Below are 137,623 nucleotides of genomic sequence, written 5' to 3'. Positions count from 1 at the left end.
GCGTGTGCGCGAGCTACAATGCATTAGCAAGTTTGGAAACAAGAACAAATTAGGTTTTCCGTCTTGTGGCCTAAACAGAGCAATTCGAGCTACGACGCGAGGTTTCGTAATACAATTTTAACGCCCTTGACTTCTTTCAAAGGCAATACGGCAGCGCTGAATTCTCCTAAATTCGACTGCTGCCGTGACCCGAGGGTCCGGACATGACGAGCTCTCCCGGACCGGGCCCACGCCCCACTGATTCTCGCAAGACGAGGACGGCCAGGACCGGGAGAACCAGCCCAGAAAGGACACCCCCAGCAGTCCTCCGCCACACTGAGCCCTGGGCATCAAGGGGGCCGCCACTCGCCCTCGGCCTCTGCAGACCTGCTGCCCCCGGTGGCCGGCAGGAGCACTAGCAGGGCAGTCCGGCCGAGGGGAGCGTGTGATCCGCTGGGCAGTGCATGGGGACGGATTTGAACCCGGGGCCGGCCCGTGCCCCCCTCCCGGCGCTGGAGAGCAGAGTGGCGAAGCCCCGGGTCCGGCCTGCCCCCCACCCCTCGCTCCGTGTGTTTGAACAAGTGTTTCTGATCAGCCTCCCCTCGCTGGCAGGGATGCGCCGCTGTCCCAGGACAGGCGCCTGCCCTTCGGCGGCCCGGCTCCTCGCGCCCGGGGCAGGGCACGCGGGGAAGGGGAGGGTTATTAGTCTGTGGGGGGAGATGTCACAAGATGAAAACCTGCACGGAGAAAAGCTCTGTTTTTAATTTCGCCGCAGATACTAATAGTTAATTAAAAGTGCAGCATGTGCTAAATATTATTCTAACAGAGATCACTATCACTCTCCTATGTAATAAGATCTTTCGAAGCTTACAGCTATATTTCATGCAGTTTTGCTCATTTTGTGCTTCCCCTTGATACTCTGTGTGTGTGTGTCCGATTGTGCTGCTCTCTGTGTTGTCTGTGCGTACTGACAGGTTCACAGGCTTATGGAGATGTTTGTTAAAGTCCCTACTTCTTTCTAATGGAGAGTGTGGCTCCAAATACTGCTTCCTTTACACACCACCGTGCCCTGAAATTCATGTGTAGCAAAGCAGAGTACCAAACACAGTACAGTGCAGTAAACCCCAGTGAGATCAGGGTAAAAACACAGTACAGTGCAGTGCAGTAATGCCCAGTGAGATCAGGGTAAAAACACAGTACAGTGCAGTAATGCCCAGTGAGATCAGGGTAAAAGCACAGTACAGCACAGTAAAGCCCAGTGAGATCAGGGTAAAAACACAGTACAGTGCAGTAAAGCCCAGTGCAATCAGGGTAAAAGCACAGTACAGTGCAGTAAAGCCCAGTGCGATCAGGGTAAAAGCAAAGTACAGCACAGTAAAGCCCAGTGAGATCAGGGTAAAAGCACAGTACAGTACGGGGTGCACTGTACAGAGGTGCAGGGGTGTGTGGGCATGCAGGTGGCGTCTCAGAAGCACGTCCTCCATGTGCGTTTCTCTCCCCGCGCGGTGGTGGCGGACCGCCGTGCGCACGGTGCTGAAGATTTCAGGCCCGATATTTCAATCCCGATGGCGGAGGAGCTGCTGCTGCAGATAAAATATAATTTAGCAGGCAGGATCAGAGCGCGGCTCGAGCAGGAGTTAGGGGAACTCATTAAGCATGATGAAATGCTTCCCAATTAAATACAAGAATAATAATCAGAGTAATGAGCGGGGATGGGGAAGTCAGGGTTAGTGCATTAACATATATTACACTACAGGCTTCTCCGAGATAAAAAATAAACGAGGAAACTGTTTTCCCGCTCTAGATTACCGGATGACCACTGCAGGGGAAAAACGGAATCTGTCTCTCCTGGGCTTTGCAGTGTTTCGCTGTGAACGGCGGTGTGGCCCAGGCTGAGCACCACAGCAGACACACACACACACACACAGCGGGGGGGTGGACGTGTTGGGGCTCCCTGCGCCCCGCAGGGCAGAGCTGCCGCTGTATTGCGGGGCTCCAGTGTGGCCGTGCGCTGGGGACCGGGGGTCAGTTGGACGGGCCAGCGGAGAGCCTCCTCCAGCAGGGCTGGACTCCCCAGGACGCAGGCGGCAGTCCCAACACCTGGAGCTTCTCTGCCCGGGAGAGGGAGCAGGAACACCATTATTCCCAGCTCCCTCTGGACCAGACCCTCCTCCTGCAGTTTCACTGCAAGATGGCTCTTTTTAAAGATGACTGAGCTGAAATAGCAGCGCAGGGAAGTTCGCACCAGCCACCCTCTGTCTCCCTGTCACCCGGGACACTAAGCAGAAGCCAGGCCTCGCATGAAGGAGGCGAATAAATAAAATCTGTGAGACGTCTCTTGATCTCCAGTCTGCACATGCCTTCTGATGGCTGGCTGTCAAGTGCGGGCCGCTGGCCTCACATGTGCCTCCTTCAGAGGCTCATGCACTAAACCTGCCATCGAGCCGCTCCACAGCTGCCCTGCCTCCTACTGCAGATCGCTGCTGCCCTCTGTTGGTCATCTGCATATTGCAGCCGAGCTCAGAAGACTACAGAGAGCTCCCAGCCCACAGTAGGGTCCACCCAGGCCTGCAGAATTAGAGTTGGCTACAGGCAGATTCATTGCAGTCATTGTTTACTGAAAAGGTGACAATTCCCACCTGTCTTCCATGTGTTCAGCAGAGAATACATTCAAACTGTCTGCATGTCTGCATGTTTACTTGCACATTGTCTATTGTTTGTTTGTACATTGTCTTGATGCACTGTTTGTACTTTGTTTTGTTTTTTACACTTGTTTTACAATCGAGAGACTTTCTGTAAGTAAGAATTCCATTGTACCAGTACCGGTTACATATGGCAATAAAGTTCACGTTCAAGTTCAGAATGGGCCCCGCAGAGGACTGCTCTGGCTTGAAGAAGCACCAAGATCACCACCTGAGTAATCCGTTATCCACACGTTTTCAAAAAGCCCACTTCAAGCTAACAAACGAGAAAGGCATCTTGTCTGTTTGCTGATTTCAAAATGTCGCGAGTCGTTTCTGCCCCAGGGGATCCACACCCCTGCCACTCTCGGTGTGAAGAGGTGGCTGGTAAAGTCACAACCCCGAGGCTGAGACGGAGTCTGCCTGAACACACGTGCAGCAGCAGGAGAGGAGGACCAAGCTTGTTCAACAGTGGCTCTGATAAACATCAGGGAGCGCGATTGTGTTTTGAGTGTCCCTCTTAACCAGCAGGGCAGATTCTCTCTGCAGTAAAGCCCCTTGCAGGACTCTGGACATCTTGAGAACACTCACTACTCCCCCTTCCTATCTCAAACTGTTAAAAGCAACTGTATCAGGCACCTCAGCTACATTTATCTGGGCTTCTACTGCTGAATCACAGCGCAGCCTCAGATAAGGGCTTGGCTCCTTCTCCCAGGATGAGAGCTCCAGCCGACTGCCTATGGGACGCGCAGAGGGGCCAGTGAGGAGGAACACCGGGAACAGCGGGAACATGAGGAGCACCAGGAACACCAGGAGCACCAGGAACATCAGGAACACCAGGAACACCAGGAACACCAGGAGTCCAAGGAACAACAGGAACACCAGGAACACCAGAAGCACCAAGAACACGAGGAACAGCAGGAACAGCAGGAACAGCAGGAACATCAGGAGCACCAGGAACACGAAGAGCCACACACACACCTCTCCTGCACAGCCCCCTGGGATCTGCACCCCAGCCTGTGAACCCACAGGACCCGTGTGCCCGCTGGGCTCCTCTGGCCTGGTGGGGTGAGGGACCGGAAGGAATTAGGACTTTCCTTTTCTCGTTGCAAAAGGGCTAACAAGCACTCTGCAGAAGGCAAAGACAGCACGTGTGCTCTGTACCAGCTTTCAGTTTCTGCACTTCAGTTTTCAGGCTGCAGTCAGCATCCAAACCTGCCGTCTGCTGTGAAGGAGACACAGACACGGGGATCCAGGAGGAAGGTCCACACGCACCCGTCTGTCCGTTTGTGGGCGCAGAACCCCAAAACTGGACCCTCGGCCTCCACCGGCATCACTGCCGTCATCAGACAGCCTGAACCTGACACACCCCTCAACTGGCACTACGAGAGCTCAGGACTCCCCCAGTCCGCTGAACCCCCGGTCCTCTGAGAGTGTGCCCCACAGAGAAGAGGCACGATCTTCATGCAGACAATCTCCTGTGGTGACTCCGGTACATCACTCAATCAAATTAATAATCATCTATGGACTTCTATAAAGGCACAGACGCAGGTGCTCGGATCTAACGGACAGCCACGGGCCAGAGGACACAAGTGGAAACTACAGGGATGAGCATTTGAAACTGAAACCTTGTGAAACCTTTACACAAAGAGTGGTGGGAGTGTGTAACAAGCAGCGCAGCCATGCCGTTATAGCCATTTTCTTTCAAGAGACAGCTTAGGGAGATCCTGGGAGCACTGAGCAACAACCTACTGGACGACTCGACTCATCTGGAACTGTTCTCGTGGGCACAGGGCCAGGGTCCCAGGACAACGCGCAGGGGGCGCTGCTGTCTGCCGAGGGCTGAAGGGGTCGGAGCCCGTCTGAGAGAGGCTCCGTCTGCGTGGAGCAGAGCCGGGGAGGACGAGCCGGCTGGGACCAGCGCCGCAGCCCCGCACCGTCTGCAGGAAGAGCTCCAGCTCCCTGCCCCCGGGAAAACACCGGTGCGAGCTCGCCGGCCGCTCCACGCCGCGCCAGGGAAGAGGGACAGCAAATTGAATTAATTCTGCTGAATGTACTCTAATTCAATCAGTACCACAAACAGACTGGAGCAGAGGACGGTGCAGGCAGCGGGAGAGGAGAGGGGTCAGGGGCGACTCGAGAGCATTTTTAACGTTCGAGAGAAAAGAGCAAAAAAACTTCAAATGGTCTTTGAGGAAAATGAGTGCATTTTAGCCTTAAAGGGATCACAGGCTGCAATTATATAATTCTTGTCAAGTGATGGTGCAGATAGCTTACAAGGAATGTGCACAGAGGCCCACGAACAGAATGGACTCCTTGACTCCTTTCAAATGTTTTAAAGCTCTGGAGGTTAGCCAGGGGTCAGGTACAGGAAAGGAGCTGCCGCGCAGGACATAATCACCAGCCCTTTAATAGGGCTCCTTTTTCTCATTCCTTTACTCTTCCTTTGTTTGCAGTAAAAATCAATCTGTATTTTAAGAGGCTGGATGTCTCTCCCGCTCTCTCTCTGTCCTCAGATCCACAGCCAGGCCTAGATTTCCGAGGAAACGGAGAGCCTACAAACTGCGGCACCTCCCCCACGCACACACAGCAACAGCACCGTCTCCGGTCTCACACAGGCTCGGGTCCTGGGCAGCGAGTGCCCGCTCAGTTCAAAACGCTCGCGCCACACGAGCACGTGCTGTTGTTCCATTCGAGCTGCCACCTCACAGCTCCTGGGTCCTGGGTTCAAATCTCCGCTGGGGCTCCTTCTGCGCGGAGTCTGCATGGTCACTGTGGTCACACGTGTGTCCTCCAGGTGCTCTGCTTTCCTCACTCCTGACTAAGACGTACGAGCTTTGTCAGCGGGCGTCCCGAAGAGGCCCGTGGGTGCCCTGCGATCCACTGGGGAGCGGAGGACCTGGCCAGGGACGGAGGAGGAGACGGCAGGCTCTGGGGCGTCAGTTCCTGGAGGCGAGAGGACAGGTGGCTGTGTCCCCGCGTGCTCCCAGACGGAGCCCCTCGTGGTTACCTCTGTCAGGAGCGTGAGCTCGGACCTGCAGCGCTGCAGCTCTGGGAGGTGGCATTCGGAGGCTGGAGGTTCTGCTCGCCGAGCTGTGCTGCTGCGGGTTTATTGTGCTTTATTGTGCTCACGCTGCTCCAGCGGGTTCACTTTCATCCGCATTTGCGTCAAAGGTGTCACAGAGACGCCAAGGAGGCCTCTCATGTCCCACTGCCTTGAGCTTCTTCAATTCTCTGCTCACACACTCACACACAGTCATATACTGTACATGTGAGCACTCACACACACATTCATATACTGTACATGTGAGCACTCACACAGACTCTCACACACAGTCATATACTGTACATGTGAGCACTCACACACACATTCATATACTGTACATGTGAGCACTCACACAGACTCACACACACAGTCATATACTGTACATGTGAGCACTCACACAGACTCTCACACACAGTCATATACTGTACATGTGAGCACTCACACACACATTCATATACTGTACATGTGAGCACTCACACAGACTCACACACACAGTCATATACTGTACATGTGAGCACTCACACAGACTCACACACACATTCATATACTGTACATGTGAGCACTCACACAGACTCACACACACAGTCATATACTGTACATGTGAGCACTCACACAGACTCACACACACAGTCATATACTGTACATGTGAGCACTCACACAGACTCACACACACATTCATATACTGTACATGTGAGCACTCACACAGACTCACACACACAGTCATATACTGTACATGTGAGCACTCACACAGACTCACACACACAGTCATATACTGTACATGTGAGCACTCACACACACAGTCATATACTGTACATGTGAGCACTCACACACACATTCATATACTGTACATGTGAGAACTCACACAGACTCACACACACATTCATATACTGTACATGTGAGCACTCACACAGACTCACACACACAGTCATATACTGTACATGTGAGCACTCACACAGACTCACACACACATTCATATACTGTACATGTGAGCACTCACACAGACTCACACACACAGTCATATACTGTACATGTGAGCACTCACACACACATTCATATACTGTACATGTGAGCACTCACACAGACTCACACACACATTCATATACTGTACATGTGAGCACTCACACAGACTCACACACACATTCATATACTGTACATGTGAGCACTCACACAGACTCACACACACAGTCATATACTGTACATGTGAGCACTCACACAGACTCACACACACAGTCATATACTGTACATGTGAGCACTCACACACACAGTCATATACTGTACATGTGAGCACTCACACACACATTCATATACTGTACATGTGAGAACTCACACAGACTCACACACACATTCATATACTGTACATGTGAGCACTCACACAGACTCACACACACAGTCATATACTGTACATGTGAGCACTCACACACACATTCATATACTGTACATGTGAGCACTCACACAGACTCACACACACAGTCATATACTGTACATGTGAGCACTCACACAGACTCACACACACAGTCATATACTGTACATGTGAGCACTCACACAGACTCACACACACATTCATATACTGTACATGTGAGCACTCACACAGACTCACACACACAGTCATATACTGTACATGTGAGCACTCACACAGACTCACACACACAGTCATATACTGTACATGTGAGCACTCACACAGACTCACACACACAGTCATATACTGTACATGTGAGCACTCACACAGACTCACACACACAGTCATATACTGTACATGTGAGCACTCACACAGACTCACACACACATTCATATACTGTACATGTGAGCACTCACACAGACTCACACACACAGTCATATACTGTACATGTGAGCACTCACACAGACTCACACACACATTCATATACTGTACATGTGAGCACTCACACAGACTCACACACACAGTCATATACTGTACATGTGAGCACTCACACAGACTCACACACACAGTCATATACTGTACATGTGAGCACTCACACAGACTCACACACACATTCATATACTGTACATGTGAGCACTCACACAGACTCACACACACAGTCATATACTGTACATGTGAGCACTCACACAGACTCACACACACAGTCATATACTGTACATGTGAGCACTCACACAGACTCACACACACATTCATATACTGTACATGTGAGCACTCACACAGACTCACACACACAGTCATATACTGTACATGTGAGCACTCACACAGACTCACACACACAGTCATATACTGTACATGTGAGCACTCACACAGACTCACACACACATTCATATACTGTACATGTGAGCACTCACACAGACTCACACACACAGTCATATACTGTACATGTGAGCACTCACACAGACTCACACACACAGTCATATACTGTACATGTGAGCACTCACACAGACTCACACACACAGTCATATACTGTACATGTGAGCACTCACACAGACTCACACACACAGTCATATACTGAACATGTGAGCACTCACACACACTCACACACACATTCATATACTGTACATGTGAGAACTCACACAGACTCACACACACATTCATATACTGTACATGTGAGCACTCACACAGACTCACACACACAGTCATATACTGTACATGTGAGCACTCACACAGACTCACACACAGTCATATACTGTACATGTGAGCACTCACACAGACTCTCACACACAGTCATATACTGTACATGTGAGCACTCACACAGACTCACACACACAGTCATATACTGTACATGTGAGCACTCACACAGACTCACACACACAGTCATATACTGTACATGTGAGAACTCACACAGACTCACACACACAGTCATATACTGTACATGTGAGCACTCACACAGACTCACACACACAGTCATATACTGTACATGTGAGCACTCACACAGACTCACACACACAGTCATATACTGTACATGTGAGCACTCACACAGACTCACACACACAGTCATATACTGTACATGTGAGCACTCACACTGATTCATGTACACAAGATCACACACTCACACTCATGCACATACATCAGTGCACATTCACACACTCTCACACAAACTCATGTATACACACACTCATTCAGTCTCACATGTACACACGTCTATACACACAATCTAAACACACGTACACATCCTCACACCTGTACATACACTTACTTTCACACTTATACACGCACACACTCAGTCTCACATGTATACACACTTGCACACTCATGTACACACATGCGCAAACAAACACACCTGAAGTGAGAGGCAGGGGAGGGCAGGTTGTGTGGTGTGTGCTGTGTGCACTGTGTGTTTTGTGTGTACTGTGTGTGCCGGGGGCTGGGGACAGGTTGTGTGTTGTGTGTACCGAGGGCCGGGGGCAGGTGGTGTGCACTGTATGTACTGTGTGAGCTGGGGAACAGGTTGTTTGTTGTGTGTGTTGTGTGTTCTGTGGGTCAGGAGCAGGTTGTGTGCTGTGTGTGCTGTGTGCTGTGTGCTGTGTGTTGTGTGTTGTGTGTTGTGTGTTGTGTGTTGTGTGTTGTGTGTGCTGGGTGCTGGGTGCTGGGTGCTGGGTGCTGGGTGCTGGGTGCTGGGTGCTGGGTGCTGGGTGTGCTGTTGTGTGCTGGGTGCTGTGTGTGCTGTGTGTTGTGTGTTGTGTGTTGTGTGTTGTGTGTTGTGTGTGCTGTGTGTGCTGTGTGTGCTGTGTGTTGTGTGTGCTGGTCTCACACTCCCAGGAGCGCACCAGGCCCCTCTCCCTCTCTCCCTCTCTCCCTCTCTCCCTCTCTCCCTCTCCCTCTCCCTCTCCCTCTCCCTCTTCCTCTCTCCCGTGAAGCACTCTGTCTGCTGGCCTGGCAGACTCCGGCTCCGATGCCTATCAGCAGGGCCTCGGCCAGAGACAGGCCTCCCGCCTGACTCAGGCTCTGCTCAGATAACAGCTTGCTGTGGGCTTGTCTGTGACCACGGCTCTCGAGCGTCAGCATCTAACTCAATTACAGGCGGGGCGCTCTGCTCCTGCGCTCCAACGGGCCGCCCGCTGGGTCCCAGCGACCACACGGAGCCCCTCCGGGCCCGGCGCCCCGCGGACTGGCAGCTGGTCGCATTAACATCCCCGCCGACGCACCTCGATGAGCACAGATAACGCCAATGCGCTCCAGGTGGAGACGGGCCGGCCAGGCCCAGTAACAGAGGCCCAGTCTGCAATGACTTAGAGAGCAAGCGGAGATCGCCAAGCGTGTGAAGGGTGTGGAGCAGCAGCCACTGGAGGCCAGAGCTCGCTCGCACCCGGTGCCCTGATCGCTCTCGGACAGCTACTGCAGGTGGGATATTGGCCACGGCTCCCTCTCTCTGAGAGCGGGTCTCGCACAACATCCACCCCAGCCCCAGAGAGCCCCAGAGAGCCCCAGAGAGCCCCACAGAGCCCCAGAGAGCCCCAGAGAGCCCCAGAGAGCCCCACAGAGCCCCACAGAGCCCCACAGAGCGCCCCACAGAGCACCCCACAGAGCCCCAGAGAGCCCCAGAGAGCCCCACAGAACCCCAGAGAGCCCCAGAGAGCCCCATGGAGCCCCACAGAGCCCCACGGATCCCCACGGAGCCCCAGAGAGCCCCACAGAGCCCCACAGAGCCCCACAGAACCCCACGGAGCCCCACAGAGCCCCACAGAGCACCCCACAGAGCCCCAGAGAGCCCCAGAGAGCCCCAGAGAGCCCCACAGAACCCCACGGAGCCCCACAGAGCCCCACAGAGTGCCCCACAGAGCCCCAGAGAGCCCCATGGAGCCCCAGAGAGCCCCAGAGAGCCCCAGAGAGCCCCACGGAGCCCCAGAGAGCCCCACGGAGCGCCCCACAGAGCCCCAGAGAGCCCTACAGAGCCCCACAGAGCCCCAGAGAGCCCCAGAGAGCCCTACAGAGCCCCACAGAGCCCCAGAGCCCCAGAGAGCCCCAGAGAGCCCCAGAGCCCCAGAGAGCCCCAGAGAGCCCCAGAGACCCCCATGGAACCCCAGAGAGCCCCAGAGAGCCCCAGTTGGCCACAAGCAGCCGGTTCAGAAAAGCTGGGGCTGATCAGCCAGAGAGAGAAGCGAGGGCGCGGACACTGGGAGACACTGGGAGACACTGGGCACAGACACCGGGAGGAGATTTTCATGAAGTGATGATAAGAACAGGCTGCGGCAGGAGGCAGATCACTCAGGTCTCGAGCGGCACCGCAGAAAGGGAGGCATTAACTCCGCGTCCCTGAGGAGACTCTCACAGCGGCGCAGAGGGAGGTGGGCCTCTCGCGCCGTCGGAGAGCAACGCACGCCATCAGGGCGATATAGCGTCTTCGCAGAGGCAGCCCTGACGCAGGAGCAGGGGGAGAGGGAGACAAGCACAGGGGCAGCCTGGATTTCCAGATCCAGTCTCGGGAATGTTCCCGGTTTCCCTCTTGCCTGGCTGGAGGTTCATGTAAAACTGAGGTAGAAAGCAGATTAGGAATGTTTCTCGTGCTGGGCTCTTTTTTATGTCATTATCGCACCTGAACACCCCAGCGTGTCACTGATGAAGATGAAGGTGCCTCACCCTCACACCCTGATGAAGATGAGGGGGCCTCACATGTTGCCCACATGACTGCCAGCCCGTCACAGAGGTCAGAGGGCCTCCGGAGAGTCATGTGACAGGCAGTCCGCAGGGACAGTGGGGGTCCCAGTGGGGGTCCAGGCCAGGGCAGCAGTGCGGCCAGTCCAGCTCGTCACAGACAGAACCGGTCCAAGTTGCCATCTTTTCAGGCTGCTCGGCCGAAAAACAGACAGTTCCATAAAAATCCAAGAATCTCTCTCTTACCATCCCATCTTCTCCCGGGGAAACAAGGGGACGAGGCTGTGGCACCCAGCTCACGCCATGGGCACCCCGGGGCTCCTCAGTAACAGGCTCGGGACACTTCCTGCCGGCTGCAGCAGGGGTGAGGGGGTGACAGGGACTCTCTGTTCTCGGGATCCCTCCTCTCTCTGTCCATCCCCGAGGAATCCCAGCCAGAGACCCAGGGCTGCAGTGGGCAGGGGTACAGGGACACAGGGGTACAGGGACACAGGGCATCAGGGGCGCAGGGGCGCAGGGGTACAGGGCAGCAGGGGCACAGGGCAGCAGGGACACAGGGGTACAGGGGTGCAGTGACACAGGGGTAGAGAGGTGCAGGGACACAGGGATACAGGGGTGCAGGGGTGCAGGGACACAGGGGTGCAGGGACACAGGGATAGAGGGACATAGGGGCGCAGGGACATAGGGGCACAGACAGCACTAATGCAGACTGGCTCCGACACGAACGCTTCAAAGAGAAGGCACAGGAGGAGGGCGAGGGGCGTCACTGTGACCCCGAGATCCCGAGCGTCAGGCAGGGTTTAATCGGATTATGGACGGGAGACGGGCTGGGAAGGGGAGGGCTGAGAACAAGGAGGATCGAGTCAGGCGGCTCGCGTGTCTCCTCTGTCCCGTTAATCAGTTTTTACAAGCAGTCTGCGTGTGCTCCTGCAGTGAGTGAGTGAGTGTGAGTGTGTGAGAGTGTGAGTGTGTGAGTGTGTGAAAGTGTGAGTGTGAGAGGGTGAGTGAGTGTGTGTGTGTGAGAGTGTGAGTGTGTGAGACAGGGTCTGTGAATCTGAGAGATCAGACACACCCAACCTGTTCAACACTCAGTAACACGTGTGCCAGCTGCCAGCTCCCTTCTCGTCAGGTTAATTACAGTGTGAAATCTTCCTCCACTGCGTCGCTCATGGTTTGAAACACAGGAAACTAATGGTGACTTGTATTCTATCATCGCGCACTGAAAAAGAACTGGGCACTTTTAATTGCTAAAGAAACTTTGTTTCTGCAGCAGTGTGGAGACCAGGGCGTCAGGACAGCAGGCCCACACTCACCGCCAGCGGAGACACGAGTCTTCCTATCTGCACATTGGACACCGCCTGGGTGCGTCTCTACTGCTGTTTTCTGTTCAGAGTGAAAATAATAGCTCTGAGCTCTAAAAATAATTAAGTTCTAAATGTATTCATCTAATTTAGAACGGCTTTGCATTGAGGGGGTGCTATATTATAGTCTTGTGAAAAACAGATTAATTACAAAAATTAATTGTGCTTAAAGAGTTGTTTACTTCATCTGGCTCACATTTTTGGAGGTGGTGGGTGGGGGGTTAAGAAATTGCTTATTGTCAATCAACAGGGAGATGCGCGAGTCTCAGGCAGAGGAGCGGAGCTGATAAGCAGATCTCTGTGCGCCTGTGCGCCTGTGCATGTTGATGTGCTCCTGGGCCATCTTCCTGGTGCCGGTATCCAGCACTTTCCCCGGTGAAACCTGCCCTGCGGCGGATGCCCAGAGCCCATTCCAGCACACGCAGAACACCAGACCCTTGGGCCCCGCTGGCCCGGTCGCCAGTTAGTACCTCGTTGATTTAAGATTGTATCCGGCTGTTTCTAGCGAGAAGCCAGAGTATCGCCCTCAACAGCATGGCGGTAGTCAGTCCCACACTCCCAAAACTCCCATAGCATGTTCATAGCTTGAACTGGAGCTGCACTGGAAACACAACAACACACAGCCCAGAAAACACTCAACACTCAACACACCACACAGGAAACACAAGCAGTCACACAACACACTGCACTGAAAACAAAATAACACACTGCACATAAAACAGACACACAACACAACACACAGGAAACACAAGCAGTCACACAACACACTGCACTGAAAACAAAATAGTGCACTGCACATAAAACAGACACACAACACACCACACAGGAAACACAAGCAGTCACACAACACACTGCACTGAAAACAAAATAACACACTGCACATAAAACAGACACACCACACACCACACAGGAAACACAAGCAGTCACACAACACAATGCACAAGAAACACAAACAGTCACACAACACACTCTAAGATTCCCGATCTGCTATCTAAGCAAACACATGGAAGGAAATAAGAGCAGCATTCATGTAAAAGATCAAACACATGATTGAATGGGATTGAATTAAATAGGATCTGAGAGCTGCAGTGAAGAAATCCAATTGCGTGTGTGTGTTGTGTGTGAGGCAGTGAGGTGAGCAGAGTGACCAGCCCCTGGGGAACACAAACCCGGAGTGCACAAGTCCTGCAGCCGGGCTGCGACCACAGTCGCTCCGGCGGGATCCGAAACGCAGACCGACGGACGCGTGCAGGAAGACACGGCTCTTCTGAGCGCTGTTGTTCCCAGTCATTTCCTCCTCCCTACGAGCTCTGGAATTTCATGGCTGTTAATTCAGAACAATCCTATTCTGAGCCCCTCATCCTCGCCAGAGCCTGCACCCTGGGCAAGAGGGTCCTGAGCCCCTGCCTGGCTCTGCCCAGTCAAACCCGCTGCACGTCTGCAGGGCTGCCCCCAACTGCACCCACACCCACTGAAAGACTTCCATGTTCGAGCACTGTAACTGCATTGTTAACGCAGGAGAAAATTACACGGATTTACTGCATGCAATCATAAACACTAATGCACTGCATCCTGTACATGTCAGATTAATTCGTCTGATAATGCAAGTCAGCATTCTGTATTTCCAGCAGCGCTGGCAGCATCGCCTCCCCCTGCAGCAGCAAGGGCCCGACTGATGAAGGAGCGGTGCTGGTGCGTCGCGTTCAGACAAAAAGGGTTTCGGTATCGGTCCGTCCCTGAAGAGCTGCGCGCAGACCTGGGGCGGGAGATGAGTGGGCCGCAGTGATGGGGAGCGCTTGCAGCAGGGAGTCAATCTGTGTTCTGTGGTATTTCAGGTAGACAGGCTGCTGGGCTGCAGCTGTACCACACAGCTGGAAAGAGCCCGAGCAGAGGGGCACAGTCTGGGCGCCGGTACGAGGTCATTCCTCCCTTCCTGTGGATCTGAGTCCCTGTTAGGGCTGCATGCGTGATGTGCAGATTCACGCCTCACTAACTCCTCCTTTACTATACATGTACTGACTGAGCTCACAGCCCCACTCCTCCTATACTATACATGTACTGACTGAGCTCACAGCCCCACTCCTCCTATACTATACATGTACTGACTGAGCTCACAGCCCCACTCCTCCTATACTATACATGTACTGACTGAGCTCACAGTCCCCACACTCACTCACTGAGAGTCAATACCTCAGCACCTCACAGCTCCCCAGCTGTCAGTAAGCAGCGCTCAGCAATGTTCCAGAGGAGAAGAAAGGGTTTTCTGCAGTAGCCATGAAATAATCAACAGAGGCTAATGACACTCTTATCTCTCCAAAAGCTTAATCAGGGACTGCGTTCAAAGCCACGTCCTCCAGGTGAAATTCCCAGTGACTTCAGCTCCTAATGAGCTCTTTGAGGTTTGCGCGAGACGCCGCGCGTGCCTGCTGGGCACCCAGGCTTGCTGGTACAAAGGCACTCGTGTCCTCAATATCCATGCAGTGCCCTACCTCATCGCCGCCTCGACAGGGCGCCCAAGCAGCTGCCTTCAGCCCTGATGTGGGAAATCTCGCCAAGCTTCAACACCAGCTGTCGAAAAACCCGCTGCAGGGTTTGGATCCACACCGGAGCAGTTTCGGAATCCGGCGCCCGACCCGCAGTCTCAGGGGGTGGGGGGCTGCGTGTGCTGGGGTCCGAACTGTACGTCCCGTGTGTGTTTCTGAAGAAGCCCATCTGGTCGACTGTGACCGCTTCCTGTCTTCCCTGCTAAGGACTGAAGAGAGCCGGTTTCTGCAGCCTGTAAGCATAGGACAGTCCTTCCTCGGAGATCAGGACTGCTTTCTGAGCAGCAATATCTGCTCTGTAATGTGGTGACCACAATCGTTCACAATATCTTAAATGAGACTTGACCAGTGCATTGTAAAACTAATATAACAACCCTTGGCATAAATGCCACACATGTGATTACATATCCTTCCACTGTTTGCCTTTTTAATCACACCCCCTCAACGTCAAGAAGATGAAGTTGACGTGTCAACAGGAGCACCTCAGTTTCAGAAGGGAACCTCAGTTTCTCGTTCTGAATGTTTCTGCCCCAGTCAGGTGGCCAGCTCCCTGACTCACATATAGACACACGTCAGCTGCCAGGTGCGTTTGCCCCCTTCTGAACTGAATTGAGTTGAATACGCTGTGGATAATGTGTTGACCAATTCTGCTGATCTGGCTTCACCAGCGAACTAGATCACTGATATAGATCAGGAAGTGGAGCAGCCCCAGTACAGATCCCTGTGGAACCCCGCTAATTACATCACCCCAAGACACCCAGAGCCCCCCCTCCCCTCTCAGCCTGGCACTTGGAAGAACAAGCATCCTTAATTGTGCGGCCGTTGAGACTTGTGGCTTTTCTGTGAAGAATCAAAAAGAAATGGAAAATCCTTAATTGCAGGATTTCTGAGTTTATTTATTTGGCTCCGGAAGGGGGCTCCTGAGGGACAGGGGTCAAGGCTGTGCACACACGTCAGCGGCAGTTACCGCCGAAAGCAGGGGGCTGGTTGATAAAGCCACAGGGGCACCTGGGGACAGGATCGCCCCCCCCCGCGCCATGTGCTGCAAGGTCCCCTAAACCCCGTGAGCGCAAACCCTTCACAAGGACATAAGGACATCAGAGCAGTTCTTCATGAGAGGAGTCACTCGGCCCACTTGGCCATCAGGCAGTCTGAACAGCATTCCAGGATCTCAGCCAGCTGTTTCTTGAAAGAAGCCGGGGGATCAGCTGCAACACCATGGCTGTCCCCTTTGTTCCACACTCCCACCACCCTGTATGTAAAGAAGTACCTCCTGTTCTCAGTTTTAAACGCTCTTCCCTGTAGTTTCCTCGGGTCTGTGTCCCTCTGTTCACTCTGGAGAAGTCCGCCGGGGCGACTCGGTCACTGTGAAGACTGGTATCAGGTCTGGTTCCTCCAGCTGGTCGGTGCAGGACACAGAAGGGGAATGAGGACCAACAGAAGCTACAGGCAGGCGATCTGTAGAACTATCTTGTCTTTTGTAAACATTCTGAAGGCAACCACTGCTCATCTGATTGAGTTTCAAACCTCCACTCCTCGTGGGAATTTTGCCCGAGAGGGCGGGAGGATTTTTAAACACTCCCTGTTCCTGTCTCCTTCTCACGACTGGATCTGCCCCACCCTCCAGCGAGGCTCTGTACAGACACACGTTCAACACTCAGTGCATCACATTTCAGAACACACGACAGCTCTGTGGTACAAGCAGCGGCTTCGTCGAATAACTGGATTAGCGATGAATGAATCAGGTGTTGGCTGGCCGAGCCTCAGGCGGACTGTGGAGGGGCTGGGCGGTGTGAGTTCAGGGCTGTCTGCAGCCCCTGCACAGCGGCGCCACACACAGCTCCTTAACTGCTGGTTTAATTAAGGCTCATTATGAGGACCAAGGTGTGGGCTAATGATAACCACAGCACCCCACAGCAGGGGGGCAGGGCCTTCCCCTGTATGTGGGTAATTAGTAAGACTAACGAACTAAGGATTCATCACTGATCCAATTCAACATGTTTCACAGGTGAACTCTGCCGATCCACCGCCGCCGAGGGTGCCAGTCCACCAGCACAGAAAATCCTTCACCCGGACTGGACTGGACTGGCAGAACCCTAGAACCGCCACAGTCAGGGGCCAGAGCAGGAGCACGTGTCCGGGCCAGGGCCCCAGCCGGGCCTGACCTGAGCGGCCCCAGCAGGCAGTGACCGCCGTGGCGGCTGCGGAGGCCCTGCGTCCGATGCTGACCATGCAGCGGGCATGACAGGACTCCCTGGCAGCAGTGGGCCGCTGTCCCACAGAGGGGATAACGCAGAGCCGCTGTAGAAAACAAGTCCTGAACCTGACAAGGTCACCTGGCCGCTGGACCGAGCTGGACCGAGCTGGACTCCTCCGCAGTCCGGAATGAGAAGGGAAGAGTGGGGAAAATGAGGGAAAAATCATCCCAGAAAGGAGAACAGGAGCAAGGAGGACCCCCCCGCTGTCATCGCCTGGATGAGGAGGTCAGTCGCCAAAAAACGTGTCGTGCTTTAAAAATAATTGCACAGCGAGCATTTCTGCTTCGTTAAGAGGGGGCAGAAATGAATGAATGAAAATGTGTATTCTATAACACCTAATGACTTCCAGATGAGCCTGAGAGCGAGTAATGACTTCCAGATGAAAAAGCTTTATGCTGAACTTTTTTTCTTTCTTATTCCATGGATTCCTAAAATAAACGCTGTGTACTGTACAAAAACCTGGAACACAGCAGTGGAAGACCATGAGCCTGAGGAAGCAAACCCAGCCTAACGAGCAGTTCAAGGCCAGAGCTCAGATTCCCGAGACACTAGACACCCCCCCCGGCCCATCTGTGAGATCAGTGCGCCTGTCCAAACCTCACTGAACACACCTGAGCACAGGAGATCAGTGCTCCTGTCCAAACCTCACTGACCACACCTGAGCACAGGACATCAGTGCTCCTGTCCAAACCTCACTGACCACACCTGAGCACAGGAGATCAGTGCTCCTGTCCAAACCTCACTGAGCTCACCTGAGCACAGGAGATCAGTGCTCCTGTCCAAACCTCACTGAGCACACCTGAGCACAGGAGATCAGTGATCCTGTCCAAACCTCACTGACCACACCTGAGCACAGGAGATCAGTGATCCTGTCCAAACCTCACTGAGCACACCTGAGCACAGGAGATCAGTGCTCCTGTCCAAACCTCACTGAGCACACCTGAGCACAGGAGATCAGTGCTCCTGTCCAAACCTCACTGACCACACCTGAGCACAGGAGATCAGTGATCCTGTCCACATCTCACTGACCACACCTGAGCACAGGAGATCAGTGATCCTGTCCAAACCTCACTGAGCACACCTGAGCACAGGAGATCAGTGATCCTGTCCAAACCTCACTGAGCACACCTGAGCACAGGAGATCAGTGCTCCTGTCCAAACCTCACTGCGCTCACCTGAGCCCAAGAGATCAGCGCTTCAGTCCAAACCTCACTGACCACACCTGAGCACACCTGAGTGCAGTCCCACAGTCCTGCAGGGGAATGACACTGTTGTCCCTGGAGAAAAGAGGTCGGGCTCCGCCAGCCCCTCCACACTGAACACCGGGAAGCTGACGAAAAGGAATTAGCCTGGGTTGTTTTTTTAAGATGTTTAAACTGGGATATCTCTTCTTGGCGCAGGCTGGGGAGACTGAAACAGGCCCGGTCCCAGGACTGAGGCTCCTGGCCGCAGAAGGTCTGCAGCACCAGGGAATGAGGTCAAAGATCAGGCTGAGGCTGAAACTGTCTCGGCCGGCTGCTCTGCAAGATTAATTGTTCTTGGTAAGCTCACCCTCCCACCTGCCCCAAAACCCTCTTCTGTTTTTTGCTGTTGACAGTTGCTAACTAGGCTTCCGTTTCACACCGATGTTTCAGAGTGTGTGCGCGCACGTGCGTGTGTGTGTGCGCACTTCTAAAACTGCTCTTATCACGAGGAGACAAGTTTTGGAAGGAGCAGATGACCGAAACGGATATTGGCCAACTGCAAGATTGCACTAATCACAGTGAATCAGCTCTTTGCCCCCCTCCTGCTACCCTGCACTGTCAGGGCCTGATCAGAGCGATCAGAGCACGTCCCGCTCGCTGGCTCCCAGATTTCGACACCCTCCCCGCGCCCCGGCCAGAGGCACCGGGAAGCCGGGGGTCCTGTTATGCAAGCTGGCAAGGGTGCGAACGCCAGGGCAGAAGTCTGGCCATGGTGGAATGATAGGAAAGGAAGCCAGAAAACAGCAGCGCACAGAGCGGGGGGGGAGGGTGGGCGCAGCCCGCCCAGCCACGTCGCCCGAGCCGACACCCTGCCTCTCCAAGCCCGGAGAGTCCGGCGCTGTCCGGTCCAGAGCCTTACTTCCCTGTGCTCCTGTGCGCCTGGCCTGTCCCAGCTGCCCGGCTGACGAGAGCCCTGGATTCATTAGCCGCTGGAAAACCATCGAGCTGGAGGGGCTGAGCGGGACCTGTCCTGCGCTCCGGTGCTCCGGCGCTCCAGTGCTCCAGCGGAGTTGCGTGCCGGGCAGCGAGAGGCTCAGGGCGCAGTCTGAGCGAGTGTTTGCTTTGCGATGAACCCTGGGCATCCCGCAACAGCGTCCAACACCCCAAGGGCAGCCTGCCTCCGAAATCATTCCCAAACTCCAGCTTCCCAAAACTAAGTAACTGTATAAATAAATGAATTCCGATGACCCGTTTCCGTGGGACACTTCTGGAAGGCTGCAGTTGGAAAGCAGCTTAAGTTCATTTAGAAAAAAAGTGAGTGTGACTGATTTCATTTCCTCCTTCGGCTCTCCTCCGCAGTGCGGGACGTCCCAGGCCCACCAGGTGAGAGGGGAGAGCGCAGCGGGGCCTCCGCGCCCTATAGACGGGTCTGACTGAGGAGCTCATCGCTGTGCCCAGGAAGCCTGCTGGGTACCTCCCACTGACCAAGAGACGGGGCTCGGCTCCCACTGCTGAGCCAGCAGATCCGCTCCAGGTTTTGCTGGCATGCTCGCTCACAGCCCACAGCCTGGCCGCCCTGCAGCAGCGGGAGTGCGCGCTCAGCCCCCGGCCGCGTCACGCTGCCAGACGCAGACAGGCAGGCGCAGGGAAGACACGGCTGATGCCCACAGAGGACAATTTCACGGCTCGATTCGCCACATCGCGCAGGCGGAGCCAGGGCTCTCTAAATGTCAGACACACAGCAGCGCACAAGCACCGCATTGTCAGCGTCACGAGCCCCGTCACGAGAAAAGAGCGATCTCGCAGCCCGTCAGGACGCCTCCAGGGGGCGCCCCATATTTCACGTCTGACGGGGCTGCCCCCAGTTCCCCTCCACGCCCCCGCAGCACACAGTCTCAGCGCCAGGGCCAGAGGATGGCAGCCCGCCACAGACCCGCGCGGTGCTCTCAGAGGTGACGGGTGCCCGAGCCAGGGCCTTCCTGCTGTCCCTGAGGGAGTCAGCTCTACTCCGTTCCTGGTCAGAGTTCGGTTAAGAACTCTTGTGCTCAACTGGACACCCCGGACAGCTGTGTGGCTTCCGGAGCTGGGCACACCTCAGCCGAGCTGTTATTGGAGCTTTTATTGCTGTGGCCTGGCATTGTAGAACTTAGAGACATAAGAAAGGTCACAGATGAGAAGAGGTTGGCATGCCTTTCTTATTTTTTAGTAGCTAAAGGATTGAAGGATCGAAGGATCTCACAGAGGCTATAGGTGAAAGAAGCCCCAGTACTAGCTTCTTGTTCCAGACCCCTACCACCCTTTGTGTAAAGATGTGGCTCACGGTCTCAGGCTGAAATGCAGCAGGGTCTGGCTCACCGAGGGGGCTGGGGTCCAAGCTAAGGCAGCAGACAGTGTAGCGTGAGCTGGGCGCACTCACGGGCCAGGAGACACCTGCGGAAGAGGGTGCACCTAGCCTGAGGTTCTTAAACCTGAGAGCAGGCGAAGGCCAGGCTCCCCAGGGATACAGGAGATAGTGGCCATCTTGCACAGAGCCAGATCCGGCTACAGGCAGCCTCCTCCTGGACGCAGCAGCTCCCCAGGGTGACTGATGCAGCCCCCTCGGGAGAGCACAGGTCGACAGACGATGCTTCCTGCCCTGACAGAAGGGCTGGGCCGGCTCGCTGCCCGCCCTGCCTGAGGACTCTGACACTCGAGCGCTGTGCCGATCGATCAGCTGCTCTGGCGGACAGAGGGAGGACAGAGGGAGGACAGGCCGCGCGGCACAGCTCGACCTGCTGAAGCAGCTGGAATCCCTTCCAGCCAGCGCCTCCCATTCCCGGCCCGCAAACGTCTCCCGGAGAAACGAACGGAGCAGCGGGAATCTCCCTGGCACTGCAGGAGCCCCCAGTTTGGGCCACGCTGCCCCCCCAGAGGCCCGGGCTGGCGTGGGGTCCCTGCCCTGGGCCCGAGCAGCTCTACAAGACGGACTTTAATTCAGCTGAACGGGGAGAAGAGAGTTTAACTTGCAAACAAGAGCTAAGAACTGAGCCCCCATTCAATCACTTAATCAATCGGTCGATCAGTTAATCGTTCCAGCAGTCAGTCAGTCTTTACTTGACAACAGTTTGACACAGCAGCCAAAGGATCCAGACAGGGCCCGGGCCTGCAGGGCTGGCTCCCTCGAACCCCTCTCTACCGGCCTGCCTGGTCTCCCCGCCTCTCCCAGGCTCCAGACGTGCAACTGCATGATGAGAGACTTTTTTCCAGCCTCAAAGGCGTTCAGTCAGGTCTGCGAGAGCTTGCCAAGAGCGTGTCAGCTCATTAAGAGCCACGCTAATGCAAATTCCAGAGTCCCCGATTTTTCCAGGATGAAGGAGCCTCTTTTGTCCCCCTTGAGGGACAAAAACAGAAGGCGCCTCTTTGTACAAAGAGCGGCTGGTGCCTGCAACAGGCTGTGTCTGTCATGTAGTTGAAGCTGCTGGCCTGGGATCCTTGGAGAAGTGGCTTGATGCCCCGTCCACTCTGTCCCGATCCACACGCCCGCAGGTCTGCACGGGGGCGGCCAAAACGCTGAAGCAATTAAACCGAATCAGTGCGCTTAACACTGGCAAGGAAACAAATTGGGCGAGACAGGAGGGCAGTGGGGTTGATTAGCCCCTGTGTTAATACTCTCTCAGACTTTCCTCACTGGGCCACATTGGAGAGCCCTGTGTGAAGCGGGCTGTCTCTCTGGAGCTGAGTGTGAGTGAGAGGGCGTGTGTGCAGCTGTGTGTGTGAGGGGGTGCGTGTGTGACGGGTTGTGTGTGGAGCTGTGTGTTTGTGAGGGTGTGTGTGTGATGAGCCGGGTGTGTATGTGTGGAGTTGTGAGTGTGGAGGTGTCTGTGATTAGTGCTTTGTGTGTGTGCAGCTGTGTGTATAGTGCTGTGTGTGTGAGGGTTGTGTGTATCAAGGTGTGTGTGTGTGAAGTGCAGTGTGTGTCAGAGATGTGTATGTGTATAGTGCTGTGTGTGTGAAGGTTGTGTGTATCAAGGTGTGTGTTCTTAGCACTGTGTGTGCAGGTGTGTGTGTCAGCAGTGTGTGTGTGTGGGGGGAGGGGTGTGTGGTTAGTGCTTTGTGTGTAGTAGGCTCAGGCACAACGTCAATCAAGTTGGGTTCTAATTAAAAGTTGCTGTAAGAGGTAGGTGATTGTTGCTAGGAAAAAATTTGCTATCAGTGCCGCATTTTCATATGAATGGCCTTTTTTAATTAAATTGAACACTAATGAGTGCCTGTATCAAAACGATGTAACATTTTACAAGACAAAGGGCCTTCTGAAACCCTGAGACGCGGCGAGGTGCGGCGTGCGGGCGGGGGCGAGGAAGACGAGGGGGATTAGCGCAGAGCGCCAGCAGATACGCTGCTTTGAACCTGTTGCGGTGTCGCTCTGCGGAGGCGCGTGGTGCTGCTCGGCGCTGGCGGGTCCGAACCAGGAGGCACAGGGGAGCGATCACCACGCAGAACCAAGGCGACTGGCCAGCACTGCTTTCACTGCCTACGAGTGGGTTTTGCTCCTGCAGTTGAAATGAAATTAATATTAATTCTTCAAAGCCGTGGAATTAAACACAAAGCTATTCTTGTTGCGTCTGACTGTCGTGCCGTCCTCAGCAGAAATCCACTCAGACTCTATACACGGGATTTGAAGTTTTGCTCTTTCACTTCTGTGCTGCAGCTTCACAAGCTCTGACGAGGGACACACGCTGCTCCACTGCAGAGAGAAGAGAGCGTCGCCCAAGCACGCTCACACTCACTCACACTCGCCCACAGCACGCTCACACTCACTCACACTCACCCACAGCACGCTCACACTCACTCACACTCGCCCACAGCACGCTCACACTCACTCACACCCGCCCACAGCACGCTCACACTCACTCACACTCACCCACAGCACGCTCACACTCACACTCACCCACAGTACACTCACACTCACTCACACTCACCCACAGTACGCTCACACTCACTCACACTCACCCACAGTACGCTCCCACTCACTCACACTCGCCCAAGCACGCTCACACTCGCCCACAGCACGCTCACACTCACTCACACCCGCCCACAGCACGCTCACACTCACTCACACTCGCCCACAGCACGCTCACACTCACTCACACTCACCCACAGCACGCTCACACTCACTCACACCCGCCCACAGCATGCTCACACTCACTCACACTCACCCACAGTACGCTCACACTCACTCACACTCGCCCAAGCACGCTCACACTCGCCCACAGCACGCTCACACTCACTCACACCCGCCCACAGCACGCTCACACTCACTCACACTCACCCACAGCACGCTCACACTCACTCACACCCGCCCACAGCACGCTCACACTCACTCGCTCACAGCACAGTCACACTCGCCCACAGCACACTCACACTCACACTCGCAACACACTCTCCCACACCTACAGCACACTCACAGTCACAGACACCCAGAGCTCACTCCTGGGGAGTAGAGGGTAGAGGGTAGAGCTGAGAGAGAGGCAGTGTGGGACAGTGGGTAGAGCCGAGAGAGAGAGGCAGTGTGGGACAGTGGGTAGAGCTGAGAGAGAGGCAGTGTGGGACAGTGGGTAGAGCTGAGAGAGAGTGAGGCAGTGTGAGACAGTGGGTAGAGCTGAGAGAGAGAGGGAGGCAGTGTGGGACAGTGGGTAGAGCTGAGAGAGAGAGAGGGAGGCAGTGTGGGACAGTGGGTAGAGCTGAGAGAGAGGGAGTGAGGCAGTGTGGGACAGTGGGTAGAGCTGAGAGAGAGGGAGTGAGGCAGTGTGGGACAGTGGGTAGAGCTGAGAGAGAGGGAGGCAGTGTGGGACAGAGGGTAGAGCCGAGAGAGAGAGGGAGGCAGTGTGGGACAGTGGGTAGAGCTGAGAGAGGGAGGGAGGCAGTGTGGGACAGTGGGTAGAGCTGAGAGAGAGGGAGGCAGTGTGGGACAGTGGGTAGAGCTGAGAGAGAGGGAGGCAGTGTGGGACAGTGGGTAGAGCTGAGAGAGAGGGAGGCAGTGTGGGACAGTGGGTAGAGCTGAGAGAGGGAGGCAGTGTGGGACAGTGGGTAGAGCTGAGAGAGAGGGAGGCAGTGTGGGACAGTGGGTGGAGTCGAAAACCCCAATCTGCCCAAACATCGTTAGAAAATTAAACAAAATGGCAGAGCAATTAGGAAATAAAACAAACAAGGACCAGAGGAGCAAATTGTGAGCACAAACACACATCTGCTGGCCAGCAGGGCGGCGGTGTGGAGTCACACCCCTATGCTCTCCGGCCTCTCCTCCAGCAAGCCAACACCGAAACTCTCAACAATGCAAAAATTTTCAAAATCTTCTTTCTTTTCCTTCAACTTTTAACATTCTGACCTCGGGAAACATTTGCAAACTATAACAATAAAATTAACTTGTAATGAACAAAATAATTGTACATCAAACGCTGCAGTTATGAGAGCAACAGCGAGAAGAAAGGCCCAATTTAGAGATTACACGGCTCATGACTGCCCAAGTTCAAAACACAGAGAAATCGGTTGTGAAGAAAGACTTCCAGCTCCCCGGCATTCTTTAAACTTGTGTAATGGATATGCTGGAGGCAACTGCGAATTTAACATGCAAAGAATCTCCATTCTGCATGCACAACTTCAAAGACACAGCACTTGGTTTAAGGCAGCCAGTGGGTTTGAGGCGCTGGAGACGGTTATTTCTCCCAGAGTGACGAAGGGGAGAGGGGAGAGGGGGAGAGGGCAGGCACCGGTGCTGGAAGACAGATATAGTTGATCTGGGGCAGTGCCGTCCACCAGTCAGCACCACCACTCTCCCAATCTTGGAAAACAGAGGGGCTGAGCTAATCGGAACAGAGAGAAAAGAACAAAATGGCAAAGGAAACTCAAGGAAACTCCGGAGCACCCGGGACGCCTCCTCTGCTGCGCTGGCGAGGAAGATGTTCAGCAAAGCGACTCGTGGGGCGGGGCCTGTCGGGGGGCGGGGCCTGTCGGGGGGCGGGGCAGCACCCAGACAATGCCACTCTGGGCAGGTCGGCATCGGATCTGCACCCAGTGACCTGACGGCTCAGGCACACAGCGACAGGGCACCCCGTTTGGCCTAGGGGCCCTTCAGGGCCTCCTCCTGCCCCCAGACTTTACAGCACAGTCAATAACCAGTAGAGGGCTGACAGGGGGGTCTGACTGAGGATGGCAGCAGCTCTGGAGTGAGTACAGCTGATAGATGTGTGGACGTAGGAGAGCAGGTGTGGAAGAGATTAGGATCTGACCTCCCTCCCTAAAAAACTACATTTTTACAGCTGAGCAGCCGCAGGCGCTGCAGTAGTCACAGCAGGAGCTTAGCAGGAGCTGCAGTACCACTCATAAGGAATGAGCCAGGGAGCTGCTACAGGGGTCCAGATGGGGGCAGCAGGAGGGGTTCGAGAGATGCACAGAGGAAGGGCCAAGATGTGAGATGTGAGAGAGATTAGGATCTGACCTCTCTCCCGAATTCCTGCTAAAAACTACATTTATACAGCTGAGCAGTAGCAGTAGCAGCAGGACCACTCACAAGGAATGAGCCAGGGAGCTGCTGCAGGGGTGCAGATGGGGTGGCAGGAGGGGTGCGAGAGTAACAGTAGCTGCTGTAGCACCAGCTACAAACGATAGTGAATTTTTTTTCCTATTCTTCAGTTCTCTGTCAGCTGATGGAAATATACTCAGAAGTAACAAGCAGAGCTGGAATGGGGGCTGTCCGGAGTGTCCGCTGTGGAAGGGACACTGGGAGGAGGTGAGCAGAGCTGTACTGCCCTCGTTCCAGAGGGAATCCGGATAGACAGTTCTCAATGCTGTTGTCAATGTGGTGGGACAGGTCACCAGTGCTACAGAAACACACGACAGACACAGCAGGTCTGCTTGTTGAGAAGACTGGCAAAGAGGAGAACACAGCACAGCAACGTATACACACTGTGTAGTGTAACACAATACAACAACACGCACTGTGTGCTGGAGCAGGGTAATCCACACTCTGTGGAGACCCCACTACTGCCCCCCTGCTCTGTGCAGACCCCACTACTGCCCCCCTGCTCTGTGCAGACCCCACTACTGCCCACCTGCTCTGTGTAGACCCCACTACTGCCCCCCTGCTCTGTGGAGACCCCACTACTGCCCCCCTGCTCTGTGCAGACCCCACTACTGCCCCCCCAGCTCTGTGCAGACCCCACTACTGCCCCCCTGCTCTGTGCAGACCCCACTACTGCCCCCCTGCTCTGTGGAGACCCCACTACTGCCCCCCTGCTCTGTGCAGACCCCACTACTGCCCCCCTGCTCTGTGCAGACCCCACTACTGCCCCCCTGCTCTGTGCAGACCCCACTACTGCCCCCCCCAGCTCTGTGCAGACCCCACTACTGCCCCCCCTGCTCTGTGCAGACCCCACTACTGCCCCCCCAGCTCTGTGCAGACCCCACTACTGCCCCCCCAGCTCTGTGCAGACCCCACTACTGCCCCCCCCAGCTCTGTGCAGACCCCACTACTGCCCCCCCTGCTCTGTGCAGACCCCACTACTGCCCCCCCAGCTCTGTGCAGACCCCACTACTGCCCCCCCAGCTCTGTGCAGACCCCACTACTGCCCCCCTGCTCTGTGCAGACCCCACTACTGCCCCCCTGCTCTGTGGAGACCCCACTACTGCGCCCCTGCTCTGTGCAGACCCAACTACTGCCCACCCTGCTCTGTGCAGACCCCACTACTGCCCCCCTGCTCTGTGCAGACCCCACTACTGCCCCCCCAGCTCTGTGCAGACCCCACTACTGCCCCCCCCAGCTCTGTGCAGACCCCACTACTGCCCCCCCAGCTCTGTGCAGACCCCACTACTGCCCCCCCCAGCTCTGTGCAGACCCCACTACTGCCCCCCCTGCTCTGTGCAGACCCCACTACTGCCCCCCTGCTCTGTGCAGACCCCACTACTACCCACCCTGCTCTGTGCAGACCCCACTACTGCCCCCCTGCTCTGTGCAGACCCCACTACTGCCCCCCCAGCTCTGTGCAGACCACACTACTGCCCCCCCTGCTCTGTGCAGACCCCACTACTGCCCCCCTGCTCTGTGCAGACCCCACTACTGCCCCCCTGCTCTGTGCAGACCCCACTACTGCCCCCCCCGCTCCCCCCTCCTGCAGTGCGAGAGTCGTTAACAGCTCATTACTGGCCCCATCAGTCACGCTCCATTTCCCCACACCGGGCCGGAACCTCCCAGCCATTCTGTCCAATTAGCATTCCAGTGCTGCTTTCCCTCAGGAAACGCAGCAGGTCACTAATTGCACCTCTTTGTTTAAGTGCTCGGACCCTGGTCCGCGACCTTCCGACAGGCACCCCTTATTTCTCGTGGGACAGACAGCACGAGCGCGGGTTTCGGGGGAGCGCTGTGGTCCGGAGTGTACCAGCGCCCTGAGGACAGACGGGCCAGGCCCGGTACCAGCCTCCCACTGTGTGCCTGTGGGCTCAGACCCCATCCCAGCAGGACCCCGAGAACACCCTCCAGCTCCCAGAGCTGCCCTCCTCTGGAGCAAGGGGGGCCCCCTTCCCCAGCCCGACCCGGCCCCACGTCACCACAGAGCAGCCGACCCGAAGCGCAGGACAGAGCAGGACAGAGCAGGACAGGGGTGCAGACGAGGTGCAGACGAGGTGCAGGTGGGGTGCAGGGTGCTCTCAGGCCCCAGCTGGAGCAGCAGGCTGTCTTGTTCCGGACACGGCCGGCCTGCCGCTCTGCTCCACAGGGGGGGCGTGTCCATGGGACGTCCCGAGCAGCGGGCTGGACAGGCTGCAGGGCTCCGAGGGGCTCGAGCCCACACGCCAGCACCAGGAGCAGGTGTTCTCCCGCGATTGCGCCGGGAGCAGGCACGACAGGCAGGAGGACGAGAGTGACAGGGCACGCCGACACCGAAGCGCGCCGGCCTGTCAGAGCCGGCGGAAATCTCTGCCGCGCAGCTGGGCGCCGCGCTGATGTCCGGTGACACCAGGAGAATGCAGCGTCCTCGGCCCCGCGCCTCTCCCCGCCGCCCCTGTCAAGATACCCGCTGGGGGGGCACCGCGCGGCATTTGGAAGGGGGCACCACCCTTGACCTGCGACCCCTCTCTTGGCTCTGTGCTCCCCGGCGCGCAAGGTGACCCTGCTCAGTCCTCGTCTGGCGCGGTACCTGTCCCGAGACCGACAGGCGCACAAAGCCCAGGCCAGCGCGGGCGGCGCGGGGGGGCAGGCTATCAATATATTGCTGTATTGGGTGCCAGCAGAATCTGCATAAACGCTTCCGCTGTTGTGTATAATGAGGCAGGGAGAGATATGCAAATGCGGCAGTGATGAGGGAACAATGCAGACCTGATGGGTCGTCTGCTCCCGTCTCTCCTTCCCACTTTCCTCAAATAACTTAACGAGGACTTTCTAAACTGTCTGCTGGCGGAGGGGTGAATGAATTCACAAATATCTGCAAGCTGACTGTGCTCATTCAAAACAGCGACCTGCTGCAGGGTGGTCTGATTCTATACAGATCAAATGACCTTACTGGAGTAATGTTACTCTGAATTATTCCTGATGGACAGTGCGGTCCATGGCAGTCCTGTCTGTCCGAGCAGCCTGTGCTCACTGCTGCTGCTACTCTTAGTGCAACCTCTCACAGGCCTGTGCTGTTATTTGGACTTGAAAGCTTGGTTCTGTTCTTGTTCTTCTTGTTTGTTAAGGTTCAGAGTGAATCGACTGTGCTGTTTGAAGATGACACGGGAGTGGTACTGCCACCGTGTGGCTCGCCTTAGACACTGCAGGGGTGAGGGTCAGGGGTCACAGTACAGACACCTGTCGCTCTCCTGTCCTGCTCCTGGAGAGTGCTCCTATTCATGAGCCAGTGTGTGTCCCTATGTGCGTGCACATACATGAGGCTGTGTATGTCCCTATGTGCGTGCACATACATGAGTCTGTGTATGTCCCTATGTGTGTGTACATACAGGAGTCAGTGTATGTCCCTACGGGTGTACATGTGCCTCTGTGTGTGTGTCCTGATGAGTGTGCACGTACATGAGCCTGTGCTGTAAGTGTGTCCCGATGAGTGTGCGCGTACATGAGCCTGTGCTGTAAGTGTGCAGGTGAGTCCCGATGAGTGTGCACGTACATGAGCCTGTGCTGTAAGTGTGCAGGTGAGTCCCGATGAGTGTGCACGTACATGAGCCTGTGCTGTAAGTGTGCAGGTGAGTCCCAATGAGTGTGCACGTACATGAGCCTGTGCTGTAAGTGTGCAGGTGAGTCCCGATGAGTGTGCTGTCCGGTGCAGGAGGGGATGGTGGCTGTTGGTCATGGCTGTGGGTGGGTGGACCCCTGTCTCTCTGAGCCGCTGTGATGGATGTTGTGAGGGAGGAACCAGGAGATGAGCCGCGTTGATACGACACCCCCCCGCACACCCTGTCAGGGCGTGTTTATCAGAGGAGCCGCAGGCCTCAGCGCTGCTGTGATAAGTGACGTGTCAGCGCGTGGTTTATGAAGCCCAGCTCAGCCCTGCTATCCCAGCGCTCATCTCCCGAGCTCTGCACCCTGAGCTCCTTCGATAAACATGATTTACACCTCCCATCCATCCCCCAGCAAGACTGCTGCACAGCTGACATCGTCCTTTCCCTCTCATCTCTCTTGCCTGACTCCTCTCCATTCATGTCCTCCCTCCTCTCATCCAGGTGGCTTGTCCTGAGTCACCCGCCCCTCACGGCCTGCTGCTGCAGGGGGGAAGTCTTTTCTTGGGACACCAGGTCTCCTGTCTCTCTCCGACCAACTGGGGTACCCCAGCCTGCGCCTTCCCTGTCTCTCTCTGACTGACTGGGGTACCCCAGCCCGTGCCTCCCCTGTCTCTCTCTGACCGACTGGGGTACCCCAGCCCGTGACTCCCCTGTCTCTCTCTGACCTACTGGGGTACCCCAGCGTGCGCCTCCCCTGTCTCTCTCTGACAGACTGGGGTACCCCAGCCCACGCCTCCCCCTTCTCCCTGCCTGCGGGTGAAACCTGAGATGTTTTTAAATCGTCTGTTTTTTTTGTAATCCACAATTTGAAAATGCATGCTTCCAGAGAAGTGGGGAGCCAAGCGCACTGTGCTGCTCACGATGACCTTGAGAATGTTCTCCGCGCTGATTGAAAACATGTTAGAACCTCTCGGGTTCCCCATGAAACCAGATCCGCTTTGGAGAACGTTCCATATTCATGTATACGCTCAGTCAAAAGGGCTTGTGTTTTTCCAAATGCCGACTCGCTCTGTAACATGTTGGTGGGAGAGCGCTCAGTGATCTTGAGTTACAGTGTGCAAACATCCTAGAGCAGGTACAGTAGGGCAGGAGCTGTCCGCCTCCCTGTCTGTCTCCCTGACCTCCTGTCTGTCTCCCTGTCCTCCTGTCTGCCTCTCTGTCCCTCTGTCTGTCTCCCTGTCCTCCTGTTTGCCTCTCTGTCCCTCTGTCTGTCTCCCTGTCTCTCTGTCTTCCTGTTTGTCTCCCTGTCCATCTCTCTCTCCTCCTGTCTGTCTCCCTGTCCTCCTGTCTGTCTCCCTGTCCTCCTGTCTGCCTCTCTGCCTGCCTGTTTGCCTCCCTGTCTGTCTCCCTGTCTCTCTGTCTTTCTGTTTGTCTCCCTGTCCATCTCTCTGTCCTCCTGTCTGTCTCCCTGTCCTCCTGTCTGCCTCTCTGTCCCTCTGTCTGTCTCCCTGTCCTCCTGTCTGTCTCTCTGCCCGCCTGTTTGCCTCCCTGTCTGTCTCCCTGCCCTCCTGTTTGCCTCTCTGTCCCCCTGTCTGTCTCTCTTCCCGCCTGTTTGCCTCCCTGTCTGTCTCCCTGTTTGTCTCTCTGTCCTCCTGTCTCCCTCTCTAGGTCTGTCAGGGTGTGGCCCCAGCTGCCCCAGTGCACTGTGGGAGAAATCAGGACTGAGCGCAGACACATGTGAACCAAAATGAGCAAGCAGATCAGTTAAGGACATCAATCGGCGCTGGTGATTAACAGCTCATCTGGAGTGAAAGCAGCAGACACAGGGATACCCCAGGACTGAGGCTGAGCACCCCGGATCTAGTCTGTGCAATAAGTCAAGAAAATGACTCAGACATAATTCCTGAGGCAGTGAAGAAGTGAAAGACCTGTGATAACTGATCCGCTTTAGTTTTGAACAGCGGAGACTGTGAGGAAAAGTATTCCAAATCCTCAAAAGCCCTGATAGAATCAACCTGGCAGACTTCTTCAGAATCAACTCAAGTGGAAACTACATGGAAAAACATTTAAAACTGCAAACAGGGAGGCACTGCTGTACACAAAGGGTGGTGGGAGTATGGAACAAGCTACCCAGCCTGTTGTTAAGCTGATACCCTGGTTTCTCTCAAGAAACAGCTGGCTGGGATCATAGGATGAATTAGCTACTATCAAACAAACAGGCTGGGTGGGCTGAATAGTCTCTTCTTCTGACCTCATGTGACCTTTCATTTGGACTGAAACCATTTTCTGTTAGAAAACATGGCCTCACTGAGCCAACAAACGGAGAACTGCACATCCACAGGAGCAGACTGTCCACCAGACACACAAAGGGGACCAGGGAGCCACTCTGTCCCTGGGCCTAATTAGAAGTTGGTCGTTTATCAGCAGCCTGCGCGCTAATTATTCTTTTTAATCAGGTTTCAGCTCCATGCTCTCTAATTCCTTTGCCCTGTCAGTTAGCAGCCTCCAGTTCCCCTGTCGGCCTGTGTACCTGTGTCAGGTGTGTCAGCTTGTCCGTGCTGTCCTGAGCTCGCTGGGCACACTCCTCCTGAACAGATCTCTGCGCCTCCCTTCGTGAGCTGGGGGCAGAACAGCAGCCTCTCGTAATTAACTACCCCTTTCGGACGGGATTACACCACTGCGCGCCACTCCTATCACTCTCTGATGTAATTAGCACACAGCGGCTTAGCTAAGAGCAAAGACACACAGGATTAACGCACAAACTCAAACAGAACTGCCGAAAAGTTGTTTGTTTCGCCAATGAACTCGGAGAGATTTCTCTCAGTCTGGAGGAGTCGGGGGGGGGGGGGGGGGGGGGGGCATCTGGCTGTTCCTCCCCTTGTCGGGCTTGGCGCCTGCGCCCCCACACTGCCTTGGAGAGAAACCCCGAGTCCAGCCTGCAATCAGGAGTCGCCCGAGCTGTTCACAGGCAGACTGGGCAGCGACAGGGCTGAGTGGACTGGAGATGGACAGACTGGGCAGCGACCGGGCTGAGTGGACTGGAGATGGACAGACTGGGCAGCGACCGGGCTGAGTGGACTGGAGATGGACAGACTGGGCAGTGACTGGGCTGAGTGGACTGGAGATGGACAGTTGGACACATTATTGCTCCTGTGACTCCTGGTCCAGACGTGTCCAACAGGCAGGTGTATCACCTCATGTAGCTCAAGGAGACCTGAATAACAGCAACAACTCCTCAAACTCATCCCAAACCCCTCCCATATGAAAGGAGACCCCAGTCCTGCGGCACCCCTGCACAGCTCAGGGGGAGGAGAGAGAAACTGTTGTACCGAGTGGACTAAGGGGGAACATTAGGAGGTCAGAGGGTTCCAGCCCAGAGTGGACATTAGCCAGGACACTGGGGTCAGCGCCCTGACAATTACAAGCAGCCCCGGGATCTTTAATGACCAGGATCTCAGTTTAATGTCTCATCTGAAACACAGCGCCTCCTACAACACAGTGCCCCCAGTCACTATACTAGAGTATTAGACTATAAACTCTGCTCCAGGGGGAAGAGCACCCCCAGCTGGTCACCAATTAGGGCAGCAGCTTAGCTTTCCTTGGGGGTCTCCACCCCAGTTGGCCCAGTCCAGGTCCAGCCCTGCTGATCTGACCAGATCAGAGTACAGACTGGTTCTGATGCTGAAAAGCCGCCCCACACTGGGAGAACCCAGAACAGGGCAGCCATTTCAAAACCCCTTAAACACGGTTTGAATCCGATCTCCCTGTCCAGGGCAGGTTCCCTCGGCTGCTCCTTATCTCCTGCTCTTGCTGCAGATAAGGGCCTCCAGCCGCTGGGGACAGAGAGCACTGAGCACTCTAACACACTCGCTGAGCGACTCGCCAGAGCTCTCCCTCCCGGCCACTCGGGAACCGGTCCCCTTGTCACGATAATGTGTGTGTCTGTCAGAGGCACTCGTCTCTCTGAGAACTGTGTGTGTGCAGTAGTGCTCAGTGTATCTGTGTGTAATGCAGTTCGTGTGTGCAGTAGTGTTCAGTGTATCTGTGTGTAATGCAGTGTGTGTGTGCAGTAGTGTTCAGTGTATCTGTGTGTAATGCAGTGTGTGTGTGCAGTAGTGCTCAGTGTATCTGTGTGTAATGCAGTGTGTGTGTGCAGTAGTGTTCAGTGTATCTGTGAGTAATGCAGTTCGTGTGTGCAGTAGTGTTCAGTGTATCTGTGTGTAATGCAGTGTGTGTGCAGTAGTGCTCAGTGTATCTGTGTGTAATGCAGTGTGTGTGTGCAGTAGTGTTCAGTGTATCTGTGTGTAATGCAGTGTGTGTGTGCAGTAGTGAGCAGTGTATCTGTGTGTAATGCAGTGTGTGTGCAGTAGTGCTCAGTGCATCTGTGTGTAATGCAGTGTGTGTGTAGTAGTGAGCAGTGGATTTGTGTGTAATGCAGTGTGTGTGTAGTAGTGAGCAGTGTATCTGTGTGTAAAGCAGTGTATCTGTGTGTAAAGCAGTGTATCTGTGTGTAAAGCAGTGGATATTTGTAAGGAATGGCCGATGTTTTAGATCTCATGTTAATTTATCGCACAGCGGATCGGAGTTTTCCCAGCGGATACAGTTTTCTCCTTGTCATCGCTCTCTCCCCTTCTCTCATTTTAGCTTATCAATCAAATATATATGAACTGCAAACTCGGCGCCAATCAAAGTCTGGATTTGCGGACACAGTAAGATAAGCCTTATCTCTCTAATGGCGCTCTGCCATCTGAAGGGCCTGTGCCAGTCACAGCAGCTTCGTCTCCTGTTACGTCCTGAAAGGTATTTATCTATTTTCTATCAGGGGAAACCAGAGATGAGAAGACTGACAATCTGACACAGATGCATGTGTTGTGTCCACACACTGTACACAGACTACCGCACACACATGGAGTGTACACACACGGAGTGTACATACACATATGGAGTGTACACACAGACACCCGCCCACACATGGAGTGTACACACACAGACACCCGCACACACATGGAGTGTACATGGGGTGGGACAGTGGGTAGAGCTGAGAGAGAGAGAGGGAGGCAGTGTGGGACAGTGGGTAGAGCCGAGAGAGAGAGGCAGTGTGGGACAGTGGGTAGAGCCGAGAGAGAGAGGCAGTGTGGGACAGTGGGTAGAGCTGAGAGAGAGAGGGAGGCAGTCTGGGACAGTGGGTAGAGCTGAGAGAGAGGGAGGCAGTGTGGGACAGTGGGTAGAGCTGAGAGACAGAGGGAGGCAGTGTGGGACAGTGGGTAGAGCCGAGAGAGAGAGGGAGGCAGTGTGGGACAGTGGGTAGAGCTGAGAGAGAGGGAGGCAGTGTGGGACAGTGGGTAGAGCCGAGAGAGAGAGGGAGGCAGTGTGGGACAGTGGGTAGAGCTGAGAGAGAGGGAGGCAGTGTGGGCCAGTGGGTAGAGCTGAGAGAGAGGGAGGCAGTGTGGGACAGTGGGTAGAGCTGAGAGAGAGGGAGGCAGTGTGGGACAGTGGGTAGAGCCGAGAGAGAGAGGGAGGCAGTGTGGGACAGTGGGTAGAGCTGAGAGAGAGGGAGGCAGTGTGGGCCAGTGGGTAGAGCTGAGAGAGAGGGAGGCAGTGTGGGACAGTGGGTAGAGCTGAGAGAGAGGGAGGCAGTGTGGGACAGTGGGTAGAGCTGAGAGAGGGAGGCAGTGTGGGACAGTGGGTAGAGCTGAGAGAGAGGGAGGCAGTGTGGGACAGTGGGTAGAGCTGAGAGAGAGGGAGGCAGTGTGGGACAGTGGGTAGAGCTGAGAGAGAGAGGCAGTGTGGGACAGTGGGTAGAGCTGAGAGAGAGGGAGGCAGTGTGGGACAGTGGGTAGAGCTGAGAGAGGGAGGCAGTGTGGGACAGTGGGTAGAGCCGAGAGAGGGAGAGAGGCAGTGTGGGACAGTGGGTAGAGCTGAGAGAGAGAGGGAGGAAGAGTACGACAGTGACAGCTCACTTTATCACTTTTTCAATCTGTAGTTTGCCAAACCCAGGGTTTTATTGATCTGATCTTATTTTATATTAGTATAAGTTTCACAAATTTTTGTCTTTTTGCATAACATCTCTGCAAAATATGAAACCAGATAAGTAATCATTCAAACCAAGATCATTCAGAGCCCCAAGATAAATCTGTCACTCAATTCTATAAAGCTTTTCTCAATTTATCAGTTTGACTTTTCTTTTTCTGACTGTAACTAAGTTATTAATTTCTTCAGCTAAGAGACTTGCAACTGGTCCTGGGCGCACAGCTGGGTGCATTACTGGGGCAGTCTGGGGTATCTGAGGTACATCAGCACAGCCCCAGCTGCGATTCGAACCTCTGCTCCTGAGGCCTGACCAGCGCAGCCCAGGGAAAGTGTTTTTCACTCGGGTTCCAGAGGGCTGAAGGACGGCGGGGCAGGCGCAGGTGCACGCAGGGGAAGTTAAAAACCCCGGCACGCCCCCCGCTACGCGTCAACACAGAAGCCAGCTGAGCGGTTCCGCTGTCCGAGCAGCGAGGGGGCGCAGGAGGGGGGTCAGGACTGCACCATCTTCTTGTGGGGGTCGAAGACGTATCTCTTAAAGCAGAGGAGGACGCCGATTGGCTGGGCGTCTGCTCGGGGCTCCTCCCCCTGGCCGCCGCTCTTCGGCTTCCTCTTCGACATGGCGGCCAGCAGCTGCCGGGTCTCCGGGCCCAGCCCCCCTGCAGGACAGACGCACAGGGACAGGGAGGAAGATCTAGTGAGACAAGGAGACACCGATTGAGAAGGAACAGGAGGACTACGTGGAACAGCGGTTAATCCCGAGACCAGGACGCACCCCTTCACACAGAGGGTTGTGGGAGGCTGGAATAACCCACCCAGCCAGGCTGTTGAAGCCGATATCCTGGCCTCTTTCAGGTTTGTGCCAGAACGGAGTTCCTTGTAGCTACTGACGACTAAAACGAGCAGACTGGAAGGATGACTGGAGGAGTGGGGTGTCTCACTGACACACTGGGGGCTCTGACTGGAGGAGTGGGGTGTCTCTCATCTAATTGGACCCCATCATTTGTGGGGTCCTGTCCCACAGGAGACGCATGCCCTGTCAGGATCAGCGATCGGACGTACTGGCTGTACTCCTGGAGACAGGACAGGCCTGACTGCAGCTCCTGAACATGGCCCAGGGAGCCCCAGGGCGGCTGGCGGGCCCTCTCGGGTGGGCCTCCCTGCTGTGTGCTCTTGACAGGAGCGTGGCCTTCAGTCACAAGGTCACGACCCCGGAGAGGGGAGGCGCCTGCGAGCGTGCAGAGACACCGCCAGCGCGGGCGCCGGCAGGCGTGACGAGCCGTGCCAGGCTGTGCCAGGCCACGCCTGCAGCCGCGGGGCCTGGCGGTGGATTCCAGGGAGGCCGCTGGCGCCGGGGGCCCGCATGCCCGGCCCCGCCAGGCAGACAGGCTCCGTATCGGGCCGGGTCGCCGCAGGAATGTGCACAGACAGCGTGGCGGGCCCGGGAGCCGGGGGGCTCCCCAGCAGTCAGGGAGAGGGCGAGGAGGGGGCAGCACAGACACCCGGGGCAGTCTCGCCGGTGTTTCATTCCAATTCTGCTCTGAAATGGACCGGACCGGTCCGAGAGCTGCTCCCAGCTGCTGCAGAACCTGCGGACTGAGGGAGTGTCTGGGCTGTTAACAGGGCACGGGAAACGGGGAGCTAGGGTTTAAAATTGGGGAACGAACCCCAGTCTCGAGCGGACCACAGCGTCCTGCACACGGGACACTGAGGCTAATCCCTCGACAGCCAGGACAAAACCAGAGTAGAAAAGAAGAACAAACCAGCAACTTTCAAAAATGATTTCCCTTTTAACTTCTTCTCTTGTCTCTCCTCCTCTGCCTGTCATGAAAAAGCTTAATTAAAATGAAGAGCAGTTTCTCTTTTTTAAAAGCACAGGTCAGTGTCTCGCAAGACGAACGCTAGCGCTGCCTTTCTCCTCTTTTGTTTGTTTCCATGGGCATCAAACACAAACAGAGCTGCCGGTAATTATTTCTGTCAGCAGGGGGGACAGCACACAGCTCCTGCTATCTCAGCGCCTCTTTAAAGCTCCTCAAATTCATTGCCAACACGTTCGCTAAAGAGAACAAATACATAAAAACCAACCTTGTCCATTATCAACTAAACGGCTTAACTCCAACAACTCCTAAACTACTGAACACACTGCACCCAACACTCTGACACTGAGCTGTTGAACACACTGCAGCCCTGCACTGAGATACTGAGCTGCTGAACACACTGCAGACCTGCACACTGACATGGAGCTACTGAACACACCGCAGCCCTGCACTGAGCTACTGAGCTGCTGAACACACTGCAGACCTGCACACTGACACTGAGCTGCTGAACACACTGCAGCCCAGCACTGAGATACTGAGCTGCTGAACACACTGCAGCCCAGCACTGAGATACTGAGCTGCTGAACACACTGCAGCCCAGCACTGAGCTGCTGAACACACTGCAGCCCAGCACTCGGACCCTGAGCTACTGAACACAGAAGGGATATGACCCCCCTATGAACGAGGGTTCGAGTCCTCTTGCACAATGGAGAAGAGCAGCAGGAAGTGCAGCTCTGCTCCTCAGCTACTGTACATTCCTCCTTCGTTCTGCCCCTCCCATCACTCTCCCCTCCTCCTCCTCCTCTCCTCTCCCTTACCCTGCTGTGACCCTCCCGGTTGCTCTGGGCCCTCAGGGCTAAGATAACTGTCTGGTGCCAGGCTGCTGGTGCCGGGGGGCCGCGGGGATGAGGCAGGGGTCAGGGAGGAGGGGGGTGGCGGAGTGATGACAGTGCCATCTCTGTGGCGGGGCTGTGGGGGGCGGGGGAGGGAGCTCTTCAAAGGCCAGCGCTGTTCGGAGCCGGGACAGCGCTCCCCTGTCTCTCTCGGGGCTCCATTCACAACACTACCTTTGATCGCAGCACCCAGGGGCTGCAGCAGGAGCAGAGAGGCAGAACGAGAGCAACAACAACAAGAAACAAGGCAGGGAGACGCACGCTGCACACCCTGCTGGGGTCACGGCTCAGGGGAGGGAAAGGGTGGGGACACACGGACTTCAACTTCCCTGCACCCCGCTGTCCCTGGCCAGCACCCCTCTGCTCCAGGACAGCCCCCCACTGTCCCTGGCCAGCACCCCTCTGTTCCAGGACAGCCCCCCACTGTCTCTGGCCAGCACCCCTCATTCCAGGACAGCCCCCCACTGTCTCTGGCCAGCACCCCTCATTCCAGGACAGCCCCCCACTGTCCCTGGCCAGCACCCCTCTGTTCCAGGACAGCCCCCCACTGTCTCTGGCCAGCACCCCTCATTCCAGGACAGCCCCCCACTGTCTCTGGCCAGCACCCCTCTGCTCCAGGACAGCCCCCCACTGTCTCTGGCCAGCACCCCTCATTCCAGGACAGCCCCCCACTGTCCCTGGCCAGCACCCCTCTGTTCCAGGACAGCCCCCCACTGTCTCTGGCCAGCACCCCTCATTCCAGGACAGCCCCCCACTGTCTCTGGCCAGCACCCCTCATTCCAGGACAGCCCCCCACTGTCCCTGGCCAGCACCCCTCTGTTCCAGGACAGCCCCCCACTGTCTCTGGCCAGCACCCCTCATTCCAGGACAGCCCCCCACTGTCTCTGGCCAGCACCCCTCTGCTCCAGGACAGCCCCCCACTGTCTCTGGCCAGCACCCCTCATTCCAGGACAGCCCCCCACTGTCCCTGGCCAGCACCCCTCTGTTCCAGGACAGCCCCCCACTGTCTCTGGCCAGCACCCCTCATTCCAGGACAGCCCCCCACTGTCCCTGGACAGCACCCCTCTGTTCCAGCACAGCCCCCCACTGTCTCTGGCCAGCACCCCTCATTCCAGGACAGCCCCCCACTGTCCCTGGCCAGCACCCCTCTGTTCCAGGACAGCCCCCCACTGTCCCTGGCCAGCACCCCTCTGCTCCAGGACAGCCCCTGGGGTTCCCTGTCCGGCACAGAGGGGGCTGGTGACACTCACGCATCCCCTTCATTCATCCCAGTCCTGGAAGGTGCAGCAGGCAAGGAGAAGGTCTCCCAGGCTGAACCCCCCTGTTCCTGCTCCCCGTCCCGAACGGAGGAGAGCTCCGCTCCCAGCGACGTCTGCCTCCCCAGATTTCACTTGAACTTTCCTGTCGTTTAAATGCTTTCCAGCATTTTCCTATTTCCTTTGGAAGGTGAGAGGGGTCAAGTGGAGGTCACGGTGACCCCCGGCGGCTGGGGGGTTCCTGGTGGGACAAGCCCCATGGCCTGTCTGGGCCGGGGGGAGGGGGCAGCGCTGGCGTGTGCGTGCTCACTTCCCGACAGCTGACAGCGAGTCATTTAAAGGGGTCCCTGTGGTTTTGCACAGGTTAATTACAAGAGTCCCCCTCTGCAACTGTAGATCTCCCCCGAAACACAAAGTACGGAACCGGGGGGGGGGGGGGGGGGTTGTATGTGAATCACCACCCCTCTTCCCACCCCCCCACAGTCCAGGGGAACAGCTGCACAGCCCTGCCCCGATGTCTGAAGCCTGAGCTCTGGTCTGCAGCGACTCTGCTTGGACACAGAAGAGGAGCCCAGATCCAAGTCATCAAAAGCCTCAGAGGGCTTGACAGACTCAGCTTGGTGTTGCACTTCACAAACAAGAGCCAGCAGGTGAGCTCAAGGACACAAGCGGGAGCTACATGACAGTAGAACTGAGCCATGTCTTTACACAAAGGATTGCAGGAGTCTGGAACGGCCAATACCCGGATTCTAGTGAGAAACAGCTTTGAGGTCCTAAATGTTTCTTACCTACTCACAGAATTACACAAATCTGCTACACTCTGTAGCTGGCAAAACCTGGAGTGGATCAGACTGCTGTGCACTGGGAGCCTCTCTGACAGCACTGTCACACCTGGAGCAGATCAGACTGCTGTGCACTGGGAGTCTGACAACACTGTCACACCTGGAGCGGATCAGACTGCTGTGTAATACAGTATGAGTCTGAAAGTCTGTTTAGTCATTTCCAGGGAAACAGGGTTACCCAGCAGAACAGAACAGGGAAAAGGACTCAGTCACATAGAACTTCCTTCTGCTGATTCTCACATTAGCTCTCTCCACAAGGGCCCAGACGGACAAGACATCCCTCCTCTCCTTTCTTGCCTTCTATCCTTCCCACAGTGTGGGTGCGAACAGTATGCTCCTCTCTGCTGTCCTGATGTGACAGGCGGCTGTAACTCTCCCAAAAAAACACAGACCGGCTAATCCGAAAATACACATGTGCACATCAACGCAATGAGTATTTAAACATACCACAAAGGTATTCTGTCCAAAACATTACATAATCCTTTGTACCAGAAACCTTGGAAAGGTAACAGCAACCAATCTGGAAGGAAAATTTCTCCCAACAAGCTTTGAAGAGAAAATGAAAAATAAAATTAAAATACCATACATGCTATATGGAGCACCAAGGAAATTCCCTTCTGACACATCCTTTAAGCTGAACGCCTGTGCAAGCTATTAAACCTGTAACAGAGATCTCCCTGCTGATCGGGCACCTGGAGATGACCAGCAGAGATCGCCTGGGCCGAGCTCCATCCTCAAGGCTCCATCTGACTGATCGTATTACAGCAGATTTGTAGCGGAGGAGACATGTACCGGAGGAACAATAACAGTAATTAATACATATAATAACGCTGTGCTCTTCAGAGTTATTCTTAAATATCTAAGACTGAGAAAATAAACCGACAAGGCACCTTTATTTACATATCAACGGTCTTATATTATTATTTTCAAATGTAAAACTTTAATCATAGAAAGCTAAAATAAACAAAAAGGCAGACTTCCCCCGGAACCCGACAGAATTCCCAGGGCAGAATTCCCAAAGCGGAATTTCAAGAATGCTCTCGGAAATCGGATTCAGGATTCCGGGCCGACGATTTCTCACCACATCCTGGATACACACTGATCCAGACGCGGGGCAAGAGGGGGGCAGCGGGAGAGGGGATAGAGGGAGACACAGGAGGGTACCCAGAGAGGAAAAGAGGAACAGAGACAGAACTCCTGGAGAACACAGGGAGAGACAGGAACGGCTGGATCTTCACTCCAGACCCCTGCAGACAACACCAAAGACAAGGGCTCACTGGTTCTTCTAAAAGTTATTCGCTGCCCTGCAGATATAACAGCAATTGTAATTCATGGCACGCGAGCTCTCCACAGAAACAAGTGGGGTGCCCCATGTTGTGTGACCTGAGAGATGGGGTGCACCATATGCAGTACACCCCAGACCCTGCGCCCCTCACCTGGCACTCGGATCTTGAACTTGCCGCTCTGCCCGAAACCTCCCTCGATGACCCCCGTCTCCCCCGTCGACAGCGTGACCTTTAACCCCACAAACAGCTGAAGGTTGGTCTCCTTTTTGAAGAGGTTCCGGCCGATCACGGTGTAGTCGTCAGTCACCTGTGGGGCAGCAGAGACAGACCTGAGCAGTGGGTGGGGGGAGTAGGGCAATTCTGCATACAAAACCCAACCACAATAAAACCACCCCTCGCACAGAGCAGCATCCGAGTCAGGCCCTGCATGACACACACCACCCTGGACAGACAGACTCGGCCGCTTGCACCTTCTCCACTCTGTACTTGGTGCAGCATCGTATCCCTGTCACGTGTGTCAAAGCTGGCCAGCTCGATACACTGAACACGCTACGCAGCCACACCCTGAAGAGCACCCCCGTCACAAACACTGGTGCCTCTTTCAGTCTGGACTGGGTCGGGCCAGACCCTCCAGCTCGCGGCCTGCTGTCGTCTGCCTCGCTGGCATGCTTCACGTGCTCTGTGCTTATCTCCACGCCTCCCCGCCTCTCTCTCCATCGGGCCGCGTGACGCACCGGTCTCAAACTTGCCGATAAGGACGTCACACGCTTTGCCATTTCAAACATAAATAAACATCAAAAAGGCAAAAAAAATTCAGAGAACGCACATTCGCATGCCTTCCTCCTCCAGCCTGGACCGGCAGCTACCCGGCGCGGCCGGGGCTCGACCCAGGTGCTGTCAGACTGCGTGTCTCTCCACTTCCTAGACGCTTTACTGCTGTGCGACTGCTCCGCCCTCTGCAGGCTGCCCTCAGCTCTTCATCAGCCTTCTGCATCGCCAGTATTCACTAACTATCCCTGCCAGGATCGCAAAAGCACATCTGTCCAAAATCACTACACTCCCCCCCCCACACCCAAAACTCACACTGCTCCTGCGTTCGCACCCTGCTCATCTGCTGAGGAACCGCGCGGCGGTTCAGGGTGTCTGAGAGCGACCTGCATCGCGCCAGAGGCTGAACGTGGGAGCGGAGACTCGGTGTCTCCTCGCAGGGAGGCCGGGGGGCCCGGAGATGAAAGGCGGCAGCGCTAGAGACTGGTCTAAAACATCCACAAGACCTCCCGGTCTCGACAGGTCCCAGGCTAATGGGACGGCTGGCGGCGCCCCAAGACGAGCAGACAGAGCAGAGACAAGCTCCCACCCAGGGGCAGCCGCTGGGACTCATCCGCAGGGCCGTGACAGAGAGGGGTCTGCCGGACAGCCGCCCGCGCGGCCCACCTGACCTGGCGCAGCGAGGCGCAACCACAGGACGTCTGGTGCTCTGGGGGGGCTGTTTGGTTCCTCCGCTCCCAGTCCCCGGCGGGGGAGTTGCCAGAGCTCATCGCGATATCTCATCCACAAACCCGGCTCCCAGCGAGAAGCTCAAGCTTGGTTGTGGTTCCTGACTCTCCGGCAGGGAAGAGAGCCGACGCCCACGAGCCCCAGGAAGGTCAAGCTGATGAGCCCCAGAATCTCCACAGCTCGGCCAGCCCGCTTGTCCCAGAGCCCTGGTCTCCCGGACAGACCCAGCGCCGGCTCCGCAAATAGAGCAGGAGCCGGCTGTGCGCGACACGCTACGCGCAAACACGCGTGAGTGATGTCTGCAGACCTGCAGCAAGGAGACAGGTCCCCCAGAGCAGGATTGGACACCCAGTTCCCGGACCCACGACCCCCAGAGCTCGAGAGGATCATGGGAGAGACCAGGCCGAAACAAGTCCCTGGCGCTTATAATCTCGTGCGACTGGACATACTGTTCATACAGGAAGGGGCCCGTCTCACTCTGTCTCACTCTCCGCTGAACTGCTGCCCCGCCCAGGTGACACACCGCTGCCCTGGACACCCACTGAGGTCAGGGGAGCTGCAGGGAGGCCAGACGGAGGGCAGCGGCACCCCGAAGCACCCCGAACCGCAGCCTGCCTGCCAGCCCAGCCGGGGCCCCAGTTCAGACAAGGTGACACCCCAGTGCACACGAACAGAGGAGGGTGGGGAGGCAGGGGGGACACCGACAGAGCAACAGGGGGGCAGACCGAGAAGCCGGCCAGGAGAGATAAGCCCAGGCAGAGGAAGATGAGAAGATACGGGGAGCGGGAGGTGGACGGGGAACAGTGGAAGACAGGAATGCCGAAAATGAAAACAAAGCAGGGGCCGCGGAGTGTGAGGCTCTGCTCCACCACCTTCCTGCCCCGAGCTGGAGGTGTGTGGGATTCCTGTGCCAGTCAGGTGTGTCCCAACAGGTGCGGGCGCAGACAGGCGGGCGGGCAGCGCCGGCGTCAGGGAGCCAACAGCCCGCGGGCCTGTGCACTGCCCCCCCCACCGGCCCACAGCACGTTCAGGCCGTCCCGGGCCCACAGCGCCCACAGAACCCCCGGGCCTCTGCGGAGCTACAGCCGCTCCTGCAACAGTCCGATTCAAACCTCTCAGACCCGGGACGAGCCTCGAGGATTCAAGAGGAGGCGAGCCGGCACTGCGGAGGAGGAGGAGGAGGACAAAGACACTGAGGCTGGAGAGAGGTAGCAGAAACTCGCTCACTTAGCTGACAGACGAGCTCCACTGGAGCACCCACCCTCTCCACCTGACCCTCCCTCTGCTTGGTCTTGTAGATCCGCAGACGGGGCAGCTCGGTCTCGGCGTACCCCCGGTCCTCGAAGCCGCACAGCAGGCGCCCATGGAACGCCAGGCGGCAGGTGTTGGCGTGGATGTCCGTGTCCAGCTTGGAGCCAATCACCAGGCAGAGCGGCGGGCACGTGACCGGCTTCTCGAACTCCAGCAGCGCCCACTGCTCCGGGTCAGGGGCCTCCCCCGCCGCCCCTGGCTGGCCGGTCACGTACTCCTCCTGGAAGAGGTAGTCCCTGTCGAAGGAGAAGCTGTGGGCGGGGCCTGCCCCGGCGGGGGCGGGGCCTGCCTCGGCGGGGGCGGGGCCGAAGAAGGTGACCCTGGCCATGACGGTCTCGTGGCCGATGGTGATGTGGAACTTGCTCCGCGTGGGCAGCGCGCCGCGGTAGTACCCGATCTTGCGCACGGAGACGACGGCGGCGTGCAGCGTGCGCAGGGACTCCGGGGTGCACACCACACCCCGCTCCAGCAGCTTGGGGTCGAACTGCGTCACGCACACGCCCACCCTGTCTCCCTGCATCGCCCGGCTGACCGCCCTGCGGAACATCTGCAGCGATTTCACCTTCCGGGTCACCTGGGGGGGGAGGTGGAGAGGGAATGAGCACTTGTAGACCTTCCTGTAGCACACCGTTACCTACAGGAGCACGTGTCCCCGGTGGGGTCTGTACTGTAGGGGGGAACAGGGGTACGTGTCCCCAGTACTGCAGTCTCTACTGTAGTGGGGTACAGGGGTATGTGTCTCCAGTGGGGTCTGTACTGTAGTGGGGTACAAGTATCCGGTGGGGTCTGTACTGTAGTGGGGTACAGGGGTACAGGCAGGAAGGTGCTGCTCTCCAAGAGATCTACATCCATCTCCAGAATTAAAAGCCGAACGCACAGGTCGAGGACAAGGTAGGATTAGCCTGCGGCTCCATGCCTGTCCGTTACCGTGGAGAGGAATTAACTGCTCCAGATGTCACTGCCTCACCTGCACAGCAAAGCTGCTCCCTGCACTCACAGACACACACACACCGCACAGCCATGTGAGACAGCAAAGCTACTAAAATGAACATAAAGTCACCAATGTAACAACACACTCACTGACTCACACATATATGTACACTAACACCCACAGCCTGATGCACACTACTAACACACACTTGCTGACACATTCACAGACGCACCCTGACAAACACACTGACACACTTACACTAAGACACACTCACTGAGGCACAACAGACAGGCCCCATTCTCGGCAGGTAATTTTCTCTGTGCTCGGTCGTTCTGCGGTGACAGAGAGACGAAGAGAGGTGAGGGTGAGAGTGTGGGAGCAGAACGAGCCACAAGCCCTTTTCAAAACAAGTATCTGCTGCCACCCAGTGACAGCTCTGCAGAAATACATCCAGAGCTCATTCAGGGTGGCTGACCTGCGAAACGCACCTTCATCACAGTGCCAAGAACTACAATCGTTTTTTGTAGAAATTCGCGACCGAGACAGACAGACAGACAGACAGACGCAGGGACCAGTCACGGTCCCACGGGCTCTGTCTCTCAGTCCAAGAGGCTGTTAGAGCTGCAAGCACAGAGTGTTGGAATGCATCTGGTCTGAATTAGCAGGGTGCCGTACGACAACCCCCCCCAGTTAAATCTCTGTCAACTTCTGAACTTCCGACAAGCCTGGGTCAGCCCTGCTGCCCCAGCCCATTAGGAAACACATTACAGCAATCTAATTAGGGCTGCAGACCAAACAATCACACACACACTGCCATCTCCAGAACCACACACACAGGAGTACTGGTATAGCATGAGCGCACACACACACACACACACACACACACACACACTGGTACAGCTGACAAGCACAGACACACACACAGGGGCACCGGTATAGCTGACGAGCACAGACACTGGCACCACTGACCAGCACAACCACAGAGACACACACCCACTGCACAACTGACACCACTGGCAAGAGAATGGGCCCAACAGACAAGAGGCCCGGGACTAAATAGTCCCACTACTGGTGTGCACTAAAGAACAAAGAAAGAACCTGCGCGTTTGTTCACTTGAACGAATGAAGAAACCACAGTACCTGTGCACTGCTCTTTCAAAACCCAGCCCACCCAAGCCACTTCTCATCTGTTACCACTGAGCTCCAAGGACCCTGTTGTCACCGGACACACGTGGCCTGACAGAGCCCGGGCGCGCTGCGATGAGGAATGTGATTTTCAGCGATCGGGAGGTCAGGGGGACAGCGAGAGACGCCCAGTCGCTCGTCTGGCAGTCTGAGCTGCAGAAGAGCTGAGGGGTGGGGGGGATTTTAAGCTCTGCAGTGGAACAGCACCGGGCTGTAAAGCCTGTCCTTTCTCTGAGGGACAGAGAACCCCTCTGACTTGAGTAAATATTTTTGTAACCCAATTGAAACATAAATGAAAGTGACCCCATCCGCACCCTCTCCCTTTAAACCTGCCCGCCGGTCAGAGGCCTGTCTGTGGCGGGTGCTGGAGTGATTACTGGCTGGTCTATCGCTAATGGGGTCGTGCACTCTCCTCACTCTTGGCCCTGGCCAGCAGGGTCGGGCTCTTTCCCTCCCACGCTTACCTTCAGGGCCGGGATCTCGATGCCGTCGTTGAGCGACACTGCCCCCTGCAGGACAGTCCCCGTCATGACGGTGCCCTGCCCCCTGATGGAAAAGCAGTGATCCACCGCCATGAGGAAGGGCCCCAACGGGTCTCTGTGAGGAAGGTATGCCTGGGCCTTCAGCAGCTGGGTGGGGTGACACAAGGGGATGGGGGGGTCACACCAGATCAATGGCAATCCATTATAGCCCTAAATAAAGAATGCATCTCTCTTGGCCTGCAAATACATATTTTTGAATTTTTGTATTTTACTGAACAACTGTCAGCCCCTGGTGTACCATGAGTCTTATTCTTACATTCCTTTCTAAGAATTTGCTTGTTTGTTCCCCTTCACAACTAGATAACAAATCTTAAAAGTCTGTGCATTATTGTTTTTTTCCCTCCCCGCTTGCCATACCTCGATGAGCTCAGGCACTCCCTGGGGCAGCTCGGTGTCGGGGGCCTCAGGACCCCCCGGCTTGGCTGCCACAGCGATCACAGGGCAGCCCTGGAATCTGCCCGAGAAAATAAAATAATTAAAAATGCAACTTAAATTATTAAGAGAGTACATCAGCGTTTGTCCCTAGGTAGATTACAATCGCAGTTTAACATGTCCAGGATATCTGCAAAACTGGAAGGTCATGTTTTCTAGAAGTTGAGCCTCAGTCCACCACAGGAGGATCCGAGAACACACCTGAGCCTGGCAGTACCTGGTGTTCTCCAGGGTCTTGAGCATTCTCTTGGTCATCTTGTCGATGGTGGCCTGCCTCTTGGCCGCAGGGAGCAGGTCAGTCTTATTCAGGACGACCACCATGCGTGGACACGTCATCTCCCCGATCACCAGGCACTCCGCCGTCTGCGTCTGCACGCCCTTCGTCACGTCCACCACCAGCATCATCAAGTCGATGATCTGGGCACCTGGACACAGGTAACACACACACACCACTGAAACACACCTGGACACAGGTAACACACACACACCACTGAAACACACCTGGACACAGGTAACACACACACACCACTGAAACACACCTGGACACAGGTAACACACACACACACCACTGAAACACACCTGGACACAGGTAACACACACACACCACTGAAACACACCTGGGCACAGGTAACACACACACACACACACCACTGAAACACACCTGGGCACAGGTAACACACACACACACACACACACCACTGAAACACACCTGGGCACAGGTAACACACACACACACACCACTGAAACACACCTGGGCACAGGTAACACACACACACACACACACACACCACTGAAACACACCTGGGCACAGGTAACACACACACACACACACCACTGAAACACACCTGGGCACAGGTAACACACACACACACACACCACTGAAACACACCTGGGCACAGGTAACACACACACACCACTGAAACACACCTGGGCACAGGTAACACACACACACACCACTGAAACACACCTGGGCACAGGTAACACACACACACACCACTGAAACACACCTGGACACAGGTAACACACACACACACCACTGAAACACACCTGGACACAGGTAACACACACACACACACCACTGAAACACACCTGGACACAGGTAACACACACACACACACACACCACTGAAACACACCTGGACACAGGTAACACACACACACACACACACCACTGAAACACACCTGGACACAGGTAACACACACACACACACACACCACTGAAACACACCTGGACACAGGTAACACACACACACACCACTGAAACACACCTGGACACAGGTAACACACACACACACCACTGAAACACACCTGGACACAGGTAACACACACACACACCACTGAAACACACCTGGACACAGGTAACACACACACACCACTGAAACACACCTGGACACAGGTAACACACACACACACCACTGAAACACACCTGGACACAGGTAACACACACACCACTGTAACACACCTGCACACAGGTATCGCATACAGGAATGTCAAACATGACTAGACACAGGCATTGCTCTGCTGTAACACAATTTGGCTCTGGAGCAGAATTCTTATTTGAGGTGTTGAACGGACACTGGTTCCCAGGTGTGAGAGAGTGCGTCTGTGCAGGTGAGAGGAGAGAGGGAGAGACGGACGGAGCACGCAAGCTCTCCTGGACGTGTCCCCTCTCTCCGGGAGGAAGTGCCCAAACTCATCCACCGACTCCTCCGGCCCTAATTAAGATCATCTGCCGAGCCGCGCGCACACACAGCCCCGCATTCATCCGCGCGGCAGCCCCGGACGCTGTTTACACTAGAGCCACTCTCCCTCCGCCTCTCCGCGTCTCCTGTTACAGGAAGCATCGGCTGCTCCCGACATCCACGAAGAGGAAAAGAAAACAACATCAAGACGAAACCCAGAGGAGAGAGGGGGACTGAATTCACACAGCTCAGCCAGCAAGGAAGTCTGCTCCTCCGGGAGGAATTGCTGTAACTCTCCTCCGGGAAGGTCTGTCTCCTTCCAGAGTCCTGCGGCCAGTGTCACAGGAGAGGAGCTCCTGGATACGGCTTTTTAATAAATCCTGACACTTATATAGCGCTTTTCTGGACACTCCACTCACAGCGCTTCACAGGTAATGGGGATCCCTTCCAGCACCCCCAGTGTGCACCCCTCCTGGACAATGCGCCAGTCCGCTCCCCACCACCAGCTCTCAGTGGGGAGGAGAGCAGAGTGATGAAGCCAGTCCAGAGAGGGGGGTTATTAGGAGGTCATGATGGGTATAGGCCAGTGGGAAATTTGGCCAGAAAACCCGGTCTCATTCGTACCCTTCTCGAGAGACGCCCTGGGTTTTTTAACGACCACAGAGAGTCAGGACCTCGGCTTTGTGTCTCATCCAAAGGACGGCTCCTTTTTACAGTGTAGTGTTCCCATCACTATACTGGGGCATTAGGACCCACACAGACTGCAGGGTGAGCGCCCCCTACTGGCCCCACTAACACCTCTTCCAGCAGCAGCCTCAGCTTTCCCAGGAGTCTCCCCTCCAGGTACTGACCAGGCTCACACCTGCTGAGCTCCAGTGGGCTGTGAGCTGGGAGTTACAGGGTGATTAAGCTGCTAAATGGTTAAGGGGAGCTACAGCCCAGGCCTGACTGCAGCCTAGGCAAACGCACATGTCTTGATGAAAATCCTAAAAGAACGGTGGAGTTAAGACCCGCGTGCAAGAGCGACGGACTGCGGCTCAAGACGGCCGGTAGTCTGTACGCGCTTGGATGCGGCCCTCGTATGAACTCAAGGCTTTCTCTGCAATAGCAGTGCAACAGTGCCACCGTCTGGTGACAGCTGGCATTGCAGCACAACACAGCTCTGCAAAGTGAGCCAGACCTCGCGTTCGACCCCACAACACAGGGACCCGGTTCGACCCAAGAGACACCCTGCAGCAAGATGACGCTGACGCACACCTGTGCGGCTCTCCACTGGTTCTGACATTAAGCTTTGCCCTGAAATGTAAAGAAAATTCAGATCTTCGACCGACGGCCCCTCGCCAGTATTTGTCAACGGCAGTAACAGAAGGGCATCGCCCGGGATTCATCTTTAAAACAGCAGTTACGAAACTAGCATTGGAACTTGCAGAGCAGCTGAGGTTGTAGAGGGGCCACAGCACTGACATGCGAGACCGGCATCGCCTGGGGAATGAACTACGGCAGCTCAGCTGCTCTCGCCGGGAAGCGGACAGCAGCTGGACACTGGTCTAATCCGGTCCGGTCCGGGACACCAGGCACGCAGTCGCCTTTTCCTAACTTGCACGCTGCGGAGCTGCAGGACTTGCACCAGCTGTGCAGATCAAAGGCAGCAGACACAGCTTAGGAGGCCCAGAGTTAGCAGCGAGAGGCTTCGCACTGTCGGCACGCCACTATCTTACCCCCGATGATAGTGCGGATGAGCGAGGCGTGCCCCGGGCAGTCGACCAGGGTGAACTGCAGGCGGCTGAAGCCCCTCTCCCGGCACTGCTCCCGCAGGTGCTCCGGCAGCTCCACCGAGAAGGAGGAGAAGCCGAGGTCCAGCGTGATGCCCCGCTCCCGGGACTGCGGGTTCTTGTCGAAGGCCGCCGTGGACGCGGTGCTGCTCAGCGCCCGGGCCAGCGAGGTCTTCCCGCTGTCCACATGGCCCAGCACACCCACGTTGAAGTTCAGGGTCGCGGTGCCGTCGCCCTCCGCCGAGCCGGCCATCGCAGCCATCCCCGGATTGCTCAACTGGACTCTGCCCTGCCGCAGACCCACACGTTGCCGGGTTTAACTTACTAATGTGGGCCCCGGCGATTCAAACACGAACCCTGCCCGTTTCCGCGTTTCTCTTCTGTTGTTGCCGCTGCGATAATTAATCAAGCAACACAATTTCTCGGAACTCCTGCAGAACTCCAGCGCTGTCTCCCGCAGGAAAAACTACACTTCCGGTGTAGCAACTATCCCATTCCGTTGTGAAACACCGATGGCGAACATGTTTGTTGTGTTTCTGCTGTACCAGTACCAGCAGCAGTGCAGATGACTGCCCTGACTATGAGGTTTGTTTAAACCTCCTATCCTACACAAACGTCATTGTTAAAAGCAGTAAAAGAGATAGCTTAAAATATGTCGAGTGGCTTCTTTCCCCTATAGATGTGTTTGATAAGCCCATGTAATCTGCTTTTAAAATGTACTTCATTTTAACGCCTTATTTAACTTGTACTTTTACTAAATTTTTAACGCAGTAGAACAGTAGTAATTTGAGATAAAAGGCATGATATTTACAATAAGATCATTCTTATACAAATTGTAGTTTCATCTTCACAATTATTTTCTTTAAAACGAACGTGTTGCGTGTAATAACGATGAGCAGGATTGGTTGTAATTATTGTAGTTTAATGTATTTTTCTCTAAAACCAAACGCTTGGTTTCCATGGGGACGGCGAGCGGAGCAACACCAGCGGAAAGAAATCCTGCCGACAAAACACTAGTTGAGCGGGGTCAAAGGACGTCTGTTAGACAGACACCATCCCTATCCAATCACTGTACAGGTCTCCGTAAATCTGACCAATCAGAGCTGCGACTGGAAAGCCGCTGACAGAGAGGGCGGAACTTCCTCCACCTCCTTGGTTACCCACATGGAAACGCGCGCCGGCGTTAACCGTCCAGCATCACGCAGTAAGGAGTCTCCCAGGTTTCAGAGCCGCCGGAACGATTTGAACCGTGTGTCCAGGCATGAAGATCGAGGAAGTGAAGAGCACCACGAAAACCCAGCGCATCGCTACGCACAGCCATGTCAAGGGCCTGGGGCTGGACGAGGCCGGGATGGCGAAGCAGGCTGCCGCCGGGCTGGTGGGCCAGGAGAACGCCAGAGAGGTACCGGCGCCGCGTCCAGCACATTGACGTTTACAGGGCCCGGGGGCTCGCGGTTTGCGGATGATCATTCCCAGCTGCTTGTCTCTAAATGGAATACACCAAGTCACCAGCGAAGCCCTTTTATCTGTATTCAGGGGACGTCTGCTTGGGTTACAATGTCGTGCACACTTGTAGAAAGGTCCTCTGTAGCCGTGTTTACCTGGCGTGTGTTTGAATAGCAGACTCTGAAAATTGGATGCTCTGAGGTTTACTCATTGAAGGGTTAGGGTGGGTTAAAATACTTCCTTTTTATCGGGCCAGGCTTCTCAGACGTAGCCGGTGGCAGTGTAGCGGAACACGGAGTGTGCGGGTGTGTGGTCAGCCGCCGTCCTCCAGGGGGCGTCTCAGCTGTGCTTTTTACTGGGGCGAATGCAGTTACTCAGACCCCCGTCCGTGTCTGGCACCACTCCAACCCCCCCAAGTTTCCTGCAGCTCCAGGGTCCTGTGTTGCTGTAGGTCAAAGCTCCACACAGCACATCTCATGTTGTCAGGGCTGTCTCTCTCTGGGGCTGTTAGCACTTCTCTGCAGCCGTGTGTCGGGCCCGAATACACAGGTAAAGGTTCGTTCCAGACAGAAGGGCAAAGAGAAGAAACTCAGCTTTTTAGCTGTGGAGCCTTCTCCGGTCATGAGGGAGAGAGGGAAACCCGCAAACAGGGCACAGGAGAGGAAGGACAGAGCAGGTACGAAGAGGCGAGGAACGGCCAGTCTGCTTTCTGTGCCTCTCGTCCTCTCGTCTTTCCCCCTGCGTGGGCTGTCCACTCCCTCCCCTACTCCTTCCCCTCCTCTGCTCGTGGACTGGAACTGAACTGCCACCTTTTCTCTTTCAGGCCTGCGGCATCATCGTGGAACTGATCCGCTGCAAGAAGATGGCCGGCAGGGCGGTGTTGCTGGCCGGACCCCCAGGAACTGGGAAGGTAACTGTTGGGGGGAGAACTGGAGATCACAGCAGCAGCACCCTGTGTACTAACAGAATGGGGCAAAAATGGAAACATAAGGTTTTTGTAGGAGCAGGATTCTCTCTCTACCCACCATGATAAATCCATACATATCTGTTATATATACATTTAGCGTTATAATATTATCAGCTCCGTAGCCATGTTTTCCTTCCCTTAACCCGACAGCTGACATGAGTGCGAACTGAACGAGCTTTCCGGCAGAAACCTGAGTGGTGTCAGGCACTACTGCTCCCAGCATGCCGTGCTTCTCGGCCTGACCTGTGGCCCTTGTGGACTGGAGCAATTGTGTGCAGTTAACATGTTTGTGCGTGAATGCATTTGTCTCTTGTGTGTACGCTTGTTTGTACAACCTGTTTGATTAACCTGTTACTCTGTTATAGAAGGATCTGTTCTAAGTTGTAGCTTTGATAAGCTCGGACCTATCTGGTGCTTACTGGACGTTGCCCCTCTCTCTTGACAGACTGCTCTGGCACTGGCCATGGCTCAGGAGCTGGGGAACAAGGTGCCTTTCTGCCCCATGGTGGGCAGTGAGGTGTACTCCACGGAGATCAAGAAGACCGAGGTGCTCATGGAGAACTTCCGCAGGGCCATCGGTGAGACCGGGTCATGGGGGTCACAGGGGTCAGTAGGGAGGGTTGGGTGAGCAGCACAGAGAAATAACACCTCTCATGACCCCAGTGATATACACCGCAAGATATAAGCCTGTGCAATGCTGTGGCCACACAGTGCTTTGAAATTCACCCCTGAATCATTTTCCTTTTGTTTTGATTTCAGTGCACAAATCCTTTTTTTTTTTTTTTTTGGTGTTGTCCATGTTGATCCTCAAATACGTCTTCAAAGACGTTTCCCGGTGATGCAAATGTGCAGAACAAGCTCTGCTCTGTGCGGCGGGGTTGTCAGGTCGCCCGCGTGTGAATTCCGCAGGGGGGGGAGAGGCCGGAGCCCGGTATCTGGCGTCTTCTCAGAGCAGACTCACGCCCTTCCTGCTGCAGCAGGGGGAAGGTGTCAGGTGCCTGCTGTCCTGTAACAGACGCGGCTCTGTCTGGTCCTCCGCGGGCCCGCTGAGCGGGGCAGGGGGAGAGGCAGCTGCGGACGCGGGCAGGCAGGGGGAACAAGGGGCAGTGTGTGTGTTTGGCAGGGTGCTGACATAACCTGTCGCAGGTGTGGAAATGGAGACGGTGGCAATGGATCTTCTACGTCCGCACCCCCACCCCACTTCCCTGCCCACTGTGGGGCGCGTAGAGTCGCCACATTCTGGGCTCGTCACCGAGGCGATCGGGGGGCCCCGATAGCGCCGGCGCGGACTGACAGGTGCGCACTGTCTCTGTCCCCCCTGCCTCCTCCCGCTCGACCACCTGCGCCTCGCGCGGGACAGAGGCCGATTCACAGAGGAGGCAACAAAGGCCCCTGTGACTCGCCGGCGCCCCGGTCAGCCTCGCCTCGGCATGGCCTCCGCACACGAAATCTGCCGCTTCTCAGGCGTGTTGGCTAGATTCACTCCAAAGCCACAAGACAGGTTTACAGACGTGCTTAACATAATTCTTCGAGCAAAGGTGCTCTGTCCAGAGACGGGACACGGATAAGACTCGCCACCACATCTAGGTCACGTTCCAGGGACCCCAGACTCATTAATCGAGTTGTTCTGATGACGCAGGAAAACAAAACATCTTGAAAACAGGAGCTCTAAGTGTGCAATGGCTTCCCTCTCGTTTGCAAGCGTTCTGATGTTCGGAGTGTCGCAGATTCCACATACGTGTTGCTGCACGAGTAGGGAGATCAGGTCACCCTCTGACACGAACTTTGCGCTCCTCTCCCAGGCCTGCGTATTAAGGAGACAAAGGAGGTGTACGAGGGCGAGGTGACGGAGCTGACGCCCTGCGAGACGGAGAACCCCATGGGCGGCTACGGCAAGACCATCAGCCACGTCATCATCGGCCTCAAGACGGCCAAGGGCACCAAGCAGCTCAAGGTCAGCCGGGCGGGGCACCCCCAGACTGACTGGGGTGTAGGAGGGCCTCCAGGGAAGGGCCCTGCAAACCGGCAGGTTTCACAGCCAGGTGGCTCAGCTTTGGATCCCCAGTACTGTTGGGTGTCACAACTAAGGGGTTCAGTGTAGAGTCCCCAATATGGATGGTTGTCACAGCTAAGGTTCAGTGCGGGTGGGATCCCCAGTATCCCTTGGTGTCACAGCTCAGGGGCTCAGTGTGGGTCCCCAATACTAATGGGTTTCAAAGCTAAGGGGCTTACAGGGGATCCCCAGTACCGATGGGTGTTATAGCTGAGGTCTGCAATGTGTTGTGCCGTCTGCAGCTGGACCCCAGTATCTACGAGAGCCTGCAGAAGGAGCGGGTGGAGGTGGGAGACGTCATCTACATCGAGGCGAACAGCGGAGCTGTGAAGGTAACCCCAGCACCGCGCCTGGCTCTCTGTCCCCCAGCGCCCCCCAGGCTTTCATTTCCCCCTCCTCATCCCCAGCTGCTCTCCTCTTTCTTCCCGAACGGATTCTCTCGTGCCCCTCGGATGCCTCCGTCCTGTGCCGTGTCTTTGTCCCGCTCCCCTGCGCGCTCCCCGCTGTGCCGTGCTGACTGGCGTGTCGACACTCCCTTTGCTCAGCGCAGGTGGGCCCGGCATGCTGCCAGACAGCAGGTCGCGAGGGGGGTCAGAGGTAACATTTGTAGCTGTTGACAGTCTCCTGCCCCCCACTCCTTTCATCTTCGCCGCGAGGGGCTGTCACTCGCCGGCCTGGCGTGGGCTCTGCGCACCTGTGAGCCTCCCTCCCTGTCACTCCGAAATCCCAGCGCAGCCCCGTAGCACTGGTGCCCTCTAGGGGGAGCCAGTGAGCAGCGAGGCTGCACAGGAAAACAGACATAAGGACAAGTTACAAATGAGAGGAGGCCATTACGTCCATTTAGCCCCTTGTTAAAGTAAATGAAGTTCCACTTCCTGTCAGGCAGGAAGATTGGAAGGCAGTCAGGGGTGATACCTATCACTGTCTTCTTGCGGGGCGAGAGAGTGTCACAGAGCCTGCACTGCGCAGTCTGGCCCGTGTCCGTACTGATCGCCCCCTCTCCCCTGTCCCCCTCAGAGGCAGGGTCGCTGCGACACCTTCGCCACGGAGTTTGACCTGGAGGCGGAGGAGTACGTGCCGCTGCCCAAGGGCGACGTCCACAAGAAGAAGGAGATCATACAGGACGTCACGCTGCACGACCTCGACATTGCCAACGCTCGCCCGCAGGTACGGTCCCGTGCTCGGCCGCGATCGCCAGGCGCCCACACGGTCTTGTGCCCCGTGGCCTCTTGATGTCTCCCTCGTCTCTCCGCAGGGGGGGCAGGACATCCTGTCCATGATGGGCCAGCTGATGAAGCCCAAGAAAACAGAGATCACAGGTAACGCCAGCCTGACCTTGTTTTCCTCTGCTTCTGGCCGTGTCTGCGTCTCATCTATGTGGACACACCCAGGCGTAAAACACTTTGAATGGAGTTGCGCCAGTCCTCTCCTCACACCAGCTCTCAGTGGGGGGGAGAGCAGAGTGATGAAGCCAGTTCAGAGAGGGGGGTTATTAGGAGGTCATGATGTGTAAAGGCCAGGGGGGATATTTGGCCAGGATACCCGGTTAACATTCCTACTCTTTTCGAGAAACACCCTGGGGTTTTTAATGACCACAGAGAGTCAGGACCTCGGCTTTGTGTCTCATCCAAAGGACGGCGCCTTTTTACAGTGCAGTGTCCCCGTCACTATACTGGGGCATTAGGACCCACACAGACTGCAGGGTGAGCGCCCCCTACTGGTCCCACTAACACCTCTTCCAGCAGCAGCCTTAGCTTTCCCAGGAGTCTCCCATCCAGGTACTGACCAGGCTCACACTGCTGAGCTCCAGTGGGCTGTGAGCTGGGAGTTGCAGCGCTCTTATTCGCGTATCTCCTGACTCTGCCTGTCCCCCTCCCCAGACAAACTGCGAGCGGAGATCAATAAGGTTGTGAACAGATATATCGATCAGGGCGTGGCGGAGCTTGTGCCGGGGGTGCTGTTCATCGACGAGGTGCACATGCTGGACATTGAGTGCTTCACCTACCTGCACCGTGCCTTGGAGAGCTCCATCGCTCCCATCGTCGTCTTCGCCTCCAACCGCGGGAACTGCCTCATCCGGTGAGGGAGGAAGGAGGTGCAGGGGGGTACAGGGAGGAAGGAGGTGCAGGGGGGAATGAAGGAGGAGGAGGTGCAGGGGGGTACAGGGAGGAAGGAGGTGCAGGGGGAGGGAGGGGGAGGTGCAGGAGGGAATGAGGGAGGGGGAGGGAATCAGGGGGGAGGAGGGAGGGAGAGGGCTGTGCAGAGGGAGGAACAGGGGGAATGAGGGAGGGGGAGGTGCAGGGGAGGAGGGAGGTTAAGGGGTCGAGGGAGGTACAGGGGAGGATGCTGCGAGCTGAACGGGCGTCTCTAGCTTCCCTCAGCTTTGACCTGCCCGCAGCACGGCACACAGGGTGAACAGCTCTCTCTCTCAGGGGGACTGAGGACATCACCTCCCCTCACGGGATCCCCCTGGACCTGCTGGACCGCGTGATGATCGTCCGCACGATGCTCTACACCCCCCAGGAGATGAAACAGGTCAGCTGTCTCTCTCTGCCTCCCCCCCTGGTCGACCTCGAACCCTTGTTCTTCCACTCTGCCTGTCTCAGGTTAAAATTGTTCTGTCTGAACATATTTGCTGAGATTTGTGGACATTGCTGGTTCCATTTAATGTATTCAGAGTTAAAACCGGTACATCTCGCTGTATGTGTGTCTGTAGATCATCAAGATTCGAGCGCAGACAGAGGGGATCAGTATCAGTGAAGAGGCCCTGAACCATCTCGGAGAGATTGGTACCAAGACCACTCTGAGGTAGGAGCTCTGCTCACGTTAAATACAGCCTCCATCTGTGTGTTAGCCTAGCCTGGCAGTGGTGGTCTGCCTGGCTGTCTGGGCGCAGGTACGCTGGCCTGGCTGTGTATCTGTGCTGACTGGTCTGTCTGTCTGGGTGCAGGTACGCTGTCCAGCTGCTGACCCCGGCCAGCGTGCTGGGCCGGCTGCAGGGCCGGGAGGGGGTGGAGAGGGAGCATGTGGAGGAGATTAACGAGCTCTTCTACGACGCCAAGGCCTCTGCCAAGATCCTGCAGGACCAGCAGGACAAGTTCATGAAATAAGTTCTGTGCTCTCCTTCCCTCCCTCGCGGGTGCCCTGCCTGAGAAGTCATTCGGTGTCTCAGCAGCAGGGGGCGCTGTCCTAGATCAATGCCTCATGAAGGTTTGTACTTGACTGTAGTCTATTCAGATTGTTTTGTAAGTTTGTTTTTTTGCCTTGTTTAAAAAATGTGAAGCAAAATAAACCTTTAATTTTTCATGACCCTGTTTGATATACCTTGATTCCTGGTCAGTTCTTATTTCTTTGCTTTTTTTGTCTCTTAATTCCATTAAAAGCAGTTCATGACCAAGCGTTATCTGCATTGAGTGTTGAGAGAGAGAGAATGATGTAGTTTGACATTTATTATTTATAAAGCGTGTTTAAAGGCAAAGGAGTTTTCAAAGCACTTTACAGAAAGTCAAGAACAGTTCAAAGTAAAATTAACTAAGTAGAAAAAATCGAATGTGCGTGACCTGTGCTGGAAGCAGCACAAACTCTACAGCTGGAGCTTTGCGCCACATTCCAGTTGCTGTCTGGTGAGGTTCTGTCCTGTTCCTCTCGTACGGCGTTTCTCTGTTCACTAGTCTCCCAGACTGCACAGCAGAGCTCACGTTGCCATGGGAACACAGACCTGGGGACTGCATGCAATAACAGATCATCAGAGCCGGACCACGAAGAACGGGTCAGCACCAGGCTGTAGCTGTGCCATCTCGACAGTCACAAACTGGAAATGTTTTAACTTTAAAATGAAAGTGATCTTTTTGACTGCTTTGAATGTTACTTGATTAATTAATATGTTCCTTAAAATTATGTTTTCACGTAAGTACCTGCACGACTGCTCCTCTTTCTGCTGACTGAACCCACAAAAAGTAAAGCGCTTTGAGAAGCCACCTTTAAGGGTGCTATATAAAATAAAGTCTAATATTATTATTACACAAGTGTGATTTAAAAGTGGTGTACTAATATCATCTACTGCGCTACAACACTAAGACCGTCTGTAATTGTGAATTTCGTGCCTCTGGAAGAATAAGATTAAGAATAATTGCATGCTTATCTTTGACGGGAGATTAAATTCGGCTGCAGGTCCAAATGAAGTCATTTCCTCAGGTACGATAAATTACTTTTATAAGATAACGTTCTGAAAACACAGAACCACACAACTGGGCTCGAACACGACCGGCCCCAGAGGTCATTCTGGGCTGTAGAAAGCGGAGCACAGCGCCCCCCGGTGGCCCACGATGACAATTGAGAGAGGGCATCAGGCACGGGCAGTGAGCTGGATAACCGCAGCACCACATTGTACTAGTTATTCGCACTGTTGTAAGATCATAAATTACTCAAATAGGATTTCTCATCCTTCATCCAAAGGTAAAGCAAATAAAAATACAGTTTTTCCTGAACTCGAGTCTAATAATGACCAGAACATCTGAAATACCTAAAGAGCTCCCAAAAGCTTATTTTCAAAATTCGATTGCGAGCTACACGGAGCTCAGCTCAACCCGGGATTCATGTCGGCAGATTCGAATATTCAGTGTGTGCAGGACGATGGGCACAGTCATGTTTTCCCTAACACGGATCTACTACATGTTGAATTACACATTAAAAAAAAAAATAAACATCAGCATAGCTCGCCTTTCCGGGCTCCTTTCACACGAAACACGAAGTGTGGAAAGTGCGAAACACCGCTATTTTTCAATCCGCGACGTCAGATTCGCCAGACGGCAGAAGAGGGGGGAAATAAGAGAAGGGCTGTAACGACGAAAACAAAACATGCGACCAAGGGGCAATTAAATAGGTTAGTTAATAAAACCGATTCAAGAAAGCGATGTGACAGGAGGCACCGCAGCTGAGAAGAATATTGTCCGACTCCCGCCGCGATCAAGAGCGGTACAGCGGTGTGTCGAAAGTGCGGACACGCGTCCCTATTGTTCGCCAGTTCCTGGATTCTTCCTCCACAATGGAGCGGCTCTGATTTCGCCTTCACCCCGGGTAATTACTCATTTCTCTGCCTCTCTTGCCGACCAGCCCGCCCGAGAGCGACGCCAGCGCCGGGGGCCGTGGGTTCAGCTCGGCTCGGCGTGAGTCCGGGGCTCCGGGGACAGACGGCGGGTCGGCTGCGGGGTCGTGTCGCCCTGTCCGGCCGGCGGTAGGCAGAGCCTCTCCGGGCTGGGTCAGCAGCCGCTGCTCGGGTCGGGTACCGGGAGGACCTCTGTCCGCCGGCCGTGTGGCTCCTCCAGCATGCAGTGCGCCCGATATGGAATCGCCCTGTTTGATTGCAGTGGGTGTGAACAGTACATGTCTATTAGCAGTAGGAAATGCAGTGTGTGTGTGTATATACACACTGCTGGTGTGTGCAGGAGGACGGGCACTGTGTGTGTGTGTATACACACTGCTGGTGTGTGCAGGAGGATGGGCACTGTGTGTGTGTGTATACACACTGCTGGTGTGTGCAGGAGGACTGGCACTGTGTGTGTGTGTATACACACTGCTGGTGTGTGCAGGAGGACTGGCACTGTGTGTGTGTGTATACACACTGCTGGTGTGTGCAGGAGGACGGGCACTGTGTGTGTGTGTATACACACTGCTGGTGTGTGCAGGAGGATGGGCACTGTGTGTGTGTGTATACACACTGCTGGTGTGTGCAGGAGGATGGGCACTGTGTGTGTGTGTATACACACTGCTGGTGTGTGCAGGAGGACGGGCACTGTGTGTGTGTATACACACTGCTGGTGTGTGCAGGAGGATGGGCACTGTGTGTGTGTGTATACACACTGCTGGTGTGTGCAGGAGGACGGGCACTGTGTGTGTGTGTATACACACTGCTGGTGTGTGCAGGAGGATGGGCACTGTGTGTGTGTATACACACTGCTGGTGTGTGCAGGAGGACGGGCACTGTGTGTGTGTGTATACACACTGCTGGTGTGTGCAGGAGGACTGGCACTGTGTGTGTGTATACACACTGCTGGTGTGTGCAGGAGGACGGGCACTGTGTGTGTGTATACACACTGCTGGTGTGTGCAGGAGGATGGGTAGTGTGTGTATGTATACACACTGCTGGTGTGTGCAGGAGGACGGGCACTGTGTTTGTATATATACACACTGCTGGTGTGTGTACTCTGTGCGTTCTGTGTGTGTGTACAGTGTGTGTTTATACTGTGTGCGTATACTCTGTGTGTACTCTGTGTGTATATGTACAGTGTGTGTATATACTGTGTGTGCGTGTGCTCTGTGTGTGTACAGTGTGTGTATATACTGTGTGTGCGTGTACTCTGTGTGTACTGTGTGTATATGTACTGTGTGTGTGTACAGTATATCGGGTCTTTTGATGTGTGCATATGTACTGTGTGTGTGTGTACACTGTATGTGTGTGTGTACAGTGTGTTTATATATAAAGCGTGTGTATGTGTACTGTGTGTGTGCTGTGTGTGTGTGTATATATATAGTGTGTGTGTACTGTGTGTGTATACAGTATATTGGTTCTGTTGTTGTTAGCTGTTGCCGCCACAGAATTCCTGTTCTCTCAAAGCCAGGGATGGGATCCTAACGACTTTTCCTCGTTTTAACTTCTAGGGAGCTCGCATTGGCCGCAGAAAGAAAGCGGGGAAGGTGAGACGGACCTCACTTGGTGCCAGCCTGATCGACACTCGCAGCCGGGGGAGAAAAGATCTCTTTGTTCGTTTAAAAAGAAACACCAACATTTTTGCGAGCAAAGTGCGTGAGGCGCCGGAGCGGTTTCCCGGAGAGAGGCGGGAGCGCCCACGCGCGGGGCTGAGGGGTCCGGGCGGGCCGATGAGCTGGGCCGCGGCGGCCCGTCTGCGCGCGCTGTGCTGTGTGAGTGGGCGCCGGGAGCCGTCGGGGCGGAGGACGCGATGCTGCGGCTGCCCGCCGCGGTGAGCCTGGTGAGTGTCGTCCCGCGGTGCGGTGTTGCTGTGGAGATTTTACCTCCCGACACCGTCCTCTCGGGCGCCGTCTGTTCAGCGCCGTTCCCAGGCTGGAGCCGTGGGAAACCACAGGCCCCGCAGTCGCGTTTTGTTTTGAATCCGGGGGTGGCGTGGCTGTTATCGATGGTACCCCGCACAGGTTGTCAGGGAGATGGGAGGGTGTCCATGGCGACGGGATGCCCAGTAGTGTGCTGTGTGGTTCAGTGTGAAATTCCATCCCCTCCCCCCCCCCCCCTGCTGTATGTGTGTCCCATCGCTAGTGACCCCCCCCAGCACAAGCAAACACACACTTCTGTTCCTCCAGAACGCACCTGTGCAGGAGTGCAGTCTGGGTTGCTGGTCACTGGACCTGATGACCGACAGGTCCGAGTTCTGTTGAGGCCTGCGGCTCAGGTCACCCGGGTTCAAATCGGGGACCGAGACGTAGGGCCCCACACAGACGTCACGGCCGGCGGTCAGAGACAGGCCTGTAAACTGCCTGCTGTCCAGTCGGCCGAGGCCACCGCCCACCGTGCAGAACCTACCAGGATTTGCTCAATTTCGGTTACAAAAAGTTGGCGTTGTACACGCTGAGGGCTGAGCGTGGGGCCCGTTGGTGACTGGCAACGTGACTGTAAATGAGCCAACTCCTGCCCCTCATTCCCTCATTCTGTCTCTCCTGCCCCTCTCTCTCTCCCCCCCTTCCTCCTGTCTCCCTCTCTCTCTCTCTCCCTCTCTCTCTCCCCCCCTTCCTCCTGTCTCCCTCTCTCTCTCTCTCCCCCTCTCTCTCTCCCCCCCTTCCTCCTGTCTCCCTCTCTCTCTCTCTCCCCCTCTCTCTCCCCCCCCTTCCTCCTGTCTCCCTCTCTCTCTCTCTCCCCCTCTCTCTCCCCCCCTTCCTCCTGTCTCCCTTTCTCTCTCTCTCCCCCCCCCTCCCTCCCTCTCTCTCTCTCCTGCCCCTCTCTCCCTCCCTCCCTTCCTCCTGTCTCCCTCTCTCTCTCTCTCCCCCCCCTCTCCCTCCCTCTCTCTCTCTCCTGCCCCTCTCTCCCTCCCCCCCTTCCTCCTGTCTCCCTCTCTCTCTCCTGTCTCCCTCTCTCTCTGTCCTGCCCCTCTCTCCCTCCCCCCCTTCCTCCTGTCTCCCTCTCTCTCTCTCCTGCCCCTCTCTCCCTCCCTCCCTCCCCATCCCTGCCGCAGGTGTAAGGTCTGATTCTTGTGGGCCGGACCGCCTCGCCGCCATGGGTCTGGACTTCGACGTGAAGACGTTCTGCCACAACCTGCGGGCCACCAAGCCTCCGTACGAGTGCCCGGTGGAGAGCTGCCGCAAGGTCTACAAGAGCTACAGCGGCATCGAGTACCACCTGTACCACTACGACCACGCCAGCCCCCCGCCCGCGCCCGGCGGCCCCCCGCAGCGCAAGCCCAAGAGGAAGGGCCGGCAGCCGCGGGGCGGCGGGGGCGAGGACGGCGACGGGGGCCCGGGGGGCGCGGCGGGGACCCCGCCCCCCGGCAGCCCGGCGCGGTCGGAGCTGTCGCAGTCGCCCGGGCGCGAGGCCATGACCTACGCCCAGGCGCAGCGCATGGTGGAGCTGGAGATCCAGGGCCGCGTCCACCGCATCAGCATCTTCGAGAGCCTGGACGTGGTGTCCGAGGACGAGAGCGCCGGGGACGAGCCCCCGGGCGGCCCCGGGGGGGGCGCGGGCCAGGGGGCCGCGGGGGGGGAGGGGGCGGCCGGCGACGGGGGCGGCAAGGACCGGCCGGACACCCCCGCGGCGGGTGGCGCCAAGGCGAACGGCGGGAAGGGCGCCACGCCCAAGGCCGGCAAGCACAAGAGCAAGGAGAAGAAGAAGGAGGCGGCCGCGGCCGCGGCACACCACCACAGCGCCCCCTCTGGCCCCGCCGTGAAGCTGCCTGAGGTGGTGTACCGCGAGCTGGACCAGGAGCGCCCCGACGCGCCCCCACGGCCGACCTCCTACTACAGGTGAGCCCAGTGTCCGCCGGCTCTCTCTTGACCCCCCTCTCTCGCTCCCCTCCAGTCGCTGCTTCTGGGCTGAGCTGGCAGTGGGAGCACAGCTTGTCCTCTCTGGGCAGCCAGGTCTGCCTGTGTCCAGTTCCTCTGGCCTGGCTGTGGTCACTGAGCCTGTGTCCAGTTCCTCTGGCAGGTAGTTCTGGATCTCTGCCAAGTTGTTGTCTCCCTCACCTTCCTACCCGTCTTGGTCCCTGGTCCCTCACTCCCTGTCGGGTTCCTCAGTGTCCGCCACTCGACTCAGATTCTGTCTCCCCCCGCAGGTACATAGACAAGTCCGTGGAGGAGCTGGACGAAGAGGTGGAGTACGACATGGACGAGGAAGACTACATTTGGCTAGACATCATGAATGACCGCCGCCGAAGCGATGGGGTTGCGTTCATCCCGCAGGAGGTGTTCGAGTACCTGATGGACCGGCTGGAGAAGGAGTCCTACTTCGAGAGCCACAACAAGGTCTGTCCGTCTCCTGCTCTCCTGCACTCCTGCCGAGCCCGTCCCCTCCCCTCCTGCACTCCTCCCGAGCCTGTCCCCTCCCCTCCTGCACTCCGGCTGACCCTGTCCCCTCCCCTCCTGCACTCCTGCTGACCCTGTCCCCTCCCCTCCTGCACTCCGGCTGACCCTGTCCCCTCCCCTCCTGCACTCCGGCTGACCCTGTCCTCTCCCCTCCTGCACTCCTGCCGAGCCTGTCCCCTCCCCTCCTGCACTCTGGCTGACCCTGTCCCCTCCCCTCCTGCACTCCGGCTGACCCTGTCCTCTCCCCTCCTGCACTCCTGCCGAGCCTGTCCCCTCCCCTCCTGCACTCCTCCCGAGCCTGTCCCCTCCCCTCCTGCACTCTGCCTGACCCTGTCCCCTCCCCTCCTGCACTCCGGCTGACCCTGTCCCCTCCCCTCCTGCACTCCAGCTGACCCTGTCCCCTCCCCTCCTGCACTCCTCCCGAGCCTGTCCCCTCCCCTTCTGCACTCTGACTGACCCTGTCCCCTCCCCTCCTGCACTCTGACTGACCCTGTCCCCTCCCCTCCTGCACTCCTCCCGAGCCTGTCCCCTCCCCTCCTGCACTCCTCCCGAGCCTGTCCCCTCCCCTCCTGCACTCCTTCCGAGCCTGTCCCCTCCCCTCCTGCACTCCGGCTGACCCTGTCCCCTCCCCTCCTGCACTCCTCCCGAGCCTGTCCCCTCCCCTCCTGCACTCCGGCTGACCCTGTCCCCTCCCCTCCTGCACTCCTCCTGAGCCTGTCCCCTCCCCTCCTGCACTCTGGCTGAGCCTGTCCCCTCCCCTCCTGCACTCTGGCTGACCCTGTCCCCTCCCCTGTTGCAGGCCGACCCCAGCGCCCTGATCGACGAGGATGCTGTGTGCTGCATCTGCAACGATGGCGAGTGCCAGAACAGCAACGTCATCCTGTTCTGCGACATGTGCAACCTGGCGGTGCACCAGGAGTGCTACGGCGTGCCCTACATCCCCGAGGGCCAGTGGCTGTGCCGCCGCTGCCTGCAGTCGCCCTCCCGCGCCGTGGACTGCGCCCTCTGCCCCAACAAGGGCGGGGCCTTCAAGCAGACTGACGACGCCCGCTGGGCCCATGTGGTCTGTGCACTGTGGATACCCGAGGTGAGGGAGAGGAGCGCAGGGGTGGAGAAAGGGGAGCTGGAGGCTTAACGTACCCGCAGAGCAGGCGGGGAGATGTGGTAGGGAGCAAACAGACAGGGTATAGGGAGCAGTTCAGAGGGAGTCAGGCAGACAGAAAGAGAGACAGGGTATAGAGAGCACGAAGGGGAAAAAACGGAACAAGGCGAGTCGGTCCATATTTGTTTCTGATCCGTGACGTCCGGCCCCCTCCCTGCGTAGGTGTGCTTCGCCAACACTGTGTTCCTGGAGCCGATCGACAGCATCGAGCACATCCCCCCGGCGCGCTGGAAGCTGACCTGCTACATCTGCAAGCAGCGCGGCTCCGGCGCCTGCATCCAGTGCCACAAGGCCAACTGCTACACCGCCTTCCACGTCACCTGCGCGCAGCAGGCCGGGCTCTACATGAAGATGGAGCCGGTGCGCGAGACCGGCGCCAACGGCACCTCCTTCAGCGTGCGCAAGACCGCCTACTGCGACATTCACACTCCCCCCGGCTCGGCGCGCCACGGCTCGGCCGCGGGCCCCGCGGGCACGGCGGGCCCCGGCGGCTCCTCGCACAGCGAGGGCGAGCCCGAGGACGATGACGACCTGGGCGCGCACGACGACGACGCCAAGGGCTGGAGCTCGGAGCGCGTGAAGCGGGCCAAGGCCAAGTCCCGGCTGAAGATGAAGAAGGCGAGGAAGATCCTGGCAGAGAAGAGGGCGGCGGCGCCCGTGGTGTCCGTACCCTGCATCCCGCCACACAGGTACGGGGCCCAGGGTGCGATTCTGTGACCCCAGAGTTCGCAGTTCTCGGCAGGGGTGGCGAGTTGCTCTCCGAGCTCCGCCGCCCCTGTGAATTCCTGCCTCTCCTCTCACAGGCTCAGCAAGATCACCAGCCGGCTCACGGTGCCCAGGAAGAGCCAGTTCATGCAGCGGCTCCACAGCTACTGGACCCTGAAGCGACAGTCGCGCAACGGCGTCCCTCTGCTGCGGAGGCTGCAGACTCACCTGCAGTCACAGCGCAACACCGAGCAGGTTCCCTCTGTAAGTACTGCACGCGCACCTGAGCACCTCCACCTGTCTGGCACTGTCCCAGTATCGTACACCCCTGTCTCACACACACCTGAGCACCTCCACCTGTCTGTCCCAGTATCATACACACCTGAGCACCTCCACCTGTCTGACACTGTCCAGTATCACACACACCTGTCTCACACACACCTGAGCACCTCCACCTGTCTGGCACTGTCCCAGTATCATACACACCTGTCTCACACACACCTGAGCACCTCCACCTGTCTGTCCCAGTATCACACACACCTGAGCACCTCCACCTGTCTGTCCCAGTATCACACACACCTGAGCACCTCCACCTGTCTGTCCCAGTATCATACACACCTGAGCACCTCCACCTGTCTGGCACTGTGCAGTATCACACACACCTGTCTCACGCACACCTGAGCACCTCCACCTGTCTGGCACTGTCCCAGTATCATACACACCTGTCTCACGCACACCTGAGCACCTCCACCTGTCTGGCACTGTCCCAGTATCATACACACCTGTCTCACGCACACCTGAGCACCTCCACCTGTCTGGCACTGTCCCAGTATCATACACACCTGTCTCACACACACCTGAGCACCTCCACCTGTCTGTCCCAGTATCACACACACCTGTCTCACACGCACCTGAGCACCTCCACCTGTCTGTCCCAGTATCATACACACCTGAGCACCTCCACCTGTCTGACACTGTCCAGTATCATACACACCTGTCTCACACACGCACCTGAGCACCTCCACCTGTCTGTCCCAGTATCGCACACACCTGTCTCACACACACCTGAGCACCTCCACCTGTCTGACACTGTCCAGTATCACACACACCTGTCTCACACACAGCTGAGCACCTCCACCTGTCTGACACTGTCCAGTATTGTACACCCCTGCCCTGCTGCTGGAGGTCTGGGCTCCCAGGGCAGGACCTGAGGGTGCAGGCTGGTGCTCTCGCACCCTGTGTGTGAGCTGAGGTCCCTCTCTCCCCTTGGAAGGTGTTGTCAGCGGTGCTTCTCGGCTGACTGCAAACGCACTCGTTCCGGCAGGCAGAGGTTCAGCTCATTTGGCCAGAAGGCAGGTTACAGATTTGGCTTCTGCTGTGTTTCTCATTGTCTTTGTGGTTTCTGTCTCCTGCCTGCGTGTGGCGTGGGCGTGTGCGTGCCTGGCGGCGCTCAGAGGGACAGCGAGGAGAAGCACTCGGCCCTGAAGGAGCAGCTCAAGTCCTGGCAGAGGCTGAGGCACGACCTGGAGAGAGCCAGGCTGCTGGTGGAGCTCATCCGCAAGCGGGAGAAGCTGAAGAGGGAGACGGTGAGGGAGGCCAGGGGGAGGGGTGGGCGCCAGGAAAGAAGGAGGGAAGGAGGGAGGTGGACAGGGAAACGAGGGGCAGTGCCAGGAGGAGGGGTGAGAGCAGGGGATCGAGAGGGAGAGGAGGGGGATCTCGGGGAAGCAGGACCCACTTCACGCTGAACAACACCACCCTGGAGCTACACAACCCTGGGACTGACGTCTGGGACAGTCTGGCAGTGAAGGAGAAGGCACAGGGGCCCTTCTGCCCTGTTAGGAGGAGAATCTACAACATCAACTCCCGCTCCCCCATAAAACGCTGGCTACAGATATTTGAAAGTGTAAACTGGACACAGGCAGACCTGGCAGCCCAGAGAGGACAGGCTGTGCTCCCACTGCCGGCAGGGATAATCGGAGACAGACGAGGGAGAGAGACAAAGCGAGGGATGGAGGGGGGGAGCAATGTTTGGAGGAGATGGAGAGAGAGAGATTGATGTTTGGAGGAAAGGGAGAGAGACGGAGCGAGGGGTGGAGGAGGAGAGGGGGAGAGAGCGAGCGAGGGATGGAGGGAGAGAGAGCGAGGGGTGGAGGGGGAGAACGAGAGAGAGCGAGGGATGGAGGAGAGGGAGAGAGAGAGGACGATGGAGGAGGGGGAGGGCGGTGACGAGGTGTCTTTTCCAGATCAAGGTGCAGCAGCTGGCCCTGGAGATGCAGCTGACGCCCTTCCTCATCCTGCTGCGCAGCACCCTGGAGCAGCTGCAGGACCGCGACACCAGCCACTTCTTCGCCGAGCCCGTCCCGCTGGCCGAGGTACTGACCCGCTGACCCGCTGACCCGCTGACCGCTGACCCGGGCCAGCGTGGTGGCCGTCCGAGCAGGTGCCCACCTGTCCCCTATCCGCCTCTGCGCAGGTGCCCGACTACCTGGACCACATCGAGCGGCCCATGGACTTCCAGACGATGTGGAGCAGCCTGGAGTCCCACCGCTACCTCAGCTTCAAGGACTTCGAGGACGACTTCAGCCTCATCGTGGACAACTGCCTCAAGTACAACGCCAAGGACACGGTCTTCTACCGCGCGGCGCTGCGGCTGCGGGAGACAGGAGGCGCCGTGCTGCGGCAGGCCAGGCGCCAGGCGGAGCGGATCGGCTTTGATCACGAGACGGGCTTGCACCTGCCCCGCGAGCCCGGGTCCGAGGCCCCCCGGGAGAGGGAGCGGGAGAGAGACAGGGAGAGGGACAGGGACAGAGAGAGGGAGAGGGCGGCTGCGGCTCAGGAGGACGGTGAGAAATCATCATTTCTCTTTCTTCCTCTGTCCTTGTCTCTCTCACCGCCTCGATGGATTCTCTTCCCTGCTCCTTGTTTCTAACTCTTCTCTGTCCCTTTTCCTCTCTGTGTATTCGCTTCCTCTCGTCTCTCCTCCCCTTCCCTCCTCCTATCCCCCTCCTCTCTCCTCGCCTCCTCCTGTCCCCCTCCTCTCTCCTCGCCTCCTCCTGTCCCCCTCCTCTCTCCTCCGCTCCATTTCCTTCCCTCCTCCTATCCCTCTCTCCCTTCTCCTATCCCTCTCTCTCTCCTCTCTCTCCTCCCTCCTCTTCTCTCCTCTCCTCGCCCCTCTCTCTCCTCTCTCCTCTCCCTTCTCTCTCCTCTCTCTCCTCCCTCCTCCTATCCCTCTCTCCTCCCTCCTCTCTCTCCTCTCCTCGCCCCTCTCTCTCCTCTCTCCTCTTCTCTCCTCCCTCCTCCTCTCTCTCCTCTCTCTCCTCTCTCCTCTCTCCTCCCTCCTCCCTCCTCTTCTCTCCTCCTCTCTCTCCTCTCTCTTCTCTCTCCTCTCTCCTCCCTCCTCTTCTCTCTCCTCTCTCTCCTCTCTCTCCTCTCTCTCCTCCCTCCTCTTCTCTCTCCTCTCTCTCCTCTCCTCGCCCCTCTCTCTCCTCTCTCCTCTCCTCTCCCTTCTCCTCTCCCTCTCAGACCTGCTGTTGCCGGAGAACAGGCGGCGCCTCCCGCTGGCGGAGCAGCTGCGTGTCCTGCAGCAGCGCTTCGACGAGGTCAGCGCGGGCAAGCACAGCATCGGCCGCTCGCGCCGCGCCAAGGCCCTGCGCAAGGAGATGACCGTCATCAAGCGCAAGCTGGCGCACCAGCGGGAGGGCGCCGCCGCGGGGCGCGAGGGGGGCGGCGAGCGGGGCACCCCCCTGCCCCACCACGCCCCCGGCACCCCGCGGCACGACGAGGGAGGCGAGAGCAGCAGCCACGAGATGGGGGGCAAAGGTAACCGAGGGGTGACACTGCTGGGCTCTCCTGGGGGAGGAGACGCCGCCACAGCTGCCCTCCTGAGGAAGAGCTCTCTGCTGACAGTCCTGCCGCTCCGCAGCTGAGCTCGGAGCTCCTCGGATTGAGCCCGGGGGACAGCAGGCGGGGAGCTCGCAGTGTCACCTGTTCGATTCCTTGACGGATTTTAGCGGACCTGTCCCCTGATTGGACGTCTGACTTTCCCTCCCTCTCCCGTCCTCAGAGCTGGGCGCCTCCTCGTCCTCCGCGCTGGCCCCGGAAGTGGGGCGCCGCACCTCGGTCCTCTTCTCCAAGAAGAACCCCAAGACGGCTGGCCCCCCCAAGAGGCCCGGCCGGCCCCCCAAGAACCGTGACGGGGGTCCCGGGCTGAGCGGGCCCAGCCCCGTGGGGCCCCCCCAGCTGCCCCTGCAGAGGAAGCGCCCCCGAAGCCCGCGCACCAGCTCCAGCTCGGAGAGCGAGAGCGACAACGAGGAGCCCGCGCTGGGTAAGACGCGGCGGGACGGCGAGCGCGCGTGTCCCCCTCGAGCTCCTGCCGGGCCTGCAGAACTGGGGCGAGATCCGGGGAGAGACCGTAACCCTCTGCTTCTACCCACAAGGCCTGCCCTCCAATGGCTTCGATGGTGGCAGCCAGCCTGTGACGGAGAGTTTCCGCGTCTACCGGAACGAGCGCAGCCTGCCGCGCTCCAGCTCGGACTCCGAGTCCTCAACCACCACCAGCAGCAGCGCAGCATCTGACCGCACCAGGTACTGAGGGACAGAGACAGAGAGAACTGCACCAGGTACTGAGGGACAGAGACAGAGAGAACTGCACCAGGTACTGAGGAACAGAGACAGAGAGAACTGCACCAGGTACTGAGGAACAGAGACAGAGAGAACTGCACCAGGTACTGAGGAACAGAGACAGAGAGAGAACTGCACCAGGTACTGAGGAACAGAGACAGAGAGAACTGCACCAGGTACTGAGGAACAGAGACAGAGAGAGAACTGCACCAGGTACTGAGGAACAGAGACAGAGAGAGAACTGCACCAGGTACTGAGGGACAGAGACAGAGAGAACTGCACCAGGTACTGAGGAACAGAGACAGAGAGAGAACTGCACCAGGTACTGAGGGACAGAGACAGAGAGAACTGCACCAGGTACTGAGGAACAGAGACAGAGAGAACTGCACCAGGTACTGAGGGACAGAGACAGAGAGAACTGCACCAGGTACTGAGGAACAGAGACAGAGAGAACTGCACCAGGTACTGAGGAACAGAGACAGAGAGAACTGCACCAGGTACTGAGGAACAGAGACAGAGAGAACTGCACCAGGTACTGAGGAACAGAGACAGAGAGAGAACTGCACCAGGTACTGAGGAACAGAGACAGAGAGAGAACTGTACCAGGTACTGAGGAACAGAGACAGAGAGAACTGCACCAGGTACTGAGGAACAGAGACAGAGAGAACTGCACCAGGTACTGAGGAACAGAGACAGAGAGAACTGCACCAGGTACTGAGGGACAGAGACAGAGAGAACTGCACCAGGTACTGAGGGACAGAGACAGAGAGAACTGCACCAGGTACTGAGGGACAGAGACAGAGAGAACTGCACCAGGTACTGAGGGACAGAGACAGAGAGAACTGCACCAGGTACTGAGGAACAGAGACAGAGAGAGAACTGCACCAGGTACTGAGGAACAGAGACAGAGAGAACTGCACCAGGTACTGAGGAACAGAGACAGAGAGAACTGCACCAGGTACTGAGGGACAGAGACAGAGAGAACTGCACCAGGTACTGAGGGACAGAGACAGAGAGAACTGCACCAGGTACTGAGGGACAGAGACAGAGAGAACTGCACCAGGTACTGAGGAACAGAGACAGAGAGAACTGCACCAGGTACTGAGGGACAGAGACAGAGAGAACTGCACCAGGTACTGAGGGACAGAGACAGAGAGAACTGCACCAGGTACTGAGGGACAGAGACAGAGAGAACTGCACCAGGTACTGAGGGACAGAGACAGAGAGAACTGCACCAGGTACTGAGGGACAGAGACAGAGAGAACTGCACCAGGTACTGAGGGACAGAGACAGAGAGAACTGCACCAGGTACTGAGGGACAGAGACAGAGAGAACTGCACCAGGTACTGAGGAACAGAGACAGAGAGAACTGCACCAGGTACTGAGGAACAGAGACAGAGAGAACTGCACCAGGTACTGAGGGACAGAGACAGAGAGAACTGCACCAGGTACTGAGGGACAGAGACAGAGAGAACTGCACCAGGTACTGAGGAACAGAGACAGAGAGAACTGCACCAGGTACTGAGGAACAGAGACAGAGAGAAATGCACCAGGTACTGAGGGATAGAGACAGAGAGAACTGTACCAGGTACTGAGGAACAGAGACAGAGAGAACTGCACCAGGTACTGAGGAACAGAGACAGAGAGAACTGCACCAGGTACTGAGGGACAGAGACAGAGAGAACTGCACCAGGTACTGAGGAACAGAGACAGAGAGAACTGCACCAGGTACTGAGGGACAGAGACAGAGAGAACTGCACCAGGTACTGAGGAACAGAGACAGAGAGAACTGCACCAGGTACTGAGGGATAGAGACAGAGAGAACTGTACCAGGTACTGAGGAACAGAGACAGAGAGAACTGCACCAGGTACTGAGGAACAGAGACAGAGAGAACTGCACCAGGTACTGAGGAACAGAGACAGAGAGAACTGCACCAGGTACTGAGGAACAGAGACAGAGAGAACTGCACCAGGTACTGAGGAACAGAGACAGAGAGAACTGCACCAGGTACTGAGGAACAGAGACAGAGAGAACTGCACCAGGTACTGAGGAACAGAGACAGAGAGAACACTGCAGGACAAAACGTTTCGAAATGTTAAGAAAGACCTTCGCTTTCCTCTCCGTGTCCCTCAGCACCACTCCCTCAAAGCAGGGCCGAGGAAAGCCATCATTCTCCCGCTCAGCGTTTCCAGAGGACAGCAGCGAGGAGACGTCCGGCACCGAGAACGAGTCCTACTCGGTTGGCAGTGGGCGTGGCGTGTCTCACAGTGAGTCCTGCCAGGAGTGTTGTCTGTCCTGTGCCCTGTGCCCTGTCTCTCTTGTCAACATGTCGTTATCTCTACTTTTCCGTATTCAAATTCACCAAGCTTTTTGTGCCCGACCGTGTTACAGTGCTGCCAAAGCAATAACTGTTTGCAAAGCGTATTATCCGCGATGCTCACGGTCTGTCCCTCGGGCTGGGACAGGAGATCACATGTCGGGCTGCAGCTGTATTGAGTTTCCTCTCCCAGCAGGATTGAGGGCTGTTCTGGCCTGGCAGGTGTGGGAATTCTGGGATTAGTTTTTTTATTTTAGGGAAGAATGTTTGTCTAATCCCAGAGTATTTCTTACAGTGCAGCAGAAAACTGCACTGTGTCCTTTTTCTATGGCCAGGCTGTGGTCACTGTCCTCTCTGGACAGCCAGGTCTGCCTGTGTCCGGTTTCTATGGCCAGGCTGTGGTCACTGAGTCTGTACTTCATCAGGGTCTGTTTGTCTTTCCTGTCTCTCACCCTGGTCAGATACTCAGTCTGTGTGTGTTGTGAGCTGTGTGGCTCTGTAGCATTGTGTGCAGTGTGTGTACTGATGCTGGGGATGTCCTCTGTTGTGTGTGCAGTCTGTGTGCTGAAGCTGGGCTGTGCTCTGTTGAGTGTGCAGTGTGTGTAGTGTGTATGCTGAGGCTGGGCTGTGCTCTTTTGTGTGTGCAGTGTGTGTACTGAGGCTGGGCTGTGCTCTGTGTAGTGTACAGTGTGTGTACTGAGGCTGGGCTGTGCTCTGTGTAGTGTACAGTGTGTGTAGTGTACAGTGTGTGTACTGAGGCTGGGCTGTGCTCTGTGGAGTGTACAGTGTGTGTACTGAGGCTGGGCTGTGCTCTGTGGAGTGTACAGTGTGTGGAGTGTACAGTGTGTGTACTGAGGCTGGGCTGTGCTCTGTGGAGTGTACAGTGTGTGGAGTGTACAGTGTGTGGAGTGTACAGTGTGTGTACTGAGGCTGGGCTGTGCTCTGTTGCAGTGGTGCGTTCGGGCCGCGGTCGCTCGGGCTGCTGGATGACGACGGACGAGTTCGCCCCGCTGGACGCGCTGGACCTGGTCTGGGCCAAGTGCCGTGGCTACCCCTCGTACCCCGCGCTGGTGAGACTCTCGCACTCCCTGCACGCGTTTCTGGCCCTTACATTCCAGCAGCTGGCCTGCTGTTAATTCCGCCGTGCCCTGATTCACCCTGGATCTCCTCGTCGGGTCGTTCCGCTCTCCACAGCCCTCTCTTGCTGTGGGCCTCCCCCGAGGGGTGGTACCACTCTGGGGACGTGCTCAATAGACACACAGCGGGTCAGTGACTGAGCTGGGTTTTGAACCCAGGAGCTCCTTCTTCAGCAGCTTCCTCTCGCCCACTGTGGCTCCTGAGCTAGCACAGCGCCACCAGGAGGACAGATTCGGTTCTTACCTACGGCACTGCAAGGTCACAGCCTCTTCTGCAACACCAGGCTTGTCCACCAGGGGGCAGAAGTCTCCCACAGTGTGAGACTACATCAGCCTGCAGGGCCCAAGAACACACAGCAGCTCAGACTCCTGCACAAACACACAGCCCAGAACAGCTTTTAGTTATATCTTCTCCAGCTTCTATTATATCCCTTGTCTCCCCTCCCCTCCTCTCTCAGATCATTGACCCGAAGATGCCCAGGGAGGGGGTGTTTCACCGCGGGGTGCCCATCCCTGTGCCCCCCCTAGATGTGCTGAAGCTGGGAGAGCAGATGACGCAGGAGGCCCGCGAGCACCTCTTCCTGGTGCTGTTCTTCGACAACAAGAGGACCTGGTCAGCCTCTCTCTCTGTGCGCCTCTCACTGTCTCTCTGTGCGCCTCTCACTGTCTCTCTCTCTCTGTGTGTCTCTCACTGTCTCTCTCTCTCTGTGTGTGTCTCTCACTGTCTCTCTGTGCGCCTCTCACTGTCTCTCTCTCTCTGTGTGTCTCTCACTGTCTCTCTCTCTCTGTGTGTGTCTCTCACTGTCTCTCTCTCTCTGTGAGCCTCTCACTGTCTCTCCCTTTCTCTGTATGTCTCTCACTGTCTCTCTTGGAGAGGCCTTACCCAGGCCTGTGCTGTGTCTCTCGGTCCGCCTGTCTCTCGGAGAGGCCTGACCCAGGCCTGTGCTGTGTCTCTCGGTCCGCCTGTCTCTCGGAGAGGCCTGACCCAGGCCTGTGCTGTGTCTCTCGGTCCGCCTGTCTCTCGGAGAGGCCTGACCCAGGCCTGTGCTGTGTCTCTCGGTCCGCCTGTCTCTCGGAGAGGCCTGACCCAGGCCTGTGCTGTGTCTCTCGGTCCGCCTGTCTCTCGGAGAGGCCTGACCCAGGCCTGTGCTGTGTCTCTCAGTCCGCCTGTCTCTCGGAGAGGCCTGACCCAGGCCTGTGCTGTGTCTCTCCAGGCAGTGGCTGCCGCGGACCAAGCTGGTCCCCCTGGGTGTGGACCAGGAGCTGGACAAGGAGAAGATGCTGGAGGGCAGGAAGTCCAACATCAGGAAGTCGGTGCAGGTGGCGTACCACCGCGCCATGCAGCACCGCAGCAAGGTGCAGGGGGACCAGACCAGTGACTCCAGCGACACGGACTGATGGACGGGCGCCCCCCGAAACTGGCACATGCACCGACACCCCCAGACCGACACACTGCACACCCAGACCAACCCCTGACTGGCCCACACACACACATACACCTGACACACTGTACTCACTGTCACACACACACACACACCTGACACACACAGGCACCCCGATGCGCTGCAGATGCGCCTGTGTTCTCCAGGAGGCTTGTGGCCAGGCTGACGTACACAGCTGCACCCTGGGAGTGACTGAGGGGCCCACTGTGAAATGGAACCCTGCACACTGACGCAGTGGGCTGCCCGCAGCAGCAGAGGGATCGTAGGAGGAACAGGGACTCCGAGGTCCCGGGACAGCTCCGAGGAGAGAAATCCAGCTTCATTTCAGTATCTCTTCCCACCCCTCAGTCTGTGAGCTGAGCCCACCTCTCCTCCCTCCCCTCTGCCCTCCAGACCAAGGACGTCTGTCCCGCTGAAGCTGGGATCCTGTCTGCAGTGAGGAAATATCTCCCGATGTGCTGGAAGGAAACAACTCTGTCGTGTTCTGGAGTAGTTCCGGGTCCGTATGGGCGTCCCAGGACACTGCTGGACAATGCCTGGGCCTCAGCCTGCAGTGCACTGTGGGATTGCCAGGCGTGGCTGTCCTGTCCTGGAGGGTGAGGGCCTGGCTGTGCCACCTGCCTGCAGACCACCCGAATGGGTGGGTCCTGTTCTCAGAGTGGGAGAGGGGGGCAGGTTAAGAGCTTTCGTGCAACCTGAGCTCTTACTGACACGCTGGACTCGGATGCCTGCTTGTGTTAAAGCTGAGCTTTTGGAGACAGTGGACAGCATGAGTCCCTGTGACCCTGCAGGACTGGGGGGCTGTGCTGCAGAGGAGGGGGGGGCTGGGACTGTTCAGTCTGTCTGAGCTCGTGGGCAGCGGGGACACACACGCACACACACTAGGACGGTCAGGTGTGTGCTCTAGAAGACGAGCTGGGGGCCACACGTGAGAGGTGAAGAGCCTGTCAGAGACTTCACACGGTTAGAACAGGACACTGGAACTGGTCCAGGTCAGTCATGTCTGTAACTGACCTCTCCACAGGGAGAGTCCTCCCTTCTCAGCAGTGGGCTGGTATCCCCTGTCCTGGGGGTCAGTGTGTCTGCAGGATGTCCAGTCCTGTCCTGGGGGTCAGTGTGTCTGTAGGGTGTCCAGTCCTGTCCTGGGGGGGTCAGTGTGTCTGTAGGGTGTCCAGTCCTGTCCTGGGGGGGTCAGTGTGTCTGCAGGGTGTCCAGTCCTGTCCAGGGGGGGGTCAGTGTGTCTGTAGGGTGTCCAGTCCTGTCCAGGGGGGGGTCAGTGTGTCTGTAGGGTGTCCAGTCCTGTCCAGGGGGGGGTCAGTGTGTCTGTAGGGTGTCCAGTCCTGTCCAGGGGGGGGTCAGTGTGTCTGTAGGGTGTCCAGTCCTTTCCTGGGGGGGTCAGTGTGCCTGAGGGTGTCCAGTCCTGTCCTGGGGGAAGTCAGTGTGTCTGCAGGGTGTCCAGTCCTGTCCAGGGGGGGGTCGGTGTGTCTGCAGGGTGTCCAGTCCTGTCCAGGGGGGGGTCAGTGTGTCTGCAGGGTGTCCAGTCCTGTCCTGGGGGAAGTCGGTGTGTCTGCAGGGTGTCCAGTCCTGTCCTGGGGGGGGGTGGTGTGTCTGCAGGGTGTCCAGCTCTCTTTAAAGCTGCAGCATCTGAAGAGCTGGGAGAAGCTATTGAAATTGTCCCATTAAATCAATAATGAGCTGATTGAGCTCGTTAAAGCTGAGATGGAGTGAAAACCTACAGTTACACCTACCCCCCAAGACCAGAATTGCCCCCCCCCCCCAGCTTCATATATAGATTGAAATATAATTTGATTCCTCCATTTGTGTGTGTTAAACACTGGTGGTGTTCTGTCAGCGCCAGCCTCTATATTGTGGGCCTGCTGCTCAGAAGTAGCCGGGACACAGGCAGGCACAGCCCTCGCCCTCCTCCTGCTGCGCCCTGTTAAACAGTAAACTGACACCCCTGACCTGCACCAGCCCAGTGACTCTGTCTTCCTCTCCCCCAGGGGGGATACTGGCATTACAGGGAAGGACTGACGGATCGGGATCTGTCCTTCTGCCTGCCCTGCAGGGCTGGCTGGGTTTACTTTGTCCGACTCCAGGCTGTTCCACCGCTGGCTTTCAGTGCAGCCCGACTGCACTGTGACTGTAACCATACACCTCGGTGCTCAGAGCAGTGTGTGTGTGTGTCAGGGCCTTCAGACAGCACCCGGCCTGGACAGTGTTCAGTATCTGCTTTTAGTGTCAGAAGAGGTGTAAGGGTGACAGCCTGCAGGGAATTTCACACCGATCTTTTCTCCCAAGGCCTGACTCTCCCACCTCCTTCCTCAAGATTCTTCTTTTTTTATACTATTGCATGCAAGCCTCCTGACTAACTGCAGAGCCGGGCACCTCCGCCTGTAGCTCTGGGATGGGACGGAGGACAGGGCTGGGCTGTGGCAGAAGAGCTGAGCCCCCCAGCATGCAATGCCAGCCTGCACCAGTAAGGGGCAGCAGAGCTCAGACCCTGAGCAGCAGTGACAGGCCGGCGTGTCTGAGCAGGAGAGGAGGCCCGCTTGTGAGCTGAGATTATGAGCTTCCTATTCCAAATTGAGGGCCCTCAGAACAGATTAGTTAAGAGGCGGACTGGGACACAGGCCCCAGTAGAGCTATAAGGACAGGCAGACTGGGGGACAGGCCGGGGACGAGTTGCAGGTGCACACCAAGCGATCTGTGCTTTAGCGTTCAGACTGTGGTGAGAAACACCTTCCTGTCTTCACATCACCACAAGTCAGATGTTGGAATTTTTTTTTTCTGTGTTCAAAAAAATTTGTGACTTTTTATTTTAAACGTGTCGGTGGGAGACCGCACACTGTGGCGCCACATCCTTCCAGTGTTTTTAAGAAATCGCTAATTAACAGATGAACTGTTGAAGAATCATGGAACTGGTTGTTAAGAACCGACCGCTCCCCCTCTCCCATGAGGAGCTTGCATTGCTGTGCTGCAACACCAGTGTGTCAGAGGATTTTATCACTATCTTCTCCTAGTTTAATGCCAACGGTATTAGAACTTTTATAAAAAAAAGAAATAGAAATTTAATAAAAGATTTGAGTTTTGTATAACTTACTGGTGTGCTTTTTTGTTTCCTCCTATTATTGTACGTTTCTATTTTACTGCTTTCCTCTCAGGCTTTGTGCTGGATTTCTAGTTCTGCTGTCTGTAACGTCTGTCAAAGCTTTCTCACCCAAAATCGGCTCAAGGGTTTGATTATGAAAGGTTTCAGTCGTCTCGTGTTTCAGCTCTTTATCCTCATCTAATGCAGGGGAAGATTCAGAAACACAAAAGAAACTAGAAAAGGTGTCGGTTTTACCTGTGAAAATAAGTCTGGCTTACTGTTTCAAGAAACCATGACTCTTGGTAGGGCCTCTTTCTGCTGCAGAGATTGTCTAGAACTAACAGTGGTTCTGTTACACAGCCTCCCTAAAACATAGGAGCTCAGCATGTGCACACTTACCTGTAGGGACTGCACACCTGCCTGGAGTCCTGCACGCTCACCTGCAGAGACTGCACACCTGCCTGGAGTCTTGCACGCTCACCTGCAGAGACTGCACACCTGCCTGGAGTCCCGCACACACTGATACATCTCTAACCAACAGATTGTGAAAATAAGCTTTTCCGTCCCTACTTGAATCAGGGTTGTTATAACTGTCAACCACAGCAGTGATTTCCATCCGGACTCAGCCTGTCTGCCGGAGGACATGGCCAGAACTAGAGATTGGCACAGCCGGGATGCAGCCCAGACTCGGGCTGAATGAGGGATCGAGCCAGCTTTCTACAGTACCCCTCGCCTGGGAGTCCTGCTCACTCAATGAATTCATTGCTCGGGGTGTTCAGTGCTTGCAGACGCTTTTCGGCTAGGATGCTCCAGAAGTCAAATGTATGTTCGGGTTCCAGGGTCATTCGGTGCAGCTACACCTACACAGGTGCCCAACACCCGGGGTGCCCACCTTCAGCCACGAGGGTATCGGCTGCACTGGCCTGGCAGAGGAGGGCGCAGCGCTGCTCCTTTGTGGGACCAGTGCGTGCCCATGGACGTGCGTACGTGTGCCTATGTGTGTGTACTTATTTAGGTCACATTGCAGGACTGAATTGAAGCAATGACCTCACTTCCTCCCCAGCTTTTTAGTTCTGGGTTGCCAAGGAAACAGGAAGCAGGGGGTCAGCAAGGGCTGTTTTACTGAAGCCCTGTTGCTCTGTCTGTCTTTCCCTGTGCCTGCCTCCCTCCCCTCTGCCTCTTCAGATTTCTCCAGTGGTCTCTCTCCCCCCCTCCTGTCTGCCCTGTCATCTCTCTCCTCTCTCCTGTCTCCCCCCTCTCTCATCTCTCCTCTCTCCTGTCTCTCCCCCTCTCTCCTCTGGCCTGTCAATTTCGATTCAATTCAAGGTGCTTTATTAGCATGACCGATGGGTACAATCAGTGTTGCCAAAGCAAATAAAATAATGAAATTCACATGGAACAAAAAAAAGTAAAATAAAATCTACAGACATTTACAACAAAAACATATTATAAAATATTTACATGTATTGTAAACATATGGAGCATGATTGGGAGACAGACTCACTGTTCCTCAGGAGAAACTGAGGAACAGGAGAAACTGAGGAGAAACTCAGCTGGTGAGTTTAATTGGTTTAATTGGAGATAGCAAATCACATATTGGGCTGCCAGTTCAACTGAGTTCCCTCCCCCCTCTCCCAGTAGGACTGGGACCCGTTGTGATTCTGGCAGGTGTGGGAACTCTGGGATTAGATTGCTGAATTTAGGGAAGAATGTTTCTCTAATCCTGTCTCTCACTCCTCTCTCCTCTCTTCTGTCTTTTCCCCTTTCTCCTCTCTCCTGTCTCTCCCTCCGCTCTCCTCTCTCTTCCTCCTCCCTCCTCTCTCCTGTCTCTCCCTCCTCTTCTCTCTCTCCTGTCTCCTGTCTCTCCCTCCCCTCTCTCTTCCTCTTGCAGTCTCTCACCCTGGTCAGGCCCTTGGCCAGTGTGTTTTATCTCTCTCTCCTGGGTGTCTCTTTCCTCATGGGGACCTTTAGAATTTGTCTTAATGAAATGAATTAGTCCTTCCCCTGCATGTTGCTTGAGCCAGAAGCCAGTGTCGCTGACAGCACCCTGGGAGAGACAACAGAGAGAACTCAGCGCAAACAGGCCAGTGCCTTCAGGCCCCAGAGCTCTCAGTGTGAGTAGGGGGGCGGGGAGGCCGGTTGTGTGGGATTGTGTCTCTGGAAAAACAGGTTGAGTAAAGCTGTATATTCACCTGCGGGACAGAGGACAGGACGGTCCAGTTTCCAGGAAGACAAAGGCAGGAAATTTCATCCTCGTTAGTTAATTGATTCAGCTGGTGAGTTTAATTGGTTTAATTGGTTGCGGTGCCAGTATTCTGGGTAGAGCCAGGGCCAGATTGTGCTGTTCGTAGGCCCGGGGCACTCTCACTCCGACACGTGCAGAAAGAGGGGGAAACGCCAATCGGACGCCGTCGCCTGACATGATGCACTTTAAACTGGTCTCACGCTAACCCACGCCTGCCTGGAGTCCTGCACACTCACCTGCAGAGACTGCACACCTGCCTGGAGTCCTGCACACTCACCTGCAGAGACTGCACACCTGCCTGGAGTCCTGCACACTCACCTGCAGAGACTGCACGCCTGCCTGGAGTCCTGCACGCTCACCTGCAGAGACTGCACGCCTGCCTGGAGTCCTGCACACTCACCTGCAGAGACTGCACACCTGCCTGGAGTCCTGCACACTCACCTGCAGAGACTGCACACCTGCCTGGAGTCCTGCACGCTCACCTGCAGAGACTGCACACCTGCCTGGAGTCCTGCACACTCACCTGCAGAGACTGCACGCCTGCCTGGAGTCCTGCACACTCACCTGCAGAGACTGCACGCCTGCCTGGAGTCCTGCACACTCACCTGTGTCAGGGTGTGTGCGTGCTGTGATAGAGGGTGTGTGTCAGGGTGTATGCACATTAGGTGTGTGTGTCAGGGTGTATGCACATTAGGTGTGTGTGTCAGGGTGTATGCACATTAGGTGTGTGTGTCAGGAGGTAGAGATTTTTCGGGACCTTGTCTCTCACCAGTCCTTCTGAGGCCTCTCCTTTCAAACATGAGCAGCAAAAGTGTTCTTGACTGTAGCTACTTTCCACTGGCAAATCTAGGTTGTGTGATCTCGTCTACACATAAAACCGCAGCAAATGTATTTTCCGATAAATGCTGTGCGTTGATAAAGGCAGAGCACATCTGCGTCAGGGCGACATGTGCTGATCAGATTAGATAAAGGCGCCGGCTTCTCAAAAACCACTGAAATAAAAGCACAAGATATTTACATTTTCATCTTCTTCAAAAGGTTAGTCAATTTCTAAAGTCCCCTCCCCCTGAGCTCTCCTACACTAACGACTTGGCGTTTCCTGGAAGAGTGAGGTTTATCTGGGCTGTTAAATAACTCTGGTTAATGGAAACCACAGGGCAGCACACAACAGTCAGATTAGATTTCATCAGTCACTCCGTATTCTAGAATACGTCTAGAATACGGCAGCACAGCTGTGTAGAACAGATTACCACATGTGAGTTACTGGGGTCTGGTTGTAATAATTATAATAGTTGTTTACACTTATATAGCGCTTTTCTGGACACTCCACTCAAAGCGCTTTACTGGGGTCTGGTTGTAGCGGCAGGAGAGTTACTGGGGTCTGATTGTAGCGGCAGGAGAGTTACTGGGGTCTGGTTGTAGCGGCAGGAGAGTTACTGGGGTCTGGTTGTAGCGGCAGGAGAGTTACTGGGGTCTGATTGTAGCAGCAGGAGAGTTACTGGGGTCTGGTTGTAGCGGCAGGAGAGTTACTGGGGTCTGGTTGTAGCAGCAGGAGAGTTACTGGGGTCTGGTTGTAGCGGCAGGAGAGTTACTGGGGTCTGATTGTAGCAGCAGGAGAGTTACTGGGGTCTGGTTGTAGCGGCAGGAGAGTTACTGGGGTCTGGTTGTAGCAGTTCTGCGCGTCACTTCAACAGTCTCGGTAACACGGCACCTGTGGTGTTGCTGCGCTACAGGCAGGAGGTGGGGCTGCATTTCTGAAATATTGCCGGACACAAACAGACAGTCCCATTTACCGGCTGCCGCAAGGCGACGGGAGAAGTTGTTTTTCTCGTCCTTGTCCAGAAGAGAAAAACAGGAGCGCACTGTGAGTCTTCAAGATCACCGCGAGTGAAGGACAGACCGCACAGCCTCGCAGATGCGGCTCGGATTGGTAAAAACCGGACAAACACGCCGATACCTGGGCTTTACCTACGTGACACAAGCTCAGCACGACGTTCGGGAAACAGTTTTTAATCTTTCGGCTTCCCCACCCACACGGAACTGTGACGGCCCGATCCCCTGCGAGTCAAAACACGTGCCACTTCCTGAGCGGCGTGACTCCTGAAGGGCTCGCCTCGCGCTCGTTCCCCGTCGCCCGTGGACGTGGCCCCGCGGGGCTCGAGGCTGAGCCGGAGGGATGGAGCTCGCGCTGGGACTCGCCGCGCTCGCGCTGATCCTCGTGGCGCCGGCCGTGGGACGGGAGCTGAGGAGGAACAATCTCGCCATCACACTCGTAAGAGCACGGCGGGGTCCGCAGCAGGGTTTTGGGGTTTGTGGGTGACCCCGGTCACGATGAGAACATACGATATCCTAAGCAGGCAGTTGGCAGTAAATGGACCGCTGTCGGCTCCAGCAGCGTGGGGCTGCGCAGCTCAGTGCGGTGGAGTTCCGTTCTCCCACACCCCTCCGTGTAAGGACGCGTGTTCTGCTCTTCCTCGGGTCTGTGTCCCTCGGTTCGCTCTGGAGAAGCGCGCTGGCGTGACTCTGTCAGTGTCCCGGAGGATTGTGAAGACAGGTATCAGGTCTCCTCACAGTCCCCGGGCCCAGACTAGAGGTCCAGTCCCTGCAGCTGCTCAGAGCAGGACTGTCCTCTGGGCCCCAGAGTGGATCTGGCTGCTCTTCTCCATTCCAGAGCAGCAACATCTTTTCTAGACCGGGGGGGACCAGGATTGCAGACAATCGTGTAATAAATCAGTGCTTACCAGATCTTTATACACTCGCGGCATCCGTTACATTTAAATTCTACACTTTTAACTGTAGATCTCAGCATTTTATTGCTTTGCCTCCAGCTGAGTCTAGAAGATGTAAATGCTGTGTCAACATAAACACCTCAGTTACCCTCAGTGTTTTTACTGTCTGCATGCAAAACCCTGCACATGTCTTCGCTAAACATCATCTGCCACGTGTTTGCTCAGTCCTGAATCGTATCTAAACCTTTTTTCAGTTTCATTTACTGCCTCTGCAGTGTTTGCTAATCCTCCTCACTTGAGATCATCTGCGAACCTGTCTAGTTTACTAACGACACCAGGATCTAGATTCCTGATATAAAGTAATTAGTGGTCCTGGTACTCGGCCTGCGGTAGCCCTCTGTTTTGCGTGTTCACCCTCAGTGTGTGCCCTCTGTCTTTTATTTCATGACCAATTCTTAGTCTGATCGCCCACTTTTCCCAGTATGCCTACTGCTCGCAATTTGAGAATTAATCATTTGTGAAGATCTTTATCAAAACCATTCAGAAAATCTAACTGCACCACATCATACTGTATGCCCAGTCTGTGTATCCATTCCTACTGTTACTTGTTCAGACACGTTCGACAAAATCGGCCCTTTCTAAATCCATGTTGACGGTTTCCTAGAATCTTGTTTCCATACAGGTGATCCTTAGTTTACCTGTAGCGGTTTACATGTGACAGAAGTCAGACTTATTGTTAAGCCGTGACTTGGCTGGGCTTTGTCACTCTTGCTGTGGATGTGCATGATGTGAGCAGGTCACTAGTCCCAGGTTCAAGCCCTGTCTCGGGAGACTGTTAAAAGAGCCACATGTGAATAACTTCTCATCAATACAGCTGGTGAGATTCCAGCTGGCTCTGGAGCTTCATTCATCCTCGGTGCAGGAAAACTGGCGCTTCTATACTGACGCTGTTCAACACAGAACTGTCCTTCGGCCCCTGAGGCCTGTGTCCATTCCTCCTGAGTGCTCGCTGGAGAGAAGTCCTCCTGCTGTCTAGAAGTGTCCTCTCACTGCCCTGAGGCAGTCCACTCCAGCCTTCACAGGCCTGTTGCTGAACTGGCTTTTTATTTCTCCCAGCCTGTCTTGTAATATTCCTTGACAGCTCTTTCTTGGCCTGTCTAATATTTTAAACTGTGTTGCAAGTCGTTGAGTTCCCTTTCTTTCACTGGATCCTGTTGTTTTTAATATTTTTTGTGAAGCGTTTTCTTTTTCCTTTTTTTCCTCATTGATTTGTTCAGCCCTTGGGGATATTGTGTTTTACGTTTCGATTTATTTGCTTCGTGCTTCGAGCAGAGTCGGTTTAATCTGCTGCTGTCCTTTCTCCACGGACTCAATCTCAGTTTTGTCCCATTTCACTTCTCTTGTTCTGTACCGTGTTCCTCTCAAGTCAGCTTTCCGGAAATCGTAAACATCAGATTTCAAGTCGGCCAGCTCAGTTTCAGAGTGTGCTTTAAAGCGTGTTGTAATCCCGGCTCTCTCACTTCCCTTTGCCCCGGCAGTCTCCAGGGCCCGGCGAGCAGATCTGGAGGAGGCTTCCTCTTGAAGGCCCTCTGGCGAGCTGGGCGGGAGCCGTCGCTCTCCGTGTTGGCCCCTGCAGTGAGGGCACCTCGAGTCTCGCACAAACACTGCTTCTTCTTCATTTCATCACACGGTGTTGAGTTAGAGACCTCGGCAAAGTTGGCCCTCCTGCGTCCAGCGCAAACGATGAAACTCACCGCGTTCTGCAGCGCCTGTGCCGTTGAAAGTACCGCTTTCACTCCCGAGATATAGCGCCTTCTTTATTCAGGGCCACACATGACTCTTGTCGCCGTTGTAGGGGGGCTGAGTGACGCCGCACCCTGAAAAAGACTCTGTCTTCAAGACGAGAGCACGTCAGGCGCTGCTTTTCCAGCACAAACCAGCAGGAACGGCGCGCGGACGAATGCTGTGGGTTTCCTTGCTGAATCATGATCAACAGCTGTGTCTGGTGCTCTACGGTATTGTCCCAACTCTGCAGCTTTGGAATGTTATTCAACTCCGCAGGGATACGGAGACTCCTAATTCCTCTAGCTGTCGTTCCCGAACCTGTGAGGTCTTTGGCATAGAGTGCTGTGCCGTCTCTCCGGAAGGGAGCGTGTCTGCCGACGTTATTCCTCCCCAGCAGTTTCAGCTGAGCAGCTCTCTGGGACTCAATCAATCAATCATTCAATCAAACTTTATTGATCAAAGGCACAACAATGCAGCAGTGGTTGCTGGTAATGAAATGTCTTCTCTACGAGCTCACAGGGGGGGGGGGAGAGAAAAATAAAAAATATTTGTAACGAATTAAGGTGACATAATAATAGATAATAATGTAATAGAAATTGAATGAAATAAACTCAGACAAGACTCAATATGAGTTGAGCTGCTCTGTGTCCAGGGAGTGCAGTGTGCCCATGGCCATGAGGCCACTACAGGTGATTTGCTAAAGGAGCTGCAGGTTGGCTGTCCAGTGGTCATGTTGCCTGGAGGAAGAAGCTGCTCCGTGATCTGTTGGACTTTTACCGAATTCCAGTGACGTCACCCCCCAGCGTGGCTGCCTCCTGCCTGCTGCTCCCAGCTCGGCCGTCTCGCTTCTCCCTTGGTCTTTGCTCCCATGAAACTTCATTTTCATTTTCTTTTCCTTGGTTCCCCCCCCTTCCCCGCCCAGTTTAAACGTTTCTGGATCTCCTCGTGGATTCGCGGTGTCCGTTGGTCCGTCCCGTCGGTACCGAAGCCCGGGAGATGTCTCCAGTGCCCACGGGCTGTGCAGACGGGTCGGCACCTGGAGTTGCTGTGTCTCAATCTCCTGTAATTTTTTCTGAGGCTCTACTGTATATATTGGGGTTCCAGCTGGACTGCGGTGGGGATGGGTGAATATTGGGGTTCAGTCTGGACTGCGGTGGGGACAGGTGAATATTGGGGTTTGAGCTGGACTGTGGTGGGGATTGGTGAATACTGGGGTTCAGTCTAGACTGCGGTGGGGATTGGTGAATACTGGGGTTTGAGCTGGACTGCAGTGGGGATATTGGGGAGTATGAGCAGGGAGACGCAGAGGAGCACTACGAACAGCGGTGGTGCCGGAGGCTCAGGGACACCCGTCGGAGTCTGGGCTGCAGTTGTTGCTCTTCTTCCCACAAGAGGGGTGTCTGCAGACGCAGAGCCGCTGTTCTGTCGGGCCATCCCAGCTGTCACCCCCACAGTTCCTCCGCATGAATGCAAAACCTGCGTCGTGTTTTGCGGAAGTTTTTTTTCTCCTTCTGTAAAACTGAGGTGTTGCTCAACAGCCCTTTGACAAGCTTCCTCTGTGCAGCGCTGCCAACGCCCTCTCTCTCTCTGCTCTCTGTCTCTGCAGGTCCGAGAGCTGGCTGGTAAGTTCCTTGACTTGGCGGGTCTGTGGAGCGCCTGAGCAGGACACACACAGGCGCCGTGGGAAGAGGAGTCCTTCCTGCGCTGTGCCTGGACGCAGCCCTGCTCCCGCCCTGCAGGTGGCGCTGGATTCGCTCTGACACGTTGGCTCCTCATGGGGGCCGCTGGAGGTGCAGAATCTGACCCCGGCCTCTCTCTCCTCCAGACCCTCACCGGACCGGGCCGGAGCCGGAGGCCAGGCCCAGCCTGTCCCTCTCGACACTGACGCTGTGCCCGCCCGGACGGGCCCACTGCAGCACCTGTGTCAGGGCCCAGGTGGCGCTGCCCTGCAGGGGTGAGTCTCTGGCCCCTGGACAGGGGGCCCCCTGCGCTCTTCCTCACCATCCTCACATCACAGGTCATTAACTGCAGCAAACAGTGAAATCAAGAATATCACGCCAAGCTCTCCCTGCTGCCTGTTCTCGTAATGATCTCCGAGAGCCCAGAAAACACTCCTGCAGTTCAAGCCACGTCTCCAAGGCGGAGCTCTTTCGCCCTCTGGTGGAGACCTCTGTCCCTGCAGCACTCCGCCAGCTGCTGGCTTCTGAACGCAGGCAGCACAGAGTGGTCCTTGTCCCCGCCCCGCCCCCGGCTCTGCTTTCACTGCTCTCTGTCGCCCCCTCTCGCTCAGTCTCCCTCATTGCACGTGTCCCATCTTCTGCTCTCAGTTCTGCCCAGAAACATTGTGCTGGACTTCCTGGAGCTGAGCAGCAACCGCCACTGGGAGGTCAGGGTGCGCGGGAGACGCCGTGCCACTACAGAAACCTGGAAAGTAAGAAACCCCTCATCTGTTTTTCCCCTCCGCCACCGGCTCTGTCCTGCGTGCTGCATGGACGGCTCTGATCGGCTCTCTCTCCTCTCTTCCCTCTCCCCTCTGTCTGTCAGTGGCAGGAGCAGAGAAGGGCTTGGAAGATACTGGAGCCCCCAGACCCACAGCTGAATTCGTCACACACACCCAGAACTGTAAGATGTGTCTGTCTGCTGAATCTGACTGGCCCTGTGTCTCTCTGTACTCCTGTCTCCCTCTGTGTCTCTCTGTACTTCTGCGTCTCTCTGCGTCTCCATGTGTCTTTCTGCGTCTTTCTGTGTCTTTATGCATCTTTCTGTCCCGCTGCGTCTCGCTGTGTCTCCCTGTGTCTCTATGCCTCTCTGTGTCCTTGTGTCTTTCTGTACTCCTATGTCTCTCAGTGCCTCTTTGTGCTCCTGTGCTCCTCACTGTATCACTCTCTCTCTCTGTCTGTCTGTCCCTCTCAGTGGCAGCTGTCCTATGAGTGTTTTGAGGCAGAGGGGGGGCGTGATGTCCTGGTGTCTGTGTCTAGCAGTGAGCTCCAGGAGCCGGTGAGCGTGGCCTACACGGTGGAGGACAGCGAGAGAGGTACGGCCCAACACACTGTCACTGCAGGGAGCAGCCTGAGAACATTGCAGGAGTGCAGGAGTTCACCATGTGATGTTCTATTCATTATAGCAGATTGCAGTGTCCAATATTTTATTTGAGTTTACTCTGTTGTGGCGTATGACAGTACAACAGTTTATTCTACACTACAGCAGTAAGTTGCAGTACATTGTTGGATGTAATTGAATATTACAACGTCAGGTAATTAGATTCAGTTCCTGTAAAGAAGTAGCAGTGTTCAGTCTGGGACACTAACAGCCCACACCTTGTTTTTGTACCTGTTGGGAAATCGTGAACTCCCACTGCTATAAAGTGCTGGAGGGTGCAGCGTGTGTGCTGGAGGGTGCAGCGTGTGAGCTCGAGGGTGCAGCGTGTGTGCTGGAGGGTGCAGCGTGTGAGCTGGAGGGTGCAGCGTGTGTGCTGGAGGGTGCGGCGTGTGAGCTCGAGGGTGCAGCGTGTGAGCTGGAGGGTGCAGCGTGTGCTGGAGGGTGCAGCGTGTGCTGGAGGGTGCAGCGTGTGAGCTGGAGGGTGCAGCGTGTGTGCTGGAGGGTGCGGCGTGTGAGCTCGAGGGTGCGGCGTGTGTGCTCGAGGGTGCAGCGTGTGCTCGAGGGTGCAGCGTGTGAGCTGGAGGGTGCAGCGTGTGAGCTGGAGGGTGAAGCGTGTGAGCTGGAGGCTGCAGCGTGTGAGCTCGAGGGTGCAGCGTGTGAGCTGGAGGGTGCAGCGTGTGAGCTGGAGGGTGCAGCGTGTGAGCTGGAGGGTGCAGCGTGTGAGCTGGAGGGTGCAGCGTGTGAGCTCGAGGGTGCAGCGTGTGCTGGAGGGTGCGGCGTGTGAGCTCGAGGGTGCAGCGTGTGAGCTGGAGGGTGCAGCGTGTGAGCTCGAGGGTGCAGCGTGTGAGCTGGAGGGTGCGGCGTGTGAGCTGGAGGGTGCGGCGTGTGAGCTGGAGGGTGCGGCGTGTGAGCTCGAGGGTGCGGCGTGTGAGCTCGAGGGTGCAGCGTGTGTGCTCGAGGGTGCAGCGTGTGCTGGAGGGTGCAGCGTGTGAGCTGGAGGGTGCAGCGTGTGAGCTCGAGGGTGCAGCGTGTGAGCTGGAGGGTGCAGCGTGTGAGCTCGAGGGTGCAGCGTGTGTGCTCGAGGGTGCAGCGTGTGCTGGAGGGTGCAGCGTGTGAGCTGGAGGGTGCAGCGTGTGAGCTGGAGGGTGCAGCGTGTGAGCTCGAGGGTGCAGCGTGTGAGCTCGAGGGTGCAGCGTGTGAGCTGGAGGGTGCAGCGTGTGAGCTCGAGGGTGCAGCGTGTGCTCGAGGGTGCAGCGTGTGAGCTCGAGGGTGCAGCGTGTGCTCGAGGGTGCAGCGTGTGAGCTGGAGGGTGCAGCGTGTGAGCTGGAGGGTGCAGCGTGTGCTCTCACACACTCTGGTGTGCTTGGCACTCACTGCAGGCCCCATGTTCAACGTGACCCTGGATGGACCTGCTCGCGCCCTGGTGGTGTCTGTGCTCCCTGGGCCAGTGCTGAAGGCGCGGCTGTGCTACCAGCACTTCATCGTCTGTGATGACCTCTCCCCCCCGGTCACTGGCCTGGTGAGGACACCTGTCTGTGTACTCGCAGCCTGCTTCTCTCTGTCCTCTTCTCTGTCTCGCTCCGGTCCTGACAGCGGTGAGGTTCCTACCCCTTGCCTGCAGAGCCAGTCGAGTGTCCTCTGTGTGTCGCAGGCCTGCGCCCGCTCCTGTCCCGGGCTCCTCTGCCCAGGAGCGCGGAGAGCCAGGCGTCTCCGTACCCCTCCTGACCCTCTGTGTGTCGCAGGTGGACCCCAGCGAGGCTCTGAGCGCCCACCTGTCCTTCCCCCTCCTGCTGCCCTGCCTGTGTGTGGAGGTAAGAGTCCGACTCCCTCAGCTGCCAGAGCGGGGCGGGGGGTCAGAGGAGGAGACACGGGACACAGAGAGAAGGGGAGATCGTTCTCCCAGTGGAGCCCCGCTAGCAGAGAGGCATTTCATCCTTGGAACAGTCAAGGCAGCACGAATCACACACTGGACTGCAGACTTACAGCTGTCTGTCTCTCAGCCTGCGCACACCTCTTTCTGCAGGTGTATCGTCTGGGGTACGACCACTGGCGCCGGACAGCCTGCCCCCTGAAGGACCAGCCCTGGGACAGTGAGTGTGTCCTTCTCTCTGAGCTTCCTGAAGGCCTTCTCTCTCTCTCACACACACACACGGGTGCCGTCAGCCACTGAACTGAGTCAGTAGAGGGTGCTGTGTCGATTGTGACCACCAGAGGGAGCACAGTACATACATCAAGTACAACTGTGGTGGACAGATTAATAATAATAATTATAATAATAATTGCTTACACTTATATAGCGCTTTTCTGGACACTCCACTCAAAGCGCTTTACAGGTAATGGGGACTCCCCTCCACCACCACCAATGTGCAGCATCCACCTGGATGATGCGACGGCAGCCATAGTGCGCCAGAACGCTCACCACACATCAGCTATCAGTGGGGATGAGAGCAGAGTAATGAAGCCAATTCATAGAGGGGGATTATTAGGAGGCCATGATGGGGTAAAGGCCAGGGGGGAAATTTGGCCAGGACACCGGGGTTACACCCCTACTCTTTTCGAGAAGCGCCCTGGGATTTTTAATGACCACAGAGAGTCAGGACCTCAGTTTTACGTCTCATCCGAAGGACGGGGCCTGTTTACAGTATAGTGTCCCCGTTATTATTAGGATTATTAGGAGGCCATGATGGGGTAAAGGCCAGGGGGGAAATTTGGCCAGGACACCGGGGTTACACCCCTACTCTTTTCGAGAAGCGCCCTGGGATTTTTAATGACCACAGAGAGTCAGGACCTCGGTTTTACGTCTCAACCGAAGGACGGGGCCTGTTTACAGTATAGTGTCCCCGTCACTATACTGGGGCATTAGGACCCACATGGACCGCAGGGTGAGCGCCCCCTGCTGGCCCCACTAACACCTCTTCCAGCAGCAACCTTAGTTTTTCCCAGGAGGTCTCCCATCCAGGTACTGACCAGGCTCACACCTGCTTAGCTTCAGTGGGTTGCCAGTTGTGAGTTGCAGGGTGATATGGCTGCTGACGTAAGTGATGTGGAAGGCATACAGTCATAAGAATATTAAATAAATATCCTTACACTTCTATACTGCTTTTCTGGACACTCCACTCAAAGCGCTTTACAGGTAATGGGGATCCCCTCCACCCCCACCTGTGTGCAGCCCCACCTGGATGATGCAACGGCAGCCATAGTGCGCCAGAACGCTCACCACACAGCAGCTATCAGTGGGGAGGAGAGCAGAGTGATGAAGCCAGTTCATAGAGGGGGATTATTAGGAGGCCAAGATCAGTAAAGGCCAGGGGGGCAGTAATTTTAAATCCTACAATTTGCCTTTTTATTGCTTTCTGTAGTGTCTAGAAGATGGAAATGATGTGTCAACATGAACACCTCAGTCTTTTCCATAAGCGGCCTCTTCTGTCTCAGTTTCCCCATTTGTATTTACAGTCTATGTTTTTACTGCCTGCATGCAAAACCCTGCACTTGTCTCCATTAAACATCATCTGCCAGGTGTTTGTTCAGTCCAGTCCTGAATTGTATCTAAACCTTTTTCAGTTTCATTTGAGATCATCTGCGAACCTGTCTAGTTTACTAACAACACCAGGATTGAGATTCCATATATATACTAATTAGAGCAGTGGTCCTAGTACACATCCCTGTGGTACTCCTACTCTCTACAGCAGTTTGAGAATTGATCATTTATGGGGAACTTAATCGATCCTTCTGACAATCTCAGTACTCAGACCATGTGCTCTGAGTGAGTCCAGAACTGCTGCTTGTAAACCCCTGTCTGGAGGAACTGATACTCATCTGGACCAGTATTGTCCATAGGATTGTGTTCCCCTATGCAGGCATCCTGTATTCCTGCAGCTTTAACAATTTATCTCCCTGAATTTGTCACTTGAACTGAACAGTTTTTCAGTTTCAGTTAACTTCAGCTCTGGTTTATTCCAGCACGGGCTGATGATTTGTGGCGATCCAGCACTCTTCACTTCCTGGGTCAGAGGTCAGGCAGCACGCTGACCCTGAGGTGGGACTCTCCCTGCCCTCTACCAGACAGCTCTGCCTCCCTCTGCTGGAGAGACAGTGAAACTGCACCCAGTGCATGCAGAGTGATAGTCAACTCCACACTGAAGAGGGAAGACTCTGTGAGTAACACTACTACAGCAGTACTGTTACTAATATTGATAGCACTACAGAGAATAACAATAATGAATCTACAACAGACAGTCTAAGAGTGCGTATTAATTATAGATCAAGCAAGATTACTGTAACTGCTGAGGGGAGTTATAGTCTCAATACCAAATCGTAGAGCAAGAAGGAGGCTGTGAACTCATGTATTTTACTAAAATCATTGAATGGGGAAACAGACTGGTTAACAATCCCAAACTGGACCCCAGTGAGCGGCTGGTGTCTGAGACGGTTCTAGAAAGACTGTGACCCCCCTCCTCCCTCCCTCAGGTGTACACAATCTCCGGAGTGGACAGACACCCACAGCTGTGTGTCCAGGTGAGTATCGTACATCGGGGACGGGGGCCCCTCGCTCAGGGTGGGAAGGACTTGTTCTGTGGCCAAACAGAGTTTTCTTTCATATTTAAAAGTGCACAGACTTGTTAATAGGACTTAACTGTGTGGAGCTACTCATGGGCAGAGTGGGCAACAGTAAGTGAGAGTCTGTGGGAGTTGGTAGCAGTCAGTGGAAATGTGTGATCGTGTGTGTGTGGATGAGTGGATGGATAGCATCTTTTTTCTAAGATGTATGTTATTTAACTTGTTGTTGTTGCTGCTGCTGCTGTTCTGTGTTTATGTTGTTGGTGTTTCCTTAATGTCTCTGTATGGGAGCAGACATGCAAACAAGCACATCATGGCACCTGTGCACATGACAATAAATTGAACTGAACTGATGAGTGTGTGTGTGAGGCTCAGGGAGTGTGTGTAAGTATGTGTTGCTGTGCATGAGTGTGCTTGTGTGTGTTTCAGTGCTTGTTTTGAGTTGTGACAGACCTGCTTGTTTCCTTCTCCCTGCAGTTATCCTACAAAGACAGCTACCACGTAGAGTGTCCCTTTGGCCCAGGTGGGTCAAGACGTTCTGATTCCCTTACCCATGGAACCCAGTTATTTATAGATGGAGTGTAACTGTTGTCTGCCAGGCGCTGAAGGAGCCTGGGCAGTAATTCTCACGACAGCTCGGGGCGATGGCCTGGCCTCTCTGCAGCCTGTGGCTGAATGTCTCTCCCCTGTGCTCCAGGAGACACGGACTGGACAGCGGAGGTCACGCCTGCCGGCTCGCTCCAGCACCTGCGCATCACCTCTGGCGTCCCAGCATCCTTCAGTGCCGGGCTGTGCCGCCGCGAGGAGGGGCGCTGCATCCCTGTGGCGCCCGTGCACAGCGCCTCGCTGGTGAGAGAGCGGGGGCCAGGAGCTGCAGACGGGGGCGATCGCTGAGGCTGTGCAGGGGGTCAAGGGAGCCCGGTCTCCCTGGTCTCCAGCTGAGGAGGACGTGGGAGGAGACTGCATAAGCATGCAGCGTTGCGAAAGGTGCTGCTGAGGTCTGCTCCTTCGGGGGTTAACGCTGCGCTCTGTCCTGCAGGACTCGAGTTCGAACGCCACGGAGCTGCGCATGACTCTGAGCTCTCCGGGCCCCTGGCTTTGCGTGCAGGTATGTCTCCCCTGTCTTCAGATGGGCTGTTCTGAAATGTGAGGGGACGTTTGTGTGGCTTTGTGTTTTGGGGGGGATGTGAATGTTGGGGGACAGGACTTCGTGCTGTGTGCACAGCTCTGGTCTTCAGGATAAATCGGAGATGCTGCTGCTCAACAGTCTGTCCAGAGAAGAGCAGCCAGATACAGTACATCCCAGACCTTCAGGGACTGTCCCCCACCGACAGGCTACTGAGAGAACTGAGACGACTTGGAGGGGAGCAGGTTCCAGTGCTCAGAATGCTCAGAGACCAGAGCAAAGTCACCGCAGCAGAGTCTTCAGTGAGCTGTGTGTGACCCTCCTAAATCTTATCTGTCTGTTTTATAGTCCTCTTGAACAGCTGGGTAAACAGGCCTGAACCACAAACACTGGTGGTTAAGGGCTGGTTAGGTGGTGCTGGTCTCTATTTTTCATGTTTAACCCAGAGGGCTTTGCCATATGACGAAACCAGCCCTTAGTATTATTTAGATTGGAGCTCAATAAACTGATCATTAAATACTGACTTACAGTGGTAATGTACGCTACTACAGGACATCCCTCTTCAATCATCATTTTTGTAATATACAGTACCTCCCGCTTTCAAAGGCAAAATCCCATGAAGATCAGGACTGTATCAGTTACGGATGGGTACTGTAGACTTCATCATCAACATAATATACCACCCTTACACTGTTACTAACTCCTGGGACATTGGTCTGGAAATCTGTGTCCGGAGGCAAGAGCGCCCCCTACTGGCTCTCTGCCCTCTGTTCCTCTCTCCCAGTTCAGTACTTCTTCAGGTGTCTGCGTCCACAAAAGATATAAAAGGGTAGAAAGATAGAAAGAATAGCCCCTCCTGCCCCTGACTGTCCCTTCCTGTGTCCCCCAGGTGTGGCGTACAGACGTGGCGTTCTCGGCGAAGACCCTGCTGTGCCCTTACAGTGAGTGTCTCTTCTGCTGTCAGGAGTGGGCCAGGGATTGGGAGCAGGGAGTTCAGAGCGGGCAGCCCAGCAACGGGGCAGGTCAGCTCTGCTGCCCTCCAGCCCCGGTGTCCTGGCTGGGCCCCTGTCTGTTCCAGAGGGAGGGGGTTCTTCTGTGTGGAGTTTGCGTGTTCTCCCGTGTTTCATGTTGGTGCTTGCTGGGTGTTCTGACTTCATCCCACTTCACGAAGAAAAACAGGAGCAGTGTGCGCAGCTGTCCAGGACTCCCTGTGCTGCCAGATGAGAATGTACATTTTCACACAAAGAGAAGCGAGTATGCAGATTCCTTCTCTGATATAAAAACCTGGGCGACTCAAACTTTCCTTCACTCAAAGTGCAACTAGACTGAGGTCATGCTGCTCGGCTCCTCCGTCATCTGCGTCAGGCCAGGGCAGTTACCCTGTCTGTGTTCGCCTACCCCCAGCACTTTCAAGCCCAGACTCGAAACCTCCTCCTTCAGAAGGGCTTTGCTAAATTAGCGTCTCTCTCTGCTCCATTTTTTAACCTCTGGTGCATTATAACCGATAGCCTTTCTTGTATGTCCTTACATTGTAATTTGCTGTCCTTATAACTGTTTTTTTCTTTCCTTTATACCTAATGTAAAGCACTTTGAGACGTAACTTTTTAAGGCGCTATATAAAACAAAGCTTGTTTTTATGTCTGGGACACAGTTCCCACCCCAGCTGTTGACAGGATCCTCCGGACCCTTGAGGAAACCGCCGGGTGAGACTCCCGTGTCAGCAGACGGATGACCTGCTCTCATTCCTGTCGATTCTTCCTTAGATCCCAACGGGAGGCTCGGACTCATGGCTCTGGCCACTCTCATCCTGTCCTTCTCCGCGACGCTGCTGCTGTTCCTGGGATACCTGGGCGTCCGGAGGAGACTGTCAGGTGGGCCTGTGGGGGGGCTCCAGAGGCACTGCTGGCTTCAGCCATATAATCCATCGCTTGGCGGTTATTTCCGGTCATGAGCGCTTTTCAGAAGTGAGTTAAGGTGCAAACAAGTTTCACGAGGAGCAGGGGGGCAGATTGCACGCCCTGCCTCCTCCTCACAGAGCGAAAGGAGAGAGAAACCTGCGGAGAAGATGCAAACACGAAGAGAGAGAGGGGAGGGTGAGGAGGGAGAGCCGGTTCGACTCCCCGTGTCTGTGCCTGACCTGTTCTCTCTGCCTCCCCCTGCAGGCCCTGTCTGGCAGCACAAGCCCGTGCTGCTGGTGAGCTCCTCGGACTCGGAGCCCCAGGTGTCCGCGGTGTGCGCTCTGGCCTCCCTCCTGCAGAGGGAGCTGTGCTGCGAGGTGCAGCTGTCCCACTGGGCCCAGGGGGCGCTGGCGCAGCTGGGACCCGTGCCCTGGCTGTACGGGCAGAGAGAGGCCGTGAGGAGGGCAGAAGGCAGGGTGCTGATAGCCTGGAGCCCCGAGGGCAGGGAAGTGTACCAGCGCTGGAGAGGAGGTCGAGCTGGTGGAGAGGGAGGGGGAGGAAGAGAGGGAGAGAGGAGCAGCAGGAGACAGGAGGAAGAGACAGAGGGGGAGGAGAGGAGGAGGAAAGAGAGAGGAGCTGCAGAAGGAGAAGGAAAGGAGAAGAGAGGGAGACGAGCGGGAAGAGCGAACAGGAGATGCGGAGAAGGACGGGGAAGGAAGAAGAGGGAGCAGGGAGCGAAGAGGCCAAAGGGGGCGGCCCGGAGAGCGGAGGAAGAGTGGAGGCTCTGTGCGGGAAGAGAGGGGGAGGAGGGGAGCGGGACCAAGCAGGGGCCCTGCTCTTACACCAGCCCGGTGCTCCAGGCCGCCCTGGCCTGTCTGCTGAGCGAGCTGGGAGGCGGTGGCGGTGGGGAGTTTGCCCTGGTGTCTTTCACGGGGCTCTGCCACAGTCGGGACATACCCCAGAGACTCAGCGGGCTCCCCCACTACCGGCTGCCCCGCGATTTCGGGAGACTGGTGGAGGAGCTGCAGGGGGGCAGAGGGGGCTGCCGGCGCTGCTGGGCCCGGCTCCTGACCAAGACCCTGGCACACAGACTGGCGTGCCAGCTGGCGGCGTGGCTGTGGTCTCCCTGGCGACAGGAGGAGCGGCACCGGCGGGGCAAAGGTCACCACGACCACAGGAAGGGGAAGAGGAGGAGCTCACGCCGGTGAACAGGAGGACAAGCTCAGGGTGCCACGGCGACAGGAGGCGTGGCCCTGACTGGCAGTGGGGCGGGGCTTCCAGCACGCGGGGGCGTGGTCAGAGAGACAGCGTGGTGGCGGTGGTCTGGGCACCACTCCCTGAGTGCTTCTGCACTGGACCACTGCAGCAGGACCTTAAAACTACAGCAGATTAGTGCTGAACTTCATACAGGAGAGCTTGAGACAGGACGCTATCTGGCTATTTAGCCAGTTTGCTAGTTAGTAGTTGTTAGTAGTTGTCTTGTGCAGATTCAGTTTTATCGAGCTCAATAAGTCCAAGAACGCGCGCTGGGTCGGCCCCACAGAACAGACAAACTGCAAGGGTTTCCCAGCTCTTACATACAGTTAGAAGAAAGTTTGTTTCACGATCTGAGTGCTTGTCCTGTTCTTTGATATGTAATTCCTTCTTGTCCTGCTCTGTTGTGCTCTAGGTTCTGTCCTTTGATAGGCAGCAGACATTGGTCTGGTTTATCCTGTTTGTGGGTGTTGTTCCTGTCTTTTATTATGTAGTGTTAAGTCACTGGAGCTGCTAAAGCAAGTCAGCTTTATGGCATCTTAGCGTGACTTTTGTTGAAGGCTAAATTAACAGACCCCAGCAACACCTCTCACAATGTGCTTAAGTGGTGCTCCTTGCGATGCTGGATAAGTGAGGTGTATACATGTCCCAGTTCAGTTATTGGATCCTAGGATCTCGTCCAACTGTCTTGGAAGAAACCAGGGTGTCGGCTTCAACAGCATGGCTGGGCAGTGTTCCACACTCCCACAACTCTTTGTGTAAAATAGTGCCTCCTGTCATGACGGGAGGATCCCATCCAATCAAACCGGGGCGTCGGCTTCAGCACCACAGCTGGCCGGCTGTTCCAGACCCCCGCCGCCGCCCGCGCTTGTGGCCAGAAGCTCCTCCTGTTCTCGGACTCAAGCCGCTTCCTCCTGGGTTTTCTCTTGCTCAGAATGAAACAGGAACAAACGGGTGAAAGACTTACGTCAGCGGCTTGTGAATAACATCTCTCTTCTCCTCAATACAGCTGGTGAGATTCCAGCTGGCTCTGGAGCTTCATTCATCCTCGGTGCAGGAACACTGGCGCTTCTATACTGACGCTGTTCAACACAGAACTGTCCTTCGGCCCCTGAGGCCTGTGTCCATTCCTCCTGAGTGCTCGCTGGAGAGAAGTCCTCCTGCTGTCTAGAAGTGTCCTCTCACTGCCCTGAGGGAGTCCACTCCAGCCCTCACAGGCCTGTTGCTATTGTAGACTGAGCTAACGTTGTATTTCTTTTCGCCTCTGTTGTAATGTGCCGTGGCACGCAGTGCTGCCCCCCCCAGGGAGAACAGAGACGCCTGGCCGGCTGAGAGAGCCGCTGTCGGGCCGGCCCAGGCCCGTTTCGGTTCCTGGCTGCGTGGGTCGTGAGAAGGAAGTGTGAAAATGTTACATCTCTTCAGTCCAGGAATTTGGACAGTTAGTTTTGAAATGCACTGTCTTATGTGTGACTTTCCATTAAAAACAAAGAGCACTTACATCCATCGGTTTTCTGATCACTGGATACACGACAGGCTCATAGGGGGTGTCGGAGCCTAACTGGGCAAACAAGAGGCACAAAATGGGGTACACCCTGCACAGGACACACAAACACACACTCACACCGGGGCCAGTCGACCCACCAGCGAGTCTCTGGACTCTGGGAGGAACCCCACGGAAACGCAGGGAGAACATGCAGACTCCACGCAGACAGCACCCTGGCTGCGGAATTGAGCCCCAGGGCTGTGAGCCAGCAATGCAAAACTTGCTCCCCTGCTCCTGTCTGGGACACAAACTGGTTTGGCAGATATGCATCTTCTTCAACCTCATGGAAATGTGGATGGGCCTGTGATGACTCACTTCCTCAATCCTAGGCAGCGCGTTGCTGAAATACCTGTGCGCGTTTCTCCTACACCGTGTGACGACTGCGGCCCTGCCTGCTGTCCTGGGGCTGCTTTGAAAAGTGGGGGGGGGCAGGAGCTGGGAAACACTGCATACTCAGTACAGAAGGCCAGGAGTCAAATGGCTCAAAGTCAGTGAGAACAGGACAGGCGTCTTTACACAAAGGGTGGGGGGTGTCTGGAGCAACCACAACCAGCCGTGCTCTTGCAGCCGGAGGGATCTTTTCAGAAACAGCTGACAAGATCTTTGGATTAATGAGCCCCCTCCTAGACTGATCGTTAGCATTTCAACACATGGTGGCCACAGACATTGCCGTGACAGTAGGAAACAAATGTCAAATTAAAAACATAAAACCCTGAGTAACAGACAAGAACAGCAGTTCATTTCTTAGTTACACAGACGTCCTGGACAGATAAAAATGTCAGGGCAGAGCACATAACAAAGGTAATAAAGAGTTACAACAGGTTTTTCTCCCTTTACAACTGGAGGTACACAGCAGTAAAGGTTGTTAATGAATGAGCAGTCCAGCTGTTAACCGTGTGCAAGGAAATGAGTTTTGTACAGCTCCTGAACTGCAAACACAGCGCTGGTCCGCTTCTGTCAACAACAGGCTGATAAAGACAACGGTCCTTCTGTTGGGAGTCCCAGCTCCAAGCAAGTCCTGCGGGGGACACCTGCGGGGGGCGTCGTCACTCATGAGCAGCCTGCCAGACTGGCGGGCCGACACCGACTGCCTCGCGTAAACAAGTCCGCAGGGCAGCCCAGCTGGTTGCCAGGCACCGAGGGCATGTGTTTCTGCAGGGGGGGGCTGCGTGTAGGTGGACTTCGGACTCAACTCATTCAAACGCAGTACCTTAGAAAACAAAGCGAAACTGATTTCGAAGGGAAGAATTTCATCACCACCTCCTTTATACATTCTTACCACAGGTTTGTGTGTGTGTGTGTGAGAGAGAGCTGATGAATAGGGTTGTGTGTGTAATGTTCAGTGTGTGTGTGTATGAGTTTCAGTGTGCGTGTGTGAGGTTCAGTGAGTGTGTGTGGTTCAGTGTGTGTGTGTGGTTCAGTGTGTGTGTGTGGGTCAGTGTGTGTGAAGTTCAGTGAGTGTGTGTATGTGTGTGTGAGAGTTTCAGTGTGTGGGAGGGAGAGTGTGTGTGAGGGAGAGAGAGAGGGAGAGTGTGTATGTGTGAGGGAGAGAGAGAGGGAGAGTGTGTGTGTGTGAGGGAGAGAGAGAGGGAGAGAGTGTGTGTGTGAGGGAGAGAGAGAGGGAGAGTGTGTATGTGTGAGGGAGAGAGAGAGGGAGAGTGTGTGTGTGTGTGAGGGAGAGAGAGAGGGAGAGAGTGTGTGTGTGAGGGAGAGAGAGAGGGAGAGTGTGTGTGTGAGGGAGAGAGAGAGGGAGAGTGTGTATGTGTGAGGGAGAGAGAGAGGGAGAGTGTGTGTGTGTGTGAGGGAGAGAGAGAGGGAGAGTGTGTGTGTGTGAGGGAGAGAGAGAGTGTGTGTGTGTGAGGGAGAGGGAGAGTGTGTGTGTGTGAGGGAGAGAGAGAGGGAGAGTGTGTGTGTGAGGGAGAGAGAGAGGGAGAGTGTGTGTGTGTGTGAGGGAGAGAGAGAGGGAGAGAGTGTGTGTGTGAGGGAGAGAGAGAGGGAGAGAGTGTGTGTGTGTGTGAGGGAGAGAGAGAGGGAGAGTGTGTGTGTGTGAGGGAGAGGGAGAGTGTGTGTGTGTGTGAGGGAGAGAGAGAGGGAGAGAGTGTGTGTGTGTGAGGGAGAGAGAGAGGGAGAGAGAGAGGGAGAGAGAGTGTGTGTGTGTGAGGGAGAGAGAGAGGGAGAGAGTGTGTGTGTGAGGGAGAGAGAGAGGGAGAGAGAGAGGGAGAGAGAGTGTGTGTGTGAGGGAGAGAGGACCGAGAGCGGCGCGCCCGTGTTCCCGGTGTTCCGTCAGTCAGTCACCTGTTGAGATTCCAGAGCGAGATGCTGGAGATCGCGACTCGCGCCCGGGACCTCTGATTCTCCTCCGCTTCTCAAAGCCGATCGATTTCCTCCTGGCGACGCTGGTTGTACTTTTCTTTTTTTAAAATCTCAAACGGCTATCGTACTTCCTTTCAAGCGCCTTCTGGAAATACAATATGGAATTTTACCAGGGGGATTATGTTTCGGATCCTCACTTCAATGTGTGAAGGTAAGATTTGTTTTGTACGGTCACAGTTTTAGTTTTAGGCGGTTCTTTCAGCTCCGTGGGGAGCCGACCGGGGGTGAGGTGGCAGGGCAGCGGCTCGCGCTGGGGTGAATGTGTGGACTGGACAGTTCTAGGGGATGTTTCGTTGGCCGGGTGTCCAAGCTGACCGTGCCCACACCGGCGGGGTCGGAGTATGTCCGAGTCCGCACGGAGCCGGGACAGCGCTCCCGGACACAGCAGTGGGCTCAGAGAATGACCGCGCTGCTCTGCGGCTCTGGGGCTCTGAGGGGAGCCTATCTCTTTTCTGGGGCTCTGAGGGGATCCCTCCCCTGCTGAGGGGCTCTGAGGGGACCCCCTCCTCTGCTGTGGGGCTCTGAGGGGACCTCTCCTCTGTTCTGGGGCTCTGAGGGGACCCCCTCCTCTGCTGTGGGGCTCTGAGGGAACCTCTCCTCTGCTGTGGGGCTCTGAGGGGACCCCCTCCTCTGCTGTGGGGCTCTGAGGGGAGCCTATCTCTTTTCTGGGGCTCTGAGGGGATCCCTCCCCTGCTGAGGGGCTCTGAGGGGACCCCCTCCTCTGCTGTGGGGCTCTGAGGGGACCTCTCCTCTGTTCTGGGGCTCTGAGGGGACCTCTCCTCTGCTGTGGGGCTCTGAGGGGACCTCTCCTCTGTTCTGGGGCTCTGAGGTGACCCCTCCTCTGCTGTGGGGCTCTGAGGGGACCCCCTCCTCTGCTGTGGGGCTCTGAGGGAACCTCTCCTCTGCTGTGGGGCTCTGAGGGGACCACCTCCTCTGCTGTGGGGCTCTGAGGGGACCTCTCCTCTGTTCTGGGGCTCTGAGGTGACCCCTCCTCTGCTGTGGGGCTCTGAGGGGACCCCCTCCTCTGCTGTGGGGCTCTGAGGGAACCTCTCCTCTGCTGTGGGGCTCTGAGGGGACCCCCTCCTCTGTTCTGGGGCTCTGAGGGGACCCCTCCTCTCTGCTGTCCGGCTGGCTGCCTGCTGCTGACAGTGCACCACGCTGTCACTGCCCGCCCTGCTCCTGGCCACTGTCTGCTCCAGGGCTGCACGCTGGAGAGCTCTCCGGGTCGGTGTCGGTGCTGTTCTCCCGGAGCCGGGCGGCGTGCCGAGCTGGACCCGCAGCGCACTGCGGCTCACCGGCCCGTCATGTGCGGAGCGCAGGAACCCGTCTGTGGGCTGTGTGGAATGTGGACGCGTGTTTGTGAACGAATGAGCTGAGCCTGTCTGTCTGCCTGGGGCACCTGTTGCGAGTTCGTTATGGGAGCAGCAGGATCCCCACATGAAGAGACCAGGGGGTCATTAATCTGTACACGCACCCCCTCTCCAGGCGCCAGGGATGTAGTCGATTATAAACTTAGATTAGCGCCATGTCTCATGCTCTTTTACATGGAATAAAAAATGAAAATTGTACATAAAAAGAAATGATGTTCTTCAGAGCCCTGCCGGAGGCTCCTGGAGTGTTGTTTGTTCTCAGCTGTGGTGAGTGTTGGTCTTTGTGAACCGGGAAGTCCGGAGTCCTGTGATGTTGCAGCACAAAGCAGCAGGCTCTTCGAGAGGCCCTGTCACGGTGCCTTCCAGGCAGAGGCTCTGAGCGCTGGCTTCCTCTCTGCAGCCCTCTCGGCCTCTGGCTTTCAAAGCTCTCCAGTCTCACCACCATATTTCACACTCTTGTAAGCGCTCGGCGTTCACAGAGCGCTTACTGCCCTGGTCTGGAACTGGGGTACATATCCCTCTCCAGTGTGTTCAGAGCTTTGCTGGCCTGTAGGAGCACAGTGTGCTTATCTCGTCGTGCTGAGTAAATAGGTGGAGAATTAGCACTGTGATTCCCTGGTTTGTAGTCAGCTGGTAGTTTCAAAGGCTCAGGAAGTTTGTGGAAGTTACCTTGTTTGCCATGATGTGTTCAAAGAACAGAAGCAAAGTCAGTGAAGACCAGAGCTCTTCACAGACAGGTCAGAGAGGTCAGAGGACTGGCCAGAGCTCTTCACAGATAGGTCAGAGAGGTCAGAGGACTGCCCAGAGCTCTTCACAGACAGGTCAGAGGACTGCCCAGTGACCTGTAATCAGGCCTGGGGAAATCAGTAACTTTAACGAGTTTGTGGTAATTATGTCATCTGTGCCAGGCACCTGTGAGTACATTATTATTTACACTGGAGTACCAGGAGAAAACCTACATGGTCGTAGCGAGGACACGCAAACTCCACACAGCAGGAGTCCCAGTCAGGGATCAAAGCGAGGTCTCACCGCCTGCTGAGCCCTGTGATGCTGTTTCGGCTCTCATCTACCAGCATGCCTTTGGGTTGGTCTGTTCTGGAGCAGTTGGGAGGGTCTGGCCAGAGACAGCGACTGAACAGAGCACTGGTGCCCTGGCAGAGGATGTGTGCTGGTGTTTTTGGCCACTGTGCCATGGAAACAGACACAGGCGATGAATAAAGGCCGACCTGTGACTGTGACCCTCTGAGATCTCTGAGGCACGGCAGGACAGCACTGCCAGCTCCCTCACGTGTGGGGGTACACTGTGATGAGAGTCTTCTCCAAGGGTTTAGTCTCGTGGGCAATCTGCAGCACAGTGGTCAAGCCTGGACCCCTCAGGGTGCTGAGTCCATTAGAACCAGCCTTTTCTAGGCAACAATGTTTGATCGCCAGCGAGCATGACTTCGTGATAATGAGGGACACAACGGCTATCTGAAAATGCTAAAACTGATGCTGAATAAGAGCTTTGTCAATGTTTTGTTGTTTAAAATGATGCCCCATTAAAGATAGGAAATAAATGGTGTGTGTGTGTGAAAGTGAGTGTGCGAGCATGTGTGAGAGTATGCGTGTGGTGTGTGATTGAGATACAAACTATGCGTGTCAAAGTGAGGGAATGTGTGTGGTACAGACTGTGAAAGTGTGAGCGAGAGGGGTACAAACTGTGTGTGTGAAAGTGAGAGTGTGTGTTTGAAAGTGTGTGTGACAGTGAGCGAATGTGTTGTGTGTGAAAGTGAGAGAGAGAGTGTGTGTGTGTGTTCTGGTTCTTGGGAGACACACAGCCCCCAGTCCTCCTCTCTGCTCTCTGATTATGCAAATCCCCTGGGTGCTCCAGACTGGCGGTTGTGCTGGAGGCTATGGGCTACTGCTCTGGTACAAACCTGCACCGCTGTCCCCTCGCTGACAAAACTCCGGAGACCCGGGACTGCGCAGAAGCAGGCCGGAGTGGAGCACGGGGCTGTGGGCTCGGGGGAGACCCAGGACTGGGCAGAACCAGGCCGGAGGAAGGGCACCGGGCTGTGTTTCTGGGCTCAGATTAGTGTTCAGTGCCTGACCTCAGTTCTGACCAGTGTCGAAGCTGATGTGGGATGGAAACATGTCAGTGCAGAGTGACCCTGCAGGACCAGGACTGGACACCTCTGTGCCGGGTCTGGGGTGCTGTGACCCCACTGGAGTCCCCACGCCCACATTGGGCTCCCCAGTTGCAGGGGTCATACAGTAGGTCCCTGGTCATCAGCCGCAGCACAGTGTGAAGTGTGTCTGCTCCCCTTCCCCGCGTGCCACAGGGCTGGTGCTACGATCCCTGCCGGCAGACTCATGGAGAACTGCAAGCCTGCAGGGGCCCCGGCCTGGGTCACTCTGAGAAGGCACCTGTCTTCCTGCTTCGGGCTGGCATGTTCCCAGGGCTGCTGTCTGTTAGAAACAAGAGACCACTCTGCCCACCCTCCTCGTTAGATATTTAACATCTAATGAATCCTCCTTAATTCACCTTGCTGTTCATAAGAAGAAACTAGGCTTCAACAACCTGCCTGGGTAGCTTGTTGCACACTCCCACAAGCCTTTGTGTAAAGAAGCGCCACCTGCTCCAGGATGTGTGTGTCTTTGCTAGTTTTGCCGGAATGGGGTTTTCTGGGAGTTAATATTCAACAGCATCTGAAAAGGGGCTCCCCGGATACCCCCCCCGTCTGCGCCAGTTGGCCCAGGGGCTTATCTCTGCCTCGCCGGTTTGAAATGGAAAGGTAATTTCCTTGTAGAACAAAACAAAGTTGTTGATCTCAACAAAGAGACACGTCCTCTGACAATTGCTTGGCTGTGTATCAGCACCGCCGGCCCCTTCTCTTCTGTGTCCCAAGGGGAATTCCTGGGAACTGCGAGGGAGTGTGTGTGTGCGTGCACGTGTGTGTGTGCGTGTGTGTCGCCTGTGTCGCAGGGAGGAAGGGAAGAGCTGAGCTCTACAGACAGACAAGAGAGCCCTGCATCAGGATCGCTGCTGTTCAAACTCTCCTGGGGGAGCACCTGGCAGTGGGAGCTCACACAGGGGCTGTGCTGTCATGGATCAATGTGCACCAGCTCTGAAACACAGACCTGAGTCCCAGTGAGCTGGACTGCTCCCGTTCCCTCTGAGCTGCACTGCTCCTGGTCCTCCCGGTCCTTCTGAGCTGGACTGCTCCCGGTCTGGACTCCTAGTTGTCTGCATGAGCTGAACAGAGAGGACTGTGCTGGGACTTGATTCAGACTCAGTCCTGAAAGATGTTGACCAAGTCAGTTCAGGGCACATCTTCAAGATCAACACAGACGCAGGAGCACAGGGGAGCAAGTGGCAAATAAGAGCAGGATCACTCAGGACAGGAAACAGGACGTCTTTACACAGAGAGGTGTGGGGGTCTGGAACAGACACAGGCTTAAAATGAGCTATTTTAATTCTGTGATTCTGTGAGATTATCTAGAGCCCTCGTTCCACCCTGGGCTGGATTAGGAGTGGGGAACAAGCAGGAGCAAGAAGCAGGGACAGCAGTATTTCCAGTGAGCACACTGAGTGAGTCTCCAGTAAACACTGCGTACAGTTCCAGGAAGTACGGACGTGAGTCAGACTGCATGACTGGAATGTGTCGAAATCCCATCCCTTCACCAGAGCGAGCCATCTCTGCTGCCTGCAGCTCCACTGGGCTGGGGGGTGCTACAGCAGGGGGGCCCAGCCCCAGTCCTGGGGCACCCGCAGTCCCGCAGTGCTCCTTCACAGGGGTGCCCTGGCAGCCCCAGTCAGGGGGAACCCCAGTCTCACAGTGCTCCTTCACAGGGGTGCCCTGGCAGCCCCAGTCAGGGGGAACCCCAGTCTCACAGTGCTCCTTCACAGGGGTGCCCTGGCAGCCCCAGTCAGGGGGAACCCCAGTCTCACAGTGCTCCTTCACAGGGGTGCCCTGGCAGCCCCAGTCAGGGGACAGCTGAGCATGTGAAAATACTCTGCGTGCAGAAACAGACAGTTCCTCTTTGTCAGGTGTCAGCTGCCTGGACTGTTGCTTCCCTCTGCAAGGGGGGGGTCAGAAATAATAATAATAATAATAATAATAATAATAATAATAATAATAATAATAATAATAACGCCAACTAGAACACGACAGCAAGCCGCCGCGCTGCGCTCGGTGCTCATGGGTACTGAAGACGGCACCTGGCTTGTCTTTCACCCCGAACACGGCTGTTCTGTCACTGCTGGTGCAATTCACCGCTCTGAACCTGCACCCGGGTGTGTGTGTGTGGGTGGGGCTCTGCACGGGCGCTCAGCCCACCAGCGCCTCCACTCCGCCAGCTCGAACCCCGGGTTTCAAGCCGCGCTGTCCTCCTCTCCCCTGTGTGCAGGTCCCTGGGCTCCTGCCAGCTCTTGCGTCCCGTCTGGCTGAGCCAGTGACCGCGCCTCCCCAAGCGCCCGAGCGGGTGTCGGGTTGCGCCACCGCCTGCGGGCGGACTGCGGGCTGGAAGTTTGCAACATTCCGGAGTTTTACCGAGGGACGTCCGAAGCGGAAGAGGCGACTGCGGGGGTGGGAACAGCGCCAGCGCAGGCTCACGGGTACCGAGAGGAGTCGACGCCTCGGCTGAGCGCAGCGCACTGAGAGCCCAGGTCCGGGCGCAGCGCCCCCCGCCCCGGGCGCGGAGAAGTAAGAGCCGGGCCGTGCGGACGCGGGACGTGATGGCGGCTGGCACGGTGTTGCGGGTGGCGAGCCTGGCGCTGTGCCTGGGGGCGCTGCGCGGAGCCGCGCTCTCGCTGGAGAAGGTGGAGTGGCGGCAAGACCGACTCACCTGCGGACAGGTAAGGGGACACGGGGGGACAGAGTTCGTCGACTCCGTCTGACTCCGCTGATGTTGTTATACGTGCGGTTACCCCTGGTTACAGTCCACACAGCACCCACTCCACAGTCCTAGAGCCGGACAGTGATTCCAGGACTGAGCAGCAGGAGGGCGCGGGTGTGCAGGTGTGTTGTACGGGTGTAAACAGGGGAGAGCACCTGCTGCTCAGAGCGCAGTGTCCTGGTATTTTAAGAAACATTCAAATACTGAAATGAAACAGCATCTCAGAGGTGCTCCTTATCTGTCCCAATCTTGTTCCTCGGCGTTCATGCAAATTCCATCAGCGTTGTCACGCCAGGGTGTCGGAAAGACAGAAAGACCAGGCAGCCACATCTCGTCCTCAGTTCTCATCTTTCTCTCCTGTCATCTTCCCCTCTCTCTGTCCCCCTGTCCCCCTGTCCTCCTCTCCCTCTCTCTATCCCCCTGTGCTTCTCTCCCCTTCTCTCCCTCTATCTCTGTCCCCCTGTGCTCCTCTCCTCCTCTCTCTGTCCCCCTGTGCTCCTCTTCCCCTCTCCTCCTCTCCCTGTCCCCCTGTGCTCCTCTCCTCCTCTCTCTGTCCCCCTGTGCTCCTCTCCCTCTCTCTCTCTCTGTCCCCCTCTCCCCCTCTCTCTGTCACCCTGTGCTCCTCTTCACCTCTCCACCTCTCCCTGTCCCCCTGTGCTCCTCTCCTCCTCTCTCTGTCCCCCTGTGCTCCTCTCCCTCTCTCTCTCTCTGTCCCCCTCTCCCCCTCTCTCTGTCACCCTGTGCTCCTCTTCACCTCTCCACCTCTCCCTGTCCCCCTGTGCTCCTCTCCTCCTCTCTCTGTCCCCCTGTGCTCCTCTCCCTCTTTCTCTCTGACCCCTCTCCTCCTATCTCTGTCCCCCTGTGCTCCTCTTCCCCTCTCCACCTCTCCCTGTCCCCCTGTTCTCCTCTCCCTCTCTCTCTCTCTGACCCCCTCTCCTCTTATCTCTGTCCCCCTGTGCTCCTCTTCCCCTCTCCTCCTCTCTCTGTCCCCCTGTTCTCCTCTCCCTCTCTCTCTCTCTGTCCCCCTCTCCTCCTATCTCTGTCCCCCTGTGCTCCTCTCCCCCTCTCCTCCCCTCTCTGTCCCCCTGTGCTCCTCTCCCTCTCTCTCTCCAACCACCAGATTTGCCTTAGTGCTGCAGGAGCTGGAAGCTGATTTGGTTGTGGTCGGGTGTTGTTGTCACAGAACTGAGGACGTGCAGAAGTGTCACATCAGCGGCTGCAGACACACAAGCTGTCATTATAAGAGGAAAAACAAACAGAAGAAAAACTGGAAAAGGGACAGAAGAGAACAAAGACGAGCTGTGCGTCACGCTGTGAACCGGAACGTGTAGTTTGCTCCAATACCGCACAACACCTGTTTACTCAACAGCTTCAGGGAACATTAACCTTGAAGAGCCCTCGAGTCCTCGGGAGAAACCCAGCCTGCGCCCCATGTGGCTGTGGAGTGTGGTCCCCTCACAGACCAGGATTACACGCCCCTAGAGGCCCTGCACACAGAACTCTGAACACACCCTCCGCGTGCAGAGAAGCACTGCTGACAAGCGTGCAGGTCCGAATTCGGCCAGTACCCATTACTGATCAACACACAGAAGAGGCCCTGCTGAGCCCAGAGGACAGAGAGGGAGGACAGAGGGAGAGAGGGACAGAGGGAGGACAGAGGGTTTTAGTTCTCATTGTTTATTCATCATCTCGCTGGGGCCAGACACCCGATGCCCAGCTTGGTTTCAGTTTGCGTGGGGGCAGGCCGTTCCCGTGGCAACGCGGAGTATAGGGGGGTCAGTGTGGGGGTGACGGCGAGGGCTGCCAGGAGCCTGATGCCCTGGAGCCACACCCACACAGCGCCGTCCAGGGCCGAGGGCACAAGCACAGGGGGCTGGGCACAGGATGAGCAGACATACTCTCACACACTGATACCCACAGACTCAGATACACCCACACTGATACCCACACAGCCACAGATACACACACACTGATACCCACAGACTCAGATACACACACACTGATACCCACACAGACTCAGATACACACACACTGATACCCACACAGCCACAGATACACACACACTGATACCCACACAGCCACAGATACACACACACTGATACCCACACAGCCACAGATACACACACACTGATACCCACACAGCCACAGATACACACACACAGCCACAGATACACACACAGCCACAGATACACACACACTGATACCCACACAGCCACTGATACCCACACAGCCACAGATACACACACACAGCCACAGATACACACACACAGCCACAGATACACACACACAGCCACAGATACACACACACTGATACCCACACTGATACCCACACAGCCACAGATACACACACAGACTCAAATACACACACACTGACACAGATACACACACTGATATCCACACAGACTCGGATACACACACTGACATCCACACAGATACTGGTGGTGATTGTCGAGTCTCCTGCTGATGCCCTGTCCCAGTGCTGCTCACTGACTCTCTCCAGCAGCTCTGTCCCTCCTGGAGCGGAGGAACTCTCGGAGTCCGTCTGTCCGCTGCAGGAGTGTTGATCAGTGTGTGTGCTCTCTCCACAGGGCCTGGCGGACTGCAGCGTGGAAGGTGAGTCTGGGGGTCAGGGTGGTCAGGGTGGCAAGAGGGCAGAGGGGGCAGGAAAGAGGGGTAATAGTGTGGGCAGAGGTAAGGGGTGATGATCATGGGATGATGTTGAAAGGATGGATATACAGAGTCCGTAAAAAAAGATGATTAGGGGCTGAGTAAAGTTCTTGGGGTCCCTTGGGAGAGATGGAGGCAGAACCCTGAATACACTCCTTACCCTTCCTGTACTGTACTACGTCCAAGGAGTTTGAACTCTGAACTCTGACCCCCAGAGGCCCCTGTCATCGCCGCTGGGATTGTGACAAAGTAGATAAGATTGATTAAACAAGAACCATTACAGCCTTTGACACGACCAGCTCCCATCGAGTGAGTCTGGCCGGGAATATCCATATCGAAGTGTTCTCTCCTCATCTGACCGGTCCACTTTGCTCTGTCCAGATGAGTCCATCCCACTTAGTGACCTGCAGCCCAACAGGGCTCTGGTTCTGACCCGGCTGCGTGTGGAAGCTGTGCTGTGCTGTCAGGGAGAGAGAAACTGTTCACCCTGCTTGAAGGTCCTGCTTACACTGACCGTGAGAGGTAACTGGTCTGTTTCTGCTGCCCTGGTTCTGTACTGTGTGTCTGCTGTCTGATCCAACTGGTTCTGTACTGTGTGTCAGCTATCTGATCTCTCTGGTTCTGTACTGTGTGATGATCCAAGCTGCCTGGTTCTGTACCATGTGTCCGCAGTCTGATCTTCCTGGTTCTGTGCTGTGTGTCCGCAGTCTGAGCTGCCCAGTTCTGTATTGTGTGTCTGCAGTCTGAGCTGCCCGGTCCTGTACTGTGTGTCCGCAGTCTGAGCTGCCCGGTTCTGTACTGTGTGTCCGCAGTCTGAGCTGCCCGGTTCTGTACTGTGTGTCTGCAGTCTGATCTTCCCGGTTCTGTACTGTGTGTCCGCAGTCTGAGCTGCCCGGTTCTGTACTGTGTTTCCGCAGTCTGAGCTGCCCGGTTCTGTACTGTGTGTCCGCAGTCTGAGCTGCCCGGTTCTGTACCGTGTTTCCGCAGTCTGATCTTCCTGGTTCTGTACCGTGTGTCCGCAGTCTGATCTGCCCGGTTCTGTACCGTGTGTCCGCAGTCTGAGCTGCCCGGTTCTGTACCGTGTGTCCGCAGTCTGAGCTGCCTGGTTCTGTACCGTGTGTCCGCAGTCTGATCTTCCTGGTTCTGTACCGTGTGTCCGCAGTCTGAGCTGCCCGGTTCTGTGCCGTGTGTCCGCAGTCTGAGCTGCCTGGTTCTGTACCGTGTGTCCGCAGTCTGATCTTCCTGGTTCTGTACCGTGTGTCCGCAGTCTGAGCTGCCCGGTTCTGTGCCGTGTGTCCGCAGTCTGAGCTGCCCGGTTCTGTACTGTGTGTCCGCAGTCTGAGCTGCCCGGTTCTGTACTGTGTGTCCGCAGTCTAGCGCCCATTCCAGAGCTGCTGCTACTGATACTGCTGCGATATCGGTATCGACTGCGGCCTCTGCTGGCGATACTGTGTTGCTGCTCCTGCTTGTGCAGCTGTCCCTGCTCCTGCTGCTGTCAGCGTGAGTGATGTCTGGGGTGTGCCGCAGGTCCGCCGGGAGACGAGGACCAGTCAGGGGACAGCGATATGGAGAGGGAGGACGGCAGCAGTCCAGACAGCGCCCCCAGCTTGACAGGTCAGCCCCCATATCCTGTCCCCCCCCCCGGCAACAGCGTCGGTCTCCGGGTCACAGGTGCTCACTGCTGCCCCCTGCTGTCCCCCTGCGTCTTTGCAGCCTTCTTCCGCGTGCGCGTCTCTGTGCCAGGCAGCATCATGCCGTCCAAGAGGCTGGGGGTGACGCTGGATCCTGCGGGCTGGGATCGATCCGCTCAGCCGTCAGAGGTGAGGGAGATGTACGGAGTACAGAGCTCCATCCTGGAGCGCATCCCCGATCCTGGCTGTGTGACAGTGTAACTGTGTGTGTGTCTCAGTGTGTGCTGCTGTCCTCAGGTGTGTGTGTGTGTGTGTCAGTGTGTGCTGCTGTCCTCAGGTGTGTGTGTGTGTCTCAGTGTGTGCTGCTGTGCTCAGGTGTGTGTGTCAGTAATGCGCCTTGTGTTTGTGTGCTGCTGTCCTCAGTGTGTGCTGCTGTCCTCAGGTGTGTGTGTCTCAGTGTGTGCTGCTGTCCTCAGGTGTGTGTGTGTGTCTCAGTGTGTGCTGCTGTCCTCAGGTGTGTGTGTGTGTCTCAGTGTGTGCTGCTGTCCTCAGGTGTGTGTGTGTGTCTCAGTGTGTGCTGCTGTGCTCAGGTGTGTGTGTCAGTAATGCGCCTTGTGTTTGTGTGCTGCTGTCCTCAGTGTGTGCTGCTGTCCTCAGGTGTGTGTGTGTCTCAGTGTGTGCTGCTGTCCTCAGGTGTGTGTGTGTCTCTCAGTGTGTGCTGTTGTGCTCAGGTGTGTGTGTCAGTAATGCACCTTGTGTTTGTGTGCTGCTGTCCTCAGGTGTGTGTGTGTGTCTCAGTGTGTGCTGCTGTGCTCAGGTGTGTGTGTGTGTCTCAGTGTGTGCTGCTGTCCTCAGGTGTGTGTGTGTGTCTCTCTCAGTGTGTGCTGCTGTCCTCAGGTGTGTGTGTCAGTAATGCGCCTTGTGTTTGTGTGCTGCTGTCCTCAGTGTGTGCTGCTGTTCTCAGGTGTGTGTGTGTCTCTCAGTGTGTGCTGCTGTCCTCAGGTGTGTGTGTGTGTCTCTCAGTGTGTGCTGCTGTCCTCAGGTGTGTGTGTGTCTCTCAGTGTGTGCTGCTGTCCTCAGGTGTGTGTGTGTGTCTCTCAGTGTGTGCTGCTGTCCTCAGTGTGTGCTGCTGTCCTCAGGTGTGTGTGTGTGTCTCTCAGTGTGTGCTGCTGTCCTCAGTGTGTGCTGCTGTCCTCAGGTGTGTGTGTGTCTCTCAGTGTGTGCTGCTGTCCTCAGTGTGTGCTGCTGTCCTCAGGTGTGTGTGTCTCAGTGTGTGCTGCTGTGCTCAGGTGTGTGTGTCAGTAATGCGCCTTGTGTTTGTGTGCTGCTGTCCTCAGTGTGTGCTGCTGTCCTCAGGTGTGTGTGTGTCTCTCAGTGTGTGCTGCTGTCCTCAGGTGTGTGCTGCTGTCCTCAGTGTGTGCTGCTGTCCTCAGGTGTGTGTGTGTCTCTCAGTGTGTGCTGCTGTCCTCAGTGTGTGCTGCTGTCCTCAGGTGTGTGTGTGTCTCTCAGTGTGTGCTGCTGTCCTCAGTGTGTGCTGCTGTCCTCAGGTGTGTGTGTGTCTCTCAGTGTGTGCTGCTGTCCTCAGTGTGTGCTGCTGTCCTCAGGTGTGTGTGTCTCAGTGTGTGCTGCTGTGCTCAGGTGTGTGTGTCAGTAATGTGCCTTGTGTTTGTGTGCTGCTGTCCTCAGTGTGTGCTGCTGTCCTCAGGTGTGTGTGTGTCTCTCAGTGTGTGCTGCTGTCCTCAGGTGTGTGCTGCTGTCTTCAGTGTGTGCTGCTGTCCTCAGGTGTGTGTGTGTCTCTCAGTGTGTGCTGCTGTCCTCAGTGTGTGCTGCTGTCCTCAGGTGTGTGTGTGTGTCTCTCAGTGTGTGCTGCTGTCCTCAGTGTGTGCTGCTGTCCTCAGGTGTGTGTGTGTCTCTCAGTGTGTGCTGCTGTCCTCAGGTGTGTGTGTGTGTCTCTCAGTGTGTGCTGCTGTCCTCAGTGTGTGCTGCTGTCCTCAGGTGTGTGTGTGTCTCTCAGTGTGTGCTGCTGTCCTCAGTGTGTGCTGCTGTCCTCAGGTGTGTGTGTGTGTCTCTCAGTGTGTGCTGCTGTCCTCAGTGTGTGCTGCTGTCCTCAGGTGTGTGTGTGTGTCTCTCAGTGTGTGCTGCTGTCCTCAGTGTGTGCTGCTGTCCTCAGGTGTGTGTGTGTGTCTCTCAGTGTGTGCTGCTGTCCTCAGTGTGTGCTGCTGTCCTCAGTGTGTGCTGCTGTGCTCAGGTGTGTGTGTCCCTCAGTGTGTGCTGCTGTCCTCAGTGTGTGCTGCTGTCCTCAGGTGTCGGTGTCGCTGGTGTCATTCCTGGTGCCGATGGGGAGTGAGGTTCTGGTGACAGCTGAATACCCCTCCCTCAGCCGCAGCCTCGCTGTTCCAGGTACGACAGGGCAGGGCAGCGCTGCGGTGTCGGAGCTTGTAGACACAGGGGCGGGATTGTGATGTTGACAGCACTCAACATCACTACAGTGCTTGTGTGTCAGCAGGGAAAGAGTGCTGTCTGTGTGAAAGTGGAACCCCAGCAGCTTACATTTATGAGCTGGTGTCTTGCTCTCTTTCACACAGTCTGTTCCAGAGGCGCGCAGTGGAAAGACGTTTCGGGGTGTGAAGGTGAGTGAGTCAAGATGGGCAACTACACACAGCACAGTGTAACACACAGATCAGGGCATGATCCCAGGTGACCCCAGGTGCTGGGGTACATGCTGATGGTGTCCCTTGCAGTCTTCCCTTGTGCCCTGGGCTTTCAGTTTTGCTGTATTGGACCACTGAGTGTATCCTGACTACAGTTTTGCTCTGCTTTACAATGTACAACAGCGAGCCCCCAGTGAGTCAGTGAGACACCCCACTCCTCCAGTCAGCACCCCCAGTGTGTCAGTGAGACACCCCACCCCTCCAGTCAGCACCCCCAGTGTGTCAGTGAGACACCCCACTCCCCCAGTCAGCACCCACAGTATGTCAGTGAGACACCCCACTCCCCCAGTCAGCACCCACAGTATGTCAGTGAGACACCCCACTCCTCCAGTCAGCATCCACAGTGTGTCAGTGAGACACTCCACTCCTCCAGTCAGCACCCCCAGTGTGTCAGTGAGACACCCCACTCCTCCAGTCAGCGCCCACTCTCCTGCGAGGGAGTGGGGAGCCCATAATTATAAAGTAAAAACCTACAGATGAAGAGTTTCCACAGCTGTTTGACGAGGACACTGTTTTTGTGAGTGGCTCTGATTGCTATACCACACTGTTGTTAAAAACGGACCGGAGAGGCTCCTGACGAAAGAGGCTACAGGTCTGTTCAGCCTAGAGCTGTTTGTGATTGTTCTGTCTGTGCTGTGCTCTGATTGGCTCTCCTGTGCTGCGCTCTGATTGGCTCTCTTGTTGTTGACGCAGTCCCCATGGTCCTCACTGAGATTCGGACGGAAGAGGGCGTGGCCCTTCTGCAGCTGGTCAATAACTCCGAAAGCCCCTCCAATAATTTGGGACTTTGTGTTAAACAAGGAAGGAGCCGCAGATGCATGGTGCTGGTCAGTCTGTCCTCCTGAGCGTATATCTTCAACACTATCCACCTGCCAGCTCTGCCTGACTGTCCTCTGTGTCTGTCTGGGACTTTCTTAGGTTTTTCTCATGGATGTAGGATCTTCCTGTACACCTCAACTTCTGTCTGTGAATCTGCCACTACCTCCATAGTATCACTTTCTGTCCTCTTCCCTCCCTCCTCTCCTCTCTTTCCAAGTCTCATTCTCCTCTCTTTCCCAGCCCCTCTTGCGGTGATCTGATGTGTTGCTGACGGGTTGCTGTGCTGCTTTTCCCTCTATTTCAGAGCTCCAGTGTGAACCCAGTGATGCAGATTCCCCTGTACAGTGTCACCCCCTGCATGTGTTTTGAGGTACTGCAGCCTAAAGAACATACGGTGCTTTCCTCAGGCCTGAGCGCTCGAGACATAGATACTGCGGGCTGCAGTCTGAACCTTCTCTCTCCTGCCATCTCCTGCAGGTCTGGTGGATCAGGAAAGAAGGCAAAGAGTCTGTGCGTCTCCCTCTCTGTCCCTTCCAGAACCACACAGGTGAGGGGGCCTGTTGAGCCCAATACCAGCCTCGCTGGTGTCCAGGGGACAGTGACACAGTCAAGTGACAGGTGGCAAAGGCAGCAGTTCAGCCAATGTGGACAGTGTGAGTGCAGGTCATCTGAGCTGGGAGGGTGGCCAGGGGCAGTCAGGGTTGGGTCGTAATTAGTTTGTGAGTGTTTACATGGCTTTTTCTAATACGGTGCTGAGTGTGAGAGGAGAGGGACAGCAGTGTCTCCAGTCCAGTCAGTGTGTGAATTCAGCGGGAGTGTGAGAGGAGAGGGACAGCAGTGTCTCCAGTCCAGTCAGGAGTGTGTCAGTGTGTGAATTCAGGGGAAGTGTGAGAGGAGAGGGACAGCAGTGTCTCCAGTCCAGTCAGGAGTGTGTCAGTGTGTGAATTCAGGGGAAGTGTGAGAGGAGAGGGACCGCAGCGTCTCCAGTCCAGTCAGTGTGTGAATTCAGCGGGAGTTTGAGAGGAGAGGGACAGCAGTGTCTCCAGTCCAGTCAGGTGTGTCAGTGTGTGAATTCAGGGGGAGTGTGAGAGGAGAGGGACAGCAGTGTCTTTAGCAGTGTCTCTAGTCTGTGTTTTACAGTTTGTGAATTTACTGTCTTAACGCTACAACATTCTCTCTTTGACCTCTCTCCTACCCTTCTCTCCCTGTATATCTCCATTCCTGTCTCTGCACCTGCCCTCTGCTCTGCCTGCTCAGAGTTCCTGCAGAACGTGTGGAACAATGTGACGGTGTCAGTAAGGGAGGTGAAGACGCGGACTAACGGCACAGCGATCTCCTGGAACCTCACTGCCCCCTGCAGGCTGGAGGCCGACCTGTGGTTGTGTGAGCGCGCAGCAGGCAGGGGCTCTGGCTGCAGGGAGATACAGGGCTCCAGGCAGCGGCTGCAGAACATACAGGAAGCCCGTTCATTAAAAGTTGGTTCACAGGTATTTTTTGATTCCACAGCAGTGTGGATATATAAATGATCTTGATATCACTCAGAAAAGGGCAAATTGCAAAATCAAGGCCTATATGTGTCATGGGAGCACGTTGTGGATTTACTGTCCTAGCAGCCTCTGAGGAAAGGCTGCCCTGTGAGTGAGTGGGGACCTGGGAGGGGTGTTGCCCTGTGGAGATGAGAGAAAAGGTGTCTCCATGAAACAGGGCTCTCAGCTCATCATGTGGGAGACACCTGCTACAGACAGTCTTTGTCTTGAGGTGCTGTCCCTGTTCTCCTGGCACCTGACAGTGTTTGGGAACTGGCAGGCACAGACCGTGGGGAAGACGTTGTGTTTGAAAGGATGTTAGACGCTTATGGGAAAAGCAGTAGAGGTCACAGTGGAACAGTAATTAGAAAACTGGTCGTGCACAGTTGTCTTTTTAGTAACTACTGTACATCGGAAATTGTGTAGAATATTTTCAGAAATACACCGGACCTCACTGTCTGTCTGTCTGTCTGGCTGTGTGTGCTGCAGAGACGAGATGAGTTCATCGACGTTGACCCTCATCCCTGGCTGTGCGTGCAGGTAAGATCGTCATCGCTGCTCTCTCTGTTTCAGTTTCGTTTGCTGCCTCTACAGTGTTTGCTAATCCTCCTCACTTGAGATCATCTGCGAACCTGTCTAGTTTACTAACGACACCAGGATCGAGATTCAATATACATACTAATTAGAGCAGTGGTCCTAGTACACATCCCTGTGGTACCCCACTAGTTACAGTACCTCACCCAGATATGAGCATTCACCCCTAAACTGTACTTCTTGTGCAGATGAAACAGTAGAGTCCATACACCTCCCTCTCTTTCTGAGCTGCGGGGCCGGTGGGTTGGGATGAGTTTCACGGTGACCCTGTGGTTCAGGCTGGGTGCTTGCAGAGGTTCAGCTCCTCTGACAGGCCCTCCATCACTGCCCTGCTAGACTGTTGCGGTAGTGAAGGGAAAGGCTGGCAGTGCTTTGCCCCAGAGAGCCTGTGCTGCCCCAGGCGAGGTGTGAGGTGTGTGTGCTCGGACCTGATGTGTGTCTCTGTGTGTCTGTGTCCAGGCTGCCGTACAGGGGATGGACAGAGCCCTTGGCCCCTGGTGTCCCTTCGCAGGTGAGTCACTGACCATTCCCAGCATCTGCAGATGCTACAGACAGCCGCTCGGTGTTGCAGTAAGGAGTGCTGGGGGTTAAGGTTAGAGTTAAGTACAGAATGAGTGTTAGGATCAGGGTCAGGAATTGTGCTAGGGTTGGTGGCAGGATAAGGACTAGAGTTAGGTTTAGGGACAGAAATATGCCTAGGATTAACGTCACACAACAGGAGCAGTTTGAGTGACCTCCCTCCCTCCCCCTCTCTCTCTTAGGCTCTCAGCCCCAGTGGGGTGCAAACCCCTCCATCAGGGGTCACATCCTGTCCGTCAGCTTGACCAAGCACGTCTCGCTGTGCAGGAGACAGGGGAACGACTGCCTCCCGCTCAACATCACTCGCACAGAGCAGGTAACAGGGCGCCTCTGCGGGGGCCTGGTCCCGCCGGCGAGCAGGGGATCGAAGGTGAAGGAATTGTTCCGGCCTCACGACTCCTCTCTCTCTGCAGGGGGCCGAGGTGCAGGTCCGGCTCGGCGACCTGGGCTCGAGTGGCTGCGTGGAGGTCAGTTTGTCCGTCTGCCTGGGTCACTGGCGCTGTGACGGTGTTCCTGGACACTGTGGGGGGGCTTGTCGGGGGACTGGGCACACTGGGGTTATAGCAGTGAGCCAGGCAGCTCCAGCCAGCACGGGGCAGAGAAACAGGTGTGCATACCAGAGTGATGGATGTGTCTCATGAATTCTTCCCTCTCTCCTCTCTTACCTCACCTCTCCAGGCCTGGAGAACCGACGTCCGTTTCTCACCCAGAGTTGTGATCTGTCCCGCCGATATTGGTAAGACCCGATCTTTTGGCCTGTGAGACATGTAACCCAGTGCGTTGCTCATTGTGTAGCTAGTGGAGTTATAAATGAGGGTGACCTCTTGGGGTTCCCCAATCTCTACTGTCCAGGTTTATTTTAGGAAGTCACAGCACTGGGTAAAGAGGATCTCTCATGAGCAGATGGCCTCGCTGGTAATGTGATACGCTGGCTCGGCGCAGAGCATGTCCCTAACCTGCCCCTGCCCTGTCTCTCCCAGCCTACAGGGGGCGCTGGAGCCTGCCTGTCCTGGTCGGCCTGCTGCTGATCTCCCTGACGGTGCTGGCGGCCTGTGTCCTGCAGGGCACACTGAAGAGTGAGTCTGCCCCTGAAGGAGCCAGCAGGCCCTTCTGATTGTCAGTGCAGCAGACGTAGTGGTGGTCAGGACAAGAGAGGGAGCTGTGCAGTCTGATTGAGTTTTAATCGCTTTTGCTCTGTGGCCTTTCTTGCCTTGCCACTGCCTAGAAACTGAAGCTGTGTGAGGCGGGGATGTGCCAGGTGACTATACACAAGCCAGACCAGGGACCCCAGCTCCAGTCCTGGGGTGCCAGTCTGGATTTATCACCTACTTGTTCCAAAGAGTCCCTGAGTCCAGCAGTCAGGGAGTCATCAGCCTGCCGGTTGATCGTGACATTCAGATCTGTGCCGCTGTCTCCTGGAGACGAAGGGGAAGGGCAGGGAGGGTGTGACAGCTCTGCTTGTCTCTTGCAGGTTGGGTGTTGAAAGTGTGCAAGCTTGAAGACATCAAAGGTGAGCCCCTCTCTCACCCCCCACCTTGATCTCTCTCTGCCTCTGTTTCCCTTCACTGCACAGGGGCCTCTCTCTGACTGCAGTGGGACCTCCTCTGTCTGTCTCTCTCAGCCTGTCTGTACGTCTGTGTCTCTCCTGTCTGTCTCTGGCTGTCTGTGTCTCTCCTGTCTGTCTCTGGGAATCTGTGTCTCTCCAGTCTGGGTGTCTGTGTCTCTCCTGTCTGTCCCAGGGTGTGTGTGTCTCTCCTGTCTGGGTGTCTGTGTCTCTCCTGTCTGTCCCAGGGTGTGTGTGTCTCTCCTGTCTGTCCCAGGGTGTCTGTGTCTCTCCTGTCTGGGTGTCTGTGTCTCTCCTGTCTGTCCCAGGGTGTGTGTGTCTCTCCTGTCTGGGTGTCTGTGTCTCTCCTGTCTGTCCCAGGGTGTCTGTGTCTCTCCTGTCTGGGTGTGGGTGTCTCTCCTGTCTGTCCCAGGGAGTCTGTGTCTCTCCTGTCTGGGTGTCTGTGTCTCTCCTGTCTGTCCCAGGGTGTGTGTGTCTCTCCTGTCTGTCTCTGGGTGTGTGTGTCTCTCCTGTCTCTGTCTGGGTGTCTCTCCTGTCTGTCTCTGGGAGTCTGTGTCTCTCCTGTCTGGGTGTCTGTGTCTCTCCTGTCTGTCCCAGGGTGTGTGTGTCTCTCCTGTCTGGGTGTCTGTGTCTCTCCTGTCTGTCCCAGGGTGTGTGTGTCTCTCCTGTCTGTCCCAGGGTGTGTGTGTCTCTCCTGTCTGTCCCAGGGTGTCTGTGTCTCTCCTGTCTGTCCCAGGGTGTGTGTGTCTCTCCTGTCTGTCCCAGGGTGTCTGTGTCTCTCCTGTCTGGGTGTCTGTGTCTCTCCTGTCTGTCCCAGGGTGTCTGTGTCTCTCCTGTCTGTCCCAGGGTGTCTGTGTCTCTCCTGTCTGTCCCAGGGTGTCTGTGTCTCTCCTGTCTGTCCCAGGGTGTGTGTGTCTCTCCTGTCTGTCCCAGGGTGTCTGTGTCTCTCCTGTCTGGGTGTCTGTGTCTCTCCTGTCTGTCCCAGGGTGTCTGTGTCTCTCCTGTCTGGGTGTCTGTGTCTCTCCTGTCTGTCTCTGGGTGTCTGTGTCTCTCCTGTCTGTCCCAGGGTGTGTGTGTCTCTCCTGTCTGGGTGTCTGTGTCTCTCCTGTCTGTCCCAGGGTGTCTGTGTCTCTCCTGTCTGTCCCAGGGTGTCTGTGTCTCTCCTGTCTGTCTCTGGGTGTCTGTGTCTCTCCTGTCTGTCCCAGGGTGTCTGTGTCTCTCCTGTCTGGGTGTCTGTGTCTCTCCTGTCTGTCCCAGGGTGTGTGTGTCTCTCCTGTCTGTCTCTGGGTGTGTGTGTCTCTCCTGTCTCTGTCTGGGTGTCTCTCCTGTCTGTCTCTGGGAGTCTGTGTCTCTCCTGTCTGGGTGTCTGTGTCTCTCCTGTCTGTCCCAGGGTGTGTGTGTCTCTCCTGTCTGGGTGTCTGTGTCTCTCCTGTCTGTCCCAGGGTGTGTGTGTCTCTCCTGTCTGTCTCTGGGTGTGTGTGTCTCTCCTGTCTCTGTCTGGGTGTCTCTCCTGTCTGTCTCTGGGAGTCTGTGTCTCTCCTGTCTGGGTGTCTGTGTCTCTCCTGTCTGTCCCAGGGTGTGTGTGTCTCTCCTGTCTGGGTGTCTGTGTCTCTCCTGTCTGTCCCAGGGTGTCTGTGTCTCTCCTGTCTGGGTGTCTGTGTCTCTCCTGTCTGTCTCTGGGTGTCTGTGTCTCTCCTGTCTGGGTGTCTGTGTCTCTCCTGTCTGGGTGTCTGTGTCTCTCCTGTCTGTCCCAGGGTGTGTGTGTCTCTCCTGTCTGTCCCAGGGTGTCTGTGTCTCTCCTGTCTGGGTGTCTGTGTCTCTCCTGTCTGTCCCAGGGTGTGTGTGTCTCTCCTGTCTGGGTGTCTGTGTCTCTCCTGTCTGTCCCAGGGTGTGTGTGTCTCTCCTGTCTGTCTCTGGGTGTGTGTGTCTCTCCTGTCTCTGTCTGGGTGTCTCTCCTGTCTGTCCCAGGGTATGTGTGTCTCTCCTGTCTGGGTGTCTGTGTCTCTCCTGTCTGTCCCAGGGTGTGTGTGTCTCTCCTGTCTGTCTCTGAGTCTGTGTCCCTGTCCTGAGGCAGCCCCAGCTCTCTGCCCCTCACTCCTGTGCTCCGTGTGTCTCCCTGCCGCAGGAGCGGTGTGCCGAGGGCAGGTGGTGCTGCTGTATCCCCCGGACGACGAGCCGGCTCTCCCTGCGCTGGTGTGCCGGCTGGGCTCTGCGCTGGCGGCGCTGGGCTTCTCCGTGTCGCTGGACCTGTGGAGCCAGGCGGAGCTGAGCGCTCTGGGCCCGGTGCCCTGGCTGCACGCCCGGCTGGGCCAGCTGCAGCGCCACGGCGGCAAGGTGGTTCTGATCCTGACCCGGGGGGCCTGGGAGCGGGCCGAGGCCTGGGCCCGCGGGCGCCTCGTCCCCTCCGGCTCCCCGTACTCCGACGTCTTCAGCGCCTCTCTGAGCTGCATCCTCGCCGACTGCCTGCAGGGCCGCGCCGGCGAGCGCTTCCTGCTGGCTCGGTTCGAGTCCGCTCCCCTGCTCCCCCTGCACGCCAGGGAGGGGTCCCACGGCACTGGCTCCCTGCTGCTCCCCGAAATATTCCGGGGGCTCCCCCTGTACAGCCTGCCCTCCCAGAGCCTGGGCTTCCTGACGGAGATCTCGGGGCCACCCCCGCACCTCCCGGCCGGCAGCAGGGGCCCCAGCAGGGGGCGCCGCGCAGCCGGGCTCCGGGCAGCCTCCCGGGTGCTGGCGGGGCGTCTGCGTGGGGGCTGGGCCGGGGCCGGGATGGGGTGCAGTCTGTCGGGGTGCTCCCAGGGCAGCGCGGGGTCCGGGCTGGGGCTCCACGAGGAAATGTGGGAGACCGTCCCCCTGCAGCCCCACGGGACGCCGCACTGCACCCCCCCGTCCAGACTGGCGCACTGGGTGTGAGAGGCGGCAGGAGGAGGGGGCGCAGGGGGCTGGCGGAGAGGCCGGCAGGACTGTTCCCCCACTGTAGGTCTGTGTGCACCTCGAATTCTCTCCGTCTTCCAGGAGCTCGCTCCGAGCGCCAGGTCTGGGGCTGGAACGCGAAGCTTTGAGAGCTGTCCTGTGAGCCACAGAGCGGGGGAGGCCGCGCTGGTCACCCCGAAACGGAAAGGAGGTCGTGGGCAGGGGCTGTACCCCGATACAGAGAGAGACTGAGGAGGGGGGCGGGACGGGGGCAAGCGAGGGCCGACGGGGGGCTGTCCAGAGCGGGGTGGTGGGAGGGGGGCAAGCGAGGGCCAACAATCGGAGAAGAGAATGAAGCCGAGGTGTGTGTCGTCCTGAACGAGGAGAATAAAATGCTAAAATTCCTTGGTAGCACTGTGTCCCCACCCTCTCCCCCTGCCTGATGCTTCTGCTTTTCCCCTCCAACGTGAGTCCCAGTCTGTCCCCCCAGTCGGGCCCTGTCCATCGTGCTGCCCTGCAGTGGACTGAGCAGCTGCAGGCGTCCTGCCTGTCCGGCTGCTGTGTGTGGACTCGGGGCCTCTGTCCGAGCGACGCTGCTGTGGACTCTCTCTGTTCTGTCGTGGCTGGGCGTGTACATGCTGTGAATAAGGACTGCTGCTGTTCTGTGTGGTCTGCTTGTGCACGGGGACTTTCATTCTTCAACGCAACGTTGTGAAGCACGTTTTAATAAAAATAAATAGAACAGACCGCATCTTGTCGTTTTTTTCCCTTACTTATTCCTTCAGTTTCTCCTTAAAGTCCCCCAGTCACTAAAGGAGCAGGGCTGCCTATCTGGGGCCTGTGGACATGACCTGTTTCAGAATGACTTGGAAATCCTCTCACATTCGACCGATGAGTTTCACAGCCTGTCCCGGGTGCTACAGGAGTCCTGGGACGTCCTGTCCTGCTCCTCTCTCGCCCAGATCTGGCAATATTGCTCAGGCACTCTGCTGTCCAGCTCTGCACCAACGACGTCACTTTCTCGGCTCGGCTCGGCTCGGCTCTGAGAAAACTCAAATCGTGTTGTTCGGTCAGAATCCTGCCTTGATAACGAGCACAACAGGCTCGTTTTGAACTAGACAGAGCTGGATTAGGGCACAGTTTCCAAGTAAACTGGATGTCTGGTCTCTCTCCTGTTAGTCCTACCTGGTCCTCTTATTTCTGCTTGACAGTACCTCTCTTCCCAGACTCCTGTGTGACACTACTGAGTGAGCCTGTGGTCTAGGCCATTCCTTATTCCTTAAACAGTAAGTGTGAATCTGTCCTCAAATGAGCAGTAATTACTGAGTAAAGATCTTACACTAATTTCTAGCCAGACTCTTACCAGCACTGAATTCACATGACTAAAATTTCATAGGGGTCCTGCTACAATAGGGGCTACAGTCCCAGTACAGTAGGACAGTCTGTTACAATAGGAGCTTCAGTCCCAGTGCAGTAGAACAGTCCTGTTACAATAGGAGCTACAGTCCCAGTACAGTAGACCAGTCTGTTACAATAGGAGCTACACTCCCAGTACAGTAGAACAGTCTGTTACAATAGGGGCTACAGTCCCAGTGCAGTAGACCAGTGTTGTTTCTGCAGACGTTGGCAGCAACAGTAGGAGGTGTTTGTGTGGTAGCGAGCATGACAAAGTCAGACGTCTCCGACCTCATGCTCGCTGTTGCTAAACAGCTCCTTGACGGCCTTTGAAGTCCCTTTGCGAAGGGCTGATTGGTCAATGCTGTGGACTCTCTCTGTTCTGTCGTGGCTGGGCGTGTACATGCTGTGAATAAGGACTGCTGCTGTTCTGTGTGGTCTGCTTGTGCACGGGGACTTTCATTCTTCAACGCAACGTTGTGAAGCACGTTTTAATAAAAATAAATAGAACAGACCGCATCTTGTCGTTTTTTTCCCTTACTTATTCCTTCAGTTTCTCCTTAAAGTCCCCCAGTCACTAAAGGAGCAGGGCTGCCTATCTGGGGCCTGTGGACATGACCTGTTTCAGAATGACTTGGAAATCCTCTCACATTCGACCGATGAGTTTCACAGCCTGTCCCGGGTGCTACAGGAGTCCTGGGACGTCCTGTCCTGCTCCTCTCTCGCCCAGATCTGGCAATATTGCTCAGGCACTCTGCTGTCCAGCTCTGCACCAACGACGTCACTTTCTCGGCTCGGCTCGGCTCGGCTCTGAGAAAACTCAAATCGTGTTGTTCGGTCAGAATCCTGCCTTGATAACGAGCACAACAGGCTCGTTTTGAACTAGACAGAGCTGGATTAGGGCACAGTTTCCAAGTAAACTGGATGTCTGGTCTCTTACCAGCACTGAATTCACATGACTAAAATTTCATAGGGGTCCTGCTACAATAGGGGCTACAGTCCCAGTACAGTAGGACAGTCTGTTACAATAGGAGCTTCAGTCCCAGTGCAGTAGAACAGTCCTGTTACAATAGGAGCTACAGTCCCAGTACAGTAGACCAGTCTGTTACAATAGGAGCTACACTCCCAGTACAGTAGAACAGTCTGTTACAATAGGGGCTACAGTCCCAGTGCAGTAGACCAGTGTTGTTTCTGCAGACGTTGGCAGCAACAGTAGGAGGTGTTTGTGTGGTAGCGAGCATGACAAAGTCAGACGTCTCCGACCTCATGCTCGCTGTTGCTAAACAGCTCCTTGACGGCCTTTGAAGTCCCTTTGCGAAGGGCTGATTGGTCAATGCTGGCAGCAGGTCCGCCTCCTTCTGGGTACTCGTCGGCATGTGATTGGTGGAGCCATAACTCCCCGAGGAACGGGGCGGGGTCCCGAGTCTGCAGCAGCCAGCGGATTCTGGGACAGAGAGAAGCGACCAGAATCACAGCCGGGGAGCCTGGGCCGAGCCCAACCGAACCGGCTTGGGAGAGCCCGTCTCTGCAGGGTGCATGGAAGTCGACCGCCAGGTCCCGGAATTGTAAGCAGCCAGGCGGCGCACCGCTTGACAAAGCGTCCCCGGATCTTCAATCCCAAGTAGCAAAAGGTAACAGAAAAGGCTCCGTTCTGCTGTGATCGATCAGGACAGCCTCCGGCCAGCGCTGGTGATCAGCTCTCCCTGACGGCCCTGGCCAGTCCGGCGGTAGGAATGTGCCTGGGGGGCCGAGTGTCCAGCGTGCTTGAGGCGGAGCGGTGTCGGGAGAGAGGGGGCTCTGTCCGCCCTCTGACCCGGCCCGGCCCGGAGAACACCGCACGCTCCGGTCCGCTGCCCCAGGCTGCACCCTGAGGAATAATCCAGCCTTAATCCCAGCCAATCGGGGCGAGCCGGGCGAGGTGACGCCGTTTCCGTTTCTCGGGTTCCGGAATGTTTTGGGGTGCAGCAAATCGGCGCACGAGCGTTCCCGCTTGCCGGTGTCCTGACCCCGCAGCGGGGCAGGTCGAGGGGCAGGTCAAGGGGCAGGAGGCGAGGGGCAGGTGGTGGCTGCGTGACAGGACCGCGCTCGCAGGCAGCAGTGAGCTCGGCTCTGTCCTGATTCTGCCCGGTGCGCGCATCTGGGGGAGTCCGGGGGTCGGACTGGGCTTACTGGACGGGCTCCCGTCTGCCAGCCCGCTCCCCAGAACCGGACCAGAGCGCGTCTCGCTCAGCACAGCCCGCGGCGAGTCCCCCAGCAGTGGGGGTTGACGGGGGCAATGAGGCAGTTGTGTGCGCCCCAACACCAGAGGCCTGAGAAGAGAGGGGGTGCCCCGCTGTACCCCAGTCTGTACTGCGGGTGAGTGGGCAGGCAGGGGTCTTGAGTTCAGGGGCCCATGTGGGAACCCGGATGATGTCACTGACCAGAGTTCAGGCAACAGAGCCCACGTGCTGCAGCGCCCCCCTGTGGTCACCCGTGCGCTGCGGTCAGCGAGAGCCACTGTGCTCTGCCAGCCCGTCAGGCCTGAGATCGGCAGGCCCTTAGTGTAACCCGGTTCTGCACAGGCGTGTGCCTCAGGGCTCAGCTGAGGTCAGGGGCGCCTCGGAAGGTCAACCCAGTGGGCTTGTTCAGAACCAGCAGCGAGACACAAACCAGAGCAAACGAGTGGAACCTACAGGGTAGTGCTTTTAAAACACAGAACAGGGGACACTTCTTTACACAAAGAGCAGTGGGAGTGTGGAACAAGATGCCCTGATTTCTGTCAGTACACAACTAGATGAGGTACTGGGATCAGTGAGCTGCTATCTAACAGGCCGGGTGGGCTGACCAGCTCCTCTCGTCTGTGATCTGTCTTCTGTTTTTTTTAAAGCACTTACAGGTTTTGCAAAGCAGAAAAACTTGGCTGTGTGAAGCTTTCTAATTTTCTGTTTCATTGTGCCTGATGTGTGAGGTCGCTCTGCTGCCTCTGACCACCTCTCTCTCTCCCTGCCCCCAGTGCCTACCGCCCGTGATGTCATCACCTGTGGTGCCCTGCCTCCTGTGTGTGGCGCTGTGCTCTCTGCTGCCCCCTCTGGCCAGCGCCTCTGCTGTACCGTGTGACACCTGTCGCCAGCTCACCGCCAGCTTCCTGCGGGTAAAGGACTGACTTCCTCTGCGTGTCTCTGTCTCTCTCCCTGTCCCTCTCTCCCTGTCCCGGTCCCTGCCTTTGTCCCTGTCTCTCTTCCTGTCCCTCTCTCCCTCTCCCTGTCCCTGCCTTTGTCCCTGTCTCTCTTCCTGTCCCTCTCTCCCTCTCCCGGTCCCTGCCTATTTCCCTGTCTCTCTTCCTGTCCCTCTCTCCCTCTCCCGGTCCCTCTCCGTGTCCCTGCCTGTGTCCCTGTCTCTCTCTCCCTCTCCTGGTCCCTCTCCCTGTCCCTGCCTGTGTCCCTGTCTCTCTCTCCCTCTCCTGGTCCCTCTCCCTGTCCCTGCCTGTGTCCTTGTCTCTCTCTCCCTCTCCCAGTCCCTCTCCCGGTCCCTACCTGTGTCCCTGTCTCTCTCTCCCTCTCCCGGTCCCTGCCTGTGTCCCTGTCTCTCTTACTGTGAAACTGTTCTGTCTCGTCACCCACAGATCTTCTGTTTCAGGGGAACTTCATGCTCCAGTAGTTCAGTATTCACTCCAGGTTTGTGACAGAGTTAGTGAAGTAGTCGCCTGTCCTCTCCCACACCTCCAGTCTGTCCTGGGACGCTCCTCCGCGGTCAGGAACTGCACTTGACCAGCAGCCACAGGAGACGGACGGATTCGATCCACTGCCACCCACGGGCAGTGTCCACTCCTGTTTCCCGCAGGCTGACCGGTCCAGTGTGCGCCTGCCTGATGGCCCCAGTGCCTCTGGGTCCATCAGCGGGACGAAACACCTCGTTGGTCTGGGAGTGGACAGAGGAAGCTGTCTAGGGGTCAGTCCAGGTGCTCAGCTCAGACTGCCCCTCGGCTTCCAGTCAGCATCGCTGTTCCTTTTCCAGACACAGATTCACCACAGAGCCTCACTGTTTCAAACGCTGGAAGCTCGTTAGAGACTTGTATTTTTTTCCTTTTTAATGAATGGTTTCTTCTTCATAAAAATTATTTTTATATTAATGTTAAGCAATAAACATCGGACTGCTTTTCGACATCCGTAAGTAGTCTTACCCGCTTCATGGCCTTTCACATTTCAAGCTGCTGTCTGTTTTTGAGTAGACTCCCAGTCTGCTTTGTTCAGAAGCTCACAGTGGCCCTTTGTTCTGTGGAGAAGAGTTCATGCAGCGGACTGTCCTGCTGTTGAACACAAGAGCAGAGACCTGTCCTGCTGTCGAACACGAGAGCAGAGACCTGTCCTGCTGTCGAACACAAGAGCAGAGACCTGTCCTGCTGTCGAACACAAGAGCAGAGACCTGTCCCCCAGACATTTTACTCTGTTCTTTTTTTATACTTTTTATTTTTTATGTGATTTGTGTTCTCTTTCTTAGACATGCTCCTCACTGTTCTCTCAGCTTACAAGGTGTTTGTCTGTAGGTGGGACTTTCAGAACTGTTTACTGGTTCACCTTCTGCATCCCATATTCCAGTTCATGTAAGGGTTGAGTCTACTTCCATGTCTTTATGGTGGACGGTGACCTCTGACCTCTGTGTTCCAGGGGCTGGAGCGGACAGCCAATAAGAATTTTGGAGGCGGGAACACAGCGTGGGAGGAGGAGAAACTGGCCAAATACACCCACAGGTGGGAGGAGCCAATTTCTGTTGTTATTAACCCAGTTCCCCTTCAGCCTGGTATATTTACAGAGAGCCAGTCAGGGAGCAGAAGAGCTGTTTGCTGCTGTTTGAGAGACAGGATCTGTGTGTGAGAGACTTGGAGAGACAGGGAGACAGGGTCTGTGTGTGAGAGACTCAGAGAGACAGGGAGACAGGGTCTGTGTGTGAAAGACAGGGTCTGTGTGAGAGACTCAGAGGGACAGGGAGACAGGGTCTGTGTGTGAGACTCTGTGTGTGTGTAAGAGGGTTAAGGTGTATGCACTGGTTACTGTTGTGATGGGTGTTTGTCCAAAAGATACTTTTGTGTGCTTTTTTTAAAGCTCTGAGTGTCCTCCTATGTCCACCCCTCTCTCCTCAGTGAGACCAGGCTGCTGGAGATCGTGGAGTCTGTGTGTGAGAGCTCTGATTTCCAGTGCAACCGGCTGCTGGAGCAGATTGAGGACCAGGTGGAGACGTGGTGGTTCCACAGGTTATCATTGATTCATTACTGGTTACTGATTGTTGTGCCTTCATGTGCAGGTCCCTCCGTCTCCATCGTCTCTGCATCAGTCTTTCCTCTGACCTCTCCCCTCCTCTGTCCCTCTGTCTGCTCCTCCCGTCTGTGTCCACTGTCTGTCTGTCCCTCTGTCTACTCTTCCTGTCTGTGTCCACCGCCTGTCTGTCCCTTTGTCTGCTCTTCCTGTCTGTGTCCACTGCCTGTACGTCCCTCTCTATGCTCTTCCTGTCTGTGTCCACTGTCTGTCTGTCCCTCTGTCCGCTCTTCCTGTCTGTGTCCACTGTCTGTCTGTCCCTCTGTCCGCTCTTCCTGTCTCTGTCCACTGTCTGTCTGTCCCTCTGTCTCTCACCCCGCTGCGCTGTCTCTGTACAGACAGCAGGAGGCGCCGGACCTGTTTGAGTGGCTGTGCATCGAGGAGCTGAAGCTGTGCTGTCCCCCAGAGACCTTCGGTCCTGAGTGCACAGGTATTCCCATGACAGCACCCCCAGATTGACTGCACCCCGATATACGACTGACAATGTGATAGCAGTACCAAGAGACACCCCGATACACGACTGTCAGTGTGATAGCAGTACCAAGAGACACCCCGATACACGACTGACAGTGTGATAGCAGCACCAAGAGACACCCCGATACACGACTGTCAGTGTGATAGCAGTACCAAGAGACACCCCGATACACGACTGTCAGTGTGATAGCAGTACCAAGAGACACCCCGATACACGACTGACAGTGTGATAGCAGTACCAAGAGACACCCCGATACACGACTGACAGTGTGATAGCAGCGCCAAGAGACACTCCGATACACGACTGACAGTGTGATAGCAGCACCAAGAGACACCCCGATACACGACACATATCCTTGCAGAAAGCTGACTCAGCTGAGACTGGTGTACTGACTGGTTCTGTCGCTCTGTGGTCCAGCTTGCCCGGGCACCCCAGGGGCCGTGTGTGGGGGTCTGGGTCGTTGCCAGGGTGAGGGCACGCGCACGGGCAGCGGGGAGTGTGTGTGCGACCCGGGGTACGCCGGTCATCTCTGCCAGGACTGCGCTGACGGGTACTACCGTCACACACCAGCCAATCAGAGTCAGTCTGTGTGCACAGGTAACACTGAGCTCCTCCCTGCTGGGGACCCGTGACTGTCTGTCCGTCTGCGTCTGTGCCAGCCTGCCTGCCTGTCTGTCTGTCTGTCTGTCTGTCTGTCTGTCTGTCTGTCTGTCTGTCTGTCTGTCTGTCTGTCTGTCTGCGTCTGTGCCAGCGTGTGTCTCTGTCTGTCTGCGTCTTTGCCAGCGTGTCTCTGTCTGTCTGTCTGCCTGCGTCTGTGCCAGCTTGTCTCTGTCTGTCTGCCTGCGTCTGTGTCAGCGTGTCTCTGTCTGTCCGTCTGCCTGCGTCTGTGTCAGCGTGTCTCTGTCTGTCTGCCTGCGTCTGTGTCAGCGTGTCTCTGTCTGTCCGTCTGCATCTGTGCCAGCGTGTCTCTCTGTCTGTCTGCATCTGTGCCAGCGTGTCTCTCTGTCTGTCTGCGTCTGTGCCTGCGTGTCTCTGTCTGTCTGCGTCTGTGCCTGCGTGTCTCTGTCTGTCCGCCTGCGTCTGTGCCAGCGTGTCTCTGTCTGTCCGTCTGCATCTGTGCCAGCGTGTCTCTCTGTCTGTCTGCCTGCATCTGTGCCAGCGTGTCTCTCTGTCTGTCTGCGTCTGTGCCTGCGTGTCTCTGTCTGTCTGTCTGCGTCTGTGCCTGCGTGTCTCTGTCTGTCCGCCTGCGTCTGTGTCAGCGTGTCTCTGTCTGTCCGTCTGCATCTGTGCCAGCGTGTCTCTCTGTCTGTCTGCATCTGTGCCTGCGTGTCTCTCTGTCTGTCTGCGTCTGTGCCTGCGTGTCTCTGTCTGTCCGTCTGCGTCTGTGCCTGCGTGTCTCTGTCTGTCCGTCTGCGTCTGTGTCAGCGTGTCTCTGTCTGTCTGCCTGCATCTGTGCCAGCGTGTCTCTGTCTGTCCGTCTGCCTCTGTGCCAGCGTGTCTCTGTCTGTCTGCCTGCGTCTGTGCCAGCGTGTCTCTGTCTGTCTGTCTGCCTGCGTCTGTGCCAGCGTGTCTCTGTCTGTCTGTCTGCCTGCGTCTGTGCCAGCGTGTCTCTGTCTGTCTGTCTGCCTGCGTCTGTGCCAGCGTGTCTCTGTCTGTCTTTCTGCGTCTGTGCCAGCGTGTCTCTGTCTGTCTGCGTCTGTGCCTGCGTGTCTCTCTGTCTGCGTGTGTGTTTCTGTGTCTCTGTCTGCGTGTCTGTGTCTGAGTGTTGTCTGCTGTCGGACTGCCTGTTTTGGAACGTGTGGTGTTACAGTCTGACTGTAACTCAAGGAGCTCCTGTATATTTGTCTTCAGAATCTCCATCCTTCTCCACCTGATGGTCAGTCAGTAAGTCAGTCTGTCTGTTATTTATGTCAGTGTGTTATCGGAGTCACCAGGGCTGCAGAGTGTTGCACTGGAAGGTTGAGGGTTCGAATCCCAGGTGAGACGCTGCGGTTGTTTCCTTGAGGAAAGGGCTTCGCCTGACTTACTCCAGGTAGACACCCTGCAGTGTGAGTGTGCCCGATGCTGACAGCTGCCTGTCTGCCCCCAGCCTGCTATCGTTCCTGCAAGAGGTGCTCGGGCCCGGAGGACTTCAAGTGCCTGGAGTGCAAGGCGGGCTGGAGTTTCCACGACAACAAGTGTGTGGGTGAGTGCTCTCTGACCTCTGACCCAGGGAATCTTGATGGCTCGCGTTGCACCAGGACTTGGTAAGAGAGCAGAGCAGTAGTTGCATGTGGGTCTGCTGATGACTGCTGAGCACTGCTCTGGGCTGTGTGTTACAGCCGGAAGACAGCTCCTAAAGCCGGAAAGGGCTGTTGTTTATGAGGTCAGCTGATGTAAAGTGTCTGCTTTTGTAGGAATTGCTGTGTGTAGTGCTGGGCGTGTTGGGGCGTCACCCTCCCCCCGTCTCTGCTGGGCGTGTTGGGGCGTCACCCCCCCCGTCTCTGCTGGGCGTGTTGGGGTGTCACCCTCCCCCTGTCTGCTGGGCGTGTTGGGGCGTCACTCCCCCCTCTCTCTGCTGGTAATGTTGGGGGTCACTCCCCCCTCTCTCTGCTGGTAATGTTGGGGCGTCACTCCCCCCTCTCTCTGCTGGTAATGTTGGGGGTCACTCCCCTCTCTCTCTGCTGGGCGTGTTGGGGTGTCACCCTCCCCCTCTCTGCTGGGGATGTTGGGGCGTCACTCCCCTCTCTCTGCTGGGCGTGTTGGGGTGTCACCCCCCTCTCTGCTGGGGATGTTGGGGCGTCACTCCCCTCTCTCTGCTGGGCGTGCTGGGGTGTCACCCCCCTCTCTGCTGTGTTCCAGATATCGATGAGTGTGGCACAGAAATGGGCCGCTGTCCCTCCAACACCTACTGCTTCAACACTGACGGCTCGTATGACTGCAGAGGTAGGCACTGGCTCGTCTCCAGCCCCAGCCCAGGGGCCCGCCTGCCCGTGTGACTGACCGCTCCTCTCCTGCGTCCCCAGGCTGCGACAAGGCGTGTGTGGGCTGCATGGGCGGCGGGCCGGGCCGCTGCAAGAAGTGTGCCAGGGGGTACCGGCTGGCTGGGGCCAAGTGCCTGGGTGAGTCCCTCTCCGGGTCCCTGCTGCTGCCTGCAGGAAAGAGCCCAAAAGACCATCATTCAGCCCATCTGGCCTGCTTGGAAGTTAGTGGATAATTGACCCAGGATCATCTCACCCAGCTGTTTCTTGAAAGGAACCTGGGTATCGGCGTCTGGGCAGCTTGTCCCACACTCCCACCACTCTCTGTGTAGAGAAGTGCCTGTTCTCAGATGTGAATGCACTTGCACTGTTCTGGCCCCAGGGGGCGCTGTTGTCTTCAGTCTCACTCCAGCTGCGTGCTGTCCCGGGCTTGTCTGGAGCTCGGTCCTCTGCTCCTGTCCGGACTGGCACAAGGCTGCAGTCCAGCCCACTCCCACAGCAGACTTCTGAGCCACAGTGACCCCTGTGAGCAGACACGGGGGACGCTCGACCTCTGACCTCTGACCCCTGGCGGAGCTGCAGCAGGTGTTCCCTCTTCCTGTGCGTGTCCTCATCCCTCTTTTTCCCAATTCCTGCCCTGCCATCCACTCAGACGTGGACGAGTGCGAGGAGCGGGGTGTGGTGGCGTGCCCCGGCCTTAACGAGGCGTGCGTTAACGAGGAGGGGTCCTTCCGCTGTGTGTGCGCCGACGGCTTCGTGCGCAAGGACACCATCTGTGTGGAGAGCCTGCCCCCCTGTGAGTGGCCCTGCCTTTCTGCAACTGCACACAACATACACCTGCACACAACACAGAGCTCACACTGCACTGCCACACAGCTGCACACAACACACATGCTCACACTGCACTGCCACACAGCTGCACACAACACACATGCTCACACTGCACTGCCACACAGCTGCACACAACACACAGGCTCACACTGCACTGCAACACAACTGCACACAACACACAGGGTCAACCTGCACTGCCACACAACTGCACACAACACACAGCTCACACTGCACTGCTACACAACTGCACACAACACACAGGCTCAACCTGCACTGCCACACAACTGCATACAACACACAGCTCACACTGCACTGCTACACAACTGCACACAACACACAGGCTCACACTGCACTCCTACACAACTGCACACAACACACAGGGTCAACCTGCACTGCCACACAACTGCACACAACACACAGGCTCACACTGCACTGCTACACAACTGCACACAACACACAGGCTCAACCTGCACTGCTACACAACTGCACACAACACACAGGCTCAACCTGCACTGCCACACAACTGCACACAACACACAGGCTCACACTGCACTCCTACACAACTGCACACAACACACAGCTCACACTGCACTGCTACACAACTGCACACTTGTCCCTGCCCCTCTCCTGCCCCTCTCCTGCCCCCTGCCCCTGCTCTGTCTGACCCTCTCCCTCGCTCTCTCCTGCAGCGAGCTCGGACAAGGGGCTGTTTGAGGAGATGACCGATGACGAGGTGCTGGTGCTGCAGCAGATGTTTTTTGGGGTGGTCATCTGCGCTCTGGCCACGCTGGCCGCCAAGGGGGACATGGTCTTCACCGCCATCTTCATCGGGGGCGTGGCCGCCATGGCGGGCTACTGGCTCAGCGAGAAGGGGGACCGCCTGCTGGACGGGTTCCTGAAGGGGCGCTAGAGAGCAGGGTGGGCAGGAGGGGGTGGGGTTCAGGTCCTGTGCAGGTTTAAGGGTTCAGGAGGGGACAGGTCAGTCTCGGAGGGGGGAGGGGGGGTGAAGTGGGGAATTACAGATTTTGGGGTGGGGTGGGGGCTGTGCAGTAGAGCCAGTCAGCACTGATTCAGATCAAGTACATTTCAGGTCATTGACGTCTCTAAGCGTGTCGCAGTCAGGAGTTAGAGCGCCACCTCCTGGTGGCCACACAGCGTGACGTGAGGGGCGGTGGTTTGGTCACGGTGTGTATAGCGCCTTTCCCCCACGCTCCTGCCGCTCGGGGCAGGGACGGTGAAGACGCAGCGCCCCGCGGCTCTGGTTCCAGGAGGAAGGCGGCGGTCCCGTTCTCGGAGCAGCGGTCTGGGACCCAGCGGGGGGGGCGGTGCTGCACGAGGACCCCCGCGGGCTCAGGGCAGGGAGGCAGGGAGGAGCCTGGAGCCTGCACTCACACTGCGGGGGACTGGAGCTGCTTGTTTAATGAAAGAATTGTGAATGTGCTAAATAAATGTGTTACTTCAAGTAACTACACTACACTTGTTTTAGAGGAGAGTGACGAGTTCTGTGTGAGAGTAGTTCAGGGGAGAGGACAGTGGGCAGTTCTGTGTGAGAGTAGCTCAGGGGAGAGGACAGCGGGCAGTTCTGTGTGAGTGTAGCTCAGGGGAGAGGACAGCGGGCAGTTCTGTGTGAGAGTAGCTCAGGGGAGAGGACAGCGGGCAGTTCTGTGTGAGAGTAGCTCAGGGGAGAGGACAGTGGGCAGTTCTGTGTGAGAGAAGCTCAGGGGAGAGGACAGTGGGCAGTTCTGTGAGAGAGTAGCTCAGGGGAGAGGACAGTGGGCAGTTCTGTGTGAGAGAGTAGCTCAGGGGAGAGGACAGCGGGCAGTTCTGTGAGAGAGTAGCTCAGGGGAGAGGACAGTGGGCAGTTCTGTGAGAGAGTAGCTCAGGAGAGAGGACAGCGGGCAGTTCTGTGTGAGAGTAGCTCAGGAGAGAGGACAGTGGGCAGTTCTGTGAGAGAGAAGCTCAGGAGAGAGGACAGCGGGCAGTTCTGTGTGAGAGAGTAGCTCAGGGGAGAGGACAGCAGGCAGTTCTGTGAGAGAAGCTCAGGGGAGAGGACAGCGGGCAGTTCTGTGTGAGAGAGAAGCTCAGGGGAGAGGACAGCGGGCAGTTCTGTGAGAGAAGCTCAGGGGAGAGGACAGCGGGCAGTTCTGTGAGAGAAGCTCAGGGGAGAGGACAGCGGGCAGTTCTGTGAGAGAGTAGCTCAGGGGAGAGGACAGTGGGCAGTTCTGTGTGAGAGTAGCTCGGGGGAGAGGACAGCGGGCAGTTCTGTGAGAGAGTAGCTCAGGAGAGAGGACAGTGGGCAGTTCTGTGAGAGAGAAGCTCAGGGGAGAGGACAGTGGGCAGTTCTGTGAGAGAGTAGCTCAGGGGAGAGGACAGTGGGCAGTTCTGTGAGAGAGTAGCTCGGGGGAGAGGACAGTGGGCAGTTCTGTGAGAGAGTAGCTCAGGGGAGAGGACAGTGGGCAGTTCTGTGAGAGAGTAGCTCGGGGGAGAGGACAGTACCATGGTTTACCCTGGTGAAAGCAGTGAAGGAGTAAGCTGGCAGTGGCCCTGTGGTGCTGTAAGAATGTGGCTCAAGCAGGGAGCTCAGGACAGGGCTGAGGCAGAGAAGGAAGCCGAGTCAGCGTGTATCCCCCCACAGCGGCACGTTCACGGGTCTCCCAGGTCGAACCCGGCTCTTTCAGGGACAGGACAGAGCCAGTCAGCATAACGCCTGCCTCTCCTTCTCTTCACCTCTCTCTCTGGGTGAGTGTCCTCGGCTTTCTCGCACGCCTGACCAAAACTGTCAAAGCAGATCAGTTCTGTAAACCTAAGATGTATCATAACTGTAGAATGAAAGAATTTTATATATATATTTATTTTAATTTTACAGTAAAATGATGAATATGTGAAAAAAATACTCAGTTTCTAAGTTCTGCTGAAAGCCCCTCGCTTTGATGACACAAAGCAGCTGTGCTTGCGTGCCTGTTAAACTTCCCATCTGAAACACTCTGGCACCAGAACCCAGGCCCGGTCTAGGCAGTAAGAAAGAAAACAGCCCAGGGTTCGAACTGAAGGAGGGGCAGAGAGAAACACATCCTGCCATT

General features: G+C 56.1%; 6 protein-coding genes across 12 annotated transcripts; 5 read left to right on the top strand and 1 right to left on the bottom strand.

Annotated features, from left to right (window-relative positions):
• Nucleotides 1–35,653: 35,653 nt before the first annotated feature.
• On the bottom strand, nt 35,654–51,848 carry eefsec (eukaryotic elongation factor, selenocysteine-tRNA-specific). Of its 4 annotated transcripts, XR_011189512.1 has the most exons (8): nt 51,203–51,848; nt 48,021–48,228; nt 47,729–47,825; nt 47,294–47,458; nt 44,664–45,287; nt 42,056–42,212; nt 41,312–41,866; nt 36,400–36,470 (listed from the first exon to the last, which is right to left on the bottom strand). XR_011189512.1 is itself a non-coding variant. In XM_069189653.1 (7 exons), the coding sequence occupies exons 1-7, from the start codon at nt 51,516–51,518 to the stop codon at nt 36,078–36,080; spliced, it is 1,995 nt and encodes a 664-aa protein (XP_069045754.1). In that variant the 5' UTR covers nt 51,519–51,847; the 3' UTR covers nt 35,654–36,077. The 4 variants fall into 4 exon arrangements, 3 of the variants coding, with proteins under 3 accessions (XP_069045754.1, XP_006631128.3, XP_069045755.1); XM_069189653.1 differs by lacking the exon at nt 41,312–41,866 and having other exon boundaries at nt 35,654–36,505; nt 51,203–51,847; XM_006631065.3 differs by lacking the exon at nt 41,312–41,866 and having other exon boundaries at nt 36,204–36,470; nt 51,203–51,846.
• A 532-nt stretch (nt 51,849–52,380) lies between these two features.
• On the top strand, nt 52,381–59,031 carry ruvbl1 (RuvB-like AAA ATPase 1). Its single transcript, XM_069189656.1, has 11 exons — nt 52,381–52,658; nt 53,526–53,612; nt 54,115–54,247; nt 55,472–55,623; nt 55,965–56,054; nt 56,740–56,889; nt 56,978–57,041; nt 57,603–57,801; nt 58,155–58,257; nt 58,439–58,530; nt 58,673–59,031. The coding sequence occupies exons 1-11, from the start codon at nt 52,518–52,520 to the stop codon at nt 58,830–58,832; spliced, it is 1,371 nt and encodes a 456-aa protein (XP_069045757.1). The 5' UTR covers nt 52,381–52,517; the 3' UTR covers nt 58,833–59,031.
• Nucleotides 59,032–60,086: 1,055 nt separating this feature from the next.
• On the top strand, nt 60,087–79,743 carry brpf1 (bromodomain and PHD finger containing, 1). 3 transcript variants are annotated; one of them, XM_069189650.1, is made up of 17 exons: nt 60,087–60,798; nt 62,380–62,708; nt 63,921–64,704; nt 65,013–65,202; nt 66,062–66,349; nt 66,587–67,113; nt 67,228–67,393; nt 68,584–68,715; nt 69,373–69,501; nt 69,603–69,972; nt 70,652–70,948; nt 71,193–71,453; nt 71,566–71,713; nt 73,884–74,017; nt 75,019–75,137; nt 75,662–75,816; nt 76,418–79,743. In XM_069189650.1, exons 3-17 carry the CDS (start codon nt 63,962–63,964, stop codon nt 76,599–76,601), a joined length of 3,843 nt encoding a protein of 1,280 aa, XP_069045751.1. In that variant the 5' UTR covers nt 60,087–60,798; nt 62,380–62,708; nt 63,921–63,961; the 3' UTR covers nt 76,602–79,743. The 3 variants fall into 3 exon arrangements, with proteins under 3 accessions (XP_069045751.1, XP_069045753.1, XP_069045752.1); XM_069189651.1 differs by lacking the exon at nt 60,087–60,798 and adding an exon at nt 60,815–60,887; XM_069189652.1 differs by lacking the exon at nt 70,652–70,948 and having other exon boundaries at nt 60,088–60,798.
• A 3,438-nt stretch (nt 79,744–83,181) lies between these two features.
• Nucleotides 83,182–98,484, top strand: LOC107077445 (interleukin-17 receptor E). Its single transcript, XM_069189647.1, has 17 exons — nt 83,182–84,253; nt 88,102–88,117; nt 88,321–88,449; nt 88,823–88,926; nt 89,040–89,117; nt 89,409–89,529; nt 90,974–91,113; nt 91,337–91,405; nt 91,618–91,684; nt 93,555–93,748; nt 94,062–94,109; nt 94,629–94,674; nt 94,849–95,000; nt 95,191–95,259; nt 96,167–96,218; nt 97,041–97,148; nt 97,440–98,484. Exons 1-17 carry the CDS (start codon nt 84,158–84,160, stop codon nt 98,381–98,383), a joined length of 2,433 nt encoding a protein of 810 aa, XP_069045748.1. The 5' UTR covers nt 83,182–84,157; the 3' UTR covers nt 98,384–98,484.
• A 3,675-nt stretch (nt 98,485–102,159) lies between these two features.
• Nucleotides 102,160–124,341, top strand: LOC102690193 (interleukin-17 receptor C). Of its 2 annotated transcripts, none has more exons than XM_069189649.1 (20): nt 102,160–102,496; nt 108,105–108,552; nt 111,182–111,206; nt 111,642–111,782; nt 112,788–112,874; nt 112,974–113,080; nt 115,195–115,291; nt 115,477–115,521; nt 116,296–116,429; nt 116,726–116,791; nt 116,899–116,968; nt 117,679–117,896; nt 118,437–118,487; nt 119,001–119,052; nt 119,303–119,436; nt 119,534–119,587; nt 119,799–119,856; nt 120,101–120,196; nt 120,592–120,630; nt 122,810–124,341. In XM_069189649.1, exons 2-20 carry the CDS (start codon nt 108,433–108,435, stop codon nt 123,592–123,594), a joined length of 2,379 nt encoding a protein of 792 aa, XP_069045750.1. In that variant the 5' UTR covers nt 102,160–102,496; nt 108,105–108,432; the 3' UTR covers nt 123,595–124,341. The 2 variants fall into 2 exon arrangements, with proteins under 2 accessions (XP_069045750.1, XP_069045749.1); XM_069189648.1 differs by having other exon boundaries at nt 102,161–102,496; nt 117,679–117,908.
• A 2,043-nt stretch (nt 124,342–126,384) lies between these two features.
• LOC102689992 (protein disulfide isomerase Creld1) lies at nt 126,385–136,019 on the top strand. Its single transcript, XM_069189645.1, has 11 exons — nt 126,385–126,620; nt 127,982–128,119; nt 129,633–129,715; nt 130,106–130,216; nt 130,616–130,707; nt 131,170–131,349; nt 132,842–132,937; nt 133,594–133,677; nt 133,758–133,853; nt 134,365–134,508; nt 135,233–136,019. The coding sequence occupies exons 2-11, from the start codon at nt 127,997–127,999 to the stop codon at nt 135,451–135,453; spliced, it is 1,230 nt and encodes a 409-aa protein (XP_069045746.1). The 5' UTR covers nt 126,385–126,620; nt 127,982–127,996; the 3' UTR covers nt 135,454–136,019.
• The last annotated feature ends 1,604 nt before the right edge of the window (nt 136,020–137,623 follow it).

The sequence above is a fragment of the Lepisosteus oculatus genome, chromosome 4 (genome assembly GCF_040954835.1).
Source record: "Lepisosteus oculatus isolate fLepOcu1 chromosome 4, fLepOcu1.hap2, whole genome shotgun sequence".
Taxonomy (NCBI): domain Eukaryota; kingdom Metazoa; phylum Chordata; class Actinopteri; order Semionotiformes; family Lepisosteidae; genus Lepisosteus; species Lepisosteus oculatus.
This window is presented reverse-complemented; position numbering and strand designations above follow the sequence as displayed.

Coding starts and splice junctions, on each gene's coding strand:
- eefsec (XM_069189653.1), bottom strand. CDS start 51,518: ATGGCTGCGATGGCCGGCTCGGCGGAGGGCGACGGCACCGCGACCCTG. Junction 47,459..47,728: donor GAGTGCCTGAGCTCATCGAG/GTATGGCAAGCG, acceptor CACCCCACCCAG/CTGCTGAAGGCCCAGGCATA. Junction 36,506..42,055: donor GTTCAAGATCCGAGTGCCAG/GTGAGGGGCGCA, acceptor TTGTCTCACTAG/ATCTTCCTCCCTGTCCCTGT.
- ruvbl1 (XM_069189656.1), top strand. CDS start 52,518: ATGAAGATCGAGGAAGTGAAGAGCACCACGAAAACCCAGCGCATCGCT. Junction 54,248..55,471: donor GAACTTCCGCAGGGCCATCG/GTGAGACCGGGT, acceptor CTCCTCTCCCAG/GCCTGCGTATTAAGGAGACA. Junction 55,624..55,964: donor AGGGCACCAAGCAGCTCAAG/GTCAGCCGGGCG, acceptor TGCCGTCTGCAG/CTGGACCCCAGTATCTACGA.
- brpf1 (XM_069189650.1), top strand. CDS start 63,962: ATGGGTCTGGACTTCGACGTGAAGACGTTCTGCCACAACCTGCGGGCC. Junction 68,716..69,372: donor AGAAGCTGAAGAGGGAGACG/GTGAGGGAGGCC, acceptor TGTCTTTTCCAG/ATCAAGGTGCAGCAGCTGGC. Junction 70,949..71,192: donor CCACGAGATGGGGGGCAAAG/GTAACCGAGGGG, acceptor TCCCGTCCTCAG/AGCTGGGCGCCTCCTCGTCC.
- LOC107077445 (XM_069189647.1), top strand. CDS start 84,158: ATGGAGCTCGCGCTGGGACTCGCCGCGCTCGCGCTGATCCTCGTGGCG. Junction 89,118..89,408: donor CGTCACACACACCCAGAACT/GTAAGATGTGTC, acceptor TGTCCCTCTCAG/TGGCAGCTGTCCTATGAGTG. Junction 94,675..94,848: donor AGAGTGTCCCTTTGGCCCAG/GTGGGTCAAGAC, acceptor CCTGTGCTCCAG/GAGACACGGACTGGACAGCG.
- LOC102690193 (XM_069189648.1), top strand. CDS start 108,433: ATGGCGGCTGGCACGGTGTTGCGGGTGGCGAGCCTGGCGCTGTGCCTG. Junction 108,553..111,181: donor ACCGACTCACCTGCGGACAG/GTAAGGGGACAC, acceptor CTCTCTCCACAG/GGCCTGGCGGACTGCAGCGT. Junction 115,522..116,295: donor AGACGTTTCGGGGTGTGAAG/GTGAGTGAGTCA, acceptor TTGTTGACGCAG/TCCCCATGGTCCTCACTGAG.
- LOC102689992 (XM_069189645.1), top strand. CDS start 127,997: ATGTCATCACCTGTGGTGCCCTGCCTCCTGTGTGTGGCGCTGTGCTCT. Junction 129,716..130,105: donor CTGGCCAAATACACCCACAG/GTGGGAGGAGCC, acceptor CTCTCTCCTCAG/TGAGACCAGGCTGCTGGAGA. Junction 134,509..135,232: donor TGTGGAGAGCCTGCCCCCCT/GTGAGTGGCCCT, acceptor TCTCTCCTGCAG/CGAGCTCGGACAAGGGGCTG.